This window comes from Mirounga leonina, unplaced genomic scaffold (assembly GCF_011800145.1).
Source record: "Mirounga leonina isolate KUSES-001 unplaced genomic scaffold, KU_Mleo_1.0 Mir_176, whole genome shotgun sequence".
NCBI classification, from domain to species: Eukaryota; Metazoa; Chordata; class Mammalia; order Carnivora; family Phocidae; genus Mirounga; species Mirounga leonina.
In genome coordinates, this window is record NW_023270454.1 from 24,256,416 (window position 1) to 24,400,594 (window position 144,179).

Consider the following 144,179-nt stretch of genomic DNA (forward strand, 5'->3'; position numbering starts at 1 on the left):
GTGTACTAAACTTAGGGTCAGGGTATAATTCTTTTTCATACCACTGGAGGAATGACCTTTGCGATTAATACTGCCATGGTGTTGATGAAGTACATGGCTGTGACTGTATATTTCCTTAGTCTGAGGGACTGGAAGTGAGGGCAAATGGGTAGAACTTAGTTCACATTTCCATATAATAACTATTTCCTAATAAATACTTATCTGCATTAGAAATATTTATTTGTTGTCCAGGGTATGACCTGCCTATTTTTGTGGCTTAAATCCAAATATTTATTAGTCTATGAAAGAGCTGGACTTTGTATTGTGCAAGGACTCTCTGTATGCAATATGGTATAGAAACAACAAGCCTAAGGAGAACCTCATATTTTCCAACATATTTTTACACTATAACCCATGTAACTTACTTCTCAGTCCCCTTTTACTTGAAGGTGTCATTGAATAGCTAATTGGCTGAGGTTTGCAAAGTCTCAACCTGACTTAGATCTTTTACCCAGAGACCCAAACAGGTCATATGCTAATGAGTTTATAAACAGTAGCATTCTTATCTCAGGAGAGACTGTTTTAACCTCAGTTGTGAGGCAGAACCTCATTTCTCTGTTCACTTCAAGGTAATTTTCTACTAATCAGTCATACCAGATTGACTACCCTTGTCATTTTGTCAGTTATTCCCACATTGGTAGCTTTGTATCAAAATCTGCTAACTTCAGATGTACAATAATTTGTAATTTTCTGTCTTCAGTACTAATCACAGGTGTTTGGGGTCATCACCACAGAGGAATTGTTGTATTAGTATCTCAAGCACACTCCTCTCATTCTTGGCCTTATATAAAAAGTTATGGCATTCCCAGGGACCTGCTTCATAATAGCTCAAACTCCTTGGTGTTTGTTTAAGTAAAGCTTAATTCCCTTACTAAGTTTTTGACTGATCTGATGTCAGGCTTAGCTAGCACTTGGTTGCATGGTTAGCAATTCTTGAATATCCTGAGAACCGTGCCCTCCAGTGGTAGGGTTTAAGAGAGGAGATCAACTCTTAAACAATTACTTTTACTAGGAATAGGACTTAGCATTTTCTAAACTCTATGGATAAAAAGTGTATTCTAACTTATTTACATAAATATCTAGTTAGATGGTCCTCTGAATTTTTTTCAGCTCAGAATTCCAAGTCCATTATATTGTCTATAAGGGCAATTTGTTTATAAACTATCATGATTCCCCTCTTACATATTCAATAATATTTTATTTTGAACAAATTATTTAGTATTTTTTGTTTGTTTTCTACTTTTCCTTCACTGTTGCTGCAATAACATATGTTTGTTTTATTTGAAGTTGTAGATGAGAAATAACATCTTGGTTTATTATGGGATACATACAGGGGACCACTGTTGCTTCACTTATGACTTATTTTGGCCAAAAAACGGATCCAAATTCATAATGTTTACCCATTCCTCTTAGGATGAAGAAACCTGAGCTGAGAGATTCTATACTGTTCATTTACTGGTATCCACATCTTTCCACATCTTTCTTTGACTTGCAGGAAGAACATTTCTAAAAGTGTGATTTGGCCAACTGATACTTAGAGTAATTTGCCACAGCAACCGACACAGCCCTCATACTTAGGAGAGCCTGTGACCTTGGTTCTAGTGGCAGCGATGAAACGTAGTTCCCGTGTCCACTGTGGTAGATTGTATTACCGTTCTTAAATATCTGTTTTCCTATTCTGGAAGAGATGTTCATTCCTTCCCCTACTGAAGTCAGGTTGGCCATGTTAACGCCTTTGGCCAGTGAAATGTAAATATCAATTCTGGGAAGATGCTGTATGAGCACTTTGTGTGTCACCAGATGTTCTCTCTCTATGTTCTGTTGAATGCAGTACTCCAAATAGAGTGATAATAATGGTCTGAGTCCTGGGGTGAGGATAATTAGAGTCCCTTCCATGTTTACAATACTTATTAACTAAAAATGGGCATGTGATATAAGTGAGAAATGAACTATTGTTATAGGCCACTATACTTGTTTTTCTTAGACCTTACTTATAGCTAACTCCTATTAGAGGAAATATCAAAGTCCCCAATTTACTAGTCAAGGTATTTCCATATTCTCTAGGTCTATATCATTATTTCGATATTCCACATTCCATATTCCACATCTTAGCATATAGAAAATTATTGCTTTCCATTCAGTCGACTTTTTTTGTTTGCTTGTTTTTTCCTCCACTCCCAATGTAGTAGCATGTATCTTATAATTTCTTCTGTTGAGGTGACATTTGTGACAGCAGGTGAGGTATCTTTACTTTCCAGTGATTTTCAATCATATAGTGGGTGGACTACACCGTGAATCATGCATCTTTCTAGTGTTTAAAACATTTGGCACGGGGCGCCTGGGTGGCTCAGTCGTTAAGCGTCTGCCTTCGGCTCAGGTCATGATCTCAGGGTCCTGGGATCGAGTCCCACATCAGGCTCCCTGCTCTGTGGGGAGCCTGCTTCTCCCTCTCCCACTCCCCCTGCTTGTGTTCCCTCTCTCGCTGTGCCTCTCTCTGTCAAATAAATAAATAAAATCTTTAAAAAATAAAAAATAAAACATTTAGCACTATGACTAGTTTTCCAATGTATGTGCTGTATGATTCAAAAATAACAACTGGAACCTCCTTATTAGGCAGGAGGAGACTACCTGTTTTAGGATCTTGTTTCCTTCTTAGAACTCCTTTAACCTGTTATAGACATATTACTTCAATTTAATTATGGAATAATTAAGTATAAATGCCTAACTGATGGGATAGAGACCATGAAATATTCAATTCATAATTGAATGTATTGGTAAAAATATAATCCAATCCTAATGTTGAATTTCTTTTTTTTTTTTTTTTAGATTTTATTTATTTATTTGACAGAGAGAGACACAGCGAGAGAGGGAACACAAGCAGGGGGAGTGGGAGAGGGAGAAGCAGGCTTCCCGCAGAGCAGGGAGCCGGATGTGGGACTCGATCCCAGGACCCTAGGATCATGACCTGAGCTGAAGGCAGTCGCTTAACCAACTGAGCCACCCAGGCGCCCCCTAATGGTGAATTTCTAAACTCACTAGAACTCAATACAAATTGCAGTCATGTTTTAAAATGTGGGACTTTAAAAACCTCTTTTGTTTTTTTTAAAGGTTTTATTTTACTTGAGAGAGAGAGAGGGAGAGCACACAGGGAGAGGGAGAAGCAGGCTCCCTGCTGAGCAGGGAGCTCCCAACATGGGTCTTGATTCCAGGACTCTGGGATCATGACCTGAGCTGAAGGCAGATGCTTAAGGCAGACACTTAACTGACTGAGCCACCCAGGTGCCCCAAAACCTTTTTTTTTAAGATTGATTTATTTATTTTAGAAAGCATGAGTGGGAGGGGCAGAGGGAGCGGGAGAGAGAATCTCAAGGAGACTCCATGCTGAGCACAGAGCCTGACGCGGGGCTTGATCTCACGACCCTGAGATCACAACCTGGGCCAAAATCAAGAGTTGGACGCTTAACCAACTGTGCCATCCAGGCACCCCTAAAGACTTCTTTAAAATCTTTTGGCTTCTAATCCAATTTCTAAACAATATAATGAGAAGTTTTAGAAAATTCCAATAGGGTATCATATGCCTTTCAGCATATACTTAGATCACATTTTGCCCAGAAACTACAATTGAATACTACCTTTCCACTGAAATTTGTAGCTATATAGTGACTTGTTATGAAAATCAAAAGATGATTCTCAGGTGAGGTTATATGCCATGGCTAGATGGCAATTACATCTACATTACTGTCTTCCAAAGGTTTGTGTGTGTTGAGGAAGGAAGCATGGGAAGGAATTGTCATGTGAAAATTATTTAGTTTGATGATTTTTAGTGTACCTGTGGGCCACTTGTACAACCATCCTCTGAGGCCACGAATGATGATCTGAGTTGCTGTTCTAGAGCTAGGATTGATAGTGTTTGTGGGGAGGATATTATTCTGGAAGAGCAGAGAATAAGTGGTGGCACTAGACCGTCAGAAGCAAGATAGGTTTATTTACAGGGATCTGAGATGATGATTCACAGACCATGGTGTTCCTAGGACATAGTAATCCAGAAGTTCATGAGGATATTATTTAGTTTATAAAACCAAAAAAAAAAAAAAAGAGTTAATGAGCAAAATACTGATGCTAGCTGCTAATAGAAACTTGTACTCTCTCGGACAGTTTCCAGATCTAACTAGACTGATTGAAAAGGAGGCCAGGTTTCCTTGAGGAAGAGTCTGTCAGTGACATAACAAATGTTTAAAGTAAATATCTGCCCCACTTTTCCCCCAAAAGACCTAAAATTTATATTAAAGTTACGATACTTTGGAAGAAGGAAACCAAGATCTTTAGAAAGCTGAGGGGGGGCGCCTGGGTGGCTCAGATGGTTAAGCGTCTGCCTTCGGCTCAGGTCATGATCCCAGGGTCCTGGGATCGAGTCCCACATCGGGCTCCTGGCTCAGCGGGGGGCCTGCTTCTCCCTCTGACCCTCTCCCATCTCATGCTGTTTCTCTCTCACTCGCTCTCTAAAAAATAAATAAAATCTTAAAAAAAAAAAAAGAAAGCTGAGGGGATTAGCTGCCATAACACCCATCATAGCCTGTCTCTACTTAGTATGGAGATATAAAAAGGCCAGATGATAAATGGCATGCCATTACAAGTCCATCTACTGGGTGTCTTACGATTCTGTAGACCAAACTTGTGGTTATTTCCCTAGTCCATAAATGTACTATCGAGATGAATATAATTAGTAGCTGGAAGAACTATCACAGTGGCTTCCTGGCTCAGGGAATGAGAGCCATTATGGTAAAAAAATGCAAGATGGAGGTCTCTGAAATGTCTCCCTCTAACTAGAGAAGATAGTAAATCAGATTCAGTGCCATTCCCATGTGGGATGGCAGAAAATAGTTTCTTAAAGGATGCAATATTACTAGTCCTATCACATTTTATTTAACTTACCAATACAACCACTGAGGGCGGGGGGAGATGGATGTTGACAGAAGACAATGGACTGCCTAAATATAATGAAGTGGAAGTCCCAAAGGTGGCTGCTGTGGTGGATATGATATCCTTATTAGAAAATATTTAATCAGCTCTGGAAATTGGTATATAGCTAATGATCTTGTGGCATGCTGTTTTCAATCTCCGTAAGAAAAGGAGATCCAAACCAGTACACATTCATTGTCTTGCCCCATGGCTATAACTTTCCTATATGTTTTAAGATAGATCTAACAGAAATTTGCTCACTTTGATATTCCTTAGATCAGTTAACTCTATTGATGAATCACATTACCTGATGAGTAGGAATAAGCAAGTACTTTCACTTCCCTGATAAGATTCATGTTAACAAAGAGTAGAAAATAAATTCCTGCAATCATTCAGGGACCTGTCACGTCAGTGAATTTTTAAGGGCTCCAATTGTCTGGAGACAGTTGCCAGGGCATCCCTCCAATGGAAGGATGAATTATTACATTTTACCTTTCCTATTTCTAGTAAAAAGAACAGAACTTTATAGGATTTTGGATTTTTGGAACAGAATATAGCTCTTTTTGGAATACTGCTTCAAGCTATTTATTAGATAATTCAGAAGCTGTCAATTTTTAGTGGACCCAGGACAAGATAGTGCTCTGCAACAGGTCCACGCTCTGGTACAAGCTACTTTTCAGCTCAGTCATTTTATCTGATAGACCCAAAGGTGCTAGAGGTAAATGAGGATGATTTATGGAGTTTCTGAAAAATAACAATAGGGGGCTAGCAGTGAATACTTCTACATTTCTGGAGAAAGGTTATGATTTATTTAGCAGAAAACCAGCAAAACCCAGCAGTTTCTGACATGCTTCTAGGTTCCAGAAGAGATTGAATACCAGACCACAGCCCAGTAAGTGACTATAGGACAGAGCTGATCCTTGTGAACTTGTTGTATCAGACATGACAAATCCCAAATTTGGGCAGTGCAACAGTGACCTATTTTATTATGAGGACAGTATATTTGCGATGGAATCTAACCAAATGTAGAGTATACGAGTAAGTGGTAGAAATAATTATGTGTGTCTATGTCATCTTTGTTGTGCTGACACAGCTCCTTAAGCTCACTCCTGTGGTATGGTGGGGGGTGGAAGACTAATGATTCCTTATGAGTTGCTGATGTAGAAGAATAATCTTGGGCCTGGATCAAGAATGGGTCAGCTATATAAGTTTGGCCATAAAATGGACCTCTGCTCCATTACAATCCAAATTAAACGTGGCCCTTAAGACAATAGTGAATCAAAAACCTTCCATCAACCAGTCTTGAGCCATACTCATGGCTCATCCCTCCACTTTGAGTGGAAGAAAAAGTTGTAAAAGCAATGGTATCTATAGATTTCTGGACAGTGATAAATGGCATGGAGAATAAGTGTAGTCTTGGAAGGTGCAAGAGTAGAAAATCATATACAGAAAGTCCTGGAGAATAGGCTTAAAAATGGATCTGGTAGTGGGTTCAAGAGGAGCAGACCTTTGTGTCCTATATTAACTTGGCTACTGAATATCTCACCCATCATCAGCAGGGTACAGTGCTAAGCCCATGGTATGGATCTATTTGTCGTATTTTATACCCTATTACCCTAAAGATAAAGGCTGGAGAGAATATTGGAGTGGCCTCTTAAAACATATAAATAAGGCATCAACTCTGGAATGTCGCCCAGTAGGAGGTTGGTGTGTATTTCTAGATGTGGTCTACACATTGAACAGATAAACATTATAAGATATTATGTCCCTAAACCCTAGAATATGAATCTAGAAACCAAAGAGAGAAAGTAGGATTGGTTCTTTTCACCATTATTTCTAAGCACAATTTGAAGAAACTTATGCTTCCAGTCACAGCTCTTGGCTGTGTTGAATTAGATGTTCTGATCCGAATTCTGCCAGTTGACATGGCAGGATTTTCATAGATCCTAAAGTTACCACTATGAGCTCGTTTTGGCCTTCTCAAGAAATGACATATTGGGGCACTTGGGTGGCTCAGTCAGTTAAGCGTCTGCCTTTGGTTCAGGTCATGATCCCAAAGTTTTGGGATTGAGTCCCGCATCAGGCTCACTGCAAAGAGCCTGCTTCTCCCTCTCTCTCTCTCTCTCTCTCATGAATAAATAAATAAAATCTTAAAAAAAAAAAAAAGAAATGACAGATTGAACCTCATGTATAACCGGAGTAGATCTGAGTTCTGCAGGGCATAAGCTGTAGTAGATATTAATGGTGCCTGGCCTATATCATCTCATTTTATTTTTATTCAACTGAAGCTTCAGTGGGTTCTTGTACACACTGTTTGCTTCCCACCTCTAACTTCTGTGTCTTCCTGCTTGAGGACTTATTCTTACTATTGAAGCATTCTTAAAAGTTTAACAATCACAGTATTAATTCTAATTATCTGATTAATGTTATCATTACTTCACCACCTCTATGTTTAATTACAAACATTTCCAGGGATAATTAAATTTGTTTTCTAAAACATCTCAGGCAAATTTAGGCTTCTCTTTTGAAAATTTAGAAACATAGTAGAGTTGAGTAACTCTAAAGATTAAAGATTGTCCCCCAGGACACAGAATCTGAGTGCTACATGTCCTTAGGTTAATTATATCTGAGTCGCAATTGGAGATATTAACCATACTTGATAATGGGCTACTTTTTTGTCTCTTTCTACATTTTTGACCCCATCTTGCTCTTTGGTATATGGGCTCTCCTGATATTTCAGCTATGTCCTTTTATTGTCTCAGACTTTGGCTGTGCATTCTGCACCCTACGGTTTGTAACCAAATGGCTGTCACTCTGGTTCTCACTTTTACAGAAAATTTCTGCTTTACTTTTGGGCATCATTTTGATAAGAACCATGTCACATGTGAGCCATATTTCAAGAAGGCTCTCTCTCTGCTCTTTTCCATGTATATCAGTGTTTCTGTGCAAACTGTGAGTCAGCTTTGGAGGTTTTAAATCTAATAATGATTTTTTTACAACTTTCCTTCCCATTACCTGTATTTGATCCATCACAAGACTGAGTCATAAATCGAAAACCTCTAGAATTCAATCACCTTTATCTCACACACTATCCTACTAATCCAGGCTACCATCATTTCTTGCAATAGGCTCCTAAATAACCAATCTTCCTGTCCTAACTCTTATTTGCACCCACTCGTTGGTAGCCAGATGCTATTTTTGAAATATAAATGCAAGTATGTTAGTTCTTGTTCCTCCTACAGCACTTATTCACATTCAAATCATTCCAAGGGCTTTGCATAGTTCTTAGTTCTTAATCCCTCTAGTCCTCGTGCTCTCCAAGGACTTTGCTTTTGGCTGTCCCTCCAGTTTTAACGCTTTCCTCCACACTTGCACCTGTAATTAATTCCTATTCATTCTGTCGGTCTCAGCTCAGTTGTCACACATACAATCAGTTTTCTCTGTCGGCTCCACATAATCCCAGAGTACCATGCACTTAAATTAGCTCTTATGATTTTATTTATCTTTGGATGATTGTGTATCTCCCTCATTACACTGTCAGTTTCATGTTGAATTCACCACTGTATTCCCAGCATTTTTCATATAGTAGTTCTTAATACACTTTTGTTGAATAAATAAATCGTTTACCAAGTTCTACCTTACAATGGCAGATATTCATACTCCCATCTCCATACTTTATTCTCACTCTGAAAACAAGTCTGAAGAATTTCTTTTTGTCCTTTTTCCAAGGACACTTAAAAGAAAGTAGGAGGGTAGGTTTCCAGAGTATCAAGCCATGGGTTCTTGGAAACTGAAACCCGGTTTAAGTGGGCCTGGGTCTGGGAGGGTGTGAGAAGCTGGAATAATGATGTTAAAGTTGGTGAATAAAGGAATATGATGGAGTATAAGAGGTAACCAATATGGTGGTCCATGAAATTAATGAAGGAAAGGAATATTGTGGTCCTTTTACTCATGTTTTCTTCCCCTAATATCACCACTGTTTTATTATCACCAATTAGTTGTTGACTCCTTTCAGAGACTGTGAAAATTGGGTACAAGAGTTATTCTGCACTGTGAAGACACAGTACTTTTTACAACATTGATTCAATGGGAGCATGCATTTCTGAGCTCAAGCAAACTGAATAAATTGAATAAACAAGAACTCTTGATATACAGCTCATTCACAACCTGTGGACTGCATATATCAAAGACAAGTTCTTTCCCAATATTTTTCATTATTGTGTCTCAAAACCATTTATGTCTCATGATAAAGCAAAGAAAATGTATTCTCTTTGAAGGAGAAGATATTTTTATAAAACAGTGCTATATATACATTATATAGAAAATTGTTGGATTTGGTCCACATAAATTATTCATCATATTTTTTCCTGGACAATGCTAAGATTTTAAAGTAATGGCCAAGTTTTGCTTCATCTCCATAATGTAATTTTTAAAATATTTCCAGTTATGCTTTTTAAAATTTATTTCAGCATTTATGAGTCAGGAATAACAGCTACTCAGAGTAAAAAAATTACTGAACTATATTTTGTTTAATAAACCATCCATTCCTTTACAATTACAAGTTTATTATCTAGTAGCAAAAATACAACTCTTAAAATGTGCTACCAGCATAAAATCTCAATTTCTCCAGATCCCAACTGTCTGTGATATACATTCGCAATGTTAACATGAACTCCATGAGCATTTACTTGTACCTTATCATGGGGGTCCTTAAGATCCTTTGTATTTTCCCTCAGATATGACCATATTATTTGTGTTTAAAGATTTTTTAAAGACGCCAGGGGGTGTCCTCTTTGTCTTTTACAAGTACATTTATCTTGTCAGTGATATCCTGCCAGCTCCCTAGTGTTTTCACCATTCTTCAGCAGACACTGTGGTCTTCTACCTGGCAGAACTGAGGCCATCCTGAGTGTTTTTGTCCCTATCTCCACTGGGTCATTAGGCACCACTGATACTATATTAGGAAGTGCAGGCTTTGGCAGGTGCTGCCACTGCTCTCCTGAGTATGCTGGAGTCTCAGCTGCTGCAGCTGTTCCCCTTGCACAACCCCAGGAATGCCATGCGGTAGTAGTGGTGCCAAAGCTGTGCCCTCTCCTGCTGGCGAAGGGCACGAGAATGCATCTTTCTTTCTCGTAATACATTCTCTTAGGCTTAGAGACATTCACGAGGAATACTCATTGTACTGTGTCTTACGTAGGTTTAGGCAGACATTCTTTCCTGTGTTTATTTTGTTTTATTTTACTTTATCATCTATTTTCCATAGTTCTCAAGCACGAATCCATTGGGAATTCTACCGTGAGACAAACTTCGGCATTCTCCCTCTGAACATGCTCTTAATACAAAAGGCTTGTGGTCACAGCGGATCATAACACATCTTCAGATTCTACTTTGAATCCATCAGTGCATGCCACCACCCCCTACCACAACGGCAACCCATTTGCAGAAATAATAACATTTTAGAAAGTTCTCTTACTTCCAAATTCTTCTGATAAGGGTACTGGCTTGAAATGTTCTATTCCAAAAAAGACAATATTGATTACGAAGATAAAAAATAATATATGAGGTAATACAATATGGAACATGCCACACAAAAATAAATAGATAAATAAATAAGTTAATTAAATAAAATCAAAACCCTGTGTATCTTATAATGCAATTTATTTCATATAAACAGATCCTGAAAATTAAATGCAGGCTGCTTTGTGCCTCTTGTTCGTTTACCACCATTGAAAACCTTAGCTTAATTGAAAATAAAAAAATAACTTGTTATATAAATTATGAAATATAGCATAATGATTGTAACAAATACAATTTGTTCTTTTATTTCTGCACTCATAATCAGCATTTTTAAAGCATGTAAATTCCCTTAAAATAAAAAATTAAAAGTATCGTGCTATAATGCAAAATAAACTAAAAAATATTAATTACTAAAAAAATATTTTTTGATCTGCAGATAGGAATATGGAAAAATCTAACCTCAGGATTTATCCTAATAACATGGACAAAAAGTAGCATCAACCACTAGGTCATAATAAGTTAGGTCACTACGTGGAGTTAGGCCAAACTTCACAAGTTAAGGACACATTCTTCCACAAGATTGTTCTCATTTTAGGACAACAGCTGCAAGCTTGGGGATTCCTAGGCACCAACACTTTTAACCAGCTGGTTACAAATTTGAGAGTTCCTGTTACTACCTCAGGTTCAATAATTCACTAGAATGAGTTAAAAAATTCACTATTATACTTATAAATTCAGTTTCAATGTAGCAAAAAGGATGCAAATCAGAACCAACCAAGAGATGCATGGGGCGAGTTCTGGGGAGGGTCCCAAACATGAAGCTTCCATGTCCTCAAGAACCTGTTCCCTTCCTTGCATATTAATGTGTAGCAATACACAAAGGATCTTGTTCACCAGCAAAGGTCACTTGAGCTTTGGTGTCCAGAGATATTATTGGTGTTGCATTATGTAGAGATGATTGATCAAATCTTTGGCCATGTGACTGAACTTAACCTATATCCCCTTTTATTCCCTGGAGGTTGAGCTGATACTAAGTGGTACAAAACCCCAACCTTCTAATCATATGGTTGGTCTTTCTGGCATGGCTGGCCGCCATCCTGAGTTATCTTATTAGCATAAACCGTCTAGGCCTCTACCATGGGTCACCTCATTATATAAACTATGAGAGCACACCATGATTAACAGAGACACTTCTATCATTTGAAAAATAAAAAATGTAGATGTTCCCTTCCAGGAACCAGTGACAAAGGCCAGCCAAATTCTTTATTATACAATAGAAAATCTGTTCATGCTGTCTATTTATTTTGTTTAATCTTTTTCAAATGTTTTAGCCAGTAACTTCAAAGTGCCTCTTTAGTAAATTGCTTTATTCATGTGGAATTTATTAAATTTTTATATTAAACTGCTTCAGGTCTTCCTTTTTGATATCTCCATTACCATTTTTATTATCTTATTCCTATCAAACTGATTGTACTATTTTATACTAGTAGTTCCCTAGCAGATGACATCTTCACCATTTATACAACAAACAAACCCAGGGAAGACTACACCAGAACATATCATAATTATGCTTTTGAAAACTAATGATAAAAATTTAAAAGTAATCAGAGAGAAATGATAAATTATTTGTAGGGGAAAAACAATTCAAATGAAATTTGATTTTGCAAATGAAACCATGGAAGCCAGAAGAAAGTATCATGATTTTTTTTTACATGCTGAATAAAATAATTGTCAACCATGGACTCTATATTTGGTGAAATTATCTTTCAGGAGTGAAAGATAAAAAAAAAAAAATTCAAACAAAGGAAGTTGAAAGAACTTGTGAATAGCAGACCTATCTTTAGAAACTGGTTAAAGGAAGTTTTTCAAACAGGAAATGATAAAAGAAGTCTTGGCACATGAGGAAGGAAGAATGAACAATGGAAAGACCAGAAATATGGGTACATACAATAGCCTCTCCCTTTAGTTTTTATTAAAGAGGGCACGTACTGCATGGAGCATTGGGTGTTATATGCAAACAATGAATCATGGAACATCAAAAACTAATGGTGTAATGTATGGTGATTAACATAACATAATAAAAAAATAAAATAAAATATTCCTCATAAGTTTATATATGAACATGTAAATATATGATTTTTTAAAAAGATTTTATTTATTTATTTGACAGAGAGAGACACAGCGAGAGAGGGAACACAAGCAGGGGGAGTGGGAGAGGGAGAAGTAGGCTTCCCCCGGGGCAGGGAGCCAGATGCAGGGCTTGATCCCAGCACCCTGGGATCATGATCTGAGCCGAAGGCAGACGCTTAATGACTGAGCCACCCAGGTGCCCCTAAATATATGATTTATAAATCATATTTGATTATTGAAATAAAATTGCAATTCCATGTGATCTTTGAGACAATATTTAAAATTGGAGGAAGTAAAAGAACCCAAATGGAAATGAAATTTTCTCACTTGACTTGAAGTGATGAAATGTTACCAGTAAGCAGTTATAAGCCACATATGTATATCATAATATGCTGAGTAAGATGGAAAATAATTGATGAGTTTTATCAGAGAAGTGATATATTGTGGTTTACATTAAAACAAAACCAAACAGTCACGTTGCTGTGTGGAGAATTAATTCCATGGTATAAAAGAGACAAGTTAGGAGGTTACTACATTAACTAAGGGAGAGACAGCTTGGCACAGAGTAGTTGTGTTAAAGACAATGATAAATGGTAGATTCTGGATATATCATGAAGGTAGAAGTATCAGTATTTGGTTGTATAGTGAATAGGGTTGTAAATTACTAAAAAGGGAAAAGGATGGTCCAAAGATCCTTGATCTGCGCCAAAATATATAGTTGCCATTTATCCAAATGGAATATTTGTAACAAAATGCAAACAGGCTTTGAACATTTTACTAATGACTATTAGATGACAATTAGGTGTAGATGTGCAGAACTTATAAAAATTACAGGACTCAAGAGCATAGAGTATAAAATAGGACTGTAGATGTATATATATATTTACATATATATCTATATCTATAATCTCCACACACACATATATATACATATACATACATTTAATATATATTATGGATAATATGAAAGCCATGAGACAAGATTAGATCACATTAAAAGTTAAGGTACAGAGAGAAGAGAAATGGTGTGAAGATTAACCCTGATGAAGTCGAAAATTAAGAAGTCGAGAAGATAAAGGTGAACCAGAAAAACAGACTGAGAAGGAACAACAAATGAGTATAAGAACTGAGAAGGAGGTATTGTAGGAACTTACTTAAAAAAAAAATGGTTTCAAAAATAAGTTGTCAATCCCCTGTGACAAATGCAGTTGAAAGGTTAGATGAGACGACTTGAGACTTGGCAATTAGATTTGTCATGCATTCTGTTATCAGGATCCGAGACTAATTTCAGTGTCCATAAATCTCTATAAGATGATTTAATAATATGATTAAATGATAGATTCTATTTTGATAAGATGTATGAAACACTGTACACCTGAAAGAACATAAAGATATTTCCTGTCCATTTCTCTACCTGCACCCTATGCACATTGTCTTTTTCTAGGCTCTCAAACTTTGTATGTTCACACAGAAAACATACAAAATGTCTTAATTTATAAATGTTATTTCTAAGACAAGTACAATAATGACTTCTGTCCTATATTAAAAGTCTTTTGAAGATCAAACTATGAAGGAATCATGCAATGAACAAGAGTGAGGAGACTGTCGGGCGCCTGGGTGGCTCAGTTGGTTAAGTGACTGCCTTCAGCTCAGGTCATGATCCTGGAGTCCCGGGATCGAGTCCCACATCGGGCTCCCTGCTCGGCAGGGAGTCTGCTTCTCCCTCTGACTCTCCCCCTCTCATGCTCTCCGTCTCTCATTCTCTCTCTTGCAAATAAATAAAATCTTAAAAAAAAAAAAAGTGAGGAGACTGTCAAGGGCACAATGCTTTGCATTTGATTCTCCACATTTCCTCCACCTAAGTACAACGCTATAAGCAAGCTATAAACAGAAAATGCATCAGTAGCCATAAAATTTTAGGTTGTCTTCTTCCACAAAAAAAAAAAAAAAATCTAACATTTCTCTCTAAAAGAGATCTAGATACTGTGAAGATGCAAAGATCCTATCTCAGTAAAATTAGACAGTGTTTGGTTAATGGGAATTATATACATCAAGCTGTAGATTTAAGAAGTGAATTAAAGCATCGCTCAAGCAGATAGGAAATGAGACTAAGGATGTGTGATTTTCTGCATATCCTTTCTGTTGAAACACTGATTCTGCTTTCAATTTTCTGTTGAAACACTGATATGTTTCCAAGCATGTGATTTATGGAAAAATACTGCAGAAGTAGGATGAGCATGTCATCCTGAAGACAAAATGGTGTTGTGTCAGTTGAAAAACATAACTCTGGAAATGATGTACAATAGAAAACAACAACAAAAAAGAATAAAAAATGGTTTTATAATTTAAAAAAAAGCAGGAAGTCATAAGAAAAATGAAAGCTCAAAATGCTATCTTGAGGTAAAAGGATTAATAGTTACAAGAGGAAGAATTTCATGAACAATAAAACTGTAATGTATACTGATAGTGCTAAAAAAAAGTGAGAAAACTATATTACAAAAAGAGTGTTGCCACATTATAGCAAAAATAAATGGAAAAGTAGACATACCAAGAACTGTCCTATAAGAAAAGTTTTATAATTATTATCATAATAATACAAAAATTCTACAATCACTGAGCTCTCAAAAAAACCCCAAACACAATAACAAAATTAGAGGTCTTTTGGGGCTCCTGGGTGGCTGAGTCGAATGTGTCTGACTCTTGGTTTTGGTTCAGGTCATGATCTCAGGGTCCTGAGATTGAGTCCCGCATTGGGGTCTATGCTCAGCATGGATTCTGCTTGAGATTCTCTCTCTCCCTCTCCCTCTGCCCCTCCTGCTTGTGCTCTTTCTTGCTCAAATAAATCAATAAAATATTTTTTAAAAATAGAGGTCTTTCTATAAGTGATCAAAATTATTATATACTTTTAGGGAAAAGAAATTTGAAACAGAATTTTGTATGAAAGAAAACAGTTTTTAAAACATATAAATGCATTTCAGATAATTAGTGACTCAGAAATTTTATCATACATGTTTTAAATTTTTTATAAACAAGCTAACAGTTATATGTAAGCATGCAACAAACACACACATGAGCTGGCTGAGAGATGGATCAAAATTTACACTTTTAAGAATTGGGGCATTGCAGGGCGCCTGGGTGGCTCAGTTGGTTAAGCGACTGCCTTCAGCTCAGGTCATCATGATCCTGGAGTCCCGGGATCGAGTCCCGCATCGGACTCCCTGCTCGGCAGGGAGTCTGCTTCTCCCTATGACCCTCCCCCCTCTCATGTGCTCTCTCTCATTCTCTCTCTCTCAAATAAATAAATAAAAATCTTAAAAAAAAAAAAAAAGAATGAGGCATTGCAAAAAATGATTACTGTTAAGCAATATAATTCAATTAATACTCAATTTGTTTTTACAACTGAATATGACTATCAAAATAGTCAGAAGCAAAAACCTGAAATATAAATTATGAGAATGTTGTAATAATCTCTAAACCTTAGTTTATATTCACAGAGGTAATTTTGGTACAGTGGTTAATAATGGAGACTTTTGAGTAAGAAAAACCTGCTTTATTTATTTATTATTTATCTATTTTTTTACTGAAATGTAGTTGACATACAATATTATATTGTATGTATAAAATATATACAACAGTGATTCAACATTTATATACATTATGAAGTGATTTAACATTTATATATGATTCAACATTTATACATATTATCCTGTGGAATGTTACGATATGATATGATTTCTTATGACTAGATTATACTATAGGCTTGGTCTGTTGATATAGTCCTGAGACACAATGGTGAAGGGGTGTTGCTGACCATACAAACTGAAAACAAACTGTCTCTGGTGATACTCACAGGAATAGAGAAAAATGTTTTTACATTTAGTAGCTGCATACATGTGCCAAAGGATATGTTCATTTTTTTCAAGCATTAGAACTATATCTGGAGGAGCAGGTGCAATTGAAGTCATCACCTATTCAAGTTTATAGGAATTCACTATCATTATACAAAATACATCTCTCTTCTGCAGAATTCAAATAGGCATGTTAAATATGAAGGTGATAGGAATCACTACCTTTTGCTTCTTTTAAGACAGTGGTGATGGCAGTAATGTCTGTAATTTTTGCAGAAATGCAGGTCTGCTTTGATTTACTATTTTGGCAGACTGAGAAAGTCCTGTGGCTTCTATTGAGCTTTTGCTACAAGATTATCCTCATGACATACATCAAGGAACTAATATAAGAATTTTGACAGTTTGTCTATTCCTATTAAGCATTTCAGAATTGGGATAATCACAGGATAGGATGAGATGCATTAAACTCACTGTGAGACAGACCTTAGACAAAGCTTAGATTGATTACCTGAACGTCATCTGTCTCTATTGTGACTGGTGGTATACAGTAGTGTTTTAATGTCCAAAAATCTGAATAAATTAGAGACAGTGTACAATAATCCAAAAATGTCTAACTTTCCCATTATTTTGGGAGTTTGGCATACCCCAAAATTCATATGTTGAAGCCTTAACCCCAATATGATGGTATTTGGAAATGGGGCCTTTGAGAGATAATTAGATTTATCTGAGGTCACAAGGGTGATTTATCTGAGTTCACAAGGGCACTAATCCCCACCACGATGGGATTAGTGCCCTTATAAGAAGAGACACCAGATAGCTTGCCTGTTCTCTCTGTTTTGTTAGTACACAACCTGAAGTTAGCCATCTATAACCCAATAAGAGAGTCTTCCCCTGAAACAGACCATACTAGCACCTTGATCTTTAACTTTCAGTCTCTAGAATTGTGAGAAAATAAGTTTGTATTGTTTAAGCCACTCAGTCGATGGTATTTTGTCAGGATAGCCCAAGCTGACTGAGGCAGATCTTGGTATGGACAGTGCTATTGTAACCAATACTTAAGAATGTGCAAATGGCTTTAAAACTGGGTAATGGGTCAGGCCGGAAATTTTTCAGGTGCATGCTACATATATGGAGGTTAAGGGCAATTCTAATAACGTCGCAAATGGAAATGAGGAACGTGTTATTGGAAACTGAAGGAAAGGTGTTATTTGTAATAAAGTGGCAAAGAGCTTGCCTGAATTGTGTTCTAGTGTTTTGTGGAAGTTGGGACTTGTGATCAATGAAATTGGGTATTTAGCTGAAGAGATTTCTAAGAAAAGTATTAAAGGAGTGCTTTGGTTCCTCCTGACTGCTTATAGTAAAATGTGAAAGGACAGAGATTAATTGAAGAAAGCATTGCTTAAAAAATAAAACAGAACTTGATGATTGGAAACATTTTCAAGCTACCTATATTGCAAAAACTGATAAATCATATAATGCAGAAAACACCATGGGTGTGTCTACACTGTCACTCAATAAAGAGCTTACGGGATCATACAAGTAGAAGCACTGCCATTCTGAACTGAAGGAGACAGAGATGGGACAAACTGAAGAAAAGTTGTTGGATTTCTTGGATCTCACAGTGTGTGATAATAGATCTAGCTCAACTGTGAACATGTGCCATTCTTCAAGAAGAGGGAAAAATTACCCTGAAGGAGATTCAGAGAGAATCAGGGCCACCACCTCCGTTTAAATGGTGGTAGATCCGTGAGAATGGCATCAGGTATGTCCTGAAGTAACAAGTAAGTTGCATGATTAAATGACACAAATAGGATTAAATAGGTAAGAGAGGTATGCCAGACAATCAAATCTACCTTCCCTACTAATGTATTTGACCACATGACTGTATCTCCTAACTTTATGTATATACATATATGTGTATGTATATATATATATGTGTGCATGTATATAAATATAAACATTTATATGTATATGTGTATACACATATAAAATTACTTTTGTATGATTTTCAAGAATGTAGAAATTAATCTATGGCAATAGAAATAAGAACAGTGGCTGTTGTTAGGAGATGATCAACTGGAAAAAGAAACCTAAAACTACTTATGAATCTATAATTTGGAGTGAGATCATTGGAGTTGCTCTTCATAGAGAAAGAAGAGAAAATGCTCGGAAAATTGCTTATTCTTATGTAAAAAATATTATAGAATTGGATTATTTCTTTACCTATATAATAACAACCATTGAGGTGTATTTAAAACTTAGATATAAAACACAAAACATAATTTTCATAGTTTAGAATAAAAGGAAGAAGTCAGTTTTTCACATAGCCTGGTAAGTTGATAAACCAGTAAGGAACAGCTAAATGACATTGGCTAGATTAAAAATAAAAACTGTCCAAACTAATGCATCATCCCCAAGGAAAAAGTAAAATCACAGACTAGGGAAATATACTTGTGACATGTTAACTAACAGTGGATGAATGAGCAGAATTTATTTTTTTAAAATCCCCAACCAATCAATAAGAAAGAACAACTCAGTAGAAAATGGGTAAAGGTTATTAACAATTCACAGAAGTGACTAAAGAACATAGGAAACAATGGTAAGCTTATGAATAGTCACTGAAGTGAACATTAAACAACAGTAAGATATAATTCAGCATACGGCAGATGTGGGGAATATGTAAAATCTGCCCGCATCAAGCACTGGTGAGAAGTAGCTCAAGAAATACTCACTGTTGGTGATGGTATAAATTGGTGTAACCACCTCTGAGAACATTTATAAAAATCTGGTAAAAAGCATATTTTCTACCTCAGCAACTACATTTGTAAAATCCTTGCATACTTTCATTTGGAAGATTATTCTAATCTTTATTGTGGAATTGTTTGTACCTGAAAAATTGGAAGCAAGTATAATATGGGAATAACTATATCCAGGCATATATATTTGCATGATTAAATATGTAGAAAAATTACAGAGAATGAACTCATGCTATACATGCACATGAAATGGATACATCTGAAACAATACTTTAAAAGAAAGAGCCAGTGGCAGCATAATATCACAGGTACAATATATGTCAACTTTAAAAACATACTATAATTGGCATACTCTGTTGGAGGCCCATACGTATGTAATATAATTCTAAAATGCATGAATATGAAGTAAACACACTACCTTCATGGTTGAGTTTGTTATTGGGAATGACAGTTGGTGAGAATAAATGTGATGTGGAGCATTACACAGGACTTCATCTGTATCTGTAATATTTTTGTTCTCAAAAAAGGAAGTTCCGATCATATATGACAAATATTAATGTTCAGTAAACCTGGATATAGGCACATGGGGCTCTATTATACTATCTCCTTTTATGTATGGATGAATTATTTCTTTAAAAAATTATATAAGAAATAAATCACCACCAACAAAATAAAGCATGGTACAGCTGAATCAGAATCTAGACATTTTAACTCTCAGTCTTAAATCATAGGGAGTAAGAAATTCAGGAATCAAATATGTGCTCAGGCCCTGGAGGCCATAGCGTGGAATAGAAGAATGGTAAAGGACATGTAATCAATCTACATGGGCACACATACATTCTTGGATACTAAATTTTAGAGGCTGAGCAAAATAAAACTATTAAGTAAAATAGAAAATGCTGTTTTAGTTAGAAAAAGATTTTAGTTCTTTAAATTTACCACTCATGAATTAAGGAAATTAAAGCATTATAAGTTTTAGAATAAAGGTTCTAAAATCATAGCAGAAACTTTTATAGATTTATGTAATAAAACTTTTTTTTCTAAATAATATCACATCACACCTCATTAAGTTCTTGAACTTAACTTGTGCTTTAGATTTACTGCTTCCTTTACTTTTGATATTTTAAATGAATGGAAATTAATAATACAGTAGCCAGTTGACACGCACAGTATTTCTTTCCTGCTCCATACAAATGTGGTTTAATATGAGTTTCAATATAAAAGTCAAATGACATTATGCTAAGTTTAAATCATATGCTTTTTGTTTGAAGACAAAACTTTCAATCTACTTAAATACAAAGCGAAAAATGTCAGTAATTCTGAAGATAAGACTGGTGTTTAAATGGTAGTGAATCAAGAAGTCTAACAGACCACAAGTTAGAAATGACGACTAGATGTCATTTTACTTAGCAGTTTCACTTTTAATACGGAAATGGACAAAATACTGTGTTTCCATATTTAACATTATAGGTGGAAAAGGATATACATTGAAAGGAAACTACCAGCAGTGTCCACAGTTGCCAGTATTACTTCATTGAAGAGATTTTTCTCTTCAAAATGGAAAACAAGTGTGACCAAATTGTGTTCCGTAAGGAGCATGAAACGACTAACCACAAAAAGAGATCTTCGAATATTTATTAATTTTTCTCCCATATGTGTTGCAAACAATTTAAGAGGAGGATAGTGTCGAATAGCCATTAGAGTTCTGAGCAACTTGGGTGAATTTTTAAAATCTGAAAGCTGCAAGCTAAGGCACAGGAGTGAAGTGGGATTAGTGCAAAGATAAGGAGAATGTGGGGAGATGGAAAAAAGGGGGGATCACACATAGAAAACTCAATCCAGTTGCTACTCTGCCACCTCAGCTGTTTAATTTTCTGTATTGCCCATCTTCTCTAAACTTATTTAGTTGATAAATGCAGTACTTTTTTTATCTTATCTCACAGGGTTTTCCAGATGGTTGCTATAATTGTTCAATGATAATTTATATGGAAATACCAACATATTTTGAAAGCCACATGGTGTTTTGCACAAATGGAAATTAATATAATTTTAATCTCATGTATTTCTGGAGACCTGTCAAATACACAAAAGTAAATAATATGCTTAGGAACAAAGCTATTGCGTTTAGTAGATCAATTGTACAATATAGTTAGGTGAGGGAGGAATTTGTTTTAAATCACATTAAGCAGATTTCATTAAGGGGCAAGGATCATCAGGGTGACTACATATATGTTGTTATCAGGATGCTGAAGATCTGAGAAACAAGAAAGTTTCCGGATGCTAATCTCTTGGACTGGAACATTTGATAGTTGGCAGATATGGTTTGGTAAATTCTACTAAATAGGACTAGAAACAAATTTGATTTCAAACTGTTACTCAGCCACTTACTGTTTCTATCACCCGAGTGAAATTACTTGGCTCTTGAGTTCTATATTTTTAAATCTCTACAATAGAGATGCTAATAAGAATGACAGTAATACTCGTAGTGTGAGAAGCTAACAATGAGTGCTGCTTGTAGCAGGTCCTGTATTCAGTGCTTTCTGTATGGAATAATCATGTACAAGGTTGGGAAGAGTGAAGAATATTTTATATACAAAAGATTGCTTATACTCCAATACATATATATGCTAAATATAAGGCAGTCACATTTTTTAAAATTAATTTGAGAAACATAGAGTAGTAGCTGTGATATTTGGCTTTGAAGTAAACAGAAAAGGATTTGAATTTTGACTCTGAAATAAAGTAGGTTATTTTAAAATAATTAACTTCTATAAGTCTCAGTTTTCTCAATTCCAAAAGATGAATAATAATAGCGGTGGGGTAAGTATGTTACATGATTTTTATAGTATTGATTTTTCATAATATTGTCATAAAGATGAAAATAAATATTTGTGCTTTATGTAAATGAGTGTCTTTTTCAGGTTCTAGACTTTGAAACACTTTGGAAAAAGTCAAAGAGCAGCATTGTACCAAATTCTGAGTTTGTATTAGCTATCATTTTGGAAGTTTTAAATAATATTTTTTGTAATGTGATAAATTACTTAAGATGGGCAGTTTCATTTAAATCAATAGTACTTTGTTTTCAATTCATTTTTAGACATTTGACATTAAAAATAGATTTTTTTATTTGTCGATTCATTCTATAGTGATTTATTAAACTCATATAAATAGTCATTTAAATTTTTTTTTATGAATGATCAGGGAAAATTATTTGGAGAAAGAAAGTAAGATAATTTTCAACTTAATATTAATTCTTTCCTATTCCAACTAAGATACTATTTTCAACAAATGCTATAAAAATTAAAAATAGAACACATGATATGTATCACGGTGTACTTGTGCAGTTCAGTCATTTGAATATCTCAGCAGCCCAGAATCAAGTGCAATTAAGAGATAAGCTCAACCAGACTTCTGGTTGCAGGTTTTACAATTGGAAAGCCATCTGGAGTGCTCTGAGTATTGAACAATGATTGTTGGTTCATGCACATAGGTGCACGGCACAGAAGAGGCAGATTGACTCATTTGGCTAAAAGGAAAAATCTAGTGGAGTAAAATCATGTTTATTTCATTTTCTAAATTAAAAAATAGATTTAGATCATTTGAATGCATACAAGGTGTAGAATACTCTGCTACATGCTATTAAAAAAAAAAAAGTATTGAGAGGTAAATCAAATACAGACCTGGTGCTTACCCTTGAGAATTTTTCTTTAGAGTTAGATAACATTTGTGCAGACACCAAAAATAAAATATTTAAAAGATGAGGACATGTTAGGCAGTCAGGCAATCCTGGAAATAATTTTAAAGATGTTTCCTCTGGCCCAAAATGTGCACCAGAGTTTAGTGATATGTCACTATTGATGTAGTAAGCTATTAGTCAAAGTGAATTGACTGAAGCATGGATCATCAGAAAGACAATTTCCAGGGGGGAAAATGCACATCCAAGCATTATCCTTTCTTACTTTTTTTTTTTTTTGGTGTCAGATAGTTATAAAATGTTTCCAAAACCTTCTTTCTATGTTTCTCTCAGTCTCTATGCCTGAAATTTATTTCCTGCTTTGTATGCTGATTGATTTCCTGGATTTATGAAGCCAGGGAACTTCCTGCCAGTGTGCCATTCATTCATAAAACAAGTGTTTGTTACTTCTTCTTATTTGTGAGTTTCTAAGCCAGAAATTTAAAATTAAAAGATACAGCCCTTGCCCCATCAAACTCAGAGTCTTACTATTTTTACTGAAGAGTAGAGAAGAAAGGCAGTAGATTTGCAGAGAAGGGAGTCAGAGAAATTTTAACATAGAAGAGTTCTTTTTGTTTTCTTTGATAGTTGAGTAGTGCTCCTTAGTAAGAGAATTCTAGAGAAAACTACTTTTCTAAAAGGGTCCAAGCTTAAAATTCATTATCTCTGAAGTACCTGTGAAACTGCAAGTAATTTAAGATGGTTGGAACATAGGAGTTTTGAAGAGAGGCAGGAAATAAAGGCTGAAATAAGTTCAGAGCGTATATTAGTTTGTTATTGCTGCTGTAAAATATTATCACAATGAAACAACATAGACTTATTATCTTAGAATTCTGTAGTTCAGAAGTCTGATACTGAAGCTCCCTTTAAGGTTTCTGCAGGGCTACTTTTCTTTGTGGGGGCCCTAGGGATGAATCCATTCCCTTACTCACTTGAATTGTTGACATGTAGCAGTTTCTTGTAGCTGTAGAGCTGTGGTCCTTGTTTCCTGGGTGGCTGTCAGCTCTAGAGGTTGCCCACATCCCCTTGGCTCAAGACCTCCTTTCTCCAGCTTCAAAGCTGCCAATGGTGGGCTAAGTCCTCATCATACCTTGAGTCTCTTCTGTCCCTTCTTCCACTGTTGGTGTCTCTGATAGCCGCTTCTGCTTTCTTTTCCACTTTTGCAAGTCCATTCAATTTCATTGATTCCACCTGGATAATCCAGGATAACTCTTCAGCAAAAGGTCAGCTGATTAGTAACTTTATAATACCTTTTTGAGATGTAAAGTAACATATTTTCAGGTTCCTGGGATTATGTCTTGGACATCTTTAGGGGTCCATTACTCTGACTTCCATGAGACACATGTGTCACCTTTGTTTAAAGAAAATAAAGGGGGGGGGGTTGTCATTTCAGATTCTTTAGTGTACATCTGTTTATTCATCTTTCCTAATTTCTCTTTGCCCAATTCTAGCATATTATATATTTTTTCTAAATGTTCCTCAATTTTGTTTATGTTATGGAACTAATTAGCATGTAGATATGCATTTTATTCTATAATTATTACTTTAAATCTTTATTATGGTAGTATATACTTAACACTTTCATTTATATATTCCCCCCTTTTTTTTCTTGGTCAGCATCACTGGAAGTTTGCCCACCTCAGCTATCTTTTCCAGAAACTTGCTTTTGGTTTTGTAAGCCTTAGTTATATATTCTTTTTTCCTATATTGTTACTTTTTATACTTATTTTTATTTATTTTTTTGTTTTATTTTTCCAACTTCTTGAAGTGGTTGCTTGCTCATTATTTTTATTTCTCTGATTTGTCTTTTCATAAATGTATTCTAAACTACAGATTTCTCTCTATGTGCCTTTTTCAGTACCCCACAAAATTTAGTACCTAATGTTTTCATTGGTATTTAGCTCTAAGTATTTTTAATTTTTTAAGTAATTCCTTTTTCTAGACAGAGTTAGTAAGTTGTATTTTATTTAGTATGCAAAAATTTGGTATTTCTTCTTCCATATTTTAAAAATTACTAATTTCTATTTTATTGCATTGCGAATGAAGACCATATTTTGTATGCTGTTGATTCTTTCGGGAAAATAAGACTTTTTTGTAGATTATTTTATGCTAAATATTTTAAAACTTTCTTTATAGCTTAATATAAGTGTGCATTTTCTGCTTAGGTGTATGTAGTTCTATGTATAGATATTTGTTAAATGTTTATACATAAGATTATTGAAATTTTATTTATTTTGGTTTATTGTCTCATTTACATATCAACTTCTAAGAGAAATGAAAAGTACAATTTAATATTTTATTACTGCTTTAATATTTGGAGGGCTATATCATTCATTATCCTTGGCTTTAGAGGTGAAATCTATCAGATTTATAATGAACAGAGAATCAATATCTTGTAAAAGGAGTTTAAATAATTATAGGAAAAAAGAGCAAGTAGAAAAACTATTCAGCTGATTTTATTAACCAGTTAGGTATGATGAAAGAAAAAAAGACCATTTAATTTATGAATATTAGGAATATATTGTATCTTATCTCATTCTGTAAAAGGTGTATCACTGACAGAAACAGCAAATATACTTAACAGAGAGACTTTAGGCACATTCTTATTAATGCAGTTAAGCTAGTACATTATCAGTGATACTCTCACTTCTAATGTTTAACATTACTGGGAGAGAAGGGTAAAGCTATAAGGAAAATGAATGAGAAACATGAGGATTGGAAAAGAGAATTTTTTTTAAAGATTTTATTTATTTATTTGAGAGAGAGAGAATGAGAGACAGAGAGCACGAGAGGGAAGAGGGTCAGAGGGAGAAGCAGATGCCCTGCTGAGCAGGGAGCCCGATGCGGGACTCGATCCCGGGACTCCAGGACCATGACCTGAGCTGAAGGCAGTCGCTTAACCAACTGAGCCACCCAGGCGCCCCTGGAAAAGAGAATTTTTAGAAAATGTGATATAAACTCAAGTGAATCAACATATGAGAAAATTCATCAAAGTGGCTGGATAAAACATCAACTTATGGCCATTAATACCACTTCTTTGTAGCAGCAGAATCAACTAATAAGCATTATTTAGACAAATATAACTCATAACAACAAAAGTATTAAATGCCTAGCAGCCAACATAAAGAGCTAACACTTTTATAGAGTAAATTGCAACTATAATAAAGTAGTAAAATACAAAAAGTAGTAACAATAGATTTAAATAAATAGAAAGTATATCATGTACAGGGATGAATAGCTACATTTATATACCTAACATGTCAATTCCTTCCATAATAACACACATTATCGATACAATCAAAGTAAGATTTCAGGCTGAGCAACTGAGTATCCTCAGACATTTGACAATCTTATTCTAAAATGGATATCTAAGTATTCAGTTGCAGGTCAACATTGATAAACAAGATAAGGAAGGATACTCTTGCTGACAGATATTGATGTGTATTGAGAAACCATAGTACTAAATTGGTACAAAAACAAGGAATTTGACTAAGAGAACAAAATGGAAAACACAGAAACATATATGTGTATATGAGAAACATGTATATTTATGTGAAAAATGGTTTATTACAGATGAGGTAAGGATGAGTTATTTAGGAGGTAGTGTTGAGAAAACTAGCAACTCACTCTATGGAGAAAAGTGCAGCTGTATCACTATTTTATTCCAAATGATGTTGCACTTGAAGTGTATTGATGTCCTCAAGTACAAGGGAAAAAAGTGTAAAGACAATAGAAAATAACTGGGAAGAGCTTTTAATGTTACCAAGGGGGGTGAGAAGAACTTCTTAAATGAGGCCCAAAAAACACAGCAGACAAGATCATGAGAAAACAGATTTGATAATACACACACAAATGTTTTAAATTATCTTCACTGACATTCTCTATAACCAAAGGTACAGATATATAAACAACGGATGAAAGATATTTCTAAATATCTTCTAAATATATAAAACTAAAATAAACTGCTAATAATATAAATAAGAAAGAGCTCTAATTATAGGACAATAAAAAGAAAAGAAAGTATTTCAATAGTAAAACTGACATAGAAATGAACAGTAAGTTTACAGAAGTTGTAGCCCAGTGGCTGTGCAAACTTCCTAAGTAGTCAGGGGAAAAAAGCAAATTAAAACAAATTGAAATGTTTAGATGTGGATAAAATCTACTGGTGACAAGGCTGTGAAGAAAGGGAATTCTTGACAGTATCTAGGGAAATTAAGCATGCATAAACTTTAAGATTTGGTGATCCTAATCCTGAATGGATGTGTTCCCAAAGGGGAAAACAAATTTCTCAGAGGACCTGAGAAAACCTATAACAAGGTGTTCATGAAAACTGTTTGCCATCACAGGGTGTCTGTCTCTAGGCATATAAAAAATAAATAGTAAAGCAAAAGTCGTAAAAAGAAAGAGACCACAGTACATACAGCACATGGATAGATCTCCAAAATCTGGAGATGAATGAGAAAAATAGTAAATAAGTCTTAAACCCTAAGGCCACTTGAGTAAATGAAAATAAAATATTCATGAAACAAAAGCATATGTTATAGTAACATTTGCAGACTAAGAACACGTATGGAACACATTAGTTTGTTGCCTACGAAAGAGAGGGATAGAAATAGGTATTAGTAAGAAAAGGGAAAATAAGAACAGGAATTGTTTATATCAGAAAACTCCATGATAGTGGTTACACTCTTAAATATTTTCTTTTTTTCCTAATGTAAAGTGAGTTCAGAATTAGGCAGAGGTAAGTTATAGTAGCAGCTCATGATATTATCAATCAAACTCTTTCTATCTGAAACAGGTAACTGTGTTCATCATGGCTGCAATACGTCTGCCTCACCTCCAGGTCTGGTATATACATACAAATTGGGAAGAAGGGTAGGACCTAGAGACCAAACACAAGAAAGAGATACCAATTGGATCTTTCTCTATTAAACTGCTTTCCCAGAAGTTCCACTCAAAAACTTTTGATTACATCTCATTGGCCAAAATTACATCACATGGCCACCTGTAGTTGCAAAGACACCTGGAAAATCAGATGTTTAAACTTTTAATTCTAAAGAATAGAAGAAAATTATAGTAAATGTCATTATAAATGTGTGCCCAATAAGAACTTGTATACGTATTCTATATAGATGTAATGGGCTGATAATTTCCTATAGAAAATAAAAGGGACTAGATCTTGGTGGATTTGTTGATATAATTATAAAATGTTGTAGTGTAGAAAGGTAACAAGAGTCACTGGGAATTCCTGAAAATAAGAATGAAATGATGAAAATGCAATTTTTGAAAGATCAATATGGCTGTGAGTTGTGGGATGTGTTATAAAAGTGGTAAACTAGAAACAGAAAAATGGAGTAGAGAAGTGCTTTATAATATAATAAAAGTTAACAGACTACATACCCTTCTGTTTAATTCTGACCGCCATAAGTAGTTCCGTGACCTTGATGCCCATTGAATCTTTGAATCTTATTTTGTTCATCTGGAACTTAGGGATGAGGGTACTAATTACTGCAACAACTAAGTGAAAAAAGTCCGTAAAATTACCTAGCAATGTAGCACTTTTAGTATAGACAGAAACATCCTTCCCATACAAACGATATCTACTATAAACCTTTCAGAACTATCATTCTTACTGGTAAAGTACTGGAGTTTTTTTCTCCTTAAAGGCAAAAACAAGATAATGTCCGCTGTATAGTATGTTTCACATACCAAAATGTTGCTCTTAGCCAATGAAATAGGCAAAGTAGAAAAAAGTAATTAGATTATGGTTCTAAGCTAATTTTTATATCAAGGGACTAATAAAAGCTAATCTCACAAATCCTACTGGGAGTTTATAGAAGACAAATGGAACTTGCCTAGTCACAATTCACAGTGAGCCCAGTTAGTCCTCATACCCATCCATCCTCCAGTTATTTCCCCGCTTGCTGAATACATCAGACTCTACGACTCAAGAACATTTTGCCTCCCTACTAGTGTGGTCTTTATATAATCTCTACAGTAACACCCAACCTACTTTGATCATTTTTCTTAAAAGGTAGACATTTATAGAATGCTAACACTCCCAAAGTTTACACCCAAATCTTGCAAAGAATTGACTTTGTGAGCTCTGCTAAACTATCACACAGATGGTGGTTGAGAAGATAAGAATATCCTTGAGGTTATCCACTCTAGGATACTGTCTATCAATGATTATTGGTGAACATGAGTTCTTTCCCCGCCCTTTCCTCCCACTGAAACTACACTGCCATTTCCCTACCCACAAAAACAAACTTAGTAAAGAAATCTTGATAAGACAAATATAATTTTTAGATCTTTATCGTTCTGTAGATGTCTGATTATATATAGATCTCTCTATATATTTTTCTCTCTACATATGTATATCTATATATAATCAGAGATCTACAAACAATAAAGGTAACAGCGAGAAGTATATTCAGAAGATAAATGTAGGCCTATGTAAAATTATTATCACCTACATAATGAGATTTTGGTAATTGTGGCACAATCGTGAGGATCATGAAATGTGTATTGAATCTGTTATTTAATTTTTTTAAATTTTGTTTCTTTTGCCCAGTCAGGCCAAAACTTTGTCATTTTACAAAGTTTTATTAATAAATAACAACACTTTATTTCTTACTGTAAAACTATGATATATTCAGATTTTAACAAAGCTTCAACATTTAAATTATCATGAATAATTCAGCATGTTTTTAACTAAGCATGCTCATAAACAGTAAAAGGACTTTAATTGTTAGTTTTTGCAGAAAATCTCGTAATTAAGAGAACGGCAATTTACTATATCTGTATCAGGATTCTCAGGTAGCATGCAGATAAATATACTAATTTTAAGAAGATAATGTGGGGGTGCGTGGGTGGCTTAGTCAGTTAAGTGTTTGCCTTCGGTTCAGGTCATGATTCCAGGACCCTTGGTTCGAGTCCCGCATCAGGCTCCCTGCTCCACGGGTAGCCTGCTTCTCCCTGTTTGTGCACACTCTCTCTCTCTGTCAAATAAATAAAATCTTTTTTAAAAAAGGACAACAATGTGGTTTCTTCTTTTTATCCCATTCTATAAAGTATAATGGAAGACCAAACAGATTCTAATACTTATTCAACTCTGTCTCAAGTTGTTACTATATATTATCTCATACAACCCTCACAACTCTTTGAGGTAGGGGCTATTATTTCTCCTACTTTACAGAAGAGAAGATTAAGGTTGAGAGGATAAGTGACTTGCCTTAACCAATGAAGCTAGTTGGTGATGGGGACAGATGGGCATCACAAATGTTGTCTTCAGAGCTTGCTCACTTCACAACTATGCTCTACTGCCTTTTCTAAGAGATTTCCTATATTCTTTGTTTAAATTGAGGTTATGCCTTGACCTAACATAGAACTTGAATATGAAACTATGAGTTTGCATGCCAGTGATTAAAGCCTTCATTTAGTCTTGTAGCTTATTGCATAACATAAGTGTAAGGGTAGAGTTATGTGAAAGGAATAAACAGTTGTTCACTTTGGGCACAAATAGACTGCCTCCTTTCTGGGCCGTATGTAAACCTATGAAAGGATTTTCCTTCATAAGTTTAAAAGTATCTGGCCTCTTACATGTGATTTATGAAAATAGGCTGAATGAATTCAGAAAAACAAGTGATTTGAAAGCTTTTTATTTGCTTCTCTGGGAACATAACAGAGAAGCCAGAAGCAAGCAAAATGAGCTTATCCTGTTGCGTGTATGTCAGAGATGCCCCCAAGGTGCCTTTATAATAATGTACTATGAATAATTCTGTCTTAACAACCAGAGTTTAATAAGAATAAATAACTCTCTTTTTCACATTGAGAATTGAAACGATGTTCTTTGGTATAAAATTCTAAAAATTGTTTTCAATATTGAACAAGAATGAATGATATTAAAGCTGAGTAATGAATTAATGTATTTCTTTACCTATGTTGGATCATCTTTTTAAAACAAATATTCTCTGGTAATCCTTTAAACCTACAGTATTTTTATCAGGTAAAATTATGCCTTTGTCAACTCTCATTATCTGGGTTTTATTTTTTTTATACTGTCCTTTATACTATAAGTAACATCAAATACTACTAAATAGTTGAGATATAAATAATGTTTAATATTTTTTCTATGTCCCTTTAATTATGTAGGTAAAGGTAAGAATTTTAAATGGCATTTTATTCACACATATCCTAAATAAAATTGCTAAAATTAAACATAATTTGAGTTTTTTAGTAAATACCAAGATTAAAATAGCTGTTGGACTAATAAAAAGTAAGTAAAGCCAAGTCTTCATCATGCATTGCCTCCAATATAACACTTTATAGTGTTAACTCAATACATAAATTAAATATATTTAGGATTGTTTTCATCTACATTTTTTGAAGATGAGATGTCCACATCAATATATTTAGGAAAATTCCCAATAGGAGTTGAGCTTAATATCTAAAATAGGTGCTCAAATTTTCAAATGAAGTAGACCATGAAATGCATCTGATGCCCAAAATAATTTATCTTCTCCACTTCCCTTCAAGTCATCACTGAAAGGGACTGAGATTCTCTAGCAGTCCCTTCTGGCTGTTGCCAACATATTGTGCAGAGCCACTTGGAACTATCATCATTTTTATTCGTCGGTCAACAGATCTGGATCTGACAGACCTTAGAAGGGAAATGAGGGAAATACAGTTGTGAGGTAAGAATATGCACCCTGGGAATATATGCAATTTATGTGTTCCTTTAAGACCTATGTGAAAATAATCCTTGTCTCTACCACTTCTTTCTTAATGATCAAGTATTATTACTATACATCCCCAGTTACATTTTAGTATATACTCTATGTGATGACACACTATGAATCTTGTGGATTAATAAGAATAAGTATGTATTTAGACTGGATTATGTTACACATATCTCTGAGGCTATTGAGGCATGATAGAAAATGTGCATCACTGTTCTTTCCAGGAGAAAGCAAAGGGTTTCTTTTGTTGCTGCTTAGTTATTTCCCATAGATAGCTGTTTATCAGGTGTTGGGGCATATGCTTGCTCTCTGCTCCAATAAAGATACCATGTCTGAAAAAAATTGAAATTTGAAACCTACCTTAAGATTATAGTGATCCACTTTTACTTTAAAGACCCATCTGTCTTTTTTCAGAGTACTTCAGGTAGGTTATATGGTGGTATTATAGGCATAATCACCTTTGAAAATTGTAAATCATTGATGTGGTTCTAACACTATGATGACCCTAGGATATGGCACTGAATTTTCTTGCTCTGTTTGATAGGGAAGATAATTTCTGAACACATCTCCTTGGCTCCTTAAAACAAAACAAAAAACAATTCTTTATACCCAGGATCATGGACCAATAAATGAATTCTACATTTGCTCCAAATATCTATCCCAACTACATGCTCACAAGTTGAAGTTTCACCATTGTATGGGGGATTAATTTGGGGTTCTGCTACACTAAGAGGCAGACTCAAGCCCCAAATTCTTTTATTAACATACCATGATGTATACATGATACTTGATAGAAGGACCTTCCTCAAGAGTATATAGACTCCACTTCCCTCAGAGAGCACACAGTGTTGGAGGTTCACATTTGGGAAAAGAGAAGGGTTCTAGCTATATACTGGATTGACCTTAGTCAAAACTATAATCCCCAGACTTACAGTTTTCTTGGTTTATAAATCTAGCAGTAACTGTCCTACAAATGCCATCCACACACTCTTAAAAGTTTCCTATGATTAGATCACTTTGTTGCTATTTTTCTGTTCTTCATTGCCTCTGATAAAGAACTGCCTCTGCCATATGAGAATCTTATTATTTTCAGTGATTTGGAAACCCTGTTTAGTGGTATAATCTTCCACCAACATCCTCAGACTACACATAACAACTACTAAAAGTATGTTTTGTCATATTGCTATTCACCTCACTAATACAGTTTTCAAAGAGGTAGCCTTAGAGGATTCTTGGGGGACATGGTAGGTGTGATTAAATGGGATTCCCATGATGCAACTCCTTTAACATTTTTAGCTCCTTTGATTATTTCCATTACATAATAAATATTAACTTTTAGCCCCCAAACTCAATTTTACCATATAGGTCAATGTGAAGTCCAAGTGCTACTCAGCCAGACAAGTGAATACCAGACCATTTAAGAATTCAAGGTTTCTTTTATTCATTACATTAGCCATAAATACAGTCCGATATACTGCTATTATTACAAAAGACCATAGACTGGCTAGCTTAAACAGCAAACATTCATTCTCACAGTTCTGGAGGTTAAGAAGTCCAAGATCAAGATGCCTGGTGATGTAGTGTCTCAGGAGGGCCCCCTTTCTGGTCTGTAGATGGCCGTCTTCTCTTTATGTTCTTCCCATGGCCTTTCCTTGCTGTGTGTAGGGGGAGGAGAGAGAAAGAGCTCTTTTATCTCTCCCTCTTTGTATAAGGGCATCAGTCCCATCATGAGGGCTCTACCCTCATGACCTAATCTAACCCTAACTACCTCCCAAATGCTTCACCTCCAAATACCATCACATAGGGGATTAGGGCTCCAACATATGAAATTTTGGTGTGACACAAACTTTCAGTCCCTGAGCCTTTATGAGAAAAAAAAATTTTGAAAATAAGAGATGTTAAAAGCACTCTGTTTCGGACAATGTGCACTTTGAGGTTGTCATTTTCTTTATGCTCTCAAATGCAATTTAGAACAATCAGGCCACCACATAGTCCTTGTATAAAGCCCAGGAAGAATTTATAATAGCTATTAGGTAACTTACTCACAGAAACAACTGGAGGGTTGGATAGTGTCCAAAAGCACATGGAAAAACTGGTATGATTGTATAACTTAACTTGGATGAAAAACTAGAATCTTTTTCCTTACCTTTCAATCTAGAATAAGTCCTTTCTTTTAAAGAAGCTTTTCTAAACTACTGCATCGACAAGAAAGTTACTTAATGGAGACAATTGCTTATTTCTTAAGACATTTTACTGTTAACAAAAAAGATGGTAGCAAGACCGCTCTTCCATTTACTTTTTTTTTTTTAAGATTTTATTTATTTATTTGACAGAGAGAGACACAGCGAGAGAGGGAACACAAGCAGGGGGAGTGGGAGAGGGAGAAGCAGGCTTCCCGCTGAGCAGGGAGCCTGATGCGGGGCTCGATTCCAGGACCCTGGGACGATGACCTGAGTGGAAGGCAGATGCTTAATGACTGAGCCACCCAGGCACCCCTCCGTTTACTTTTCTATAGTCTATAGTAGTCAAGATTTATGCAGTTGTGGAATTAAAAAAAAGAATTTCTGTAAATTGAGCAATGTGAGTATATATACATATTTTTATTAAAATAACATGTGCTTTTATCTTTTTGTTGTTGTTTATTAAAGGTTGCTTCCTTGGGAAACTTTGTAAAAGAATTTATCATTTCTGAGCTCTAATGAATAGTTTTTTGGTCAAGGAATCAGCAATTTATTAAATGTTTTCATATAATTAAGTCGATATAATATACATTTAATCAAAATCTTTATTGAGACAATTGTAGATCTGCATGCAGTTTTAAGAGTTTATTGTTAGAGGTTAAATGAAGAGATCCTGAGTATGCTTCACCTAGTTTCCACCAATAAATTTGCAAACCTGTAATATAGCATCACAAACAAGTTATTGACATGATATATTCTACTGAACTTATTCAAGTTTCCCCCTTTTTACTTGTAATTATTTGTGTGTGTGTGTGTGTGTGTGTAAGACCTATACAATTTTACCATATGTCTAGGTCCATATATCCACAGTCAGGACACTGAAAATTTCATCATCAAAAGGATCCCTCATTTTGTCCTTTAATGACCACACCTACCCCGACACCCTCTTTCTGTCTCTAACTACTGAAATCCACAAATCTGTTCTTTATGTCTCAGATTGTGTCATTGCAAAATGTTATATAAGTGCAGTTATAGAGTGTGTAACCTTTTGTGTTGGTTCCCATCCCCATCTCATGATTCATCCAGGTGTTGTGTGTTATCAATTCCTTTCCTTTTTTTTTTTTTATTTTTGAATTAAATTTTTGGCACACATATAGCACAGTTTGCTTAAAGATCAGTTTATTCACCTGTTGAAAGACACCTTATGTGTTCACATTTTGCAATTACAAATAAGGCTACTACCATGTACATTGATGTACGGGTGTTTGTAAGAACATAGTTTTCATTTCTTTGGGATAAATGCCCGAGAGTACAGATTCTTGATCATATAGTAATTGCAGAAACTTTCAAACTGTTCCCACACTGGCTGTACCATTTTACATTCCCAAGAGTAATGTATGAGTGATCCATTTTTTCCACATTCTTTCTGGCCTTTGGAGTTTTTCACTATTTCTTTTTTAACCATTCTGATTGGTGCATCATAATTATCTTATTGTGGGTTTAGTATGCATTTACCCGATGGCCACTGATGTTGAAAACCTTTTCATGTGCTTATTTGCCATTTGTAAATTCTTTTCAGTGAAATGTCCCTTCATGGTTTTTTTTGCCCATTTTCTAGTTGTTGTTTTTTTTTTAACTGTTGAGTTTTGAGAGTTTTTAATATAGTCTAGATACTAGTGCTTTGTTGAGTGTGCGGTTTGCTCATATTTTCTCTCAATCTGAGGCTTGTCTTTTCATCCTTTTCTCATAAACTTTCATGAAACATTTTAATTTTGATGAGACTCAATCAACTTTTCATTTTGTGGATCATGCTTCTGGTATTGTGTGAGAATGCTTTGCATAGGGCTAGATCTCAAAAATTTTCTTTTGTGTTTTTTTTTTTTCTAAAAGTTTTATACTTTTATATCCTCCATTTGAGTCCAAGATCTCTTTTGGGTTACTTTTTGTACAAGTTGTGATATTTAGATTGAGGTATTTGTTCATTTTTTCACCTTGTTGCTCCAACACTTTTTGAAATGGCTATCCTTCCTCCATTGAACATCTTTTGCAATTCTGCATTTTTGTCAAACATCAGTTGAGTATATCTGTTAGGTGTATTTCTGGGTTGTCTGTTATGTTCCATGAATCTATGTTTCTATCCCTTTAACCATACCACACAGTCTTTTTTACTACAGCGAGGTAGTAAGTCTTATTATCAGGTTTCTTTGAAATACAGTGATTTCTCTTTGTTATTGTTGTTGTTATGATTAAGACTGCTATGGATAAGCTTATTTATGTTCATAACAATCCATGTTAGGATATTGATAGGAATTGTATTAACTTTACAAATCAGTTTGACATTTTTGAATACTGTATGCCTCTCCATTTATTTAGATCTTTGATTTCCTTCATCAGCTTTTTATAATTACTAGTTTACAATTAGTATGTAATCATAGAATGTAGATTTAAGTATATCTGTTGTTAAGTATACAACTAAGCATTTCATTCCTTTGATGTATTTGTTAATTACATTTTTAATTTTAGGTTCTGCATGTTCATTCTTAATAGAAAGAAATATGACTGATTTTATGTTGATCTTGTATCCTGAAACCTGCTGAAAACTGCTTACTTTTTTTCCAGTCTCCCTTTTTCCTTTTACTCTGGTAGATTTTTTGGTTTGCTCTACATAAATATTCATATCATCTGCATATATAGTTTTATTTATCCCTTTCCAATCTGTATTTTTTTTTTTTTTTACTTATTTTCGTTGCCTTATTTCAGTGGCTAAACCTTCCAGAACTATGTTGAGTAAGAGTAGAGAGAGCAGTCATCTTTGCCTGTTCCTGATCTTAGGGGGAAACTATTCAGCCTTTCACCATTAAAAATGATACTATCTACAGGGTTTTTTGTAGATGTAATTTATCAGTTTGCTGTCATTCATTTCTGTTCCTAACTTGATGATTTTTTTTTTTTAAATTGGGAATGGGTATTGGATTTTGTCAAATGCTTTACTATGTAAATTGACAGGGTCATATGGTTTTTCTTTTTCAAATTGTTTATATGGTTTATTTCATTTTTTGATTTTAGAATACTGGACCAGCCTTCCATGTTTGGAATAAATCTCACTTGGTCATTGTATATGTTGCTGGATTTGGTTTGCTAGTGTTTTGCTGATGATTTTTATATCTGTATTCAAAAGAGATATCGGTCTGCAGCTTTCTTTTCTTGTGATACCTTTGTCTGGTTGTAGTATCTGATCCCATATAATGAATTGTTAAGGAATTTTTTTCTTTCACACTGGAACATTTTATGTAGTTGTTGCTAATTCTTTTACATGTATTTGGTAGAACTTTCCAGTGAAATTATCTAGGCCTATAGATTTATTTTTTGGAGTTTTTAAATTATGAATTCAATTTATTTCATAGTAATAGAGATATTGAAATTATCCCTTTCAGTTTGGTTGAGATTGGTACTGTGGCTTTCACAGAATTGTTTAATGAAATCAGAACTTTTTGAAGTAAATGAATAAATAGAATGAATAAAAATAGCGAATTAGACATAATACAATTATAAGACTGTTTTGGTTGTTATTAAAATTTTTACAACAAAAAAGAGTTGATAAACTTTCACCTTAAAATTTCTATTTCCATAGCTAGTTACTCAGTAAGTCAAGCCACCTCTTCAACTGAGGACAAGTAGAAAAGCTACTCAAATATTTTAAAATCTGCCCCTTATGGCATGAAAATTAATAGTTACACAGAAAATAATGCAGAAAAAACCCAGTCATATCCCAGCATATATTGTTCAGAAAAAAAAATGTGCTCAGGGAAAATGTTATTGATACCAGTATTTTATATAAAAGACTGAAAGTAAAATAAATGCATATTAAAGTAATTATAAAATGTAAGGAAAATAAAAATAAATTTTAAAAAGACACACTAAATCCAAATATGACTGCACATTTCTAAAATCACATAAATAAAGGGAGAGTAGATTTATTTATTTATTTATTTATTTATTTATTTATTTATTTTTATTATGTTCAGTTAGCCAACATATAGTACACCATTAGTTTTTGATGTAGTGTTCAATGATTCATTAGTTGTGTATAACACCCAGTGTTCATCACATCATGTGCCCTCCTTAATACCCATCACCCAGTTACCCCATCCTCCAACCCCCCTCCCTTCTGTAACCCTCAGTTTGTTTCCCAGAGTACAGAGTCTCTCATGGTTTGTCTCCCTGTCTGATTTCTTCCCATTCAGTTTTCCTTCCCTTCCCCTGTGGTCCCCCATGCTATTCCTTATGTTCCACTACAGAACACTTATGAAAGAAATTGAGGAAGACACAAAGAGATGGAAAAACACTCCATGCCCATGGATTGGAAGAATTAACATTGTTAAAATGTCTATGCTGCCCAGAGCAATATACACTTTAAATACAATCCCTATCAAAATATCACTGACATTTTTCACAGAGCTGGAACAAACAATCCTAAAATCTGTATGGAACCAGAAAAGACCCTGAATTGCCAGAGGAATGTTGAAAAAGAAAACCAAAGCTAGGGGCATCACGATGCCTGACTTCAAGCTATATTACAAATCTATCATCATCAAGACAGTATGGTACTGGCACAAAAACAGACACATAGATCAATGGAACAGAATAAAGGACCCAGAAATGGACCCCCAACTCTATGGTCAACTAATCTTCCACAAAGCAGGAAAGAATATCCAATGGAAAAAAGACAGTCTCTTCAATAAATGGTGCTGGGAAAATTGGACAGCCACATGCAGAAGAATGAAACTGGACCATTCTCTTACACCATACACAAAGATGTACTCTAAATGGATGAAAGACCTCAATGTGAGACGGGAATCCATCAAAATGCTAGAGGAGAACATAGGCAGTAACCTCTTTGACATCGGCCACAGCAACTTCTTTCAAGACACGTCTCTAAAGGCAAGAGAAACAAAAACAAAAATGAACTTTTGGGAGAGGGGATTTAAACTACAATAACTCATGCCTGAAACATAACCAGGACAAAAAGAATGATACAAATGTTAACATACATGTAAGTAGGGATGTTAACCTCTAAGATAAGCAGAGTCTGTCTGGAGTTCACATTAGTATGTAGAGTCAGGCAGTGACTATCAAGAAAAAAAAAAAAAAATCAAGGGTATCAGGGGCCTAGCTGGGAAAGAACAAAATTAATTCACCAGAGAAGGCAGTTCCACTGTGAAGGCAGTAATACTTAAAATGGAAAGGAAAGATGGCACATCAGCATGCTGGTTTCTGGGCACTACTTTGAAGCAGGTTTGAAATTGCCCATGACCAGAGGTAATAGTCTCAGGAAGGCATTACTATAAGAAACCATTTGGAATGGGAGATGATAAGTAGAGAAAATTGTGAGTCCTGCAGAAACAAGAGAAAGTTACAGAATCAGAAATCAACCCTCTTTTTTTTTTTAATGATATTTTCTCTCAATGAAACCTCATTTCACTATACCACCAAAAGAGTTTATTTTTTCCTTTTTTTTTTTTCATTTTAAAAGAAGGTCTTTTTGAATGAAGATGCTAGAAAGGAACTCAGAACCTTCAAGCCTCCTCCCAATGGAGACATATCTATTATGGTCAGTTTAGAAAACTTCAAAGCTTTGTATAATGAATACAAATACCAGGAATCCCCCCAGAACAACTATTATGAGAATAGAATAGGCAGAATCAAAATATTATATCTGATTAAAGTGCTTATGATAAATCAAGCAAAAAGCAAAGAAAAATATACTATACACTATAATTTAGTGTATTCAATATAAATTAAATAATGTTGAACATCCTTTGTAGAAATAACTCCTTAAGTCAAAAAATATGTATAAAATGGACAAAACCAGAAAATTTTGAATACAAATTATAGGCAGAACTCAGTAAAGAATGACAACTAAAATACAATGCCATTGTATAAATGGGTAATTAAATTAGTATGCCCAAAGGAAAATAAAGTTTAATGAATGTATAGCAAGAGACATTAAGAAATGAAAACATCAAGAAAACAAAAATAAAAGAGAGTAAAAGGATCAGAAGATATAGATATAAAAGATAAGCAAATTCTGACATATACATAATTGGAATCTCAAACAAAAACAGAACATGAAAGAAATTGTATTTTAAACTATGATTCAAGAAAATTTCTGAAAATAAAAGTCCTGAAACTACTAATTGAACAGACCTAAAGTATACCTGGAGAAACTGACATTGAACAATCAACTCTGTGACATTCTAGTAAATTTTTAGACATTAAATAAATGAAGAAAAATATTTATGGGACCTCCATGCAAAAACAAGCAAGTTGCTTACTAAGGAAAAAAAAATACATGTTGAAATCAGGCATTTAGAAAATAATGGAAAGATTAAGACAATAGTGGAGTGTGGTTCCATAAATTCAAGGACAGGAAGTACGAGTCAGTAATTTTATAGCTTGGCTATAAAGGCTATAAAAAATACAGTTTAATACCTGTAAAAACTCTTGCAATAATGTAAGCATGAAACTTCCTTGCACAATATACTAAAGGATGGGTATCATCTAACCTAGAAGTGATTAGGTAAACATTAGCTAAAGAACTGTCAATGAGAAGTGGACATATTTAATTATAATCAAAGACAAAAACAAGGTTGTGACCAAAAAAAAAAAACAAAAACAAAAGATAAATGTCATCTATGCCAAAAAGTGGGAACAGAAGGAAAAGAGAAAATACAAAAGTAGAAAAACTCATTGATTGTTGAATAGGTGAAAGTCAACTCAACTAGTAGTAGCTTAAGGAGAACAAAAAGGCATTTAATAGGTGAGAGTCAACGCATATATTTTAAAGCAGAAAAAAGCTAGTAGAAGCTTAACTAAAGGTAAAAAAAAAAAGAATTAAGTATATAATGAACTATGTTGATAAAAAAGTAACTCCTAGAGCAATAATAAAAGTTTTCATGTTTCAAAATAAATACAAAAAAATGAGTGAAGAAATATACCACCTAGAGAAAGAAGCACATATATCCCTCACCCTCTCCCCCTGACACTATTTCCACCCCCCATATTAATTATAAAATAATGGAAATAGTAAGTATAAAATAAGACAATATGGCAGTATTGAGTATGGTCACATCAGACATATCAGTAACTACAGATGGATTTAAAAACCTGCTAAAAGAAAAAGCTAGGAAAAGTTAATAAAAGATTAGTGAAAGATTTGTTTCCAGAACAAAATGCAACTCAGTTGTAAAACATGGGAAACACCTATTTTAAAAATATGATTCAGAAATGACAGAGAGAGGAGAGAGATATATAGATAGAAATAGATGAGAGACAAAGATATTGAGAGAGAGAGAGAGAGGGAGGCAAAGAGATAGAAGAGAAATAGAAATACTGAGCAGATTTTCAGTCTTATCAAACTAGGTAGGATCAGGCCTTAACACATTAAAATAGACAAAGAATCTTCTTTATGATACAAAATGATGCAATTAACAAAGTAGAAAAACAACAAAGGTATAATAGGCATTATGTATGTACCAAGTAACAGAGTTACTATTTTTTTCTAAAACATATTCAGGGAGAAATAGAGAAAAACATTAGGGAAGTTCCACAGTTATTTCAAGTTTGTGTTAAAAAACCTCAAGGAGACAAGTAAGCATATAGGAGGCCTAACCAATATCAAAAGGATGGATAATATGGAGAAATATCAAATATTACACCCTAATAATAACTCTTTATGTCAAGGGCAAATGGAACATCTATTAAATGTATCATAATATTGAAAACAGAAGGAAGATAAGTTTAACATAATAAAATTATTATAAACTACACTTTTCAATCAGTATTTAATAAGACAGAGATCAGTAACAAAATTGAAAAGATCCTTAACCTGGAATTTATATATTTTTTGTTAGGTTAGGTTTATCATGGATCTATGGTCTAAAGGGGCTCCTCCCCCCTAAAATTTATATGTAGAAACCCTAACCCCCAAGGTGATGGTTGTAGGGGGTGGATCTATTGAGAGGTGATTAGATCATGAGAGCAGACCCTCATAAGTGGGATTAGTTCCTTTATAAAAGAAGTCCTACGGAGGCCCCCTGACCCTCCTGCCACCTAAAGACACAACAAAAAGGTGCCATCTCAGAACCATGAAGTAGGTCCTTGCCATCTACTGAATCTGCCAAACCATGAGCTTGGATTTTCCAGCCTCCAGAATTTTGAGAAATAAGTATTTATGGTTTATAAGCTACCTAGTCTATGATTTTGTTATAGCAGCCCAAATAGACTAAGATATATGGTATAATTATATATAGTAAAATTCACTTCTTTAGGTATACATTTCCCTGAATTTTAATTTTGGTAAAATCCAATTTATCACATTTTCTTTTATGATTCATGTTTTGCATCCTAAGATCTTTTGCCAAACCAAAAGTTGCAGAAATATTATTTTATTATTATGTTATGTTAATCACCATACATTACATCATTAGTTTTTGATGTAGTGTTCCATGATTCATTGTTTGCATATAACACGCAGTGCTCCATTCAGTGTGTGCCCTCTTTAATACCCATCACCAGGCTAACCCATCCCCCCACCCCCCCCAGAACCCTCAATTTGTGTTTCAGAGTCCATCGTCTCTCATGGTTCATCTCCCCCTCCTATTCCACCCCCCTTCATTTTTCCCATCCTGCTATCTTCTTCTTCTTCTTCTTCTTTTTTTTTTTTTAATATATAATGTGTTATTCGTTTCAGAGGTACAGGTCTGTGATTCAACAGTCTTACACAATTTACAGTGCTCACCATAGCACATACCCTTCCCAATGTCTATCATCCAGCCACCCCATCCCTCCCACCCCCAACCATTCTAGCAACCCTCAGTTTGTTTACTGAGAATAGGAATTCCTCATATCAGTGAGATCATATGATACATGTGTTTCTCTGATTGACTTATTTCACTCAGCATAATACCCTCCAGTTCCATCCACGGTCGTTGCAAATGGCAAGATTTCATTCCTTTTGATGGCTGCATAATATTCCATTGTATATATATACCACATCTTCTTTATACATTCATCTGTCGATGGACATCTTGGCTCTTTCCAGAGTTTGCTATTGTGGACATTGCTGCTATAAACATCGGGGTGCACGTACCCCTTTGGATCCCTACATTTGTATCTTTGGGGTAAATAAATAAATACCCAATAATGCAATTGCTGGGTTGTAGGGTAGCTCTATTTTCACCTTTTTGAGGAACTTCCATACTGTTTTCCAGAGTGGCTGCACTAGCTTGCATTCCGACCAACAGTGTAGGAGGGTTCCCCTTTCTCCGCATCCCCGCCAACATCTGTCATTTCCTGACTTGTTAATTTTAGCCATTCTGATTGGTGTGAGGTGGTATCTCATTGAGGTTTTGATTTGGATTTCCCTGATGCCGAGCGATGTTGAGCACTTTTTCATGTGTCTGTTGGCCCTTTGGATGTCTTCTTTGGAAAAATGTTTGTTCATGTCTTCTGCCCATTTCTTGATTGGATCATTTGTTCTTTGAGTGTTGAGTTTGAGAAGTTCTTCATAGATTTTGGATACTAGCCCTTTATCTAATACGTCATTTGCAAGTCCCTTCTCCCATTCTGTCGGTTGTCTTTTGGTTTTGTTGACTGTTTCTTTTGCTGTGCAACGCTTTTTATCTTGATGAAGTCCCAATAGTTCATTTTTGCCCTTGCTTCCCTTGCCTTTGGCGATGTTTCTAGGAAGAAGTTGCTGAGGCTGAGGTTAAAGAGGTTGCTGCCTGTGTTCTCCTTTAGGATTTTGATGGACTCCTGTCTCACATTGAGGTCTTTCAACCATTTGGAGTCTATTTTTGTGTGTGGTGTAAGGAAATGGTCCAGTTTCATTCTTCTGCATGTGGCTGTCCAATTTTCTCAACACCATTTGTTGAAGAGACTGTCTTTTTTCCATTGGACATTCTTTCCTGCTTTGTCGAAGATTGGTTGACCCTAGAGTTGAGGGTCCATTTCTGGGCTCTCTATTCTGTTCCATTGATCTATGTGTCTGTTTTTGTGCCAGTACCATACTGTCTTGATGATGACAGCTTTGTAATAGAGCTTGAAGTCCGGAATTGTGATGACGCCAGCTTTGCTTTTCTTTTTCAACATTCCTCTGGCTATGGGGGGTCTTTTCTGGTTCCATACAAATTTTAGGATTATTTGTTCCATTTCTTTGAAAAAAGTGGATGGTATTTTGATAGGGATTGCATTAAATGTGTAGATTGCTCTAGGTAGCATTGACATCTTCACAATATTTGTTCTTCCAATCCATGAGCATGGAACGTTTTTCCATTTCTTTGTGTCTTCCTCAATTTCTTTCATGAGTATTTTATAGTTTTCTGAGTACAGATTCTTTGCCTCTTTGGTTAGATATATTCCTAGATATCTTATCGTTTTGGATGCAATTGTAAATGGGATCAACTCCTCAATTACTCTTTCTTCTGTCTTGTTGTTGGTGTATAGGAATGCCACTGATTTCTGTGCATTGATTTTATATCCTGCCACTTGACTGAATTCCTATGAGTTCTAGCAGTTTTGGGGTGGAGTCTTTTGGGTTATCCACATAAAGTATCATATCATCTGCAAAGAGTGAGAGTTTGACTACTTCTTTGCCAATTTGGATGCCTTTGATTTCTTTTTGTTGTCTGATTGCTGTGGCTAGGACTTCCAATGCTATGTTGAATAGCAGTGGTGATAGTGGGCATCCCTGCCGCATTCCTGACCTTAGGGGGAAAGCTCTCAGTTTTTCCCCATTGAGAATGATATTCGCTGTGGGTTTTTCCTAGATGGCTTTTATGATCTTGAGGTATGTACCCTCTATGCCTATACTCTGAAGAGTTTTGATCAAGAAAGGATGCTGTACTTTGTCAAATGCATTTTCTTCATCTACTGAGAGGATCATATGATTCTTGTTCTTTCTTTTGTTAATGTATTGTATCACATTGATTGATTTGCAGATGTTGAACCAACCTTGCAGCCCAGGAATAAATCCCACTTGGTCATGATGAATAATCCTTTTAATGTACTGTTGGATCCTATTGGCTAGTATTTTGGTGAGAATTTTTGCATCCATGTTCATCAAGGATCTTGGTCTGTAATTCTCCTTTTTGATGGGGTCTTTGTCTGGTTTTGGGATCAAGGTAATGGTGGCCTCATAAAACGAGTTTGGAAGTTTCCCTTCCATTTCTATTTTTTGGAACAGTTTCAGAAGAATAGGTATTAATTCTTCTTGAAATGTTTGGTAGAATACCTCTGGGAAGCCATCTGGCCCTGGACTCTTGCTTGTTGGGAGATTTTTGATGACTGCTTCAATTTCCTTAGTAGTTATAGGTCTGTTCAAGTGTTCTATTTCTTCCTGGTTCAGTTCTGGTAGTTGATACATCTCTAGGAATGCATCCATTTCTTCCAGATTCTCCAGACATCCTACCTCCCAGAAAGTTGTCGCTTTTCTGTTCAGAGAGTTGCTGCTATTCTTTTTTCAATCTCCTGTTGAGTTTGTAGGTATTTAGAATGCTTTGATCCCTATCTAGCTGAATTCCTAGGACCAGACGAAATTTAGGTCTCCTACTCCTCTGCCATCTTGCTCTTTCCTCCACAAAAATATTATTTTTAAAAATAGGTGTATGTCTTATGTTTAGGCCAATGACAATATTAATTTTTGAAGATTATGTAAGGTATGGGTACATTTTCATTATTTTCCATATCTATACCTTCATGTTTCAGCACTATTTAAAGAAAGTCATTCTTTTATCCATTTAATTACTTAGGTATGTGTATCAAAAATCAGTTAGCCGAATACATGTGGGTCTATTTTTGGAGTTCATCTCTGTTCAATCCCTTTCCTTCTTTAGATGATCTCAATTCTCTCATATTTTATTATACACATTGAGACAAACCAGGTGGCACCTTAACACTGTGCCTAGAAACCCCTTTAGGTAGCTCACTCAGTTCAGTAAGTATATTTTCTCTTTTCTATATTACTGCAGCTGATACTGTTGCTAAATATCCTGTTACTACATAACAGAGATCCTCCTCCCTCAGGTTTCCAGTAAGAGTTTTCACACGTCCTTATAAGCCCTCACTTGCAGCCTTCTCAAAGTTGATAAAATTATACAGTTTCTTCAAGGGTCTTGATGCTTTCACAAACACTTTCCTCAAACTCTTTTTAGCTTCCCAATCCACTCCAATAGTTTAGGATTTTGTTGTGCTGCTGTAAAACCCACTCCCAGCACCAAACTAGGTATTCATTGTATATAGCTGTTAAAGCAGTTGCCTGAAAACATAGTGACTTAAAACAGAAAACCTGGGTTAGCTAAGATTTCTGTAGGTCAAATATTTAGAAGTTTAACTGGGTGATTCTGACTCAGAGTCTTACATCTGGTTCCAGTTAAGATGTTAATCAGGCCTGCAGTCATCTCAAGGACTGACTGGGACTAGATGATCCTCTTCTAAGCTCACTCATATGGCATTTGCCCAGAAACATGAGTTCCTTGCTGGCCATCTCCAATCAGTCCCCTCGTATGGCTGATTGGTTGACCTTATAACATGACAGCTGTTTTTCCACAGAGTGAGTGATCCAAGAGAGGGAAAGGAGAATCCCACAGTGTCTTTCATGACTCAGTCTCCAAAGTGATGCACTATTATTTCCACCATATTTTATTCATTAGAAGCCAATCCCTAAATCACTGTACACACTGAAGGGATGGGAGTTAAGCTTCACCTATTGATGGAGAGAGTCAAAGTTAAGCTCTACCTATTGACGGAAAGAGAGTCAAAAAATTTGTGGACATATTCCTGCTATCTATGGCAGGAATGTCAGGGGTACATCTGGATATAGTGATAGGACCATACAGCAGGAGTTTACCTAGATTGGGAGGTGCCATATTGATATTTGGGGACTTAGAAGCTAGATAATAGAGTTTTTTCTGCTGGTCAATTAAAATGGGCATTAAATAATAATAAACGTTATTTATTTTAGTTCAAATCCTTAGAAGGATTGCAAATTCCTGAGATTATTTCAGTTTGCTTGCTTTAGGGAATATTCAGCTCATGGTGGAGAGGAACACAAGTTTTCTCTTTTCTATCTTAGATTTCTCTTGAGCTCAAATGCATCATTGAATAGAAAATAAACACATAGAGAAAAAAGAATAAAGCTAAAACACACAGAAAATGATACTTAAGAACCAAAATCTGTTAGGATAAATAATGTGTATTTTGATACAGTCTATCTTACATGCTTCATTTCTCCCCAAAAGTTTCATATGAACAGTAAAACAGCTAAGATTATTATGACTTGAGCAAAAATAGTACAGTGACTACCCATGCACAGGGATAATAATACTGATGATAACTCTAGAGATAGCCTAACGTATTGAGCTGAATACTTATGTGCTAGGTACTCTGATAAGCAATTTATATGCATTGCCTCATTTAATTATCCCCCAAATCACATGAGATTGATACAACAAGGAAACAATTATTTTCCTTAGGAGAATTACTTTCTGGACTATGTTAATATACATTGATAAGAATCCAACTCCCCTGAAGTTTGTGTTAGCACTGTGTTTTCTGATTTATTTTCTATTTACTTATTAATATTTTAATTGATTTAAGGTCTAGTAATTATGATGATGATTATTAAGAATTATATAGTTTTTGCGTTCACTGAATCTGCTTTAAAAAAAAAAAAAACCTGATTACCATCATTTTAGACAGTTAAAAATAAAACAATTATGCAAAATTTTTACACAATGAGAAGAAGAAATTTATTTTTCTGGTGTTTGAACCATGTACTGGTAAACCATCTCTCTTAATTCAGATCGAGTTTCTCCTACTTAGACTATATTTATTTATTTATTGTTTTCAATTCATTGCCTAAAGACGTAGCTGATTTACCTTGAGCAATAACAGTGCCATTTGTAAAAAGATTAATCTTTTTTCAATTCTAGGCCATATAGCATATATGGAAACATTTATTAACTTTACATTTATTCAAATGTAAAAGCACTGTCACTGTATTATTCCAGCCCTGCTATAACACATCTGAGGAAATACTTTTGCCATTATTTTTCTTACGATTGGAAGATACATGCTAATTATAGAAATGAAAGAACATAAAAAAGGGACTCAACAAGGAAATACTTAGAAATTTCCAAGGTTAACAATCTCCTGTATGTTTCTGCTTGTATCCATAAATATGTACAAATATATACATATATGTACAAATATATATACACATTTTTTGAAAAATAAAATCATACTATATAATTTTATATCCTTTAAGGTTTTTATCAAAAATATTTCCCTGTACCATTAAATATTTTTTCAAAACATAATTTTAGAAACTGCACTGCATTCTTGAAAACATACATGCTATACTTAATTTACTTATTTTCCTGTTGTTGAAATTATAATTGATGAAACCTGACAATTTAAGACACTGGAATATACTTTAAGGAAATTCAGGGTGTTGATATATGAGCACAGTGGGATATCTTCTTAATATATTCCTCAAGGGAATTCATCAGCCTTCTTTATGATTGGACTTCTAGTTCCCCAAGGTTCTATTTTTTACTGGGAAATGTCTTAATATCTAGCAAGCAATTATAATAGCACTATCATAGTACCCGAGGCATTTAATCACACATGATTCTACCCTCTTTCCCCACTATATCTTAATTATCTTGGTGAGGAAAAAGATACTTATTCTCAGCATGACTGCAATAAAACTAGTGAAAAAAAGTAATTTAAAAAATCAAGTAGAAAGGACCTGGAAAGAGCAATAGAAATTGCACCTGAATTTAGGGGATTGGTTCCTACTCCTTGTTGAGTACTTAAGTAGTTTTATGCCCTGGGGGAAGTCACTTAAATTCTCTAGACCTCTGACGCCTCATCTGATAATTTATGTTAAATAGTAATTTTTGGCTCTGAAAATTTTAGTTTATCTTTAAAGGGAATAAATGCCTCAATTGATGTAATCTTGTTTCCAAGTGATCTATCTGAAACCAGGTAAAATTTATATGAATTAATTCTATGTACTTAGATATGTTTACTACTGAGGTTTTGTTTTCTTTTTACGATTTTATTTATTTATTTATTTGAGAGAGAGGGAGAGAGAGAGTGAGCAGGGGGAGGGGCAGAGGGAGAAGGAGAGAGAGAATCTTAAGCAGACTCCATGCTGAGCACTGAGCCTGAAACAGGGCTTGATCTTACAATCCTGAGATCATGACCTGAGCCGAAATCAAGAGTCAGACACTTAACCGACTGAGCCACCCAGGTGCCCCTTACTACTGAGTTTTTTTAATAATTAGAATCTGAGTCTGAGTTCTTGATATAATTTATTGTCATCCATGGTTAGAATTCAGAGCATTTTTCTAAATATTGTTTTTCTGCAATTAACTTTTTTATCTCTGCACTAAACTCAACACATTTTTGTAAAATATACAGTAAATACATTAACTTATTTTTCATATGAGTATTACAATTACATTTTTATCTAAATGGTCTATTTCATATTGTTCAGGATGTGTTTAAATTAGAAATGAATTTGGGAAGAGTTTGTGTTATTATAATATTGAGTCCCACATGATTGGAATTTTAAAATTGCTCTGATAAAAAGAGTCTCTTAAAATGTGATATTTTCACCTCTCAGAAGATATGCTAAACAAGAAGAGGCTCTTCCTGCCAACAGGACTAGTCCAACTTATTTTGTATGAGTAGAGAAATGAGAGGGAGCTTGCCCAAATAATATTAAACCAGTGTGATGTTGGCCCCTGAATAAAAACTGAGATCAAAGAAACAGAGATAAGAATCTACAAACCACAAGTCTGACATTAATAGTAAAATAATTAAATATTCAAAAATGAAACTAGGGCAATTTTTAGATACTTGGATCTAAACCAAATTTATACCCTCTTTCTTCAACTTTATCAAAATAAGTTCAATATGAATCAAAGTTAAGATAGCAGTCTTTAGGGTACCTGGGTGGCTCTTGATCCTCAGCTCAGGTCTTGATCTCAGGGTTGGGAGTTCAAGCCCCATGTCGGTCTCCACAGCATGGAGTTGGGCTCTACAACATGGAGTCTATTAAAAAAAAAAAAAATTCCAAAAAACAACAGTATTTGTAAAATGTAAAATAAAACACCACAATTATTAGAAAAAGTTCTTGATGTATTTTTGTTATTATTACAATGCTGTAGAATTACTTTCTTAGCAAAACACCAAAAATAAAAAATACGTAAAGAATAAAAGTGGTAGATTTGACAGCAAAAGCTACTATCATCAAAATTCAAGAGAGAAAGTCAAAGGTAAGATAAGAAAAACTAAAGAAAGCAAGTGCATCACAGCCAGTAAGTATCACAAGGGAATGATGAGTTCAGTGTACTTAACAAGTAAGGGGACTTTATAAATAAATATGAAAAGTTTACGCGTGATAAAGGAAAAATGACATAGATATGAAATAGATTAATTAGAAAAGAAAGTATATAAAGGCAAATAAACACATGTAATGTGTTTGACCACACTTGAACCAAACAAAAGCAAATCAAAGAAAAATATGAGATATAATTTTTACCTGCAAAATTTCTATTATAAATGCTGTGGAACACTATCAAAGATTGCAGTGCCAAAGCATAAACTTTCTTTACTCCCATTTATCATCAAAAGCCTTCAAAGTTCATGGCCTTTTTTTCCAGCAATCCACTTCTAGCAGTTTATCTTCAGCTAATAATGGGCAAGTGTGAAAAGGTGTGGTTATGAAGATGTATTGGGGCAGCTTATACGAGTGAAAAATTGGAACTTAAAAGTGATTTTCAATAGGAGGCTGGTTAAATTAATCATGGTGTATTTAAAAGGAAAGCTGTATCAGTCAAAATGATGAAAATAAATTTATATGTTCATTAACAAGCAAAAATGTATACAATATATACTTGCAGTATGACTAGTTATTTTTTATGTAATTTGTTGACCGTACATTTAAATGGACCAGATTCAGATCCACTTGTTTCCCCCTAAATGCCATTGCTATAAATGCCACTTTCTGAAAAGCCCAATTAGTACACACACACACGCACACACACAACACATTTACAAAAATATAAACAAATTTTCTGTCATTTTTTTTACAGTGTAAGGTGGTTGACAAAATTTTTCTATAAGTGTTTAAATTAATGTAAATAGATGAGTGGTTTTAGGAGGTCATTTTAAAAGGAAATATTAAACATGAAATTAACAAGCCATTTATATAATTTAATGAACATTATTTATAATTTAGGCCCATTTTAAGGAAATTAGACAAAGATGGATAATTTTAAAATGTTGATTGGTATCTCCTAAATGCCTTATATATTTACTAAATGAGCACTTATAGATGTGAAATTTTATGTACTTCAACCTGTTAATAAGTTATCTTTGGATAGCATAAACACAAGGTCTTTCTGATGCTTCTGGAACTAAATATCTCTTAGATGATGTTCAACGTGATTTAGCCTTATAGTAAATTTCACAGTGAATTGAACATTGTAAATTAGCTAAGTAATTGTACATTCATTTATATGCCTTCCGACATTTCATTAAGTCCTGTGTGGTGGTGTGAAGTTCATATCTTTATAAAGGGTACTTCCGGAGTGGACTTGAAATTCATTGCTGCTAAGGCCAAAAAAAAAAAAAAAAAAAAAAATTTGTGTGGGAGTTACTAATTTTTGCATTATTCACAATATGCTTTTGCTAGTAATGATACTTGTAAATATTTTCAATTATATTCTTGGTTTGCATGTATGTCTCAGAATTAGGGAAATTCTGACCTGGCTATACCAATCTAGTAAAGTATTTTAAATATTTATCATTTTAAACAGCTGATGTTGGGTGTTAGGTCAGATAACTGAACAAGCTGTTGAAGAGCCCTTAGTGAGTACAACAGGAGTGAGTATAAGACCAGAGCCCTCTGAGGTCAGTCTATTTCAAGATGGAGGAATAAGCAAGGTGAGGAGAAAGCCCAAAGAAAACTACATGTAGAGGAGGCTTGATTGCAGTCTTACTTTTTAAAGATATCAAATATTTGTTATCTAAATCTATTCCTGTGTAAGGTATTCAAATTTTTCAAAGGGACTGCAACTACCATGCTCTTTGTCTTTCAGTATAGTCCTTGGTGGTAAAATGGACCCAACTGCCCTAATGCTGCTAACAAAGATATTTGTAAAAACATCATGTAAGTTTTATAGCACAATGGAGGTGTTCTGCACTGTATGTCTTTGTCTCCTGGATAAATACTTGTTTTCAGTTTAATTTTATTTTAAAGATTTGTTTATTTTAGAAAGAGAGAGAGAGTGTGTGAGTGGGGGAAGGGGAAGAGGGAGAGGGAGAGAGAATCCCAAGCAGATTCCACGCACAGTGTGGAGCAGAGCCGGAAGTGGGGCCTCCATCAGGACCCTGAGATCATAACCTGAGCGGAATCAAGAGTCCCCCGCAACAGATTGAACCACCCACACACTTCAAGCATTAACTCTTAATCTGCATAAGAACCCCATGAAATAGATACTATTATTATCTACTTCACAGTAGATGTGAAAGATTGCACAGAAGATTGCAATATAAATTGTCAGAGTGGGGCAGCTGGGTGGCTCAGTCTGTTAAGTAGCCGTCTCTTGATTTAGGCTCCAGTTGTGATCTCAGGGTAAGGGGGCAGTCTGCTTAAGATTCTCTCCCTCTCCCTCTGCCCCTCCGACAGCTTGTGCATGTGTGCTCTCTCTGTCTCTCTCTCAAATGGATGGGTAAATCTTTTAAAAAAAAATTGTCAGAGTATGTGAGGTCCTAGTTTCTGATCCTTTGAAGGCTTTGCTGCTTCTTCAAAATAATGAATACATTTTTTAAGGAAAAAAGTCATTTTTGCTATTTATTCATCTTTAAACTTTAATGGATGTTTTATTAATTTTAAATTAAAAATATTTTTGTATTATTATTGGCAAGATATTTCCTTATTTTGGACCCTTGCACCCCCAATCACAAATCACATGCCAACTTTTAAAAATATACTTTTAAGCAAACAGTTATTTGAAGAAATGTTAATATAAATGATTAATGGCTTTATCAAGTTTTAAAGTTTTTATTAATGATATTTTAAACTTGAAAATCAACTTATAAAACACGGATTTGGAGTTGTTCAGTAAAAGCCCAACCATTTCCTAAAAATCCAAAATTCATGAAAATAATTATAAACTGGGCAATTAAATGAAGCTTCACATTCTCAAATAAGCTAATTAATAGAAGTCATTTTACCTTTACTTATAAATACATTATTTATAATTTAATATAAGGTGGTTAAAATGCATCATTTCAAATGTATCATTGCCATCTATTGGAAACAGCATATCTAAACCAATTCCCGTTCTAAAGAAAATATAAAATTAAATGTTTTTCAAGGACTAGACTGTAAGTTTGAGCCTTGGATATTGTGTATTTTGTATTTGAACATGTACAGCTGCTGCGCTATATATTTAGGTTTAGATATTCCACCATAATTTTAAAATTATATGTATTATATGTGCTCAGGACTTATATTTTTGTTTTATTGTTTTTTAGGGAATGCTATATGACAGAAAATAATGTAGGAGAGTGCATTAATATATATACTATTCTCTGCAGTAAAAGAGGTCTGTTTTATTTGAAGCTCTGTTTATTACATATCTGCCTTATTTCTAACAAATATAAAGTCTTGTGATGAATCTGGTCTGCTACAAAAAATGATTTCAGTGCTAGTTTGTGCTTGTCAGGGTAGTAGGGAGGTTTAATAGTATATCCTGTATGCTTTCTTTTTATATGGCGCATCAAAATCAGATATGGTAAAAGTATAGTCTTAAAACATAACAAGAAGACATAAGACTAAAAACAAATAAATGGTGGTCAAAGAAAGTATAAAATCGATTCTGAATTTATTTATGCACTCTGGGGATATATGAAGCTTATCATATTTTTAGTGCAGAATCATATACTTGGGAAAAAAAAATCCCAACTCTTCTGAAAACTCAGAACTCCTCATCCTTTGATAATGAATAGAAAACTGACCTTATGATTCTTTATTTCAGCTAGAAGAGAGACTCTGTTGAGACCACAATACTCACAATCTATGCACCCTAAAATATAGCTTCTTTTTTTTTTTCTGGGCTCATTCATTCACACATTGACAATTTACACTTTGAAATGCACATTTCAGATGAGTACCCATACTCCTGAGACTGTCACCCATCACTATATTACACAAGTAAACCACCTCCCAATAGATAATCCTAGAAATTGTCCAGATCCAACAGTCACTTCTGATACCAAATACCTCATGCTGAACTGGGATATTTGAGACTAGACAGTTCCAGCTCTATGTCTCACTCCATTATCTTCTTTACATCCTAAAGGCAGACATCGGGTGCTTCCCTTTCTGGCTTTCTGATGTTTTATTGCCTGCTTGTTATTATTCCTCCCCAATCCTACATTTTCCAGTATGGAATCTACTTGCTTTTGTATTGACTATTTGTCATCTTTTGGTAAATTCTAGTTTAACTGCATAATTCTACAACAATCTTAGTCTAAAAATCATCAAGTATTTAATACATTTTGAGTCTTAGTACATGCTCAGTACTTGTTAAAGTTACTGTGCATTGTCAAATTTGAAGGTGTAATTTTCTATGTTTAACTTTTGGGGGACCAAGTTTGTTTTTTAAACTTTTTTATATTTGCCTTTCGGTTTATTTGATGGATCACTTAAAGATGGATCACTTAAAATGAAAGTTAATCACTACTTTTTTCTTCCACCTGAGTAACATATGGATCTTAGAATCAATTAAATGAGATCACTGGTGCTCTTTAATGCTTTATTTTCCAGTCTTAATTCCACGTTAAAGTTTTTTTTCTGATTTAGTCATTATTATTATTTCATTTTATCTGTGTTCAATTTTTTTCCTTCCAGGAGAGCATTCTTTAGAAGTTATTTGAGTGAAAATATTGGTGACAAATTCTTTAAGTTTTATTTGTCCAAGAATGTTCATCTAATTTCTTGTTCTTGAATGATAATCTCAAAATTCTAGTTGGCAAATTTGCTCAGAACTTTGAAGAGCCTTACTCAACTATAGACTCAATTTTACCTCTTTTAAAGTTTTCTCTCTATAATTGCAATTATTTGTGGTCCCCCCCTTTAATTTAATTTAATTTTTTTTCTTTCTTTTGGGTGTTTACCAGTTTCATTTTGATGTGTGTAGGAGTGATTTCCTTCTTTATTATGCTTGGAATTTGTGAAGTTTCCTGAATCTGGTGATATATGCCATTTTCCCCTTGAATATTTCCTCCCTTACTCCTTGTTTTTGTTTTGTTTTGTTTTGGTAGTCTTTCTTCTGAATCTCTTTTTAATTTCTTCCATTTCATTACTTTTAAAAGTTCCCCTATTTTTTCCTACACCTATGTCTCTGCAATCTATTGTGAAGAGGTGTACAGATCTATTTCCTAATGTATTAATTATTGCATCAGTTATATCTAAACAGATGCTTAATTTATTTTTTGAATTTGATTATTATACATTCATATCTAGAAATTGTATTTCTCTTTAAAATCTAACACTTAATGGTATATTACTTTATCATATTTTCAGTTTCCTCTAATATTGTAAAATGTATAATTTGCATTTTTCATCTATAGCCAATGTTTTTATTTTCTAGAGTTTGACAAAGTTATAGTTCAGCTATTTGTTGTTTCCCCTGACCCTTTTTCATGAGGGTTTGTCTTACTGTGCATTTTGTGATTTAGAATTGTGACTTTGTATTTTGTTGCTTTCATCTGCGGAAATACTGTAAAATCCAGTTTGAAAGTATATCCTGGGAGACCCTGGGTAGCTCAGTCAGTTTAGCGTCCAACTCTTAGTTTTGGCTTGAGTCATGATTTCAGGGTCGTGAGATCAAGCCCCAAGTCGGGCTCCATCCTCAGCACAGAGTCTGCTTGAGATTCTCTCCATCTCCATCTCCCTCCCCTTCTGCTTCTCCCTTCACTCACGCTTGCTCTTTCTTTCTCTAAAATATAAATGAATAAATAAACAAACAAATAAATAAATAATTCCATACCTACATGGCTGTTAAACTATCAGCAAAATCCCCAGAAGGCAGCTAAAATATCATCAAGGGCTTAGCTCTGTAACTTTTAGCACACTCTTTATTTTGGGCTCCCGGGAATTTAATTTCTTTATAAATTCTCCTACTATTTAAGAAAATGTTTGCTAAATGTTTTCAATAATTTTTAAAATGTGTATATCCGTAGCTGATTCCTGAGTTTCTCTTAAGGAGTCTCCTTCCCTTTAAGCTCACTCCAGTGGGAATTTTTACTCATTCTTATGTATCCCAACATAGAGCCGGGAGGAGAATTTTCATTCATCTATTCTTGGAGTGTCTGGGTGGTTCAGTCGGTTAAGTGTCCAATTCTTGATTTTGGCTCAGGTCATGATCTCAAGGTCGTGAGACTGAGCCCTGTGTCGGGCTCTCTGCTCAGCACAGAGTCTGCTTGAGGTTCTCTCTGTCCCTCTCCCTCTGCCCCTCCCCCAGCTCTCTAAATAAATAAACAAGTAAATAAATAAATAAAATCATAAAAAAAGGTCATTCATCTGTTCTTCTAACCTGCTCCCCAGCCACTAATCTTACAACCACCTATCAAAGCTCCCTCCTTGGAACCCATCTGACTATGTCAACATAGTGATGGTATTAGTATTAATTGTATTAGTAATAGTAATAATAATACTAATAATAGTAATAATAGTATACCTAATATTAATCTAGGTAAAATTCTAAGCACTTTGCCCACAGTGATTCACTTAATATAGGAAATAATTAATATTACTGTTCCATTTCACAAAGAATCTAAAGTATGGAGTGAGTAAATAATGTCAAGAGAATTAATGATGAAGTCAAGATTTGAATCTAGGAAATCTGTTTTCAGAGCCCCTGCTCATAATAATTGTTCTATTGGTTTTATTCCCCTACAGTCTATGTTTTTTTTCCCCCAAGATTAATTAATATTTAGCTATCTGGTTCACCAGCTTCCTCTTAAAACCAACTCCTCCATAATTACAAAATTTCAAAATATTTGGGACAACCTATCTAAAATACTAAGAAAGTGTCCATCAATTTTTTTTCAGTATCAATAATTTTTACTTCCATTTTACTTCAACTACTTACGTCAAAGTTTCCACTGTGCATATTATTATTAATTTTAATTTTTTTGCAGTTCCCTCCTCTAGAATCTTAAACTCTAAACATGTTCTGTTATTGTGTCTGCTCTTTTAATATTTTATTCACAACAAATCTGTCATATGAGAGAGATCTCTACATGAAGTGTTTTCATAACCTATCTCTACCTCAGTTTCCTCATCTGTAAAGTAATGCTCTTTCCCCAAATATTTATGACCTAAATAAGATAGTATGTGTAAAGCTGTACCATAAATCCTAGAGAATGATTCTGATTAAAAGCCTAAAATGTACTCCTTATCAAATGGTAACTACTCTCATGGCCCTTGAGCTATGTCTTAATCTTTTCTTCATTCATTGGCCAATTCTGGTTTCTTACAGCACTTACTATCTCTTTAATTATCTAGCTTATATAATTTACTTGCTTGTTGTCTGACATTTTAGGCAGAAAACCATCAGTGTCACAGCATAAAAAGCAATTGTTAACAATCACACCAAATGGTTAATGAACAGAAGATGCTTATGTTTTTAAGACTGGTTTGCATCCTAGCATGACAGATATGATATACAGGTACTTACTATATTTCACTCAAGTTTTAGTAAATTATTTGAAGGTTTGGGCATGGCATATTTTATAATCTTCCCCTCCTGAAAATAATGACAAATAGCTGTGGTTGGTGTTCTGGGCTGTGCGTCTAGTTGTCAGGAGCACATTATTGACATCAGCGGGTCCATGTGTATTTGGAAAAATGCCAAAATTATAAAACAATTTTAGATTAGTAAAGGAAATGACCTTGTATCTGGTTTTCCATAAATTATCATAGAGGGTGATCACGTTTTTTTCCTAACAAACATTTAATAATTTGAGAAGTGTGAAATATTTGCTTGGCATGAAAGTTGTTCTTTTCTTGTAATAAAGTCAAATATTTATAGCAAATATATCTTAATATTTAAAAATAGTTTAAAATTCCTATATTTGTAATCTAGAAGTACTTGTGTAACTTAATTCCTGCAGTTAATTAAGTACAATTAAGAAAAACAATCAAATTGTGCTTTTTACTTGATTTTATGTGGCATACAATAGATCTGTTTAAAACTTTGCCATAGATAATATACCAGTTTATACTGAATTTTAATAATATGGATTAGATTTGATGCCTATTAATTTACATGCAGTGGGAATAATAGGGGCATTTTGGTGAATACCAGGAATACCAGGAGAACTGAATGCCTGATCATTGATTTATTCATTTATCATAAAATTTTATTCTCATTTTGTAATGGCAATTACCCATTTCCAAGCAGAAAAAGAATATGAAGTAATGGGCTGATGGAAAGTTTGAACAAAATGGGGAAACTATTTTTACCAATTGTCAGCATAAGCATTTAATCTACAAATTCTCATCCTTCAGTTTAACAGGCTCGAATGTGTCAAGTCATAACAGGAATCCAACCCCTCAATTCAAATATTCCTAAAATTACTCTGGAGGTGCTAGTAATGTCAACATTTTATCTATCTATCCATTTTTAAAATTTATTTATTTATTTATTTATTTATTATTTATTTATTTATTTATTTATTTATTTATTTATTTATTTATGCATGCCTGCAGGGAGATTTGGTCTCTTACTTTCTAGGTGGTTTTATTTGTGATGTGAGATAAAAAGACTGTCTGAGCTGCATATTTTACTCCTTCCTGAGGAAGAAGCTAACCTAATTAAAATCTGGTCTACTGAATTTTCAGGAATGTCACTTTTTGTTTGTTCTTTTTTTTTTTTTAAGATTTTATTTATTTATTTGAGACAGAGAGAATGAGAGAGACAGAGAGCACATGAGAGGGGGGAGGGTCAGAGGGAGAAGCAGGCTCCCTGCAGAGCAGGGAGCCCGATGCGGGACTCGATCCCAGGACTCCAGGATCATGACCTGAGCTGAAGGCAGTCGCTTAACCAACTGAGCCACCCAGGCGCCCTTGTTTGCTCTTCTTACGGTGCTATACACATACCTAAGAACAAACAAACAAAAAACGTGGCAATTGTTTTTATTTTTATGAAGTGTAGCTTTTTTTTTTTTTTTAAAGATTTTATTTATTTATTTGACAGAGAGAGACACAGCGAGAGAGGGAACACAAGCAGGGGGAGCGGGAGAGGGAGAAGCAGGCTTCCCGCGGAGCAGGGAGCCCGATGTGGGACTCGATCCCAGAACCCTGGGATCATGACCTGAGCCGAAGGCAGTCGCTTAACCAACTGAGCCACCCAGGTGCCCTGAAGTGTAGCTTTTTTAAACGGTTTATATTCTACAGTTTAATTTCCAGTTTGTTCTTGTAACTTAAAATTCGTCAGCTAACGATATCCCATTATTGCTGATGTTGGTAATAACAATGAAAGTAGGATCTTAATATTTTTTCCTTTTCATTGTTAATTAATATATTAAATCCAAATTCCAGAGAAGTGTATATCTTATGGCAAAGGAGGAAACTGCATTTGAATAAGAGACATATAAAACTGATAAGATTGAGTCATATATTTCTGTGCACTTTACTTCCATCAAAGTTAGAACAATTTTAGGCTTAAATTGATTTTCTGATATTCTAATAAAGTGATAATCAGCTTAATCAGGTATGTGATCAGGCAGAGACCCATATCTATAATTAGATATTGCTGTTTTTGCCTTACATATGTGACATAGTTAATTGAACCTGTAGAGTGGCCTAGGGATATTTCTGACAGCACAGAAACCGACCTGCACTTTCTGTAAATATGGTGATGATGGGTAATATACGAAATGCAATGTGTGATGCAACATTTTTAAATCAGTCTCAACTTCTCTACTTGTGAACCCTACCTCTCACAGAAAGATACTGCTACTTAGACTCTGAACAGTTTCTTGGGCTTCTTTGGACAATATCATAGCTATATTTCCTTGGGAAATTTGTGGTTGCATGCAAAATTTGGTTAAACAACACAGTTTATACCTAATTTTTTAAAAAGATTATTTGTAAGCAATGTATTAAACTTAGATAGGTCTAAGAAGATTCAGAGTTTTTGCTGTTATATATACTTGTCCTTTGAAAAAGCTCTCAGAATTAAATATGTGTAAACGCAAAAGTTTTTAAATGTAGTCAACATTTTGAAAGCAAATGATTCTTAATAAAACAGAAGAAAATACTTGATGAAAAATTTACATTTACACTAGACTACAGTGTTTTGAGAGGAAGAATTATTATTGTGTTTTATATCCCTAGTAATAGCTCCTTCAGGGTCCTACATATAGTTGCCAGAAAATAAAGGTACTTATAGTACCTATACCATATATTATGGGCCTCATTTTTCTTTGCTGATTTCTTTCTTTAAATTCCTTTTCAGGTCTGTTTTATTTTTTCATTTGAGACAAGATATTGAAGCAGATTACATTTATGGTCATTACTTCATTTACCACCTAACCATGATTGAAAAATGTATATCTCCATTCCAGATTTCTCTTTTGAGTTCCATACCTATATAGCCAATGGACTCTTTCAACTTATATCTAGAATATCTCAGCAGTACCTCATATTCACTACAGAGAAAACTTTCCCCATGAATAAGAGACACTGAGAAAGTATTTTTCATCTCAGTGAAAGAATCCTTAACCAACTGTTGTTCAAGTCAGAAGCCTTATAATCTTGATGATGGTCTGCTTATAGAACAAGTAGTTTGTTACCAAGTCCACTCTATTTAATTTACCAAATATCTCTCAAGTAATCAGCTTCTTACCACTTATGGTACCCTTACACTAGTTCAATGTTTCATCAAAGCAGATCTCCTCCTAAAGATAATAGTCTCCAAATTAGTTTTCTCATATCAACATGTCTCATCCAATATGGTCACTGCACTCATACCACAGAGATTGCATCAAAAATGCAAATCTGAACATGTCACTGCTCTTCTTCCTACCCCAAAGCTTTCTCATAGCTCAGAGAATAAAAATTCAAACTTTAATATGGTTTCAAAATTCTGTGTCATTAAGCCAATTTGAGTTTATTTTCCATGTGATCTTTTAATTTTAATTACAACAACCTCTTAGCAGTTTCTCAAAGTGTTGTGACCAGTTCCACTTCAAGTCCTTGTAAAAGTGCTATCTTCTCCCCCTAGATAGCTACTCTTGCCCTTTCCTCTTGGTTAATTCCTACTTGGCCTTTAGTTTACAGCTCAATGTTACTTTCTCAAAAGAGCCTTCATTAAGCCTAGGACTAAACCTTATCCCCTGGTTATATGGCCATTTAGTTCCCTCTGCTTTTCTTTCATAGCACTTACCATAGTTTACAATTTACAGTTTGTCATTATGTAAATACTCTCTGTTTACTACACTACTAAGTTTTATATGATCTAGAGTCATATCTTTTGTTTCCATCATTGAATTTTTGGCCACAGTTGATTGCCTGAAATCAACAAATATATGTTGACTGATAAATATTTTGCCAGAACAATAATCTTGAACTTTTATTGGTTTGGTACCCATTCACAGCTACCCAGACACCATGATATCCAAAATATTAAAGACTGTCGTTCTGAAATTGGGTGTGTGGATCCCCCAGCAACTTATAGAATTATCATTATTAGATTACTCACCTGTGATTGTACCAGTTCAGAATATAATCAAGTGTTTTTCTCTTTTCTTTCGTATTGCCTTTTCCTGAAGTCACTGCTTTATCCTTTTTATGTCAGCATAGAACCATACGTGCTGTAAAAGTTATCATTCTGCACCTGATCTGTTTCTTCCATTAATTTTCAAAGTGGAAATATTTTGTTTAAAAAAAGAGAAGAAAAAGAAGCTTAGGAGTTCAGAAGGAATAAAAAAGCAAGTTACAAATTGTGCATGTCATTACTTGATTAATATTCTTGTGAGATATTCTCCTAAATAATCAGATCCCAAACCAATTTTCTACATGAACTACACAGTGAAGGTCGTTGGAAATGTCCTTAAAGTTCTATTCCTATCTCATAGTAGTAAAAAGAGGGCAGTGCCTTGTGATGCAGATTTGCTGCAGTGTTCAGCCTAGTTCTCTAGCAGGCAGTTTCCCATGAATATCATTATCCTGCTCATAAAAAGAAGCGTACCTAGTAATGGGTAAAACACTACCCACAGTAAGATGAGAGCCCTCACAGCTAGCAAACCCAATTACCTGACATTTGAATGTTTGGGAATTACCAACAGGTGCAAGGAAGCAAGACAATAAGGATATTAGGTGACAGTTTAAAGAATTAGGAAGAGAGTTTAGTATTAACCACTGAGAGATGTTGAACTGAGCTTGGTATTTGGCAAAGGTTATAGTTTGAGAGCTACAATAAAAAATCAAAGACTATGGAAATGAGTGTACTATTTAGAAGCAGTATCAAGAAGAAGTCTTAAAGGTCTTTCTCAAAAAAAAATGTAATATACAATAAATGAGGCAGTTTCCTATTATTATGTTCTTTCAGAATAAAGTCTTGAAGTGAAAATGTATGTTCTTTATACCATCCTATACATATTGTATTATGGCAATATTTTAATACCAATTTGGAATTCTCAAAATAAAGGTAGATGCACATTTAATTTGTCCTGAATTACTTTCAGTAAAATTTATTTGTATAATCTAATGTGAATTATGTACAGTTGACCCTTGAACAACATGGGGGTTAGGGGCACCAACCTCCTGTGCAGTTGAAATCCACATATAACTTTTGACTCCCTAAAAACTTAACTTCTAATAGCCTACTGGCAGCCTTACTGATAACATAAGCAGTCAATTAGCACATATTCTCTATATGTATTATATACTGTATTTTTATAATAAAGGAAGCTAGAGATAAGAAAATATTAAGATAATGATAAGGAAGAGAAAATACATTTTACAATGCTTTACAGCATCAACAAAAATCCACATAAAAGCGAACTCACCTAATTCAAACCTGTGTTGTTCAAGGGTCAACTGTATTAAATTATAAAGACTACTAATAGGGGCGCCTGGGTGGCTCAGTTGGTTAAGCGACTGCCTTCGGCCTAGGTCATGATCCTGGAGTCCCGGGATCGAGTCCCACATCGGGCTCCCTGCTCAGCAGGGAGTCTGCTTCTCCCTCTGACCCTCCTCCCTCTCATGCTCTATCTCATTCTCTCTCTCAATAAATAAATAAAATCTTAAAAAAAAGACTACTAATAAATATCTTTTGTCATCGCAAGAAAAATAAAATTTAGACCTAAGAATCTGGAAATTTTGAATAAATATTAAACATTCAAGATTCAGACTTACATTAAGTTCACACAGATTTTGCCAAATGGACGTTCCATATCTAATATTTTGTCATTGTGAACACTTCTTAGGTTACTATATTAAACAAGGCTACTAATTTAGAAGTAAATATTCCTTATTGGTATTTATTTTAAAAATCAGTGATTGTTTGGTACTTATTTTAAACTTTAACTGTATTGCTGTCAAAAATGATCATGTATTATTCTGACATTTAAAATGTTACAGTCCTTTTGGACAATAAAAGAACAATTATAAACTCTGGACAAAACATAAAATAAAACTACCTGAAGACTCTGCTGAGTAAATAAATATAGGGAGAATTTGGAAAGGAGTTCAGTTTTAAAGGAAGTGACCAAATGACTATGTTTCCTGTTTTAGGGCGCAGGTAGCTAAAATACCAATAGAAAGTATAGCTGCATTTTTCGATGCAAGAACCGCTATCCCTCTCTCCCTGCAACACACACACAAAGGAGTCTGGGAATTAGGGTTGCCGAAGAGCGACCAGGAGACTCTGGGAAGGAAAGAAACTGTAAATTCTGTATATGTTTGCCTAATATTATATATATTTGCAGAGAAAAATGAAAGTGGTCTGGTTTGATATCTGAGCTCCTCTATACCAAAGATTCCACAGATTTTTTTTTTTAAAGATTTTATTTATTTATTTGACAGAGAGAGACACAGCGAGAGAGGGAACACAAGTAGGGGGAGTGGGAGAGGGAGAAGCAGGCTTCCCGCGGAGCAGGGAGCCCGATGTGGGGCTGGATCCCAGGACCCTGGGATCATGACCTGAGCCGAAGGCAGACACTTAACCGACTGAGCCACCCAGGCGCCCCCCACAGATTTTTGATCCAACTTAGATTTTGCTAGACAGAAACATTAACTCTCTTCACAACAAAATAAAATAATTGCAAATACCCACAATACAATGTTCACAGTGTTCAGTATACAATCCCAAATTACTTGGCATATAAAAGCCAGGTTAGTGGCATCATTTTCTCAGGGAAAAGAAAAGCAGCATACATCGAAAATGACCCAGATATTCTCATTATTAGAGAAAACTTTAAAACAGCTCTTAATATTTGTTACTGAGGCAAGTAAACTAAATTTAGAGCATTTCATCAAAGACATAGAAAATATTCTTTTAAATGGAAAATTTACAAAGGAAAAATGAAGTCTCAAAGTGTTTAGAGGCAGAGCTTAATAACAGAAAGGAGATGTCAGAGGAAAGGGTCAGTATGTTTGAAGGTGGATTAATAGTGATAATATCATCCAATCTGAAAAAGAGAGAAAATTAATGATTAAGATGGTCAGAGCCCCTGGCACAGGTGGGGTACTTTTTCCCCATAGGCTTTGGCCATTTTATTCATTTATTTATCTGCATATGGGTAATTGAAGTGTCAAAAGAAAAAACATGAGAGAATTGAGCAGATAAAATGTTTGTATGTAAAATGTTGAATAATTGCTGAATATCCCTAAATTTGGAGAAAACATAGATTTATATATTCAAGAAACTGCAAAATCCAAGCAGGATGAATTACACACACAGACACACACACACACACCAAGTTCATCAGAGTTAAACTACTAAAAACCGACATTAAGAAAACTTCTTGAAATCAGGGATACCTGGGTGGCTCAGATGGTTAGACATCTGCCTTCGGCTCAGGTCAGGATCCCAGGGTCCTGGGATCGAGCCCCTCATCGCGCTCCCTGCTCAGTAGGGAGGCTGCTTCTCCCTCTGCCTGCAGCTCCCCCTGCTTGTACACACTCTCTCTCTGACAAATAAATAAATAAAATCTTAAAAAAAATAAAAGAAAATTTCTTGAAATCAATTAGAAGAAGAATTACACATTAAATATGGAGGCACAATAATTCCTTGCGTGTGTGTGTGTGTTTGTGTGTGTGTGTGTGTGTAAGAACAACGATTCTAATGATCTCTGACTTCTGTACAGAAACCACGAAGGCCAAAAAAATTTGTAATGCTAAAAGAAAAAAATAAAGGTGAAAACAGAGTAAATCTAAGAGAAACTGTTGATGCCAGATCCACACTACAAAAGAGAAATGTTAAATACACTTCTTAAGGCTGAATTAATTATTCCAGAGGCAAATTCTAATCCTCAGGAATGAATAATGAAAATAATAAATGTTGGGCACCTGGGTGGCTCAGTTGGTTAAGCGACTGCCTTCGGCTCAGGTCATGATCCTGGAGTCCCGGGATCAAGTCCCGCATCGGGCTCCCTGCTCAGCAGGGAGTCTGCTTCTCCCCTCACCCTCTCCCCTCTCGTGTTCTCTGTCTCTCATTCTCTCTCTCAAATAAATAAATAAAAAAAAGAAAATAATAAATGTTAAATATCTATGTGAATATAAATATAAACAAATATATATGAAACAAATGTATATATGAAACTATACCAATGAAAATAAAAGCACACTTTAAAAAATAGTAACAGATCAATTTTTAAAAAAATATTTAATTCCAGTATAGTAAACATACCGTGTTGCATTGTTTCAGATGTACCATGTAGTGATTCAGTACTTATCATGATAAGTATACTCTTAATCCCCTTTATCTATTTCACTCCTTCCCCCAGCCACCTCCCCTCTGGTAACTATCAGTCTGTTCTCTATAGTAAGAGTCTATTTTTGGTTTGTCTCTTTTTTCTTTGTTCATTTGCTTTGTTTATCAAATTCCACATATGAGTGCAATTATATGGCATTTGTCTTCTCTGACTTGTTTCACTTAGCATTATATTCTCTAGATCCATCCGTGTTGTTGCAAATGGCAAGATTTCATTCTTTTTTATGGCTGAGTAATACAAAAACACTAATTTGAAAAGATATATGCACCCCTATGTTTATTACAGTATTATTTACAATAGCTAAATTATGGAAGCAGCCCAAGTGTCCACCCATAGATGAATGGATAAAGAAGATTTGGTGTATGTTCGTGTGTGTTTATTTTATGTATCAGTTTTAAGGTTGATATGGAAGTATAAACAACTTACAAAGTAAATTTAAAATAGAAGAACAAAGTTGGAGGAAAAACACTACCTGGCTTCAAGATATAAAGTTACAATAATCAAGACTTTGGGTTCATAGATTTTTCTGAAAGAACATATTGTAAATACCTCAGCATTTGCAAGCCATATATATGGTCTCTTCACAATTACTGAACCCTGCCATTATATTCTGGAAACTACATGAGCAGCACATAAACAAATGAGCTTGTTATATTCTTGTAGAACTTTTATTTACAAAAATTGGCAGGATGCCCAACTTCCTGTAGGTCATAATTTGCTAACTTCTGATCAAAACTATGGAATTGGCAAAAAGATAGACCTATAGCTCAATGGAACATAGTAGAGTGCCAAGAATAGACACACTTATTTTTGGTCAGTTTTCAACAAAGATGCTAAATAAATTCATTGGTGAATATTTGATAGTAGTTTATGTAGTTATAATTTGCATTTCCCAAGTAATGGTGTCAAAAATCATTTGTCTGTGAAAACTTTATTGAGGTATTTGGGGTTTTTTGTTTGTTTGAAGATTTTATTTATTTATTTGACAGAGAGAGAGATTGAGAGAGAGAGAGTACAAGCAGGGGGGACGGCAGGCAGAGGGGGAGGGAGAAACAGGCTCCCCACTGAGCAGGGAGCCGGATGTGGGGTTTGATCCCAGAACCCTGGGATTATGACCCGAGCTGAAGGCAGACGCTTAACCTACAGAGCCATCCAGCCACTCCTGAAGTATTTGTTAAAATCTGTTTTTTTTTTTTTTTGGTGAAAATTTAAAAAGACTGGCAGTACAAAGACTTGATGAAGATGTGGAACAACTGGAACTCTTATATATTGATGAAAATGTAAATTATACAGCAGTTCGGAAAATGGTTTGGTAATTTCTTAAAGTGGTTTAGTAATTTCTTAAAATGCTAAGAAAATACCTACCAAATAAGCCAGCAATTTGACCCCTAGTTATTTACAAAAGAGACATAAAAAGATATGTCCACACAAAGACTTGTAAATGAATATTTATAGATTTATCCATAATATCCAAACCTGAAAAAATCCTGTGTGCATGAACTGATGAATGGATGAAATGACTATGGCATATCCATACAATGGAATAATAGCAATAAAAAATAACCAGTCTCTGAAACAAGCAAAGGCAGGGATGAAATGTCAAAATCACTATGCTCCCCACTAGGTGTTATGTGAGTGGTGAATCACTAAATTCTACTCCTGAGACCAATATTACACTCTATGTTAACTAACTAGAATTTAAATAAAAACTTGAAAAAAAATTAAATTAATTTTAAAAATCACTATGCTGCTTAAAAGAAGTCAGATATATATAAAATTTTAGAAAATTCAATCTAATTTACAGTGAACAAAAGACAGTTAGTAGTTCCTTATGACTGGAGATGAAGGAAAGAGCAGACAGTGATGAGGCGTAAGGGATCTTTTAAGGGTAATGGGAATGGTTTGTATCTTGAGTCTGGTGTTGGTTATATAGTAGTATACAATTTTTAAAACTCACCACATTTTTGGGCACCTGGGTGGCTCAATCGGTTAAGCAACTGCCTTTGGCTCAGGTCATGATCCCAGGGTCCTGGGATCGAGCCCCACATTGGGCTCCCTGCTCAGTGAGAAGCCTGCTTCTCCATCGCCTCCTGCCTGCCACTCCCCCTGCTTGTGCTCCCTCTCTCTCTGTCAAATAAATAAATAAAATCTTTAAAAAAATAAATAAAACTCTCATTTTTAATTTGAAATGGATACAGTTTGCTATATATGGTTTATATCTTAATAAATTTCATAAAATGAAAATTACATGAAAGATTTATATTATTAACAAGTAAACCTAATTTAGGAAGGTGTTCATAATGTAACTGGATGCAATATAGAGAACTGCCTTTGCGGTTCATTCTGTTCTAGTATCTGAAAGAAATTTTGAGGAGTTATAGTCCAGTAACTTCTTGTGACATAAAATCTGGCATGTTAAAATTTTGAGACTAGGGTTGTATATTAATTTCACTTTTAATTTAAAAAAGTCCATTTTTGCAACAACCAGAGTGCATTCAGGAAAAAAAAAATCACTAAGTGATTTTAAAAAATTGCAGATTACTTAACTATTAACAAGGGATTGGACTATTATTAATTAGTAAAATGATTGGCTCCTTGGATGAAGAGAAGTCTAAGGAAGATAGGAAGAGCAGTTAGAGGGATAGATAGTAACAGGATCGTGTGGAATAACAATCTGATGGTAAGAATATCCTTACTTCATTACTTTGAACGGCAGATAAAGACAATGGAGTCATATACCAATTGTGAATAAACAAAACACAGTCTAATTTCATCTTACATGGGAACTTCATCTTAATTGATTAACAGCTGGTCTTAATTCTTTATTTATTGTATTGCCATAAACAGAGCAGGTGGACATTTGACTGCACAGCATCTGATTTTCAAATTTATGCACAAACGCTTTCTAGTTTTTCTTAGTTATAGCTGATTTCATTCTTATAGGCAGTCTTATAGTTCTAGTTTTTTATATTACTTTCCACAGAGAAAAAACACACATTCTGTTACACATTATTTTATATACTGAAGTAGAGCAGTTGTTTGCTTTCCTATAGTTACAGAATCCTAACTGTCCTCAAGAGATCATCTAATGTAATCTCATGACCTTATATTATATACCCGATTCCATTAAAATTTTCAAGCACAACACTAGTTCTTTATCACGTTCCTAATTGGGCTTCCTATTTCTGTTACTGTCTTTTACCTTAACCAGCCTCTCATGTTCCAATTTATGTATGTTATTAGATATTATCACTTCATATTCACTGGGATCAATATTTGACTGGTTAAGGGAAAACACTGGCTCTAGCAGGAGATAATTCACAAAGTTATAAACATTGTTTTTAAATTTAAAACATAAAAAAGCACATCCTTTCAATAATCTTTTATGTAGACCCAATTTTCCTTTAAGTATGATCTTGATAATGCCTAATATGCTTCACCATTTCCAAAGAACATCCATAGGACATCATCTACAATATTTTCTTGGGCTCTTTAAGCTGAGCATAATTCTAACTACAAAGAGAAAGTAATCCAAATTCATTCTAGATTCATTCTAGATTTCTATTATTTTTCTCTAGTATTTTATAATTTTTGTCCTTCTGTTAAAATTTAGTTATATTTTTAGAAACTTGCCTTTATAAAGTAAATATAAAGCCAGTAACATTTACAGAAGTTATAGGTTTTCAAGCAAGTTGTAATATTCTTTTGTTTTTTACTTCCTCCATTGGCTTAAGCACTATTTATTTAAACTATATGATACAATTATATGTACAACTAACTTACATGATAACAAACAAAATAGAATTATGGTAAGCATATATTTCATTACACAGAACAGTTTTTACCCAAATATACTAAAGGGTAATCTAGAGAATGTCAGCATTAGATATAGTCAGTATGGTAGGTGGATGAATAGTGGTAAAAATGGCAAAGTTTTTTTTTTTTTTAAGATTTTATTTATTTATTTGAGAGAGCGAGAATGAGAGAGAGCACATGAGAGGGGGAGGGTCAGAGGGAGAAGCAGGCTCCCCGCCGAGCCGGGAGCCCGATGCGGGACTCGATCCCGGGACTCCAGGATCATGACCTGAGCCGAAGGCAGTCGCTTAACCAACTGAGCCACCCAGGCGCCCGAAATGGCAAAGTTTTTTGAGCTGAAATTGTTTTTTAGAGTTTCTATTGACTTGCTCTTCCTGTTCCACTATACTACTGACTAAATTGGCCACTAACACATATAACGAATCTCTGGAAATATATGCAGGACAAAGATATACAGCATGTTTTAGTGGGAAAAGTACTAATTTCAGAAATACTTACTTAGCTATACACCCATTTAAACATTTGCCCAACAACGTATTTAATCTCTTCTTGTTTACTGGGTTCTGGGCTGAACAATGGGGATAAGTAGAGATAACAAAAAATTCAAAGACTGGGTGGTTTCAAGTCCAGTTTCACTTACTAAATGAATGATTGTAAAAAAAAAAAACAGTTTCTGACTCTAATCGTCAATGATTTTTTTTCTAAGATAGAAAGTATATGTATAGATCTGATGAAAACTAAATGAGTTAGTACGGGAATGGGCCACTCAGAAATATTAATATAAATAATTTTGGCAATACCTGTTTTTCTTAGTACCCTGAGTTTTTTAAACGATGTTCAGTATAGGTAAAGAGAGAAAGATAGTAAATGAGAGGTAAGTAAGGGCAATTTCAAAACATATGCAGAATTATGAGATACTGAACAAATGCAAGGAATTAAAACACCACTTGGCTCTTAAGAATACATTCTTGAAGTTTCTGAAAGAGTTTGGGGGGTTTAGTTTGAATTGCCCTGAGAAGCATCTTGTTAGTTTGTTTTGTTTTGTGTATTTTCTCAGATATGATATAATTATATTAGAAGTAAAATCGTAAGCATTGAAGAGAGGAGTCATAAAAATTCCCTGGATACATAAAAATATTAAGTTGAGCTAAGAAAAATGTTACTTAAGCTAAACCAGGGCTTTTCTATTAAAACTTTCAAGTTACTTAGCATCATTATTGTAAATATATAAAGTGAATTACCAGAAATTGTTTTTAGCTAGTCTCCCTCGAAAAACACCCTCACTTCTCTTTGGAAACACAACCATAGGTCATAAAAAGAGGATGGATAGTTAAAATCTACGGATAAGTCATAGTTTTGTTTCTTGATAAAAACACTTTACAGGGGTGCCTGGGTGGCTCAGATGGTTGGGCGTCTGCCTTCGGCTCAGGTCATGATCCCAGGGTCCTGGGATCGAGCCCCATATCGGGCTCCTGGCTCAGTGAGGAGCCTGCTTCTCCCTCTCTCTGCCTCTCTCCCTGCTCATGCTTTCTCTCTCTCTGAATCTCTGTCTCAAATGAATAAATAAAATCTTTAAAAAAAAAATGTATCTTAAAAAAAAACACTTTACAATTTATTTCAGTTTTTACAATATTAAATTGAACTATTTTTATTTTCAAATTAATGGCTCAATGTAACCCCCGCTAAAATGCTAATCAATAGGGAAATTCATACTGTTTGCTAGAAGTACATACCTTAAGTTTTAGCCAATAATTGCTCTTGTGTAATTTATTTAATTTTCTGCATTTATAAGTTTTAGGATCAAAATTCCAGAATTTTAGTTTCTTTCATTCATTTTAAGCTAATATATCACCTATAGAAAATAATTTTCTTCTACTGTGTGCATAACAGATGTCAGGCTAGTAGGTAGAATATGACAAGTGTAACAGAAGCAAGAATTGAGTATTATGGGGTACATCTTGGATAATCCTGTTTGGCAGGAATGTATTTTTTTTAAAGATTTTATTTATTTATTTGAGAGAGAGAATGAGAGACAGAGAGCACGAGAGGGAAGAGGGCAGAGGGAGAAGCAGACCCCCCGCTGAGCAGGGAGCCGGACACGGGACTCGATCCGGGGACTCCAGGATCATGACCCGAGCCGAAGGCAGTCGCGCAACCAACTGAGCCACCCAGGCGCCCAGCAGGAATGTATTAAAGTATGGACAATAATTAAATTTGGATAAAGAATTAATACATTTATTAAACAAATATTTATAGAGAAGTGTTCCATGTGTCAGGCACTTTCCTATATGCTGGTGATAAAAAGCAGAAAATGAAATACAGACACCATACACACACACACACACACACACACACAATTCCTGCCCCTAAGGATATTTGATTTTTGTTGTTTTATGAATCCAGGTTTACGTGTAATAGGACATGAGGATGATGGGGATAGAAATTTCAGCAAGTTGTAGGTGATTTAAACCAATCTTATGGAAAAGGTTTCATTCAGGAAGGGGCAGACAGAAGTCCAACTAGGCAAATACACAAGGTCAGCATCCAAAGTCTAAAAATTAGGGAGCAGGCTGAAAAACAAACTGAGGGTTCTAGAGGGGAGGGGGTGGGAGGATGGGTTAGCCTGGTGATGGGTATTAAGGAGGGCATGTATTGAATGGAGCACTGGGTGTTATACGCAAACAATGAATCATGGAACACTACATCAAAAACTAATGATGTAATGAATGGTGACTAACATAACATAATAAAATAAAATTTAAAAAATAATGGAGCAAGATAAAAGGGAAAAGAGTGCTGTACAAACAAGGAGTAATGAACTGGTGGAAAATAACAAATGGTAGATGGCTTATGCTTCAGTATTATTGCTGGTCAGTGAATGAAATTTCAGAGTGAAGCAAAGCTTACCACTAAGCTTCCTCCATGACTGAGGCGGCTGTATGGCAAGGGGAGAGAATCAACTTGGCATGCTTACAGGTGGAATAAAAAAATTACACACTTTCTACCTTCAATCCAACTTCTAAAAATTAATTGTTTTGGATTGTTTACTTCCTTATTTAAGAGAATAAACGTTTGATTTTGTTTTAATTATCATTATAGCAAATTATAAAATATGCCAACTTTGTTTTTTTCTGTTGAGTTATCAAAGATATGGTATTAGCATTTATTTCTGCCTTACGTCAAAGAAGGCTAAAATTACTATGAAAGCTAATTCATACAAAGAAGACTATGGTTAAATAATATGGGGCGCGTAAAAAAATAAAAAATAATAATAATATGGGGTGCCTGGGTGGCTCAGTTGGTTAAGCGACTGCCTTCGGCTCAGGTAATGATCCTGGAGTCCCGGGATCGAGTCCCGCATCGGGCTCCCTGCTCAGCAGGGAGTCTGCTTCTCCCTCTGACCCTCCTCCCTCTCATGCTCTCTGTCTCTCATTGTCTCTCTTGCAAATAAGTAAAATCTTAAAAAAAAAAATAATATGAAACTCGGTCTTGGAGGTTCTAGGGTAAGACAAGATTCACTTTGTCCTTCAGAGTTGCTTCTGTACAAACATGACATTTTGGTTGGAATTCGTGTTTGACAGCTCTATAATGTAATTTTCCAGAATGTGTTGAAGTGGAACCAAATGTCATTGTCTTCATTCAGTAGATTTTCTGCCTGATGGAAAACACCATTACTATTCTACTTATTTTTACAAGCAATGAAAAAATTGATTATTTTGATTTGTGGAGTTCTTTATACATAATTTTCCAGGAGATAAAGACCATATATTAGCCCTTATATATGTCCACGATTGAGTATTAATTGACTGCGATCTATAAGAAACTGCCTATGTTTAGTTCCATTTTGGTATTACTTGCACTGACAGTTAACAGGTATCATATTGGCTTAAGAAATAGATGTGAGTGGGGGGGAGAATTCTGCAGAATAATTTAAAGGGTGTTCATGTAAAAGCTATTCCTAAGTACAGAGAATGAAAAAGGGATTTTATAATATAAAACCAATTCATAATTTGAGAGTAGAAATGAAGCTGAGTCAAATACAAGTGCCAAATGAAAAAACACTGGGGTCTTGGGATACAGTCCTGTTGGAGAAAGGAGGCAGAGTGAAAGCTGAGGTTATTGGAGCTCAGAGGTCAGATATAGATCACGGTGTAGGTCAGAGTATCACACCTGGGGGGAAAAAAAAAAAGATCTATAAATTGTAGGTATTGAAATAAAGAAGCCCAGCCAAACATGAATTTTTGTTTTGTTTTGTTTTTTGTTTTTTGTTTTAACACTAATTAACTTGAAATCAGTATTTTATTTTATTTTATTTTTTAAAGATTTTATTTATTTATTTGACAGACAGACACAGTGAAAGAGGGAACACAAGCAGGGGGAGTGGGAGAGGGAGAAGCAGGCTCCCCACTGAGCAGGGAGCCCGGTGCGGGGCTCGATCCCAGGACCCTGATAAAACTGAGCGGAAGGCAGATGCTTAACCAACTGAGCCACACAGGCGCCCCGAAATCAGTATTTTAAAGCAAAACATTACTTAACTTTTTTCTATCAGATTAATCAAAGTTACCTACTTTTATGACTCTAGGGAAGCTGTGAAACTTAGGAAAGAGGTTATTGGGCACCTGAGTGGCTCAGTCGGTTAAGCCTTGGACTCTTGGTTTCAGCTCAGACTCAGGTCATGATCTCCGGGTCCTGGCTTGGAGCCCCGTGTAGGGCTCCACATTTGGCATGGAGTCTGCTTCTCACTCCCCCTCCCCCTTTGCTTCTCCCCTAACTCACACACTCATTCTCTCTCTCAAATAAATAAATAAAATATTTAAAAAAAGAAAAGAAAAGAACAGAGGCTATTACTGGACACTACTGTAATTTTTGAACTTTTTTTAAAGTACATTTTGCTGCTTATCTTTTTTCCCTTAATAAAAGGAGAGAAATCTCTCTTACCGTGCAAAGTGTAACTTTAATTAAACTATTCAGCATATTTACCTTGAGAACAAAATTATTTATTAGTATAAGAGAAACCTAAACCACAGTGAATTTGTGATTTTTAATGTATAGACTTAAGTTCTTTTTTTGCATTTGTCTCCTAGCAATACTTTTCAGCATGAAGGCAATATATGTAGATAAGAAATCAGGATGCTGAAATGGTAAGTGGGACATGGAAATCTTAGAACTTCAACAAAAAAGGCCACCATCTGATATAATATTGATTATTTTGCACAGTAAGAGCGTAGACATAAGGTGTTAGAACAAAGGTATTGTGAATCAGCTACCTGCACTATGTCCTGTGGTCCCAGACTCTCTATATATACACAGTCAAGTTTTTATTATTATTATTAATTTCCCTGCTTATCATTAGGAAATATAACAAATAATATAAGAACCCTCTTGTACTTCTCAAGTCTATCTTAATCAACAGCTAGCTTTTCATGGGAGGTCATTTGAAAATGAACTTCCGGGCTGTGGATCTTTTTAGAATATGACACATTCACTTTGCTTGAGTCAGAGCTGTCTTTGCTTCCTTCTTCTAATTCATTATATATATATAAATCTCTGTCCCAACTTGCCCAGACCTGTGAAAGTTGTTCATGTGACAGTGGAGGCAGAGATTGGATGGATGCCTTGCAAGCCACTGGATACCAGTGATTGCTGGCAACCACCAGAAGCTAGAAAGAGGATCTTCTAGAATCTTCAAGAGAGCATGGCTCTGTCACCTTGATTTTAGGCTTCTACCTTCCAGAAAGGTGAGAGAATAAATGTCTGTTGTTTTAAGCCACCAAGTCCGTGGTACTTTGTTACTACAGCCTTAAAAAACTAATAGAATGTGCTACAATGAAACACCTCAGGCATAAAAAGGAATACACTACTGACATGTAATAAAGCATGGATGAATTTCAAAATACTATGCTATGGGCACCTGGGTTGGTTAAGCGTCTGCCTTCGGCTCAGGTCATGATCCCAGGGTCCTGGGATCGAGCCCCGCATCGGGCTCTGTGCTCAGCAGGGAGCCTGCTTCTCCCCCTCCCACTGCCTGCCTCCCTACTTGTGATCTCTCTCTCTCTCTCTCTGTCAAATAAATAAATAAAATCTTAAAAAAAACCAAAGTACTCTGCTAATAGAAAGAAAACAAACTCAAAAGATCATATATTGCATGATTTCAGTTATATGAAATGTCTGCCTATAAAAGCAGAAAGTAGATTAGCAGTTTTCTGGAGATGTGAGTGAGAAGCAGGTTGTCTGCTAATGAGCAGAAAGGATATCTTTGAGATGATGGAAATGTTTTCAAATTGAATTCTTCTGATGATTGCACAACTCTGCAAATTTACTAATTTCTATAATTTGCTAATTATAATTTCTATAATTTCTAAATTTACTAATAATTATTGAATTGTATATTTACATGAGTAAGTGTTATGGTATTATATTATACCTCAATAAAGTTCTATTAAATAAAAAAAAAGATGCTGTGAAGAACAGTGAAGGAAGAAATTAAGTGAAAGAGTGATGGCCCTTGAGAATATAAACAAGAGTGATGGCATCGGGGAAAAAAAGAATCTATAAATATAGAATATTTCTTTTTACCCTGAACATATTTCCCAGTTTTTCTTTTTAATTACTAAAAATACATGTTCCATTTTTATGTGCACACTGTAATTGGGGAATAAATTGGGGAATTACATAACAGCAACAGGGAATTAATAACAGAGCTTTAATATTTGAATCTGTCTGTACCAGCAAATGACTCTGATCTCAGTGGTCGCCAACCTGTACCTCAGGTTCCTATAATTCATTTAGAGTAATAGGTAATCTCAAACAACTTTTGCTATTTCTTTTTAAAGATGTTATTAATTTATTTGAGAGAGACAGAGAGAGCACAAGCAGGGGGAGGGGCAGAGGGAGAAGCAGGCTGGCTCCCCGCTGAGCAGGGGACCCAATGCTGATGGGACCCTGAGACCATGACCTGAGCCAAAGGCAGATGCTTAATCAACTGAGCCACCCAGGGGTTCCAACTTTTGCTATTTCAATAGGTGTATTATAGATCACAATTCTGTTATAAAGACTAACTTTTACGTTTCATATGTTTATGTACTTTTAGATGCAATTATATTCACTCCCTGTTGTGACAGTATTTCTCTAGTGATTAAAATTTCTAATGATATATGTTTTGATTAATAGAAAAGTTAGTAAATTACCACTTGGCGCATGCTATTGTTTAATCAAAGATACTCTTAAGTACCTAATGTCTTCTATGAGACGAATGGAATGAAATTATGGTGGTAAATAATTTGAGAACAATTATTTGAATTTACATCCAGCATTGTTTAATATGTCAAGTGTGTCAAGCATTTACAGAAGGAGAGGACAATTGATAAGTAATAAATAGGGCGTTGGCAACATACTTGTACCAAAATATTATGGAAACTAATCTTTTACAACTATTATATATTTATTATTATTTTTTTTATTCTTATGTTAATCCCCATACATTACATCATTAGTTTTAGATGAAGTGTTCCATGATTCATTGTTTGTGCATAACACCCAGTGCTCCATGCAGAACTTGCCCTCCTCAATACCCATCACCAGGCTAAGCCATCCTCCCACCCCCCTCCCCTCTAGAACCCTCAGTTTGTTTTTCAGAGTCCATCGTCTCTCATGCTTCATCTACCCCTCCGATTTCCCCCCCTTCATTCTTCCCCTCCCACTACCTTCTTCTTCTTTTTTTTTTCTTAACATATATTGCATTATTTGTTTCAGAGGTACAGATCTGAGATTCAACAGTCTTGTACAATTCACAGCGCTTACCAGAGCACATACCCTCCCCAGTGTCTATCACCCAGTCACCCCATCCCTCCCACCACCCCCGCACTCCAACAACACTCAGTTTGTTTCCTGCGATTAAGAATTCCTCATATCAGTGAGATCATATGATACATGTCTTTCTCTGTTTGACTTATTTCACTCAACATAATACCCTCCAGTTCCATCCACGTTGTTGCAAATGGCAAGATCTCATTCCTTTTGATGGCTGCATAATATTCCATTGTATATACATACATATATATATATATATATATATACACCACATCTTCTTTATCCAGTCATCTGTCGATGGACATCTTGGCTCTTTCCACAGTTTGGCTATTGTGGACATTGCTGCTATAAACATTGGGGTGCACGTAGCCCTTTGGATCCCTACTTTTGTATCTTTGGGGTAAATACCCAGTAGTGCAACTGCTGGATCATATGGTAGCTCTATTTTCAACTTTTTGAGGAACCTCCATACAGTTTTCCAGAGTGGCTGCACCAGCTTGCATTCCCACCAACAGTGTAGGAGGGTTCCCCTTTCTCCGCATCCCCGCCAACATCTGTCGTTTCCTGACTTGTTAATTTTAGCCATTCTGACTGGTGTGAGGTGGTATCTCATTGAGGTTTTGATTTGGATTTCCCTGATGCTGAGCGATATTGAGCACTTTTTCATGTGTCTGTTGGCCATTTGGATGTCTTCTTTGGAAAAATGTCTGTTCATGTCTTCTGCCCATTTTTTGATTGGATTCTTTGTTCTTTGGGTGTTGAGTTTGATGAGTTCTTTATAGATTTTGGATACTAGCCCTTTATCTGATATGTCATTTGCAAATATCTTCTCCCATTCTGTCGGTTGTCTTTTAGTTTTGTTGACTGTTTCCTTTGCTTTGCAAAAGCTTTTTATCTTGATGAAGTCCCAATAGTTCTTTTTGCCCTTGCTTCCCTTGCCTTTGGCGATGTTTCTAGGAAGAAGTTGCTGAGGCTGAGGTCAAAGAGGTTGCTGCCTGTGTTCTCCTTTAGGATTTTGATGGACTCCCGTCTCACATTGAGGTTTTTCAACCATTTGGAGTCTATTTTTGTGTGTGGTGTAAGGAAATGGTCCAGTTTCATTCTTCTGCATGTGGCTGTCCAATTTTCCCAACACGATTTGTTGAAGAGACTGTCTTTTTTCCATTGGACATTCTTTCCTGCTTTGTCGAAGATTGGTTGACCCTAGAGTTGAGGGTCCATTTCTGGGCTCTCTATTCTGTTCCACTGATCAATGTGTCTGTTTTTGTGCCAGTACCATGCTGTCTTGATGATGACAGCTTTGTAATAGAGCTTGAAGTCCGGAATTGTGATGCCGCCGGCTTTGCTTTTCTTTTTCAACATTCCTCTGGCTATGCGGGGTCTTTTCTGGTTCCATACAAATTTTAGGATAATTTGTTCCATTTCTTTGAAAAAAGTGGATGGTATTTTGATGGGGATTGCATTGAATGTGTAGATTGCTCTAGGTAGCATTGACATCTTCACAATATTTGTTCTTCCAATCCATGAGCATGGAACGTTTTTCCATTTCTTTGTGTCTTCCTCAATTTCTTTCATGAGTATTTTATAGTTTTCTGAGTACAGATCCTTTGTCTCTTTGGTTAGATTTATTCCTAGGTATCTTATGGTTTTGGGTGCAATTGTAAATGGGATCGACTCCCTAATTTCTCTTTCTTCTGTCTTGTTGTTTGTGTATAGGAATGCCACTGACTTCTGTGCATTGATTTTATATCCTGCCACTTGACTGAATTCCTGTATGAGTTCTAGCAGTTTTGGGGTGGAGTCTTTTGGGTTTTCCACATAAAGTATCATATCATCTGAAAAGAGTGAGAGTTTGACTTCTTCTTTGCCAATTTGGATGCCTTTGATTTCTTTTTGTTGTCTGATTGCTGTGGCTAGGACTTCCAATACTATGTTGAATAGCAGTGGTGATAGTGGACATCCCTGCCGCATTCCTGACCTTAGGGGGAAAGCTCTCAGTTTTTCCCCATTGAGAATAATATTTGCTGTAGGTTTTTCATAGATGGCTTTTATGATATTGAGGTATGTACCCTCTATCCCTATACTCTGAAGAGTTTTGATCAAGAAAGGATGCTGTACTTTGTCAAAAGCTTTTTCTGCATCTATTGAGAGGATCATATGATTCTTGTTCTTTCTTTTGTTAATGTATTGTATCACATTGATTGATTTGTGGATGTTGAACCAACCTTGCAGCCCAGGGATAAATCCCACTTGGTCATGGTGAATAATCCTTTTAATGTACTGTTGGATCCTATTGGCTAGTATTTTGGTGAGAATTTTTGCATCCATGTTCATCAGGGATATTGGTCTGTAATTCTCCTTTTTGATGGGGTCTTTGTCTGGTTTTGGGATCAAGGTAATGCTGGCCTCATAAAATGAATTTGGAAGTTTTCCTTCCGTTTCTATTTTTTGGAATAGTTTCAGAAGAATAGGTATTAATTCTTCTTGAAATGTTTGGTAGAATTCCCCTGGGAAGCCATCTGGCCCTGGGCTTTTTTTGGGGGGGGGAGATTTTTGATGAGTGCTTCAATTTCCTTAGTGGTTATAGGTCTGTTCAGGTTTTCTATTTCATCCTGGTTCAGTTTTGGTAGTTGATACATCTCTAGGAACGCATCCATCTCTTCCAGGTTATCTAATTTGCTGGCACAGAGTTGCTCATAATATGTTCTTATAATTGTTTGTATTTCTTTGGTGTTGGTTGTGATCTCTCCTCTTTCATTCATGATTTTGTTGATTTGGGTCATTTCTCTTCTCTTTTTGATAAGTCTGGCCAGGGGTTTATCAATCTTGTTAATTCTTTCAAAGAACCAGCTCCTAGTTTCGTTGATCTGTTCTACTGTTCTTTTAGTTTCTATTTCATTGATTTCTGCTCTGATCTTTATGATTTCTCTTCTCCTGCTGGGTTTAGGCTTTATTTGCTGTTCTTTCTCCAGCTCCTTTAGGTGAAGGGTTAGGTTGTGTACTTGAGACCTTTCTTGTTTCTTGAGAAAGGCTTGTATTGCTATATACTTTCCTCTTAGGACTGCCTTTGCTGCATCCCAAAGATTTTGCACAGTTGTGTTTTCATTTTCATTGGTTTCCATGTATTTTTTTAATTCTTCTTTAATTTCCTGGTTGACCCATTCATTCTTCAGTAGGATGCTCTTTAGCCTCCATGTATTTGAGTTCTTTCCGACTTTCCTCTTGTGATTGAGTTCTAGTTTCAAAGCATTGTGGTCTGAAAATAGGCAGGGAATGATCCCAATCTTTTGGTACCGGTTGAGACCTGATTTATGACCTAGGATGTGATCTATTCTGGAGAATGTTCCATGGACACTAGAGAAGAATGTGTATTCCATTGCTTTGGGGTGGAATGTTCTGAATATGTCTGTGAAGTCCATTTGGTCCAGTGTGTCATTTAAAGTCTTTATTTCCTTGTTGATCTTTTGCTTAGACGATCTGTCCATTTCAGTGAGGGGGATGTTAAAGTCCCCCACTATTATTGTATTGTTGTCGATGTGTTTCTTTGCTTTTGTTATTAATTGCCTTATATAATTGGCTGCTCCCATGTTAGGGGCATAGATATTTACAATTGTTAGATCTTCTTGTTGGATAGACCCTTTAAGTAGGATATAGTGTCCTTCCTCATCTCTTATTACAGTCTTTGGTTTAAAATCTAATTTGTCTGATATAAGGATTGCCACCCCAGCTTTCTTTTGGTGTCCATTAGCATGGTAAATGGTTTTCCACCCCCTCACTTTCAATCTGGGGGTGTCTTTGGTTCTAAAATGAGTCTCTTGCAGACAGCATATCGATGGGTCTTGTTTTTTAATCCAGTCTGTTAGCCTGTGTCTTTTGATTGGGGCATTGAGCCCATTTACATTCAAGGTAACTATTGAAAGATAGGAATTTAGTGCCATTGTATTGCCTGTAAGGTGACTGTTACCGTATATTGTCTGTGTTCCTTTCTGGTCTCTGTTGCTTTTAGGATCTCTCTTTGCTTAGAGGACCCCTTTCAAGATTTCCTGTAGGGGTGGTTTTGTGTTTGCAAATCCCTTTAGTTTTTGTTTGTCCTGGAAGCTTTTTATCTCTCCTTCAATTTTCAATGACAGCCTAGCTGGATAGAGTATTCTTGGCTGCATATTTTTCTCATTTAGTGCTCTGAATATATCCTGCCAGTCCTTTCTGGCCTGCCAGGTCTCTGTGGATAGGTCTGTTGCCAATCTAATGTTTCTACCCTTGTAGGTTACATATCTCTTCTCCCGAGCTGCTTTCAGGATTTTCTCTTTGTCTATGAGACTCGTAAGTTTTACTATTAGATGTCGGGGTGTTGACCTATTTTTATTGATTTTGAGAGGGGTTCTCTGTGCTTCCTGGATTTTCATGCCTGTTTCTTTCCCCAAATTAGGGAAGTTCTCTGCTATAATTTGCTCCATTATACCTTCTGCCCCTCTCTCTCTTTCTTCTTCTTCTGGGATCCCAATTATTCTAATGTTGTTTCGTCTTATGGTATCGCTTATCTCTCGAATTCTCCCCTCGTGATCCAGTAGTTGTTTATCTCTCTTTTTCTCAGCTTCTTTATTTTCCATCATTTCATCTTCTATATTACTGATTCTCTCTTCTGCCTCATTTATTCTAGCACTTAGCGCCCCCATTTTTGATTGCACCTCATTAATAGCCTTTTTGATTTCTACTTGGTTGGATTTTAGCTCTTTTACTTCTCCAGAAAGGGTTTCTCTAATAACTTCCATATTTTTTTCAAGCCCAGCTAGTATCTTTAAAGTGATGATTCTGAACTCTAGATCTGACATCGTACTAATGTCCGTATTGAGTAGGTCCCTGGCAGTCGGTACTACCTCTTGTTCTTTTTGTTGAGGTGATTTTTTCCGTCTTGTCATTTTGTGCAGAGGAGAACAGATTAATGAGAGAACAAAATGCTAGCAGAGTAACCACATCCCCAGAAAATATACTCTAAACAAATCAGAAAAGACCTGAAGCAGTGGGATAAGAAAGGGAAAGAGAGAAAAAAGAAAAAGAAATAAAAGAAAAAGATAAAGATAAAAACAAAAACAAACAAAACAAAACAACAAACAAAAAACCAGAATGTGATCAAATATGATCTATATGGTATATAGATCAGTGCCACACACTAGATTTGGGGTGTATTTTGGTCTTTTAGAAAGAAAGTGCCTCCCAAAATTTTAAAGACAGAAAAAATTATATATGTACAAAAATAAGGGTTGATATGATGAAGGGTTGGAATATGACTGTAAAAATGGAAATTATAAAAAAAATTATAAAAGGAATTGATAAGTTGTTTGAAAAAGAAAGAAGAGGATTTAAAAAAAGAAAAAAGAAAAAGGAAAAAAAAAGGGAGAGGATGTGATCAGGCAGGGGAATAGAAAACACCATATACTAGAGATTTAGGGTATATTTTAATCTGTTAGAAGAAACTATCTCAAAATTTTAAAGAGAGAACAACTTATATATATAAGCCAAAAATATGGGTAACTACTATTAAGGGATAGAATATGACTCTAAAAATGAAAAATAAAAATGTTTTTTTTAAAAAAAGGGATTGATAAGATGTTGGTTGAAAAAGGGGAAAAAAATTCAAAAAGAAATAAAAAGACAAAAAGACAGTTAAAAAAAATTAACTTTAAAAGACTAAAGAATCATGGTAAAAAAGCCGTGAATTCTATGTGCAGTAGTCCCCTAGCGCTGGAGTTCTGCCGTTCTCATTGATCGGTGAACTTGGTCTTGGCTGGCTGTTCTCGCTGATCTTCTGGGGAGGGGCCTGTTGCCGTGGTTTCCAAATGTCTCTGCCGGAGGCGGAATTGCCCCGCCCTTGCCCCCTCCCCGCTAAGTAATCTGCTCGGGTTTGCTCTCCGCGGCTTTTGTTCCCTGCGAGCTTTCCATACAGCTTTGGAGGCAGAGAGTGAAAATGGAGGCCTCCCAATCTCCACCCGGAGGAGCCGAGAACTCGGGGCCCCGCTCCTCAGTTCGCCCCCAGAGAAAAGCCGTCAGTCACTCCCGTCTCCCCGGTCTCCGGCCGCACTCCGTGCTCGCCCGGCCTGTGACCGCGCGTTTCTATCTCTGGCACCCGACCCTGTGTGGAGTCTGCAAACCCAGCAGATCCCTGCGGTGCGCTCCCGCGCGGCTCCTCCCGGGGAAGAAGGTGAGTCTCCCCGGATCTGCTGCTTGTTGGGTCCCTGCTGGAGGAGCAGGGGCCCGGCTGTGCCTCGGATCACGGTTTATGGCCACCCCGAGCTGAGAGCCCGCGCCTGGCCTCCGCCTCTGCAGCCGGCTTCCCAGCTCCGATACCTGGGAGCTCTGCCGCACTCAGGCACCCCCGGTCTTTCTGTGACCCCGAGGGTCCCGAGACCACACTGTCCCGGAGGGTTCCACCCCCCGCTTAGCCACCAGAGTGACGTCCCTCAGCGGAGCAGACTTTTAAAAGTTCCGATTTTGTGCTCCGCGGCTCTATCACTTGCCAGAAGCGGCCGACGGAGGCCCCTCCCCCGCCGTCTTTCCTCCCGAATATTGCCTTGGATTCACTTCTCCGCACGTCCTACCTTCCAGAAAGTGGTCGCTTTTCTGATGAGAGAGTTGTTGCTCTTCTTTTCTTCAATCTCCTGTTGAGTTTGTAGGTGTTCAGAATGGTTTGATCCCTATCCAGCTGAATTCCTGAGAGGAGACGAAATCCAGGTCTCCTACTCCTCCGCCATCTTGCTCCACCCCCTTTATAACTATTATAAACATAAGTGTAACTGACAACATATAATTTATTTTTCAAATATAATAATGCAAACATAGACTGATTAATCTGCCTAACTAAAATGATTTATAAGCAATCTAAGCAATGTTTATATTACCTTAATTTTTTGATTGAAGACTTGCAGAATGCAAACCAAAGTTCATGCATTTTCTGGTTCAGTATTTTCTCTTTAAAATGTAAAAAATGTTATTTTCAGGTACCACAAAATTATTGCTATGTACAGTTTTATGTAGGATTTACATATAATATGTAAATAAAAGACAGTAATTTAGGCAATATTAAATATTTTCATGAAGGAATTGTGAAATGAGTTTTATAGCACTCAATACAAAAAGAAATCAAGAGTATTTTATTCACTTAACATATATCTTTCATTATTTTGGACCTAGTCCTTTCATTTATTATGTACCAATTTGCTGTAAAATCTGGAGCATAATAAAATCTCATATGGGATGAGACTGTTCTGGAGTGGTACATAAAAGCAGTCACACATCCAGTCAGCTAGATAAACAGAGGGGAGTTTTCCCCAGTTTATCAATATTAAATATGAAGCATGATTTACATAGAATCCTTCATATCCTTTACTTTCCATGCTTCTTTATTTGATCCACTCTTGTTCTTTAAAACAATAACTTTTGGGGTGCCTGGGTGGCTCAGTCGTTAAGTGTCTGCCTTTGGCTCAGGTCATGATCCCCAAGTCTTGGGATTGAGCCTCCTGTAGGGGCCACCTGCTCCGTGGGAAGCCTGCTTCTCCCTCTCCCACTCCCCCTGCTTGTGTTCCCTCTCTCGCTGTGTCTCTCTATGTCAAATAAATAAATAAAATCTTAAAAAAAAGAAACAACAACAACAAAAACTTTTTCTTACTTTTTACTAGCCTCTTCCTCTGATGCTATCTGTAAGTTGGACTGAAATACAAACTGTCCTCTATCTAATTATGTCTTTTTCAACTCTTTATTTTACATATATTCATGCACAATAAGTATACTTATATTAAGACAGGTCAGCAAAAACTCCATTCAGTTTTATAAAGATATATATTGGCCACATAGTTTTAAGTATATATTGACACCATATAAAACTACTTTTTTAAATTGAAGTATAGTTGACATACAATATTCTATCAGTTTTAGGTATACAACATACTGATTCAACATTTATATACATTACAAATGATCACCACAGTAAGTTGAGTTATCATCTGTCACCATACGTAGTTATTGCAATATTATTGACTGTTATTCCCTATACTGTACTTTATATTTTTATAACTTATTTATGTTATAACTGGAAATTGTACTTCTGAATCCGTTTACCTATTTCTCCAACCCCCTAAACCCCAATCCTCTGGCAACCACCAATTTTAAAATTGTTCTCTGTATTTCTGAGTCTGTTTCTGTTTTGTTTCATATGTCCATTGTTTTGTTTTTTGATTCCACGTATAAATTAAGTCGTACAGTATTTCTCTCTGACTTATTTCACAGCATATCCTCTAAGTCCATCCATGTTGTTGCAAATGACAAGCTTTCATTCTTTTTATATGGCTGAGTAATATTCCTGTGTGTGTGTGTGTGTGTGTGTGTGTACATACACACTACATCTTCTTTATCCATTTACCTCTTAACGGACATCTTAAGTTGGTTCTGTATCTTGGCTAATGTAAATAGTGCTGCAATAAACATAAGGGCGCACATATTATCTTTGGAAAAGTAGGGGAGTTTTTATTTTCTCTGGATAAATACCTAGAAGCAAAATTGCTAAATCATATGGTATTTTTATTCTAAATATTTGAAGAATCTCCATAACATTTTTCATAATGGCTGCACCAATTTACATTCCCACCAAAAGTGCATGAGGGTTCTCCTTTCTCCACATCCTTGCCAACATTTGTTACTTCTTCTCTTTTTGATAATAGACATTTTGACAGGTATGAGGTGATATTTCATTGTGGTTTTGATTTGTATTTCCTTGATGACTAGGGATGAGCATCTTTTCATGTGTCTGTTGACCATCTTTATGTCTTTGGAAAAATGTCCATTCAGGTCTTCTGCCCATTTTAAAATCAGATTGTTTGTTTACTTACTTATTTACATTTGTTTTTGGTGTTGAGGTGTATGAGTTCTTTATATTTTTTGGATATTAACCCAATGTCAGTTACATCATTTGCAAATATCTTCTCCCGTGTAATAGATTGTCTTTTCATTTCATTGATGGTTTTCTTTTTTTTTTTTTTTAAGATTTTATTTATTTATTTGAGAGAGACAGAATGAGAGAGAGAGAACACATGAGAGGGGATAGGGTCAGAGGACGAAGCAGACTCCCTGCCGAGCAGGGAGCCCGATGCGGGACTCGATCCAGGGATTCCAGGATCATGACCTGAGCCGAAGGCAGTCGCTTAACCAACTGAGCCACCCAGGCACCCTCGTTGATGGTTTTCTTGACTGTACAAAAAATTTTTAGTTTGAGGTACTCCCAATTCTTTATTTTTGCTTTTGTCCTTCCCTGAGGGCATAGATATATATATATATAAAAAATCTTGCTAAGACCAATGTCCAGGAGAGTACTGCCTAAGTTTTCTTTAGAAATTTCATGATTTCAGGTCTTTAATCCTTTTTTAGGTTATTTTTGTATATGGGATATATATATAAGAAGTGTTTCAGTTACATTCTTTTTCATGTAACTATCTAATTTTACCTGCACCATTTATTGAAGAGACTCTTTTCCTTTTTGTATATTCTTGCCTCTTTTGTCATATATTAATTAGCCATACAAAATTAGCCATACAAACATGAGTTTTTTCCTTGGATTTTCTGTTCCATTCTATTGATCTATGTCTTTTTCCCCTCCCCCCCCATTACTCTACTGTTTCAATTATAACTGCTTTGTAGTATAGTTTGAAATCTGGGATTGTGATACCTTCAGTTTTGTTCTTCTTTCTCAAGATTACATTGGCTATTCTGAGTCTTCTCTGGTCCATACCAATTTTTGGATTTTTTGTTCTAACTCTGTGAAATAAATGTTATTGGTATTTGATAGGAGTTGCACTGAATCTGTAGATTGCTTTAGGTAGCATGGTCATTTTAACAATATTAATTCTTCCAGTCCATGAACACAGTATATCTTTCTATTTATTTTCATTGTCTTCAATTTTTTTAAGATTTATTTATTTTAGAAAGAGAGAAAGAGCATGCATGCGAGTAAGAGGAAGGGCAGAGGGAGAGAATCTTTAAGCAGACTCCCTCCTGAGCATGGAGCTGGACATTGGGCTCGATCTCACAACCCATGAGATCATGACCTGAGCTGAAACCAAGAGTCAGACATTCAACTGACTGAGCCACCCAGGTGCCCCTGTTGTCTTCAATTTCTTTCATCACAGTGCCTTATAGTTTTCAGAGTAGAGGTTTTTCATCTCCTTGGGTAAGTTTATTTGTAGGGTTTTTTTTAATGCAATTGTAAATGGGCTTTTAACAAATTTTTCTTTCTCATAGTTCATTATTAGTGTATAAAAATGCAACAGATTTTTGTATTTTAATTTTGTATCCTGCAACTTTGCTGAATTTATATTAGTTCTAATAGTAGTTTGGTATCTTTAAGGTATTCTATATATAGTATCATGTCATCTGCAAATATGACACGTTTACTTTTTCCTTACCAATTTGGATGCTTTTTATTTCTCTTTCTTGTCTGATTGCTGTGGCCAGGATTAAAAGTGGTTGAGAGTGGGCATTCTTTTCTTGTTTTTGATCTTAGAGGAAACACTTTCCCATTGAGTATGATATTAGCTATTGGTTTATCATATGTAGCCTTTATTTTGTTGAGGTATGATCCCTCTATACCTACTTTATTGAGTTTTTTTTTTTTTTATCATGAGTAGCTATTGTACTTTGTCAAATGCTTTTTTTTCATCTATTGAGATGATTATTGATTTTTATACTTTATTTTGTTTATGTGGTGGATTATACTGATTCATATAGGTTAAATAGTCCTTGTTCCTTGTCATAAATCCCACCATAAATCATGGTGTATAATCCTTTAAATGTATTGTTGAATTTGGTTTGCTAATATTTTATTGAAGATTTTTGCATCTATGTTCATCAGGGATATTGGTTTGTAATTTTCTTTCTTTGCAGTGTGATGACACTGTCTGATTTTGGTATCAGTAATGCTAGCCTCGTAGAATGAATTTGGAATAACTCCTTTTTCTTCAGTTTTTTGGAATAGTTTGAGAAGAATAGATATTAACTCCTCTTTAAATGTTTGGTAGAATTAACCTTTGAAGCCATCTGGTCCTGGACTTTTGTTCTTTGGGAATTATTTGATTACACATTCAATTTTATTACTCTTAATAGGTCTGGGCAGGTTTTCTATTTCTTATTTCTTGCTTCTTGAGGTAAGCCTATATTGCTATAACCTTCCCTGTTAGAACTGTTTTTGCTGTAGTCACAAGGTTTGAAATGCTGTGTTGCCGTTTTCATTTGTCTCGAGGTATTTTTTTATTTCCTTTTCAATTTCTTCATTGATTCATTGGTTTTTTAGTAGCATGTTGTTTAGCCTTCACATTTGTGTTTTTTCCAGTTTTTTCTTGTAATTGATTTCTAGTTTCGTACTAAAATACAATTTAACTCCAATCACTATGGTGGTGGGGACAGTTCTGCACATGATAGCAACACAATTAGAAGAAATTAGATATAAAAGTTGCTATAAACATAGGGAGGCCATTTCATAGAGTTATTGTGTAGGTAAAGCAGAAATTAGAGGTCATATTTTACATAATGTTGAAATATTCAAGGCTATTAATATCCATAGAGAAAGAAAAGTTAATAAAACCACTTGGCAATATGATTATAGTCTATAAATTGCTAATCTGATGTGCATGCAGTAGCTGTGTCACTTTGCTGGGGAGGTCAAAGAGCTGCAATGGCTTTTTTTTTTTTTTTTCCTGCCTGAAGGAGAAGAAGGCAAATGGCCAGCTAGTCTACTGGCACCAAAGAATTTTATAAACAAACACTATGTGTGTGTAGGCACAGATGAGTGAGAAAAAAAGAGAGACATTATGTTTCTAAGCTTGTAGTGTATGGCTTATTACATTAAAATACATCATTTCACAGCACGGTATGACTTAGAGAGTTCTTCTAGAAAAAGATGTAATAATCTCTTGGAAAATCATTATATGATCCCTAAAGTCTCTTCTGGTTCAAAAAGTTCTAAAACTTCATGTCTTTTTGCTGTATTGTTATACACATACACACACAAACACATACACTATACATATAAAAATCTAAAAATTACAGTAGAGTAGTTTGAGAAAGTTTTCAGCAAATATAATATCCTAGTTCACTGTCAAATATTTCTTCACAATTATACCCTTTTCCTTAAATGTGGAAAAAAATATAACCACTATATTTGAGGACTTTCTCTACAGTAATGAAACAGTCAAAAAATAAAAACATAATAAAATAATTTAAAATAGGAGACTTCGGGGCGCCTGGGTGGCTCAGTTGGTTAAGCGACTGCCTTCGGCTCGGGTCATGATCCTGGAGTCCCGGGATCGAGTCCCGCATCGGGCTCCCTGCTCGGCAGGGAGTCTGCTTCTCCCTCAGACCCTCCCGACCCTCCCTCCTCTCATGTGCTCTCTTTGTCAGTCTCTCTCTCTCAAATAAATAAATAAAATCTTTAAAATAAATAAATAAATAAATAAATAAAATAAAATAGGAGACTTCATTAGAAACTGTCAAGGTGACAATGAACTGAGAAAGCTGCATAAGTAATTAAACAATCATATAAACTGTGGTTCATACAAAGTAATAATTCACTTATATACACTTATAATATAAAAATAACTTTAATATGCATACAATAAAGTCATTCATTCAGTTGATTATATTTTAATAAATAAAATACTTCATTTTACAATGTTTACACATTACCATATGAGAACACTTCTTTTTTTCATTTGCTTTACTATATATGTGCCTTTGCATTTATTTCAATTTTTGGAAGCTGCTGTTTAGGAAATAGTTAAGAAGCAGTAAGGCAAGACCTAAGTACATTAATTCCAAGACTGAATTAGTTCTATTTAAGGCTCTAACCATTATTCACTGTGTTCTGTATCTTATATCCTCTGCATTTTATTTTCCTTATTTTCTCTCTCTGTTTCTCTCTCTCTCTTTTTTCCTTTTTGGTCTTTGTATGGAATACATAAGCAACTGCCTTTAAAATAAAAGCAACAATCATCTATTATTGTTCCATCTTGAACATTATTCTCCTCCCAGTCCCTAGCAATAACAATACAGCAGATTATTTACGTTTCAGAATGACCCAGTAATAAGCATGGTATAGTTTAGCTTTATTGTTAAGAACCTGAATATGAAATGGCAAAAGCAGACACAGCATGTATTCTTCAAGTGTGCTGTGCAACCTCTTTCTCATACGCTTTGCTTTCCCTTTACACTTGCAGATTGGATAAATGCAGCCATAGGTGTTCTGACAGCTAATTAAACGTGAATTTGTGTATTTATATGTCAGCTTACTACTACTATTTCTGGAAATAAGATAGAATTTGTACAATTTGTACAGAAATACTTTAAATTCAGTTACTTATAAATCTGATTTTATGATGCATACTGAAACATTCAAATTGAAATTTCTAGTGTGTGTGTGTGTGTGTGTGTGTGTGCGTGCATGTATATATCTATGTACTTACTCCCTGTTTGAAAGTATACTTTATATAGCTCACATAACAACAAATCTGTGGGGAGAAAATAATGTTAGTTTGGAAATAAATTTGAAGGCCCTAGCTATTTCATTATTCTTAGCCTTTGTGTTTTGTAAAATTCTTATGGAAAGAATGTACTATAGGGCTTTTAGAATACTTGTGAGAAAACATCATTCTTACTATATGGGAGTTCCATTATCTTGGGTTAGTCACAGGGACTGTGAGTAATAATCCAGCCTTCTGAGTTATGATGGAAGATGAAAGAACCCAGGATAATGTATGTATTAAAATATACCATAAAACTGATTCCTAATTCAACGAAATATTTTAGATTTTAAACAGCAATATACTTTAACTGTGTTCTTTACATCCTGCATTTCCCTATAAAGTTGATCATAAAATATATGGAAAATATAGGTAACCTAAGGTAATCATAAAAAGATGAGTAGGGGTCTAAAATGAGACATCAATTAGGACAATAAAAGCATATAATATAAATCCAATATAAACAAAGAATGGACCTTAAATTTGGCTCTAAGTTTTGAAAATTAAGATGAAATGAGAAATTGAGCAGATTGATAATGCACAATGACAGCAAAATATGAAGAAACCAATTGTTCATCTTAAGGTGAAAATTAATTTTTTTCCTTGAAGTTACCTGTAAAAAGAACATCACTGTTTTTAGCAATGCCTTTAACAGCAAGATTATAAGAAACATTAAAGTTTGCCTTCTAACTTCCCTCAAAAAAATGTTAATGAGATTCCCATTATGTTCAACAAAAACATTACCCCAAGGAGCAGCCATATAAGGCAAAATCAAGCTCTCTGCTGTCTGGGTTAAATTTTTTTGTGGATGTTTACTGAATATCTTTCTATCGTTTCTTTTTTTTTTTTTAAGATTTTTAAATTTATTTACCTGAGAGAAAGAGAGGACAGAGGGAGAGTGAGAGAGAGAAGCAGACTCCCTGCTGAGCAGAGAGCCTGATGCCAGCTGGATCCCAGGACCCTGAGATCATGACCTGAGTCCAAGGCAGATGTTTAACCAACTGAGCCACCCAGGCACCCCTCTTTCTATCATTTATTCATAAATACTCTTATTTCCCAAATATATTGTATACAAATGTATTCACAATAATTTGTTAATTTTCTGAACTGATTTTAGTTAAATAATTCCAAAAATTACCTTTCAGAAACCACTCATGTTATTTGGATATTTCCCATCCTGCCAATACCCTGGAGGGCAGTGATTGATCCTAACCAGACAACTATCATATACTTTTAGCTAAAAACAAAGATTCAGGAAGAGACATCCTTCCTGAGCAAAGCCTATGAGAAATTGTGTTGCTTGCTGAGACTTTTGTGACAGAGTTATATGCTTTCCTTTTAAAAACAAATTTAGATGTGTATCTTTTTGACATATTGCCACTAATTTTTATTACCACTATATGGCATTTGAAAATGACTCCCTCCTAATGTAGGACAAAAGCATCGTGTGTTCTAACGTTATGTTTGATAATTTGCTAGAAACATGGAACAGACTACTGTTAACTTATGTAAGTCAGTATATTCCCTTTTTTTGTTAGATTTTTTGTATTTTCTATTAATTTATGTTTAAAAGTTTAATACTTACAAGCAGTATATACATAGGATAAAAATTTAAAGGGTAAAAATGCAATCAGAATACAAAGTAAATAGTTTTCTAACCCTGTTCCTTCACCACTCAGTTCTCTACTGCAGGGGCAAAAAAAAAAAAATTTTTTTTTTAAAGATTTTATTTATTTGACAGAGAGACACAGCGAGAAAAGGAACACAAGCAGGGGGAATGGGAGAGGGAGAAGCAGGCTTCCCGTGGAGCAGGGAGCCCAATGTAGGGCTCGATCCCAGGACCCTGGGATCATGACCTGAGCTGAAGGCAGATGCTTAATGACTGAGCCACCCAGGCGCCCCAGGGGCAAAAATTTTTAAGATTGTGTATGCAATCAAAAATATTCTATGCATATACAAACAAATCTGTTTATATTTTCTTTATTACACAAATAATAACATGTTCTATACTCTTTTTTACCAAATTCTTTCACCAAAAAGGTATCTTGGAAATTCATCCAGGGCGCCTGGGTGGCTCAGATGGTTAAGCGTCTGCCTTCGGCTCAGGTCATGATCCCAGAGTCCTGGGATTGAGTCCCACATCGGGCTCCCTGCTCCTTGGGAGCCTGCTTCTCCCTCTGCTTCTCTCTCTCTCTCTCTGTCTCTCATGAAATAAATAAATAAAATCTTAAAAAAAAAAGAAATTCATCCATATTATAAAAAAAGATGTCTCATTTGTTTAATGACTTTGTGATTTATATAATTCTCTAGAAAAGTCTGGTTAACTGATCTAATCTTTTGTTACTATATATAATGATGCAATGAATAACCTCATATATATATTGTTTTGTGCAGTTACAAATATTCATAGGTATGTGTGTATGTATGTGTATCATTTTGTGTCATTTTTACACATACCTGCCATTTATATACATACACACTCACACATACAAAATTGTCTTCCATAGTGATTATACTAATTTGTTCTTTTACCAACAATGTATGAAAATACTAATTTTCCTCTCCAACACAGTGTGTTATTAACCTTTTGAAACTTTGATCATCTGAGAGATTAAAACAGTAATCGAAATTTTTTTCTTATTTTGAATAACATTAAATTTTCCTATCTTCAAGTCATTTGAACTTCTTGGTTGGTAAACTAACTTTATATTCTTTGCCAGATTTTATTAGATTTTTAACCTTTATTAGCTTTTCTTATATTTTTAAGAACTGATTGTGGAAATCAGCCCTTTGTTGTAAGTTGCAAATTTTCACCAGTGTTTTGTTTGTTTCTTCACTTCGTATATGAAGTTTTTCTCCATGAAGATTTTAAAATTTGGATTCATTTGAAGGTAAGTTTAAATTTCATTTGTTTTATCTTTGTGTGTGAGTGTTTGCAACTTATAGCATATATTTGAAAGTCTTTTCCATTCCAAATTACTAAAAAACTTATATGAGATTATCTCTTGTTTCCTTTTTAAAAATTTATATCTTTGATATACCTGATAATAATTTTGATAAAAGGTATGAGGTATAGATCAACTTATTTTCCCAGAAGACTATTGAGCAATTAGCATTATTTTTTAAATTTTCTACTTGTACCCCATGGCTATGGAATCACACTTTGATACATTCTACATTTTCTCATCCATTTCTTGCTTATTTCTTTTTCATGTTATGATAGCACCATGATGCCTTAATTATTTGAATAGTATTATATGATATTTATTATCTAGTAAGTGTCATCCTACATCATCTACTATTTATCATCTACTATTGTCATAATTTTTCTTATTTTCTAGTTTATATTATTTTTAAACTTTGAAAACAACTACTCTATTCTCTAGGTAGGAAGTGAAGAAACAAACAAAACACTGGTGAAAATTTGCAACTTACAACAAAGGGCTGATTTCCACAATCAGTTCTTAAAAATATAAGAAAAACTAATAAAGATTAACAATCTAATAAAATCTGGCAAAGAATATAAAGTTAGTTTACCAACCAAGAAGTTCAAATGACTTGAAGATAGGAAAATTTAATGTTATCCAAAATAAAGTATGTTTTTATTGGGATCTCTTAATGTATATACTAATTTAACTTATAATTATTAATTTAAATATTAATGTAATTATATTTATTGTAGGTCTTTATTTTTTCTAATTTTTGTTTAAATATTCTTTCTGTTCCATACAGCCCCATTTTAAAGTTTCTTTATGCCTCTGTCACATATGTGATCTGTTTACTCTTGGATATTATTCTATTATTTAAAAAAGCAACGTTGTAGGTAGAATTCTAAGACGATCCACAGTTAACCTCTACTTCATTTGCATTGAACCTGTGAATATGATGAGCTATCAATACCATGTTATATTACATTACATGGCAGAAGGGAGATTATCCTTGGTGTTGGACCTGAGCCCTTTAGAAACAGAACTTCCTCCAGCTGGTCATAGAAGAGAAAGTCAGATATTTGCAGCACCAGAAGGATTTGACACTCTGTTGCTGGCTTGAAGATGAACAGGGTCATCAAGTAATGACCTGCAGGTCACCTTAAGGGACGGAGAGTGGTCCCTGGCCTACAGCCAGCAAGAAAACAGGGACTTCAATAAGATAACCACAAGGAACAGAACTCTGCTAATAACAAATATGAGCTTGGACAAGTATCCTGAGCTTCAGATAAGAATTCAGCAAGTTGACATCTTGATTTCAGTCTAAGCAGAGAATCCAGTTGTGCTGTGCCAGACTGACAAACAGAATTATGTGCTAATAAATAGGTGCTTTATAAGCCAGTAAATTTGTGCTAATTTGTTATGCTTCAATAGAAAACAAATACAGGCATGTACATCCATTTTATCTTCTAACAGGCTGTTATTTGTTACTCATTTTCTTTATTTTTCTGCCAGATCATTTCATTTAATCACCTCATAATTAGCCAAAGGGAAAAAAAAAATCAGTTTTTGTTCTTTAGTTTTTCAGGCAAACAAGCATAGCATCTGCAAATAAGAATGAAATTGCCTTTTCTTTTCCATTTAAGATGTTTTTCTCTTGTTCAACATTTTTGACTATTACTATAAAATAATTTTACCATATAAAAGTAATTGCAGACATTCTTATACTAGAAGCTGTTGTCAACCTGATCTATGTCAGGTTTTTATAGGGAACACCTGAAACTCTGCCTGAGAGCTTTTAGTGGCTGGAGGAAGGCTGCAGTCATTGCACAGGGCAAGGCATAAACACTGAGGATTATTATTACTTTCCTATTGCTGCTATAACAAATTACTTCAAACTTAGTGGCTTAACCAATACAAATGTATTATCTTACAGTTCTTTAGGTCAAAATCTGAAGCAGACACACTGGGCTCAAAAGCAATGTATTTCTGTTTTTGTGCCAGTACCATGCTGTCTTGGTGATCACGGCTTTGTAATATAGCTTAAAGTCGGGCAACGTGATGCCCCCAGCTTTGTTTTTCTTTTTCAACATTTCCTTGGTGATTCGGGGTCTTTTCTGATTCCATACAAATTTTAGGATTGTTTGTTCCAGCACTTTGAAAAATGTCATTGGAATTTTGATCGGGATGGCATTGAAGGTATAGATTGCTCTGGGTAGCATAGACATTTTAACAATGTTTATTCTTCTGATCCATGAGCATGGAATGTTTTTCCATCTTTTTGAGTCTTCTTCAATTTCTTTCATGAATGTTCTGTAGTTCCTAGAGTATAGATCCTTTACCTCTTTGGTTAGGTTTATTCCGAGGTATCTTATGGTTTTTGGTGCTATTACGAATGGAATCGTTTCTCTAATTTCTCTTTCTGCAGTGGCATTGTTAGCATATAAGAAAGCAACTGATTTCTGTGCATTGATTTTGTATCCTGTCACATTACTGAATTGCTGTATGAGTTCTAGTAGTTTGGGGGTAGAGTCTTTTGGGTTTTCCACATGAAGTATCATGTCATCTGCGAAAAGAGAGAGTTTGACTTCTTCTTTGCCAATTTGAATACCTTTTATTTCTTTTTGCTGTCTGATTGCTGTTGCTAGGACTTCTAGTACTATGTTGAACATTAGTGGTGAGAGTGGGCATCCTTGGTGTGTTCCTGATCTTAAGGGAAAGGCTCTCAGCTTTTCCCCATTGAGGATGATATTCACTGTGGGTTTTTCATAGACAGATTTTATGAACTTGAGGAATGTTCCCTCTATCCCTCTACTCTGAAGAGTTTTAATCAGGAAAGGATGCTGTATTTTGTCAAATGCTTTTTCTGCATCAATTGAGAGGACCATATGGTTCTTCTCTCTCCTCTTATTAATGTGTTCTATCACACTGATTGATTTGCGAATGTTGAACCACCCTTGCATCCCAGGGATAAATCCCACTTGGTCGTGGTGGATGATCCTTTTAATGTATTGTTGGATCCTATTAGCTAGGATTTTGTTGAGGATTTTGGAATCCATATTCATCAGGGATATCGGTCTGAAATTCTCCTTTTTGATGGGGTCTTTGCCTGGTTTGGGGATTAAGGTAATGGGGCCTCATAGAATGAGTTTGAAAGTTTTCCTTCTGTTTCTATTTTTTGAAACAGCTTCAGGAGAAATAGGTATTATTTCTTCTTTGAATGTTTACTAGCATTCCCCAGGGAATCAAATGGAACAGAATAGAGAGCCCAGATATGGACCCTCAACTCTGTGGTCAAATAATCTTCGACAAAGCAGGGAAAAAATATGCAATTGAAAAAAGATAGTCTCTTCAAAAAATGGTGCTGGGAAAATTGGACAGCCACATGCAGAAGAATGAAACTCGACCATTCTCTAACACCATACACAAAGCTAAACTCAAAATGGATGAAAGACCTCAATATGAGACAGGAATCCATCAAAATCCTAGAGGAGAACATAGGCAATAACCTCTTTGACATCGGCCACAGCAACTTCTTTCAGGATACATCTCCAAAGGCTAGTGAAACAAAAGCAAAAATGAACTTTTGGGACTTCATCAAGATAAAAAGCTTCTGCACAGCAAAGGAAACAGTCAACAAAACAAAGAGGCAAGCCACAGAATGGGAGGAGATATTTGCAAATGACACTACAGATAAAGGACTGGTATCCAAGATCTATAAAGAACTTCTCAAACTCAACACTCAAAAAACAAATAATCAGGTCAAAAAATGGGCAGAAGACATGAACAGACACTTCTCTGAAGAAGACATACAAATGGCTAACAGACACATGAAAAAATGTTCATCATCGTTAGCCATCAGGGAAATTCAAATCAAAACCACATTGAGATACCACCTTGCACCAGTTAGAATGGCCAAAATGGACAGGGCAAGAAACAACAAGTGTTGGAGAGGTTGTGGAGAAAGGGGAACCCTCTTACACTATTGGTGGGAATGCAAGTTGGTACAGCCACTTTGGAAAACAGTTTGGAGGTGCCTCAAAAAATTAAAAATAGAGCTACCCTATGACCCGGCAATTGCACTCCTGGGTATTTATGACAAAGACACAGATGTAGTGAAAAGAAGGGCCATGTGCACCCCAGTGTTCATACCAGCAATGTCCACAATAGCCAAACTGTGGAAAGAGCCGAGATGCCCTTTAACAGATGAATGATAAAGAAGACGTGGTCCATATATACAATGGAATATTACTCAGCCATCAGAGAGGATGAATACCCAATTTTTACATCAACATGGATGGGACTGGAGGAGATTATGCTAAGTGAAATAAGTCAAGCAGAGAAAGTCAATTATCATATGGTTTCACTTACTTGTGGAACATAAGGAATAGCATGGAGGACATTAGGAGAAGGAAGGGAAAAATGAAGGGGGGGAATCGGAGGGAGAGATGAACGATGAGAGACTAAGGACTCTGAGAAACAAACTGAGGGTTTTAGAGGGGAGGGGTGTGGGGGGATGGGTTAGCCCAGTGATGGGTATTAAGGAGGACATGTATTGCATGGAGAACTGGGTGTTATATGAAAACAATGAATCGTGGATCACCACATCAAAAACTAATGATGTATGGTGACTAACATAACATAATAAAATAAAATTTAAAAAAACAACAACAATGTATTGGCAATATTGTGTTCCTTTCCAGAATCTCTGGAGGATAAAGGATTTCCTTGCCTTTCCAGCTTATGGAGGCTGCTCATATCCTGAGCTCATGTCCTCTTTGCTGTAAAGCTAGCAAAAGTTGGTCATGCCCTTCTCACATCAGATCACTCTGACCTGACTTCTTCTGCCTCCCTCTACTGATTTTAAGTCTCTGGTGATTACTTTGGACCCAGATATAAAATGGAGGGTAATCTTATTTTAAGACTGATTGATTAGCAACTTCAATTCCATCTGCAATCTTAATTCTCTTTGCCATGTCACCTAAGATATTCTCGGATTTGAGGATTAGGACATGGACATCTTGGAGGGAGTATTATTCTGCCTAGAAGAAAGATATATTCCAGCTTCCTTACCCCTTAGATAGTACAGCTTGAAGATCTCTTCTTCATTATCTTCACAAGTTACAAGTAGGACTGAACTTCAATTGCACTCGTTCATTTGCTCAGTGTTCTCAAATCTGTGTCTAAAATCCTTTTTTCCCCCTTTATTGGGATGAAGGGCCTACCTAAGACAATAAGTAGCATATGTGGCCTTAGGAAATAGACTCTTAAAATGGAATTCTAGAACAAGATTACTCACTGGTCCAATGGTAACAGGAAATTAATTGTCTATTGTAACTGGGGTGATGATTATGTGTAATATACATAAACACCACCAATTATTAAGATTTTTACTTGAGCATGAGATACAAAGGTGGAAGGGGATGCATTTTCATGTAGTAGATGGGGAACTTGAAAGTTAACGGAGGAGTGGTAATTATAAGGATTGTGAGGTTGTTTGCCAGTTGTTAATGGCCATAAAAACTTTGAATGAAGAAAATAACAGTTCTTAACAGTTCTGACATCAACAGACAATCAATCCAGGGCACAGTGGGAAAGCTGAAAGACTATCATTTTCTTTTTAAAGAGACAGTCCTCTCCTACAGTTAGGTGCCACACTATGATAGAAAACAGACTCAGGATTTGAAAGTAAAAGTAGTGGAATTATGAAGGAAGCTAAATTTAAATCTCTGCCTCCTATGCTAAAACCTTATAGAAAAGAGAACTTGGATACCTGGGATTGGTATTGAAGGAAGTGCTTGAGAACCTTGAATTCACAAATCTTCAAAATGTTCTGGATGGCAGAAATGGCTCCTTTCCCCTTTCTAGAGGAAAAGTGTTTCATTGCCTGGGAACCATGCAAAGCTCTCATCTGAGAAAAACGCCTTGTATGGTTATGCTTATTCCCTCCAAGATTTTCCACTGTCTCCCTTTGTTGTTTCTACATAAATAGCAAGAGTAAAACTTCAGCATCAGCTGGCCATAACACACTTCCCCTGCTATGAGAGAAAGACTACTCACCAAAGAACTAGAGAATGTGGTTAATATATTGGCAGGAACTGCAAGATAATGCCTGGGAGTGGATCTTAATGAGGCTGGACTAGCAAAGGAAAAAATATAAGAATGTAAGGGGAAGCTTATCAATAAGGGGGGATTCTCTCATGACTCAAAATTGAACATATTGGCAAGGATTTCTTAAGTTATAATATGCATCTGGAACAACTATTTGAAACTTGGAAATGATGATGTTTACAGTAAATGAGTTGGAACTGCCATAACTCAACAGAGTAGAGATTATCAGTTCAAATGGCTTTGAGATGTGGGCACGTTGGAATGAATTTGCTCTTTAAGACCCAAAAACCTGGTGGCTGAGAATGATTCCCAAGATCAGCCAGAAAGCATTCCTCCACAAAAAGATGAGAAATGTACTAGAGAGGAAGGTATTAACATTATCTAAGAAATTTAGTGGTAACTGTCCTCTGTGGGCAAGTATTGATTGTATGTGTCACCATATATCCATTAGATGCAAGATGAACATAATAAAATAATAAGCAGAAAGACCAGAACGATAATCCATGTGGACTTTAACTACGGGCATCACTGACACTGGCAGGAGGCCATATTGTTGCTTACTAGAAGCAAAATAGATGGGCAGTCAATTACATTGTTGCTTGATGTAAATAACCAGAAAGACCAAGAGTGAATGAATGTGAAGGAGTGGAAGGCTGATGTTAAATGTGACAATGAATAATCACTATCATTTGAAAGTTTTCCAGAAAACTGGAGGCCAGGTACCACTGAGGAAGTATCAAAAGGTCATAGCAAGTATATACAATCACTGCTCTAAGTCTCCTCTCAGGGGACCTAAACCCATTTGTGAGAGTACTTATCCATTAGGAAAAGGAAACATAGAACCTTCATATACTGTTGGATGAGGGAAATGACATTAATATCAGGGAAACCAAAATAACACTATCCTCTTTCCCCCAAAAGCCCAGGTGACATAATAAAGGCCTAAAACCCATTTTACCATAGATCCACTGTGTCTACTGAAGAATACTATCCTTTTTTACCCCAGATCTGATTTTATAATAGGAATAGATATACTTAGTAACAGAATCTTCACATAGGTTCTCTGACTCATGAAGTAAAACCCATTATAATAAAAAAAAAGGCCAATGAGAAATTCCTGAAACTGTCTCCTTTCCTTGACTTTAGACTGGGACAGAATGATAAATAGAAGCAATTCTTTATTCCAGTTTGAATGGCAAGGATTAGTACCATGTTCAGGGAATTAAAGGGTATAAGGGTGGTAGTCACTGTCATATCATTTAATTTAAAGTTTTGATATCTATGGAAACCGAAAGAATTGTATGCAGGTAACATGGACCTAAATTTAACTAAGTGATAGTTCTGATGGGAGCTGCTGTACAAAGTTAGCATTTATTTATTTATTTATTTATTTATTTATTTATTTATTTATTTATCTATCTATCTATCTATCTATCTATCTATCTATCTTTTTTTTAGAGAGAGAGCGTGAGTGAGTGGGGGTGGGGTTGAGGGAGGGACAGAGGGAGAGAGAATCTTAAGTGGGCTCCATAGCCAGCAGGAGCCCGACATGGGGCTCAGTCAGTCTCACGACCCTGAGATCATGACCTGAGCTGAAATCAAGAGTCGGATGCTTAACTGATTGAGCCACCCAGGCTCTCCACATCTTTTCATTTTTCAAATAAATTAAAAAATAAGATCAACTCACACTCTGGAATTTGCTATTAATCTAGCAAATGTTCTTTTTATAATTTCCATAAGAAAAGAGGATCAAAAAGAGTTTTCACCTGAGATATATAGAAAAACAAACAAACAAAAAAATAAACTCTTAAATATAGAGAACCAACTGGTGATTACCAGATGCGAGGTGGGTGAGGGATGGGTGAAATAGATAAAGGGGATTAAGAGTACACTTACTGTGATGAACATTGAATAATGTGTAGAATTTTGGAATCATTATATTGTACACCTGACTCTAATATAACACTGTATGTTAATTAGACCTCAATAAAAATAGTTTAAAATATATACATTTATAATTTCCCCCCCAGATTGTGGTAACTCTCCTACTCTGCTTTAAAGTTGGATAGTTGCAACAAAAACGTATGGTCCAAAGTCTGGCCTTTTTCAAAGGAAGTTTGTTTCCTCTTTTCTAGTGTATGCTGGAACATCCTCTCTAAGGTAATGAGAAATTATTTCATCTTGCATGTCCATTAAAAAGAACACAAAGCTCTCTGAGCCTCTTGGCATTTTGAAGGTAATATATGACTCACCTAGTCATACTACTTCAGCCCATTTATTAGGTGAATCTTAAAGCTACAAATTTTGAATGGGTATTGAGCAAGAGAGTGTTCTGCAGCACATTCAGGCTGATGTTCAAATGACTGCAATTTAGTCAATATGACCCAGCAGATGCCGAAGTATAAAAGGAATATAAGGGCAGTGCATGCACTCTCTGGCCAGCCTAAATAGGAGAGTTGCAAGGGTATGAATATACCCTGGGGTGTGATTCAAAGTCATGCTGCTGCAGCAAAGAATCATTCACCATTTGAAAGTCAGCTCCTGATAAGCTATTTGGCCTTAATAGACACTCTGTGTGACCTTCACACATGATTTGATTGTGTCCATAGTTGTGCACCATGAGCCGCATGTTGTAAGTTCCATCATTTCATAAGTTCAAGTATGAAGAGCATCAGTCTCTTATAAAATGGAATTGGTACACACACAGTGGATAAGGAGCAAGAAGTTTCAGAAGAATAATTCATTTTCAGAAATAAGAAGAGCAGGCTATCATGACACCTATCCCTGTTATCTAATGCCTCTATTCTAGCTAATAACTGTAGACATCAGGGGAAGTTTCCTACAAACAGAGGAGGAAAAGCCTGAGACTAGTTCTCTGTCTACTAAAGTGAACTGAAAACAAAATGTGACTCCAATACAGCTCCATGTAGTGGTGGCCTCAAAAGGCAATATAGACCCATAGAATTTAGGACACAGTGTGAAGATCTTAATGTCTCTTGTCAGTGCTCATCTGCCAGGAACCTTTCAGCTGTGGTAGTAGCTAAATGGACTTCTATGCTAGAGAGACATGGTAGGTCCACCATGTATGTCAAGAGCAGAATCTACTGCTGAGCCTTTGACATGGTTCTATTCCTTAAGAGACCAACCAGCTCTTGGTATCAAGTTGATTTTATTATCCTTCTTCTATCTTGGAAAGAGCAGTAATTTACCTTTACTGGGATTGATAGACATTCTGGATTTAGCTTTGCCTTCTTATTTGACATGACAACAGAGTTTTGTGAAACTCTTAAAGTATCTGACTTATTGACATAGAGTGTTACATAAGAACACCTTGGACAAAGAGACTACTTTGTAAGAAAGAAGATGCAGCAGTTGGCTTATGTCTTCAGGATCCATTTTTCTATTTAAACATTAGAATATTTTCTTTGTAACTTTATATGGAAGAACATAGCCTGAAAGAATATTCTAATTTATTCTCAAAGGTGTACCTAAGGGGTGACACTTTGCATAACTGAGCAGGTCTTATATATATCTGAGCCAATGGTCATTATATGTTGCTATGATTTCAACAACTGAACTATACTGGTCCATAAAAAAATTTTAAAAGAAACTGTTCTGTCTGCCTCCTCTAACCATTGAGCCCAGTGATACCCATTTGGAAAATACACATCGGAATCAGGTTTCCAGAATTCGAGGTTCTGGTTCTTGGAGGATAGACGCTGCAACCAGGCAGTAGCAGCGGAATGGCAAGGGTAGAAGGTGAGGGAAACATGTGAATGGTTCATTCCCAACAGGAATATTTTTTGAAATTGTTTAGAATTGCTGGTGTTTGTTGATAATAAAAAGTAACAAAAATTTTAACTAGTTTATTATTGTTTTTGAATTCTATACAGTGCACCCTCTTACTGTTTGAACCTAAGAAAGGACCTTCCATAACCTTTCTCCTTGGTATACCATTGGTCCACAGTAAAGTTTCCAGTAAACCTGAAGCTGAGTTTGCCACTTGATCATTTTGCAATCCTCATGCCTCTGGACCAGCAAGCAAAAAAGCAAGTTTCTGTCCAGGCAGTTAATAGTTCACTGTGGGTTTCATAAGGAGATAGGGTTTGATTCTTCATAGTGGGGAGCAGGAGGAATTATGTCTAAAAATCAAGGTGCTCCCTGAATAGATGCCTCCTATTTTTTCATGTCCAGAGTTAATCATTAACAGACAAATGCAGAAACCTTGTCCTGACAGGGACACCATAGCCAGAGGCTAAACTCCTCAGGAATAAAAGTCAAGGTTACCATATGAGAAAAACAACTAGACTAAACACTGGCTGGGTATGAGGGGAAATCTAGAGTGTGTAGTAGAAGAGGGAGATGATGTTTATATATTCCAAATTTGGAACCAACTAGAGCAATGATATCTATAGGTATAGCTTTTATCTCTAATTCCTTTGTAAGTTTTTTTTTTTTAATTAAGAAATTCTGAATGGCTACTACCTTGATAAATCAATGATAGAATAGAATGAATGTATTATGGGGGCATGAGTGGATCTCAGACATGCAAAGAAAGGAATGTAAAAGCAATAGCAGAACCAAATAGTCACATACATGCTTCTTAATGTAATCATCTAAGATTTTATATGGACTTTATATATTTACCTTGATATAGGAGCATGCTCAGCCACAGATGGGCCAGGATAAAATCACCAAAGACTTACTGTGTTTAGAAGAAACCCCCAACTAATGGCAGGTAAGAATTGATATATAAATACCCCAACTTCTTTACTGTAGTAGGTAGATTAATCCCTCGCTCCCACCCCAAGATATACATATCCTAGTTTCTGGAAACTATGAATATATTGGTACATGGCAGGGAGAAATTAAGGTTGCCAATGAAATGAAGGTTGCTAATCAGCTGACCTCAAAGAGATGATCCTGGATTATCCAGATAGGCCCATTGTAATGACAAGAATCCTTTAAACGTGGAAGAGAGAGGCAGAAGAGTGTCAAAGTGATATGATAAGAGAAAGACCAACCATTGCTGCCTTTGAGGATGGGAGGACACAGCCAAGGAATGGAGAGAGCTTCAGAAGTTGGAAAGGGCAAGGAAGAGAATCTCCCCTCAGCTACCAGAATTGGGAACGCAGCCAATACCTTGATTATAGTCCAGTGAGATCCATTTTAGACAACTGTCGTTCAGGACTGTAAGATAATAATTTTGTGTTGTTTAAAGTTGCTACGTTTGCTGGGGCGCCTGGGTGGCTCAGTCGTTAAGCGTCTGCCTTCAGCTCAGGTCATGATCCCAGGGTCCTGGGATCGAGCCCCTCATCGGGCTCCCTCCTCAGCAGAGTCTGCTTCTCCCTCTCCCACCCCCTCTGCTTGTGTTCCCTCTCTCACTGTGACTCTCTCTGTCAATAAATAAAATATTTTAAAAAAAAAGTTGCTACGTTTGTAGCAATAAATTATGGCAGCAATAGGAACGGATATACTCTCCCTTTTTTGCAGAACAACTCTGAGGCTTGCAGATTATCTCCCATTGGTGTCATTGTGTAAACTTGTCATTTGCTCACCCTCCATTGGCTCCCTTCCCATTGCAGTTATATTTCCACTCTGCACTACTGATACTTCCCAGGATTACCTGCCAAATAAACTACTTACTTTTAAATCCCAGTCTCAGGGACTACTTCTGGGGCAATTTGCCCCCAAACAGGAGTTATTGGAAATATTGGAAATATTTAATGGAAAATTAATAGAAATATTTCTGTTTAATGGAAATATTTCTGTTGTTTCACCTAAAGCATGATGCAGGCTTTGTGGTTTGGCTTTTTTGAGTCTTGCAATCTTAACCGTTCTAACTGAAACAAATCGCTACCATGATGTAGGGTGTTGCAAGTGAGAGTATCCCCCAACCACCACACCATCCCCCCATCTCAGGCATTGGTTGAGTGTGAGATATGGTGGAGAACAGTTCTGAGAGTTGGAAATCCTTATTCTAAGATACAAATGGCTGGTTAAACTTTAATATAACTTGGAAGTCAAACAGTGTGTCTACCAAGATCACAGCCATAGCAGACTTAAAGATGAAATCTAGATATATTCTATTGGCTACTTATTGTACATTTCATTAAGATTCTGTGTGTGTATGTGTGTGAGTGTTTGTGTGTGTGTGTGTGTAAATTTTTACTGAAAAAAAAATAGCCTGTCAGTAATGCTCCATAAGTTTGCAAATCCTAAGATAAGTCCAGGCATCCCTAACCATATGTATAGAAAGTAGACTACAAAATAAAGATTCTCCAAGAGTCATCTATTTCTAGCTTCTATCTGGTCATGAAGTATCGTATATAAGAAAAAATTTCCCAGAGAGTAGATTTAGGAAAAATGAAAGAAAATGCCCTGAAAAATATGGCAGTGATCTGTGTTGTTTCTTCTTTTTCTTTCCAGATAGATCTGTCCACTTCAGTCATCATGTTCACAATGAATGGGCTATGTCGCAGGGGTAGAGTTGACTACACCTATTGGTTGCCATACCCAGTTATCTACCAATAAATCTATCTATATATCATCATCATCATCTTCTTCAATCTATCTTATCTTTGTTCTCTGGAAAATCCCTAAAATAGACCATTTTTCATTTTCATTACCTGAAAATGTAGGCTAATCTGGGTTTCATTCTGTTTGCATTTTAGTTGTTTCTGTAATGAGTGATGTCAATAAGAAAAAAGGAAAGGTCTGAGAAATTGGAGATAGGATGGGAGAAGAAAAATTAATTTCCCTTAAGCCTCATTTACTTTATAGTATTTGGCAACTTTAAGAATAATACAACATCAACTTCAGACTAAGATGCCAGAGAAGGACAAAAGATTTTTGCTGGTATTACCTTGATACATTATATTTTAGAGGAGATGTACTGTAGGGAGAATTCATTCAGCTTTATTTTTCTAGTCCAGTATACTATAGGGGTTTTCACTTTATGCAATAATGACTGAAATTCAATTTTCCTTCATGTCTTGTGAGCATGTTTTGCTTTACAGTTCTCCTAGTAATGATTAAAACTTTTCTTTTAGAAAATTGAAAAGCTATAACGTAACCCTTTAAATGATAAATATAAAACCCTAGAAGATATATACAGCATTCTATAACATATACCATTGCTTAGAATATTTTTCTATAAATTATATATTAGTTATATATAAAATATAATTAATTAGCTAATGTTGTAAATGTCACATTATCATCCATTGAATTGAATACCCAGGTGGCATAAAAAATGGGTCTTTGTAAATGATCCTTTTATTTATCAAGATTCTAATTACTGGGATGCCTGGGCGGCTCAGTCAGTTAAACATCTGACTCTTCGGTTTCAACTCGGTCATGGTCTCAGGGTCATGGGATTGAGCCCTGGGTCAGGCTCTGGGCTCAGTGCAGAATCTGCTTGTCCCTCTCCCTCTGCTCCTCCTCATGCTCTTTGTGCTCTCTCACATGCCCTCTTGCTCTCTCTCTATCTCTAAAGTGAATAAATTAAAAAAAAAATTAAAAATTTCTAATTACTACTTTGTGCTATTGGTTTTAAAAAATTGTTAAAGGAAAAATTGTTTAATTTTACTGTGCTGCACAATTAATTAGCTCCTTAGCTTAAAATCAGAATCTCATGTGAGAAATGAACATTAAATCAAATCTATACCCCATTTTTCACTGCCATTGATAATCCCCCTCCCTCCCAATTTCCAAACATTTCTTGTTCAAAAGCTATCAGAGTAATCTCCATTTCTGTCATGGGAAGCCTATAACTTGAATACAGCGGTACTACTTTGTTGTAATGTGATAGTGATTGTTAGATAAATATTACTCTGTGTAATGGGCATTGGCTATTTTCTAATTAAAAATTGAACCTTAATTACTGTTGCTTTAAAACTGCTAGGTTCTTTAAAAATCTGTTCAGGTGACTGAGAACTGAGGGACATGAGATTCTTTTTTTTTTTTTTTTAAGATTTTTATTTATTTATTTGACAGAGACAGAGAGAGACACAGCGAGAGAGGGAACACAAGCAGGGGGAGTGGGAGAGGGAGAAGCAGGCTTCCCACTGAGCAGGGAGCCCAATGAAGGACTTAATCCCAGGACCCTGGGATCATGACCTGAGCCAAAGGCAGACGCTTAACGACTGAGCCACCCAGGCTCCCAGGACATGAGATTCTTTGAAGAAAAAAGTACCTTGCAGAAATGGCCCTAAAGTAAAAGAGATGTTCATTCTCTTAACTACGTTTATAGGTTAGTTGGAGACATGGCAATGAGCTGGGTGAATTACTTAAATTTTCTAATAGGCTTTATTAGACTCATAGGCAACAGAGAAATAAGTAAAACCCAACTTTGTAAAGTTATTGTTAAGTGTTAAATAATGTATTTAAAGCTCTGAGGGACAATGCCTGGCATGGAATAAGCACACAAAATGTATGCACAGGTAGGCTGTTATTATTAGGCTATTTTATATATTATATTTATATAATGTTACATCTGATGGATAAATATATTTCTCACATGACATAATATTAGACATTAAATATAAATTAAATATTATATTTTTAGATATTAGCATAATATAAATATAATCTTTTTTAACAATTGTTTTTCTCTCAAATTCAAATGATAGTATTTTTGATCCCCAAAACAGTGTCTTTCATTTATTTTGAACTCTAGTTCTGCTAAGTCTACAAAGAGCCAAATAAAGAGCCTCACATAGACCTTGGCATATACTAAATGCTCAATAAATGTTAGCTTTATCAAAATCACCCTCACTGGCTTTGTTTCTTGTAGCTCAAGTTTTGTCAACATAGACTATGTCTTATGTCTGTTCTTGATAAACACACATGCCCTCACACCTTTCTCCAAGGTCTCAAGGAAGAAGGGTAACACTAATTCATTTTCTTTGGGGTCACTATCTTCTTTCTACATTCTCTTCCTCCGCCATAACACTTTCTTCTAATGAATATTATTTCCAGAATCTTCTAAATTTATTTTCCCCTCTGACCAATATGCCTAGGAAATCTTTCATAATTCATGGACTGTTTATGCTTAACCATAGCGTTACAAATTTATTAATAAAATGATTATGCATGATAACGATTAGGCCACTTTTGTGCATTTCTTTGCAAATAGTGACAAAAATCTGTCAGTGTGTGTTTCATATGCTTTATAGAATGCCTTCAAAGTCATTTGCTCAGATTTTTTCCTGAATGCTTCCTAATTATTCTTAATTAATTTTAAAGATATAAACAGAGTGAGATATCGCTTCTGTTTAAAGAAATGCTATTTACCGTAAAAGCAGAGCATGCAATAGCTGGTTGAAAAGAACCTATAATGAAGAATTATAACATCATGAACAGAAAGATTTTCTTTCTTACTAACTTCTTTTGGTTTTTGGAACTAGTTTGCATTTCTTTTGAAAACTGGTTGGATGGCAGGGAGGACATAAGCTATATTAAGAATATCTGGATACTGGAATTAGATCCATTTGGATCTGGCCCTGCCTTTCCCTAACTGTATGACCTTGGACTATTTATGTAACTTCCTGGGGCTTCAGTTTTCTCAGATGTAGAATGGGTATGATATAGTTGTATCTACCTTCTAAGATTTTTCTGTTTTTCTTTAATTATGTAATGTTTGTAAAAGACAACACAATGTCTTGGCATATAATAACACTTGTTGCAACTCTGGAGTGATTGTGTCAGCTAGGAAAAAGCTTTGCTTATTTCACAGTGTATCAGTAATTTTCCAGGCAACTACTTGGACTGACATTTTCTGTGGCTTTGAATTCACTGGAGCTCACGCATGAGCTTGTTTCCCACATATTTTTGTAGATAATTATCCTAAAAACTATTTACCTAACTTCAAAGTGCTAGCAAAAAAAAAAAAAAAAAATCACCGTATTTTTTTTAAAGTAATCTCTATACCCAGTGTGGGGCTCGAACTCACGACTCCAAGATCAAGAGTTGCATGCTGTAATGCCTGAGCCAGCCAGTGCCCCATCACTGTAATTTTTAAAAGACTTTCCAAGCTGAAAGGTAATATTAAATTTAAAGTACAAAGTAGGAAAAAAACTACAAAGTAGAATAATGAAAGGAAAACATTTCCTTTATATTTCACAAAAGTAGAAGAACATCCCTGAGTGGTAAAATGTGTGGGGTGTTTGTGTGTGTGTGTGTGTGTGTGTGTGTGTGTGAGAGAGAGAGAGAGAGAGAGAGTATGTGTGTCTTTTTTTTTCAAGACATTTACTTGAGATGTAAGACAGATTTGGTTCTATAAAAACAAAATAGGCAGATGTAAAGCATTGGGTAAATAGTGATGAAAATTCACATTGCTGGTTGAGTGGCCACTGACTATCTCAATTAGATTTTTTTTCTGAAATTTTTAAGTCTATGAAATCTTTTTTAAATTAGATATTATAGAAAAGCGTAAGCATAAAATTACATAAACTTGGGACTGCTGTGATTTCAGGGAGGGGCGGCAGTAAGGATACAAAACTCTGTCATCTACTCACACTTTCTGCTTTTTCCCCAACCAAACACATTTGCAAACACAAATATGAAGCTTAACTGACAAGAGACTGAGTTAAGAAAGCAGAATGAGGAACGGCTGGGAGGCTCAGTCAGTTGAGCATCAGCCTTCGGCTTGGGTCATGATCCCGGAGTCCTGGGGTTGAGAGTCCCGCATTGGGCTCCCTGCTCAACCAGAGAGCCTGCTTCTTCCTCTCCCTCTGCTGCTCTCTCTCTCTCTCTCTCGGTCAAATTAATAAATAAAATCTTAAAAAAAAAAGAAAGACAGAAAGCAGAATAATCCCCAATTCTTATGAAAGTCAGAGTAAAAATAAGGAGAGTACAATACTTAGTACTTTGTCCTGAAGTTCTCTTTGAAATATTTTTATCGTGGTCCTTAAGGGTTTCCCAGTTTAGTGCTGTGTGTCTTGGAAAGCTATTTAAAACTTTTCAGTTTTTTAGGAACACACCCATACACAACCAGGAACACAAAGTTTCAGGTTTAAACTCACTCAGATTTGTGTCTTGGATGTCTGAGGTTAAGCTGGGTTACCTGAGTTGAGAATCCTTGCTAATTGGGGAGTGTTTCAGGCCATTATTCTGCCTTAAAGGATAAGGCAGCAGATCTCATATTGCATTCCTAAAACAAACAAACAAATAAACCAAAACAAAACCTACCCTCCTCCATACACTGTAAATCTGAGTGAGAATGCATTTTTCTTACTACATTTGGATGTCTCTGCAGTTCCTTGTTTAGTTTTTAATTACTTGGCCAAATTCCCTCTGAGTATTCTGAGTAAGGTTTACTTTGTTCATTTTTAAGGCCTAAACTTATCTTGTCTTAGAATGAATGATAAAATTGGACTCCGTGGTCTCTAATGTCTATTCTAGTACTAACATTTTATGATTCTAAGTTTTTATATTACTTTATTTATTGGGTAACAAAACAATACATATGACTGTAAAGGATACCATATTTTCCCAATGTCTAAATCAGTGTTTTCCTATAAAATGATGTTGCTCATTAATTTTTTGAGGGGATATTATTTATTTATGTAAGTTCTTATAGAACAAACATACAAACATATTACTGCTTTACATGTATGTTGTTGTTAGCTATTCATGAATATTATTCTATGGGATCTGATACTCCTAATAGGGGATTGTCATCCAATGCAGAGCAAGGAAGGCAAATCCTTCTGCTCTCCTATATTTATATCTTTATTGCTCAGACACATTTATATTCTAATGAAGAAAATATTTTTCAATCCATATTCTATGGTCTTCTCTTCAGGGCTTGATATACATTTCCTTTTGTATAATCAGTAAAAACCAGACCCATTTCTTGTACCTTACAAATTGGTACTCCTATTATGTTCACTGTCTTAGAGAAGTAAAATACTAGTGAATAATAAGGAAAGCATTCAATTTCAGCTGTTAATAGTTAAAACTTAGCTCTGCTATTTAATAGCTGTCTGTTAACAAGTTACTTTCCTCTTTCTTTGTTGTTCTATTCATAAACAGTGTTAATGACAAGATGTATTTCAAATGTTTTCTCCTCCTATAAAGGAGGAAATAATTAATATAATGTACTTAGGCTGTTTCTGGAATATAGTAAGCATCCAGTAAATATACAGCATTATTATCAACCTATTTGTCCTGTGGATTAAAGGTGTACATCCTATCTTACAGATGTACAAAGAAATTACAGCTTTGTTTATTTTCTGCAACTAGTGTTATCTTTCTTACATGTCACCCTTCCAATCTCCCACCTAGGTAATAGTAGAAAAAACAAAAATAACATATAAATATTTGTTGCTTTTTAAATTAATTTTAAGTGTTAATTCTTTCTTTTGGCATTTCTTATTTTAAATAGACTTACTTAGGGGCACCTGGGTGGCTCAGTTGGTTAAATGCCTGCCTTTGGCTCAGGTCATGATCCTGGGGTCCTGGGATTGAGCCCCACAATGGGCTCCCTGCTCAGTGGGGAGTCTACTTCTCCCTCTCTCTCTGCTTCCCCTCCCCCCCCAGGCTGTCTCACCCTCTCTCAAATAAATAAATAAAATCTTAAATTTTTTTTTAATTTAAAAATAAATAAATAGACTTAAGTAGCTCAGGGTCTTTTAAATATCACTTTGCTTACCACCCCCCTTCCATCTCTCCTATTCCCAAAATGTCAAATGAGTGTATGAGGTATTTATTCTGGTGGCAAGGGAGAGAAGGAGACATCTGTGCTGATTGTGCAGAATTTTGTGCTGTCATCTTTTAAGAGGTGTGTTGTCTGTGATCACCTTGGAGCTGATAGCTGCTAAGATATAACTGGTTCCATCTAGCTTTGGGGTTCTGTGCTACACCCATGGTAGAAGACCATTATGTCTTCCTTAGTCATAGCGGCCTCTTTCATTGAAGATTCTTCCTTCTGTCCCAGACATTTACAAAGCCACAGATTTTCACACTATCTTCACATCCTCACAGAAAGATCCCCTGCACATCATACACAAGCCTGGAAAACCTTAATCAATATTATACTTATGTTTATCTAACATACGATTTTTAGCACACCCAACACTAGTACTCCTCCAGAGGCTTTGTAATCCCTTCTAGCTATGTGGGAGAAAGCAGACCTGTAGTCCCAAAATATTTTTTCTCCATTTCTAAAATCACCATTTCCAAGTGTGGACCCTAAAGGAGAATCCAAGAGGTAGGCTGTTGGTGGTGAAAAACCTGATATCTTTCATTCTTGTGACACCTTTATTTCCTCTTTATTTTCGAATGTTATCTATTCCCTTTTTCCAGGATTGTTAAGACTTATAGCATATATTTAATGGCAGAATGTCTAATTTACATGTAAGGACATATTTGTTTGTAGCATCAACCTAAACATACTCATCCTTTCTTTTTATCCTTTCTACTCTAGATACCTGTGAAAGAGCCCTTCCTAAGCAATCTCTCTTTACTCATCAGATACCATATTCTATTTATTCTGTATCACATATATCTCTGGGGTCCACTTGCTCCATCCATTCCATTTGTCATTGCCTTATCACAAGGCTGCATTAGATCTTAACTAGGTTATTGCACTCATGATATTGTCACTAATCTACTTTAATGCATCTGTTTACCAAAAAAATCTATCTAACTTGCTTAACTACCTAGCAGGTACGGAGAGGAAAACTGACACAAATACAGATAAATGCCCAGCTAGTAACATAAATGTAATAGAGAGCAAGGAATGCACACTTTACCTTAAAAGAGTAAGCATTATTCAGCTCCTGCTGCAAAACTGAAAAAAATAGTGTTGCTAGATCTTTTGATTTTTCAAGATAAGATCGGTGTTTTGATTTTTGTGAGAAATTCTTCAATGTCTGTTTATAACTAAATCAGAAATTGTTAAAAAACATTTTGTAAGGCATTAAAATATCTGCAGTTAAAATTCAGCCCAAGAGTAACCAGTTATCAAAATCCAACATGCAGAAAAAGGAGGCATTATTCTCACAACTTGGATCAACATTCCCTAACATATATATTCAACACTATAGTTAAACTGAATCCTTTCCTATGCTCATACTTATTTGTGTATACGTGCTTTTATATGTGTTGATCTTTTTGTCTATAATGTATTCCTCCTGGCAGAATTCCCTTTAATGTATTAAGATTGAAGTCAATGATTGTCTCCTAGTAGCCATGTTAACCAGTTCTTTATCTGTGCTTCTGAGATAATTTTCTATAAAGTTTTATTATATAACAACATTTATTTGAAGAGTAATCTAATTATAACTTCATGAGACTATTAATACTTCAAGACAGGTACCAGCTATATTCATTTTTATTTCCCAACTTTCAGAGAACATCCAATTGATAAAAGATACTCATCATGAGAGAGAACAGATTCCCTGTGATGCTTGAAGTGCTACTGTCCTTCACAACCTTGGAGTAAGCCGTAACCTGTTGTGTTTGTTCATGCTGACCCAGGGTTCCCCCCATTCCCACCCCGACCATGTAGCACCAGTCTATAAGTTCTAGTAATTTTCATAACGCATTTGTATCTCATTTTCTTTCTTTTTTTTTTTTAAGATTTTATTTATTCATGAGAGAGAGAGAGAGAGAGGCAGAGGGAGAAGCAGGCTCCCAAGGAGCAGGGAGCCCGATGCGGGACTCGATCCCAGGATGCTGGGATCATGACCTGAGCCGAAGGCAGACGCTTAACCATCTGAGCCACCCAGGCGCCCTGTATCTCATTTTCTACTCCCACTGCTAACACCCTACTTTGTCCCAAAATTATCTCCCTTATTCCAATCTGCCCTAGGCTCTAATCTCCTCTACAGTATTGTTAGGCTACACCTTTGCTCAGTAATCTGTCTTGGTCCTAAACTCATCTGTCTGTCTTGCCCCTAAACTCATTAACCCTTTTTCTTGGTCCAGGGATACAGCATAAAATTGTATAGATTATTTTCTGCATAAAATCATCTGTTTGAAGAGGTACTAGCAGGATAAAAGTGCACTTTAGAGTTAGTTATGTCACCTGAAAGGAAGAATCTTCTCTAATTAGTCTATGCAAAGGGAATACCTTTATCTAATAACTTGGGAAGGGGTACCAGTTGCAATTTGTCAATGTGGTAGGGTAAAATTATTACATTTGCACAATGGTATAGCATGTGTAGCCAGGGGGATCTATTCTGAATGAATTCCTATCTTTTTAACCAAGTATTGGCCCCCCTTCCTTCCTAATTTTTTGAGGTTATAATTTACATACAATGAAAGGCACAGATATTAAGTGAACAATTCAATAAGTTTGAATCTATGTATAATCAATACTCCAGTCGATATGTATAACATGTCTATCAACTTACATCACTCCCTTGCACCTTCTTCTAGCCAAACCCCATTTTCCATGGAAATCATCAGTCTGATTTCTTTTTTTTTTTTTTTTTAAGATTTTATTTATTTATTCATGAGAGACAGTGAGAGAGAGAGGCAGAGGGAGAAGCAGGCTCCCAAGGAGCAGGGAGCCCGATGCGGGACTCGATCCCAGGACCCTGGGATCATGACCTGAGCCAAGGGCAGAAGCTTAACCATCTGAGCCACCCAGGCGCCCCACCAGTCTGATTTCTATTACTGCAGATAATTTTACCTGTTATTGTTCTTTATAAGTAGAAATAATATAATATGTATTCTTTGGGTCTAGTCTCTTTCATTCAGTATAATATTTTTGAGATTTACCCCTGTGTTTTATTTATTAATGGTTCATTCCTTTTGATGGCTGTGTAGAATTTCATTATATGAATATACTAAAATTTGCTTATCCATTCTCTTGTTGAAAAGCATTAGAGTTGTTTCCAGGTTGGGGCTCTTAGGAATTAAACTGCTGTAAACATTTTTCTATGAGTCTTTTGTGGACATGTATTTTCATTTCTCTAGAGTAAAAACCTAGGAGTGGAATTGCTAGAATATAAGGTAGGTTCAAGTTTTATTGTATGAGAATGTACCTAACAGTTTTCCAAAGTGATTGGACCATTTGACATTTCTATATATAGTGTATCAGAGTTCAGTTTCTCTACATGCTTACCAACATCTGATGAGGTCAGTATTTCTAATTTTAGCCACACTAGTCAGGGTGATTTTGTACTTACAATTTTAGTAGTCATTTGCCCAATGATCAATGATATTTATCACCTTCAATATGTATATAGGTCTTTATCAAGTCTTTCAAAAATTATCTGTTTAAATACTTTTTTTCCATTTTAAAATGTTGTCTTCTATTTTTATAATATAAAATAATATCTAAAGGTTTTGTATATTTTGGTTATATATTATTTAGAAAAAATGGTCCTCCTCCTGTGTATGTTTCCTTTACTCTCTCATAATACTACCATACTCATAACACTTCTGACACCAGATAGGTGTCCTACAATTCAACACAATTCTGGTATTATCTACCTGAATATATAGTTTCAGATCCACAGGTTAAGTGCTCAATCCTACAAGACTGACCCACCTCCCAACTTCAGATTCCAATTGCATGTCCAGGTTGGCACCTGGGCTTCTGACCAAATGACTATAGATTAGAGGTTCCAGTGACCCCCTTCTTGAGTTCCATTAATTTGTTACAGTGGCTCACAGAACGCAGAAAAACATTTTACTTACCAGATTACTGGTCTATCACAAAAGGATATAACTTAGGAATAGCCAGATGGAAGAGATGCATAGGGTAAGTCATCAGGAAAGGGTGCAGAGCTCCGATGCTCTCTGAGCCTGTGCCACTTACCCTGAATGTGTTCACTAACCTAGAATCCTTCCAGACATCATCCTCTTGGGTTTTGATGGAAGCTTCATTGCATAGGCATGATTGATTAAATCACTGGCCATTGGTAATTGAACTCAATTCCAGCCCCTTTCCACTCCCAGGAGGTTGGAGGTGGGACTGAAAGTGCCAATATTCTTTCTTTTTTTTTTTAAAGATTTATTTATGTATTTACTTTAGAGAGAGAGCAGGGGGAGGGACAGGGGAAGAGGGAGAATCTCAAACAGACTCCCTGCTGAGTGGGGAGCCAGATGCAGGGCTTGATCCCAGGTCCCTGAGATCATGACCTGAGCCAAAATCAAGAGTTGTACACTTAACCGACTAAGCCACCCAGGCGCCCCTTAAAGTTCCAATATCCTAATAATTCTGTATTTTTTAAGATTTTATTTATTTATTTGAGAGAGAGTGAGAGAGTGAGAGAGGGGACTAGAATGGGGGAGGGTCAGAGGGAGAAGCAGATTCACTGCTGAGTGGGGAACCCGATGCCGGACTCCAGGCTGGGACTTGATCCTGAGACTTGATCCTAGGACTCAATCCTGGGACTCTGAGATCACGACCTGACCAAAGGCAGATGCTTAATCGACTGAACCACCCAGATGCCCCTATATTATGTTTTTGATTGCTATAATAAAGAACATTATTTTAAATTTAATTTAAAAATTTTTGTTTGTACAGAAGGGACAGCATGTGCAAAGGCCCTGAGACAGAAATGAGGCCAGTATGGCTGGAAAAATATGAACAAAATAGAGTGTAAAGAAAGGTGACATCAGAGGAATAGAAAGAGACCAGGTTGTTTAGGGCTGTCTAGGCCATGGTAAGCAGTTTGGAGTTTACTTACCAAGTAATCTGATTTACATTTTAGAGAGTTCACTCTGGCTGCTATGAGGAGGATGGATGTTAGAACTGCTGTAAAGACTGGAGCCTTGGGGCACCTGGGTGGCTCAGTCGTTAAGCGTCTGCCTTCGGCTCAGGTCATGATCCCAGGGTCCTGGGATCGAGCCCACATCGGGCTCCCTGCTCCGCGGGAGGCCTGCTTCTCCCTCTCCCACTCCCCCTGCTTGTGTTCCCTCTCTCACTGTGTCTCTCTGTCAAATAAATAAATAAAATCTTAAAAAAAAAAAATTTTGTTTGTAAATATAAAATTCATATTATTGTAATTATTGTTGTTGATATTTATGTATTGATCTTATGTGCTGCTGCCAAGTTAAATTAACTTTTTAATTTGGGTAAATTTTCTTTAATTTTTGGAATTTTCGTTTTTTAATTTTTATTTCAAGTTTTTATTTAAATTCTATTAGTGGGCGCCTGGGTGGCTCAGTCGGTTAAGCGACTGCCTTCGGCTCAGGTCATGATCCTGGAGTCCCGGGATCGAGTCCCGCATCGGGCTCCCTGCTCGGCAGGGAGTCTGCTTCTCCCTCTGACCCTCCCCCTCTCATGCTCTATCTCATTCTCTCTCTCAAATAAATAAATAAAATCTTTAAAAAAATAAAAATAAAAATAAAAAAATAAAAAATAAATTTTATTAGCAATAATTGTGCCTCAGATTAAAATATACTGTAATATTGGTTTCGGGAGTAGAATTTAGTGATGCATCACTTACATATAACATGCAGGGCTCATCACAACAAATGTCCTCCTTAATACCCATCACCCATTTAGCCCCTCCCCCCATCCACCTCCCCTCCAGCAACTCTCAGTTTGTTCTCTATAGTTAATAGTCTCTACGAAAAAAAATGCATTTTATTCTTTAAGATTTTATTTATTTGAGAGGGGGGAGGAGCAGAGGGACAAGCAGACTCCCCGCTGAGCAGGGCTCTGCTCAACCGACCGAGCTACCCAGACACCCAAAAAAGTACATTTTAAATATGTTTCTTTTTGTTGTTTATTTTGTCATATTTTATTGGCTGGATTCCAGTACAATGTGGAATAGAAGTGGTGATAATATATCTTTGCCTTTTAGGGAGACAGCATTCTATTTTTTAACATCTTAATGTTAGCTTTAGTTTATTTCAGTTTAATTTTTTAATAGATTTTTTTTATCAGATTGAGTATAAATATTTGTTCCTGGTTTGCTGATAGTTTCATATTGGTTGGTTGGTAAGATCACATGATTTTTGTTTTGTTAATGTGGTAAATTACACTTTTTTTTTAATGCTAAAATAAGCTTTCAATCCAGAGATAAACCCCACTTGGTCATGACATAGAACTCTTTATATATTGCCAGATTTTGTTTGCTAATATGTTATTAGGGATTTTGACCTCTTTCTTTATAAGGGATATTGACATGTAATTTGTTCCTTTTGGTGTCCTGGTCAAGTTCATGCTGCTTTCAGGTTTAGCCTTTTCAAATAAGCTGGAAAGTGTTTTTTTCTCCTCTATTATTCAAAGATTTTGTGGTAAATCAGTATTCATTTTTCCATAAATACATAAAAGACAACCAGTGAAGCTGTCTGGGCTTCGAATTTTCTTTAAGAAGTCTTCCTTTCTCTTTGATTTGGTTTTTGTTTGTTTGCTTTTCATTTAAAAATTGAATTTCTTTGCTAGAAATAGGGCTAGTTCAATTTCTTCCTTTGTTAGTTTTGATAAGTTTGTCTTTAAGGAAATTGCCTATTTCATCTAAGCGGTTTATATTGGCATAAAATTGTTCTTAGGTTCTCTTCTTATCCTTGTCTTGCATATAGTATCTCTAGTAAAATTTCTTCTTTCATTCCTGATATTGGGAATGGTTTTTCTTTATTTCTTGAGTAGTCTTTTTAAAAGTTATGAGTTGTATTCATCTCTTTTAAAGAACTATCTTGTTGCTTTATTAATTTTCCCATCATTGTTCCCTTTTATATTTCACTGATTTCAGCTTTTATCTTTATTTTCTTTCTTCTAACTTCTCTAGACTTAATTTGCTGCTTTTTCTTACTTCCTTAAGGTAGAGGATTATATCTTTATTTTTAATCATTTTTTCCTAATATAAGAATTTTATTTATAGCTAAAAATTTTCCTTTGAACACTGCTTCACTACATTCTATAAATTTTTATTTTTGTGCGTAAATTTCTGTTCAGTTTGAAGTGATTTCTATTTTCCCTTGTGGGTTTCTTCTTTGACTTTTGATTTATATAAAAGTATGTGGTTAATTTCCAAATATTTGTGGATTTTTAGGATACCTTATTGTGATTTATTTATTATTATTTTTTAAATTTAATTAATTAATTTTTTTAGTGAGGTGGGGAGGGGAGAGACAGAAAGAGACGGAGAAGGAGAATCTTAGGCAGGCTCTGTAACCAGTGTGGAGCCCGACACAAGGCTTGGTCTCACAACCCTGAGATCATGACCTGAACTGAAATCAAGAATTGGGCACTTAAGTCACTGAGCCACCCAGGTGCCCCTTTATTGTGATTTTTCATTTAATTATGTTGTGCTCAGAAAATATGCTCTGTAACATCTCAATCTTGTAAAATTTATTCAGGTTTATTTAGTTGTCTAGCATATGGTTTCTATCTTAAAGAATGGTCAATGCACACTTGAAAAAATGTGTATTCTGTGATTATTTCATGTCATGTTTTATAACTATCAATTAGGTAAAGTTAGTTGCCCAAGTAATATGCCCAAGAACTCAGAGCTATTAAAAATCAGAGTCAGGTTTTGAACCGAAGTGGTTTAAGCTCTGAAGCAAATATGCATGTGTAGGATCCATCTTTGATTTGTCACAAACATAGCAGCAATCTCTTTAACCCTCTAAATCTTCGGAAGTAAGATAGAGACTGATGTAAGAGCTCTGATGTATCCTGTTAACCTGCCAATGCCTTCACTATGTCTGTATAAAGTGATTAAAATGTTAGCCCTTGGTCACTACTACAGGCATACTATCCTTAAATAAAAGAGTAGATAAATAACCAATGTAAATGCCATTTTATTCATTAAAATTCTACACAGCAAAATATCTAGTCATTATCTCAATGAGTAATATACTCCAGTGTCTTGATGTATATCATAAAACATAGCAAAATGGATAATGGATATATTCCCCTTAATAATATTGCTGCAATTTAAATTCCTATTTAATGACATGAATAGGAACACATTTCTGTGCATAAAATAGTAAAATGTCAGATTATAGCTCAACAAAGAGCAGCATTATTATTTAAAGGAAAATTAATGAATCATCCAAAATAGCATATAATAAATTTTTTCACATTTGTTTTCTATTTGAATTATTTCTTCCTACTCAAAGAACAAAACCAGTATATCCTACATCTCTCAGCATTACTTTCCACTAGAATGATTACAAGATATATTTTAACCAATTGCTATTTAGAGATAATTTTTCTTGATTCTGACCATGATAAGACTCTTCCATTACTTTTTAAGATGCTATTAATAAGCTAAAAATGGAGTATAAAAGCAAAAGTTTCCTATTCTTTATTCTTTAGCAACAAAAATCTTACAGGTATATAATATCAAAATCTCCCACAAAACAACTGCCCTAAAATGACAACCGAGTATACACAAGTTGGAGTTACTACATTTCAAAAATAGCATCAAACAAAATGCTCACAAATCCCAAATACTCTATCCCAAGGCATACTTTATTCTGTTTATGTCTTAAATGGAACATTAAATGCGTATCTGCAAAAGAAATCCATAGCACTCAATCTAAGTAAAGACATTTCTGGGGAAACATTATAAAATCAAGTGAAGCCTATTGCTGTGAAGTCACCCAGAATAAAGTAGCAACTTCCCAAATTTTTTTATGAAGTTTTCTATCTCAAAGACTTACTAATATTATGTGGGAACATTTTACCAGTAGTTTTCTTTCTTCTCTGTGTTCCTCCTTTCTCTAAGAAATGTTCAGAAGGCATTGTAAATTCTGGAGTAAGATAGTTCTCTAAATCACTGATATATTTCAAAATTTGTAAATGCATTGCTACCCATGAAAACACAGGTTGTATAAATGTATATTTGTTTTAAGTACTGATCATGAATATTTTCTTAAATCATATATTAAACAATGTATGTGGGTATTAGTAAAAGAATATATGCACTTTAAATTTATTACTTTGAGCATAGTTACTTATGATTTGGAAAAAAAAAGTGGATTAATAAGTCCTAAAGTACATTTGAGACCTGATGAATATGTGCATATTTAGTCATAAAAAGTAGTTATGATCTAAGTAATTGTCACCTGTGTGTTGTTTATTTTATATGAATATGTATCTGTCAGATTCAGACATTCAGAAATTATCTTTAGAGAATTTGGGGGACGTAACCTTTAACTTTTATTTTAAATAGAGTCACAGTATGTACATTTCAACTAATATTTCTCTGTACTGTTTAATGTTATGAATACTGATTGCATTTGCTATGCTAAATGAATAGAGAGCAAAATGGAGAAGGGGGTGCTAGCTTCCCAAAACTAAGAAGAACCAAACTATTAGAAGATTAACAAATATAACCCTGAAACTTCAAGCTTAGTCAATATGTCTATATAACGAAGGAAGTGAGTTTTATGATGATCCTGAAAATGTTGTTAAAGAGACACAACAGTGCATACAGGGCACACTATAACATCTAATTCAATAGACTCCACCTCTTTTCTTCTTTTCTCAGCATTATTGTATATATAATTTATACAGTGCCTTCTTTACCAAGGTGGTAACATATTTTGGAAGCTATTAAGAAAAAAAATATTCTTTATTCCATTTTCTGTATCTTTATTTTCATTGTCTATATACAAATAAGTAGGTTTTTTATACCAAAAGAAAATCACTCCAGTTTTTTATTTATATGAAAAACATAAACCCCAAAACTTTATGGGAAAAATTTGCTTCTATAGTTTTGTAAGGAGACTCCCTAAGCAAAAGACCCATTTAAATTATACATTAATAATACACTGTATGTTAATTAATTGAATTTAAATTTTAAAAATAAATAAATAGGGATGCCTGGGTGGCTCAGTCGGTTAAGTGTCTGCCTTCAGCTCAGGTCATGATCCCAGGGTCCTGGGATCGAGTCCCGCATCGGGCTCCCTGCTCCGCGGGGAGCCTGCTTCTCCCTCTGCCTCTGCCTCTCTCTCTCTCTATCTCTCATGAATAAATAAATAAAAAATCTTTAAAAAAATAAAATAAATAAGTAAATAAATAATAAATAATGCTAGCTTTTATAATTGTCCTAGCATATACCTTTACTGAGATCTTTATTTCTTCATTAGGCTTCAGGTTACTGTCTAATTACCTTTCTTTTCAACCAGTAGGACTCCCTTTAGCATTTCTTACAGGAAGTCTAATGGTAGCAGACTCCCTTAGCTTATGTTTATCTGAGAATGTCTTTTTTTTTTTAATCTGATAATGTATTTTCTCCCTCAATTTAGAAGGACAGTTTTCCAGATATAGGTTCTTGGTTGACAGTTTTATTCCTTTAGCATTCTGCATATGTCAGGTAACTGCCTCTGGCTTCCAAAGTTTCTGATGAGCAAGCTGCTAATTATCTTTTTGAGGCTCCTATATGTCATGTGTCCATTCTCTTTTGCTGCTTTGAAGAGTCTCTTTTTCTTTGGCTTACAAAATTTTAATTATAACGTGTCTTGGTGTGGGTCTCTTTGAATTCATCTTACTTTCAATTCATTGAGTTTGTTAAATGTTTATATTCATGTCTTTAATCAAACTGGGAAAGTTTTCAGCCATTGATTTGTCAAATATTTTCTCTGTCCCTTCCTCTCTTCTTCTTCTAGTACTCCTACAATGCATACATATATTGACTGGTTTGATGGTGTCCCACATGTCCCCTACTTTGCTCTAAAAACACACATGGGTCTGCCTGCTGTAGAGCTGAAGGGTAGCGGATGGGTGGATTTTACTGTGCTAGAACTGAAATTACCTATAATTTTCATTCCATACCTTCTCTTGGAAGTTGCAAGCCTTGAATATACTCCAGACCTCCAATATAGTTACTACAGGTAGATTCTTTCTTGCAGTTGCTGTATAGGTGGAGATGCAGATTCATTCCCAGTGCTTCTTACTCCATCATTTTCCCAGAATCCTCTCCTTTTAATGATCTAGCCTGGTGTTTGACAAGAAATCTGGGCACCATGGACTAACTAAAATGACATGCAAAATTAAGCATCACAGACTCCAACCAAACAAATCTTAAAATCAAAGTCCTGTGACTATTATTTCAGTAGTTTTAGATGAGATTTATATGTGTTGGACAGCCGGCACTCTTAGAGTTTATCCATAGAAAGAATGTTAGAGAAATGGATATATTCTAGAAACAACATGATTTCCTTTGAAACTCCAGCTGGAATTGTTTAAAATTGTACCAAAGAGGATCACTTTGAATGACCTTGGAGTCTTAACACAGTTTCTGGGTGAAGTAGTTACCAAAGAAACAATGACTGAAGTGGTGCAGGAAGCCAAACAAAAAGAGATTGCTGACTTGATGTAGAAACAAGCCTTTTGAAAGAAAGTGTCAGCTTTATTTTTCTGTCAGATCCAAAGAATATGCAGTAGGTTAATGAAAGAACCAATTAAGAACATCTTTGTTCCCCTTATCTTTCCATTTTCCCGTACTGCCTTGCAGAAATGTCAGAGAGACTATGAGAAGCTAATGAGAGGAGTGATTCAGTGAACAAACTAAATAGACTAAAGAAGCCATCTAGAATTTTCTCGCTTGAAGCAAACTCTAGTTTCATGAGCAAGAGTAGCTACAGTCTTATATAAAGTTGCAATCTTAAATAGTGTGACTGGACCTGAATACTGAATCAGATCCATATTTATGTCTTCAAGATATTATAAACCACTTTGTATTAATCATGAGTGGTCAGAGAAGGGGCGTGAGTCTTCACCCAAGGTAAGAGGAAGAACTTGTTCCACTTTATGCATTTTAAAACTAGGGTAGGAGGAAAGAGAGAGAGCAAAAAATTTTCTGATTACAAAGTATGAATCGTGCTCAAAAAATACAAATTTAAATGAGAATGTTTAAAAATAATAAGGATCCATGTTACTGTGTTATATGATTTACAACTGTACAAAATAACTCTTATATACCAATAAAAAACAAGAAAGGCATTGGAAAATCAAAAAATTGAAAAATGGAAAAAAAAGATTGCATTTGTAAACCCTCCCCCACATCAAGCTAATTTATGAGGAATTGTGTAAAATAGTCAAATATTTAAATCTTTTAAATGTTCATTTTTGTTGACTTAACTATATCCCAATTATAAATGTTTACCTATTTTATATTCATTTTCTCTTCAGATCATAAAAACAAAATTTGCTATTTTAAATGGGACAGCCATGTGCTTCTGTATCATTAAATATATGGGACTAAATAATTTGACTCTGAGAATGTTACAAAATAAATTTACATTGGAAATAACATAGTAAATTATATATAAAATTTTCTGATATGCTTATTCTTATGTTTATTACAATGCACATTTTGTAACATAAATTATAATGCTCTCTAGACAGAGTAGCAATAAAAAACATGAAAAGAGAAGAAGCATCATATGGGCATAAAATACCACTGTAAACATGGATATATGTACGGACCTCATATCCCACATTGCTTACCTTAGAAGAACATTATCATATACCACCTTTAATACCTCATGTTATTGTTAGTTAACTCTGTGTAATACTCCATACCCTGACATTACTGGGCACAATGGATTATTTATATATTTCCAAAGAACAAACATCAACTATTTGGAGAAAATACGTACAAGTTTGAGAAGGCCCTTGGGCTTGGCAATTGTCAGTTTTCCTGAACTTTGCCTTAAAGTCCATCTACTAGAATCTCATATGCCCTATCAGGATGTGATTATACTATCATGCTGTTAGATAAATGATTTCTATCAGCTTCAGTGAGTTCTTGCCTACTATTCATCTTCTTGATTTCCACCTTCAATGTGTGATGTAATCAACAAGCTTAAAATTGGTCAAGGTTACTAAATAAATGGTCTTTGGAGATGAATGCTGGAGTGGACAATCAGATTTTGACAGGGGAAAATAAAGTACCTCAGATTTCTGCCAAGTGAGCACAGTTCAAATAAACTTCTTAGGGTGTTAAGCTGCTGGAAGAATATCATCAACTGAAAACATAATTTTTATCTTAAGCTTGTTATTATTACCTTCAGTTGACACAACTCTTGAAGGATTAGTATGCATCTACATTACATGGAGCATAGCAGTATTAAACTGGAATGGAAAAACCAGCACTATTTCCATATCATTTCTACTACAGCATTCATAATAATGTACCTTCTTATATAATGTGATATCTGTCTTTTTCTCAACAGATTTAGAAAACTTGGTATAGTTCTGCTCTGTTAAGCTAACAAATATGAGGGCTGAATAATTATACCCAGACAAAAGAGATCTTTTATGCCTCTTGCCATATCATTTCTCCATCCACAAAGAAGAGGGGTTACTATGAAATGATCAGTTTGAAGGACATTACAGTGGACTAAGTGTTTGAATCTTAAAGCTTTTAATGAGGCTAGACTGTCAGTACCCATGAGATTAGTCCCCTTCACTCTCGCTTTTTTATGATCAAAATGGTAAAGACTAGCATTACTCATTTAATAGACCAACGTGATTTCTTTCTGAAGAAATATTTTATTCTCACTCTTAGTATCAAGCACAGCATTTCTGCTGTGATCAGAGGTCTAGAGTACAGTTTCAACCTACTCTGGTAGCCATCAAGGATACATTTAGCTATTTTAGTTCCTTGATTTCTTTTTCCTGGCTAGTAGTGATAAACCTTTTTATGCCACTGAAGTGTTAATTTCTATTATTTGAATTTGTATATTGGTGGTTGTGGTGGGTGTGGGTGCAAGAAGGAGAACATCCTTACCATGAGAGACGATAGACTCTGAAAAACAAACTGAGGGTTCTAGAGGGGAGGGGGGTGGGAGGATGGGTTAGCCTGGTGGTGGGTATTGAGGAGGGCACATTCTGCATGGAGCACTGGGTGTTGTGCACAAACAATGAATCATGGAACACTTCATCTAAAACTAATGATGTAATGTATGGGGATTAACATAAGAATAAAATTTAAAAAATATATATTAAAAAAAAAAAGAAGGAGAACATCCTTACACTAAAGGATATAAAGAATAAATTTGAGGAAAATGTCATGTATTTTAAGAGAACATACTGCTCTTCATAATTCCTTATACTTGGCAAACTATTTGTCATTTTCAAAGTCAGAACAAAAAGCATCATTATAAAAAATTGAAATTCATTTGTTTGAAAGCTAAAGAGAAAGTTATGTCGGGTGTGAGACTGTGTGAAAATGACTAGAATGCAAATTGATTTGCTTAAGAAAAGAAATGATGTATTAAGGGAGAAAATCATGACTTTTATGAATTTATAATTTTTATATTTTCAAGTTTATGCTTGTTACACATTTGAATTAAATTTATAATAATTTTGAAATATACTTGAGGAGTGTAGTCAAATATTAAAAATTAGGAAAGCTGTGGAAATTTTTTAAACAATAGTTTGGTCATCTATACCACTTGCAAAGGTATTTTATCATTTCATATACATAAAGCTTATTTAAACTATTCTATTCAGCTGCAAGTTCTTTTCTGAGCTATAAACTCCTTTACGACAGGATGTATGTCAAGATTGTCTCCATAGCCTTGCTAGCATATTCTTCAAAGCCTTGTATTTAGCAACTCTCTACTGTAATATCTTGCATGAGTAAATGAATGAAATCTGCCAACTTTCAAAATATCAAAAATGACAAGAAATCCTCTGTCAAACATAAAAATAGCAAAATATAAATAATATAATAATACAACATATATACAACTTCTGATAAATTATAGTTATCTAGCAGTATGTAATTTAAAATAGCTTTAGAAAATTAGGTAGAAAACTATACTTCAGGTCATTTAAATCAAATATAATTTTTAAAAAGCATGAAAATTTCTTAAAGCAAATATTTAAGTTGAAATTATGTACCTAGGAAATTTATTCTCAATTATCAGAATGACATAGAATTATTTGCAGATCAACCAGGCAATTTATTTTAAATTTGGAGATGGGACAGCATGCAATAGAAAAATAATTCAAAAACAAGGTATGTTTTTAGCACTCCTATTCAATGCATCATTTTTATGACAAAAATTATAATAGGCTAAGTGTAGTACAAAATCCATCTCTTTTAACAAGGCGAGAAAATAGTATTAAATTATACCATCCTCATTACAATCCTAAATCAGTCACTTCACATTATTTTTTGCTCAGGTTGATATGTGCATTCATAATCATTGCCAGACTTCCATTACTAACTTCCCCTGTCATTTATCATTAGTGTAGGATAGAAAGCAAAAAAAACAAAAAAAAACTAACGTGATAAGGAATATATAAAAGAAATATAACAAGTAAAATGAAGTGTTCCCAATAATATTCATTGCATATTCTGCTATAAATTGAGGAAGAGTATTATTTCTTTCATTTTCTCCCTTTCTAATATTATTATAACACAGCCCATATGGGAAATATGCTAATGAGATATTATGAAACAATGTATGATCATGCAGCAATTATAAATTAGTAAAGTAGATTAAAATTTAGCCTCTTATCCCAGTGCTCCTCTCAGAATTCATGGAAATTGCAAAAAAACCCTAGAACTACAGGCTGAAGTGAGGTTATTCTATGGGGATTTGAAGCCTAATCCTGTGCCACTTTCCATTAGTGAGGCCCATTATCCTGAGAGCTATCACCTTTAGTCCATTAAGCTTTCTACCTAGATCAAAACTAATCCTTAGAAGGCTGGGATAGAGACAAATTTTCTAAATATCTGGAAAAGTCATAGGGCTAAGTTTAGCATTACAGGCTCTTGGAAGTGGTCTGTATCATTATCAAGCATGATGGGCCAATTTGTTCCCCAAATGGACTACTGTCTTTCCATATCTTTACCTATCAAATCCATGGAGTTATTCTAATAATTGCGGCAAAACCAGCAAAACTAATTTTAAGGAAAAGAGTAAAGTAAGACAATGAATCACATAGATCCTCTCTTTAGGGTTCATAAAAATACCCATTGGATTTTCAGAGAAATATCAATTTATACCATGAAAAAGAGGAGTATTTAGCCAAATTAGGAATAAGATTGCATTGTCATAACTGTATTTGAATTCAGAGTAATTGGCCATTTGCAAGGAGATTGTTAACTGTACTATGTAGAAATCAAACATAAAATTAATAATAAACCTCTGACTTGAGAGGGGCACATAGTCAATGATATTGCAACCAGGATATAATAAGAATGTACAAAGCAATTAGACCAAAGTCCAGTGTGTATTCCAGGCAAGATATTGGTCAATGTTCTTACTAACAATTAAGAATATAGAGAAATCATCATCCTCAAGTATGGGTTTCCTTCAAAATGGAAAACAAAACAAAACAAAACAACACTCTTGAAAATGAAAGTATTTCCCATTAAAACTGAAACATTTTGATCATGTTATATATCTTGCTTAGTTATCAGTATCTCCTATGTGCCTTGCTCTACAGAAAAGGTGATGCTAAAAACTAGAATTTTCCAGAATCCCTTGCTGGACGTTCTAGATGCAAACTAGTTTTTACTAATTTTATGAACTCAACAGATTGATGAGGAAGAAGGAAAGCTGATGACATCTTACTGGTGTTTTGCTCTTTTGTCTAGCAAGAAAAGCCTATGAGGACACAGGTGTCTCCCTATTTTAGTCCACACCTCTATGGATATGTAACACAACTGCAGATTTTGTGGCAGATCCTGGTTTTCTTCTCCCTAGATCAATAGCTTCAGCAATGGCCACATGATTCTCACTAGCCTTTCCAATGATTTTGTTAAATTCCTGGATTAAATGTCTTTCTGTTTAAACTGTCTAGAATAGTTTTGTTTCTTGGAATAAAGCCTAACTGATATAGGCAATGGGAAAAAAAAGGAAATGGAAAATATAGATTAGTTTGTTTCTTATTCCAAAACAATCATAATTATTCTGCAGAACAAACTAGGTTTACTTGTGGAACTGACAGAGGTACCAGGCATGTAAACACACCGGCAAAGTCTTTTTCAATATCCTGTTCTCATTATTTTGAAAGGTACAACTCAAGCTCTATGCAGCCACTATGTAACCATTAAATCTGAAATTTTTTCACTCAGTCATTAAGTGAACAATTTGAACATGCCTTCAAATTAACCTCTCATAAGATCCATTCTTTTAGGATCAGCAAAATAAAAGAAACAGGCCCTTAAAAATTGTAGAGAAAAGAGTATTAAGCAGGTACCACTGAAAAATGCAACTTTTTTTTTTAAAAGAAAGGGACCATAGGAAAGTGCAGAGAGTTGTTTGTATCACTGAAAAATTCTACATCTAGAAAACAGAGAAAACATTAAATCACTGATTATGGTTGTTAAAGGAAACGTGAAACCAGAAACCACTGAATACATTCCTTATGTGAATCTTCTGGATTAACTTAAGAAAAAAATCAGCAATTTTTGGAGAATGATATGAAAATCAAAGCTATTAAACAACATTATGGAAAGTCTACTCAGCAAAATCAGTCAGACATAAGCTGATTGACAAGATACCATCTCAATATTTTTTAGTAGTTTGAAAATACATACATACATACATATGTACATATGTACATACATACATAAATAAATGCATGCATGCTATATAAGGTGTTATTACCTTATCAAATAAGTGTTCTGTCCAGCAAATGACATACATACTTTCTGCTTACAATCCTTGGCCAGAAGCAGATCAGGGACTTCCTAAGAGACAAGGAGGCCCTAGATACTATTCTTCCAAATGCCAGACTAAGGCACAATCACTAAGAGTTGGAAAACATGCAACTTATAAATGCATCAGGCACTCTACAAGGCACTGAGGGTTTTCTTCTACCTGTTGTACTTTCTCTAGAATTTACTTTAGTATGGGTCTATTACTGATGAATTTTCTGTTTTTGTTTGTCTGAAGGGTAGTTTCACTGGAACTAGAATTCTGAGATGATAGCTTATTTTCTTTTGCATTTTTAAAATATCATACTGTGTTTTCTTCTGTTAAGAAGTCAAATTCAATCATATTGTTTCCTTTGAATTTTATTTCCCCAAGTTTATTTTCTCAAACAATTTCAAAGGACATAAAGTATACAGAATGGGTCTTTGAAGTAGAATTAAGCTAGAAATGAGTAGCAAAAAGAATATAGAGAAGATATAATACTTGGAAATTAAGCAATATACTTCTACATAATTCATGGGTCAAAGAACAAATGATGGATATTAAATAATACTTAGAAGTGAATGTTGATGAAAATATTTTATGTTAAAACTTGACTTGGGGCGCCTGGGTGGCTCAGTCGTTAAGCGTCTGCCTTCGGCTCAGGTCATGATCCCAGGGTCCTGGGATCGAGCCCCACATCGGGCTCTCTGCTCCGCGGGAAGCCTGCTTCTCCCTCTCCTACTCCCCCTGCTTGTGTTCCTTCTCTTGCTGTGTCTCTCTCTGTCACATAAATAAAATCTTAAAAAAAAAAACAAAAAAACTTGACTGATGTAGCTAAATAAAGCTTATGGAAAGACAATCTCTTTAAAGCATATAATAGAAAATATGACAAAATCAATGAGCTAAGCATTCTTCTTACAGATTTAGAAAAATATTTTTCTTTCTGTGTTTTTTTTATTTTTTATTTTATTTTTTTTAGAGAGGCAGAGAGAGCACATGTGCAGAGGGAGGGCCAGAGGGAGAGGGAGAGAGAGAATCTTAAGCAGCCTCCATGCCCAGCATGGAGCCCGACGTGGGATTGGATCTTACGACCCTGAAAATACGACCTGAACCAAAATCAAGAGTCCGACACATAACTGACTGAACACCCAGGCACCCCTTTTTTGTTTTTACAAATTTTTTATTTGAGTATAGTTGGCTTACAATGTTACATTAATTTCAGGTGTACGACTTAGTGATTTGACATATTTATACATTATGCTGTGTTCACCCCAAGTACAGCTGTCATCTGTCCCTTTACATCGCGTTAAACTATCATAGACTGTGTTCCTTATGCTGTGCCTTTTATTCCCATGGCTTATTCATTCTATAACTGGCAGGCTGTATCTCTCTCTACCGTTCACCCACTTTGCCTAAGTGTCTACACCTCTGCCCCTGGAACGATAAGTTTGGTTTTTATGGTCTGAAAATAAATAGCAAACTGGGAAAAGTGTGGAAGGAATGAAATTATAGCAAAATGGGAAAAATGAGGAAAAGAATGACATATAGAAACATATTACAGAGAGTTATTAAACCAAAGTTGGTTTTTGAGACTAATAAAATTGATATATCCATAGGAACACATCAAGAAATGTATAGAGAAGGTATATACAAACTAATGCATAAATGAGACTAGTATTTAAAAAGTTACAATAGAACCTATAGTTATTATAATAGTAATAAAGTAATTCTATAAAAACAATATGGGATAAACTTGAGCAATATAAATGTAATGAACACATTCCTAGATAAACAAGTATAACTAAAACTGGCACAAAAAGAAAGAAAGACTGAATACACACACACACACACACACACACACCTCTCACAAAGCACACACCTGAAATTCATAATTTCTAAAAAGGAAACTCAAAGCTCAAATGACATGGTGAATGCAACTTGGTGTCATAATATTGTTTTGGGTAAAGGGAGATAAAGGGAGCTGAGGAAAAGCACTCCAAGTCCCAATCACCTCCCACCTTATTTTAGGAGAAAGTTCTAGTTCACGTAAAGATGCTGTCAGACTAAATAGAGAACAGCATCCTAGTCTAGGTGCAGATATAAGCTGGCTATTATATTTATGTGTACATTAGTGGGGAGAAGTAAGAAAATTATATTACTGAATGCACATAGGGTGGCTCACTTAAAATTTCCAATAAATATTCCTTTCAAGGACCTAATAAACTGCATCTTTGGAACTGTGAGGAGATTTGGGTTATATAAAACTTGAAATTTAATAAAGATATAAAACAAGAAATCATCTTAATATCTTATTAGAAAATGAGCCACTTATAGGTAAATATACAGAAAGATTAAAAGTAAAAGTTTTATTTTAATCAAATTTATAGAAAAGGAAAATAAAAGGATTATAAATGGCCAACTCTATATTATATTTTTCTTCTCCTTCTCCTCCTTCTTTAGTTTCTATTTCCTTTCCATGATTTTAGATTGATGGCCTTATTTATTTAGTGCTTTTTCCTTAAACAAAATAACATAAATTGCATTTAGGAATATCTTAATATTGAGATACGTGAGTTTTAGAAGTTGTTACGTAGTGTTTGCACTGACATTATTTGTTCTTATTTTCCTTTTAATTTAGTTTTGAAAATTCAAAAAAAGTAATCATGTTATTTAAGTTTAAAATGAATATCCAATTATTCAATATATACTTAATGAGAGTTTATATCTAGTATTGTGCTAAGTCAAAATAAGAAATTAACATAGTCCTTGGGGTGCCTGGGTGGCTCACTCGGTTAAGCATCTGCTTTGGCTCAGGTCATGATCCTGGGGTCCTGGGATCGAGCCCCGCATCGGGCTCCCTACTTGGCAGGTAGTCTGTTTCTCCTTCTCCCTCTGCCCCTCCTCGCCACTTGTGCCCTCTTTCTGTCTCTCAAATAAATAAATAAATAATCTTAAAAAAAAAAAGAAATTAGTATGTTCCTCAACATCAAAGAGCTTGTAGAATATAAGGGGTAACAATAAAATTATAAATAACAAATAACAGTATAAAAATATTTAAAAACTATTTAAAATTCAAATTTTATGGAAAGGTTTTTACTCTTTATTATTCATTAACCATATTTCATAGGTAAAATTGAATAAATTAAAAATTGAAATGAGTAGGGTACATTCAATGTATATAATTGATACCACAATTTAAGGAATAATACATTCAAGATTTTATGATTTATCTAGAAAAAATATAAAATCTTCAAAAAGAAAATGTCAAGAAATCAAAAATTTTAATTTTTTCAAGATACAGTATTTAATCTCAATGGCAAAATAAGAAATTAATAAAAAATAAAGAGTACTATATTATGTAACATCTTACTCAAAGGAGGAATTACAAACACAAAAATCAGAAAATTTAGAAGAAAATAATGTAAATGCAAATGTGACATGGCAATGTATGAGACTCAAAAAGAGAATTCATGAACAAATTCACTTACAAATGATTTTTAAAAAGAAGCATTAAATAAATATAGTGGGCTATTCTAATTTTGCAAGTAGGATTGAAAATAACCCAAAGAAAAATATGAATGTGATGAAGATAAAATTAGAAATATACACATACAGTAAGGTAAATTATAATGAAACATCTAAATTCTTGTTTTTATGAAAATCATCAAAATATATAAAGACTTTGTGACTTTATTCTAGAGAATGACAAGAAGCACAAACAACAATATTTTAATAAAATAGAATTAGGGAAATATAATGATGAAGTCTGGGTAGTCTACACTTGATAAAGTTGATAGTGTCAATGTAATATATTCTTTCCTATATAAAATATAATTTGTTTTATAATTAAAATTGATAGTGCCCTAAATTTCCAATAATAGCACTCCAGAATAATTATTTAGCCATTAAAGATAAAAAAACAGGAATGTGCAATTAGATACTAATTCTTATAATTTTACAGTAAACTTTGGTTAATGTTATGTTCCTTTTGAAAATCAATAAAATATTTAAAAATAATTAAGTTTTTTTACATTTTTAAATTTAATTGATTTTCAAAAATAAGTTTTAGATGTGGTATATATATATATACATATATATATATAATGGAATATTATGTGGCCATCAAAAAATGAAATCTTGCCATTTGCAACGACATGGATGGAACTAGAGGGTATTATGCTAAGCGAAATAAGTCAGTCAGAGAAAGACAATAATCATATGATCTCACTGATATGAGGAATTTGAGAAACAAGACAGAGGATCATAGGGGAAGGGAGGGGAAAAGTGAAACAGGATGAAACCAGAGAGGGAGACAAATCATAAGAGACTCTTAATCTCAGGAAACAAACTGAGGGTTGCTGGAGTGGAGGGGGGTGGGAGGCCTGGGGTGGCTGGGTGATGGGCACTGGGGAGGGTATGTGCTATGGTGAGCACTGTGAATTGTCTAAGACTGTTGAATCACAGGCCTGTACCCCTGAAACAAATAATGCATTATATGTTTTTTGGGTTTTTTTATTATGTTAATCACCATACATTACATCATTAGTTTTTGATGTAGTGTTCCATGATTCATTGTTTGCATATAACACCCACTGCTCCATTCAGAACGTGCCCTCTTTAAAACCCATCACCAGGCTAACCCATCTCCCCACCCCCCTCCCCTCTAGAACCCTCAGTTTGTTTCTCAGAGTCCATAGTCTCTCATGTTTCGTCAATAAAAAATTAAGTTTTAAGTAACTCACCTACCTATTCAGAATCAGTGCATATCTAAACATTGTGCACTGTCCATACATAACTGCTTCGTTCAGAAAAGTTGCTTATCGTCTCTTGTCATTAGTAAGTATAATGCCTTCTCTGTATTAAAATCATGATTACTAGGATATTAATGGCAATATTAATTATAATTATGGGACACTCACAATATGTCAGCAGTACTAAAGTTGTATGGAGTAGATATTATTATTATTATCATTTTTAATATTTAACTCTGAACTCTGAAATTGTTACTATTAATTTCCACATTTTACAAAGAAGAAAACTGTCCCAAAGAAGATAGTTAACACACACCCAAGATTATAATGTTCTTAAGCACCAGAGATATTGCTCAAAACCAGATTTGTCTGCCTTCGAGTCCTGTGATCTTAACCACCATAGCATGTTGGTTTGCCCACCGGCTTTTTATTGCTTTCCTCAGTTTTCATGGCAAGTATGTATGATGCTGTGCTAAATAGCAGCTTATTTCTAAATAGAAAAAATTCAAGCAAACTCTTTATCCAAATCAATTGACAGAACTTGAGAGAAAAAGATAAATTGATAAGATGAACTACATATATATGAAGCCATTCCAGATCAAAACCCATGATTTTCTAGTATCTGAGGAGGACCATACTTAAGTGAAACTTGCTTTTTCCCCACATAGTGACCTTACAACTAGCCTCAATGATTCTGGTCTGGTCTCTTGGTATTAATATCCTTCTTTTCTTTCTGTCTCTCTTTTTTTCTTTCTCTTCATACACACACACACACACACACATATAAATTAAATGCACACACACACACATATATATATATATATTTATTTATTTTTTATTCTTTTTTATCTACTGGATTATGTAATGATCTTTGGATATGACCAAATATACTGAATAAATTCTGAACATTGGAAGGATCTGTTGCCCACAGGATGGAGCTATACACCCTTATGAATTAGGTAGCCCCGTAAAGGGACCTCATATTTTTTGAGTGCTAACAACATGATACTGTCTGGTAATGTAGGTATGAGGCAGGGTTTTAGCATCTTTTTATAAATGAAGGCATTGAGTTTTACAAAATTAGGAGACTTGACTAGGGCCACAGCCAGTTAATAATAGAATTAATGTTTAAATTCTGGACTAATCCAAGTATTTTTTCTACTATAATCTTATACATAAAAGGAATGTGCATATGGGAGTCAAAAACCTTTGTAGGTGAAAATAAAGAAACTTTCTCTCAAAGGCTCTAATATTATTTAACATTGTTGAGAGAAACAAAACTCCCCAAGTGTGTGCAGAATGTCATTGGTGACATTCATGAGCTCAGGCTGCCTCACTGCATCAGCAGGTCTTTTCCAACAGTCCAAATCACCTTCCATTATAAGTTTTGCCCCAGCATTGATAGGACACTGCTGTCTTAAATGCACCAAGAGAATCACCATGCATACTCTCCCTACTTCCCATGCTTTACACAAGTGAAAGAACAGCTTTGCAGAGTACTGCCAATTATTTCTGTATTGGTCTCTTCTTACACTTCCTACTTTTTGACTAGGGGAAAAACAACTGGCTTTGTAAACATCAAACTCACATTAGAGTTCTGTATTTTCTTCCAGTTACTGTTTATTTTCCTAAAATTCTGGTGATTCATATCCCTATTATGCACTGTTTACTGACGTCTCTCTTGTCATTCTAATTTATTCTTTAACTGCCACCCACTGTTACCATTTCGTTTACCTCGTCCAGGTGCTAAGGATGTTTCCCCATTTTGCTTTATTGGGCAGAGAATGAAATCACAAACTTAAAGACGTGTTTCAATTCACGGCTTCTTCTTTCATGCGAGAGAGGAACTTGTGCATGTCTGAACTATGGGGAGATCTTATTTGTATTCCTCTTGTGCTGAGCAGTTCCCTGCAGAGTCCTGAACAATCAATTGTATATCTCAGCAGTGAGACTAGCAATGCTCCTCCCATATCTGACATTTGGTTGATTATCTTACAGAATGTCCTTGTATCACTTTCTTTTCTTGTTGATGAAATATTTGACAAATTGTGTCCCTGTTCTATTTCTTTCACTCTTCTTTCTCGTTATTATTTAGATGAGGAACATGACATAAGCTAAATTTTTTATATAGTTTTTTCCCTCTTTATATCAATGGTAAACTATGTTTCCCTTTGTGTGTGATTTTCTTAACATATTTGGATTCAGTCTAAACTTGTGATGATTGTTTAATGTGATATGGAAGAAAGCATATATCTAGATAATTTAAAGTAAGCACTTAAGCTACTAATACTTTGGGTAACTCCCTCATGGGATCGTTTATTTCCTCCTTCAGTTAGAGCAGGAAAGATTGTTAAATCCGTAACAGTGCAATTATCTTTCTATGGCTTCCTTTAAAATCTGCTTATAGTTATATGTTAATGTATCTTATTTAGATTGGAAAGCTTTTTTACTTCCCTTGGTAATTCCAAGTACAATATTATTCATGCAAACAAACATGTCACTTCACATTTAAACTGATAAAAATATTTAGGAATTTACTATAAAAATCCTTTAATTTTAATGAGATGAATGAAGTTAATATTCTAAATATTAACTTGAATCTTAAATATTAAATAATACTTAACAAATATTAAATTATAGAAGATTATACTATTTCATAAAATTACATTTAATCTTTTAGAACATATTCTTTAATTATACAAGAGTATTTCAAAATGCTAAGTATCTATCTATCTATATATATGATCAGTTCAAATAATGCAAAGGAAAACACATGGAGAATGCCATTCATGGAGTCATTTAATACAATTTATTGGGTAGTTATATTGTGCCAGATATTTATCTAAATTGTAGGAATGAAATATTCCCTTGAGAAGGTGACAGTTTAACAGTGAAATATGTAAACAAGTAAACATTTTTGATTATTTTATTTCATTTTATTTATTTTTTGTAGGGTATTTTTTAAAATTTTATTATGTTATGTTAATCACCATATATTACATTATTAGTTTTTGATGTAGTGTTCCATGATTGTTTGTGTATAACACCCAGTGCTCCATTATTTTATTATTTTTTTAAGATTTTATTTATTTATTTGAGAGAGAGTGATTGAGAGAACATGAGTTGGGGGGGAGGGGCAGAGGGAGAGGGAGAAGCAGACTCCCTGCCTAGCAGGGAGACTGATATGGCACTCGATTCTGGGAGTCCAGGATCATGACCTGAGCTGAAGGCAGATGCTTAACTGACTGAGCCACCCAGGCGCCCCTTTTTTTGTTATTATAGTAAATGATTATAGATATTTTCTTTTTTTTTTTAAGATTTTTATTTATTTATTGAGAGAGATAGTGATAGAGAGAGAGCATGAGAGGGGGAGAGTCAGAGGGAGAGGCAGACTCCCCGCTGAGCAGGGAGCCCGATGCGGGACTCGATCCCGGGACTTCAGGATCATGACCTGAGCCGAAGGCAGTCGCTTAAACAACTGAGCCACCCAGGCACCCCGATATTTTCTTTTTTTTAAAGATTTCATTTATTAGAGAGAGAGAGAGAGCACAAGCAGTAGGAGGACAAGCAGGAGGAGAGAGAGAAGCAGACTCCCTGCTGAGCGGAGAGACTGATGTGGGGCTCGATCCCAGGACCTGAGCCGAAATCATGACCTGAGCCGAAATCAGGTGCTTAACCAACTGAGCCACCCAGGTGCCCCTGATTGTAAATATTTTCAAAGTACACAGATATAAGCAAATAATTCCATCTAACAGAATCATGGAAACTTGCCCAGGGTTAATAACTGAGTTATGCTATGGGGAATGTAGAGTGACATTTATCAGGGGACCAGAATCAATGACATCAAAACACATAGTATGCCTTGGGAATAGCAAAAAATTTCTTTTAGCTTCCTAGGGCTGTCTTAACAAAGTGACACTAACTAAATGGCTTACAACATTCTGTTTCTATGTTCAAATTTCTTTTTCCTTTTAAGGACATCAGTCATTGGATTTAGGGCCCACCCTAATCTAGTATGACTTCGTCTTAATTTGATTACATTTGCAAAGAATGTCACATTTGTCACATTCATAGGGACTGGGGTTAGGACTTGAACATATGTTCTGGGGGGGAGACACAATTCAACCCATAACAGAGTCCTACCAAGGATTCTTTGGAAAAAAATTGAAAGCAGCTAATAAGACATGCTAAGGAGTTTGGATTTGAGCCATTGGGGAAATACAAACAGTTTTAATCAAGGTATCTACTAAGGTGCTAATTTTTGTTTCAGAAACGTACATATTGGGCCTATAGAAGATAAATTGGAGGGTGAGAATGTATAGACTTGAGCTAAGAAAGGACTACCAAAGACTGGCAAAAGGAGAAAATAAAATTGAAAAGACGGGCTTTGATTACTGTTATGAATTTGTCAAACTAACACTCACTAAGTGGAGAACATGGTGCTAGATATTTAACAAAAGACCACAAGAGGAATTAAAATAGAGTTTATTACTCACAGGTCCTGGAAGAAGTACCCTGCATGCTTCAAGGGGCCAGGTGTGTGGTCAAGGCCGAATACAGGCAGAGAGAGAGAGAGAGGCAGGACCTGGTGCATGTGATTTTATGAAGATCCATGTTTGGAGTATTTTGAGGTTCCCAGGCTAAAGCCAGATTAGTCAATTCAAACCAAAAAAAGTGTGGGTTTCATAAGCTCCATGGGGTCTTATCCAAGGGGAACATAAGCAGAAGGCCTTGGAAGGCAGGGGAGACTGTTGATCACAGGGGCTATTGAGGAAGTCCTATCAGGAGCTTGCACTTGCTTGTGATTCTGTGGGGTGTTATCCAGGGGATATGCTTGCATGAAGGGCTAGTATCCGTTAAAGGTCCTTGTAGGCCACTTGGCCAAACAAAATGGCTGCTGAGGCAGCATTATGAAGTAGCTTAGCTAAACTCTCAATGGTGATAAAATGAGTGTGGGTTATGTGGAGGGAGAAGATGGAGGAAGTAAACTTGATGCAAAAGTTTGTAGTTTGCATGATTATGTGGAAGGCAATGTGCATACATCTTAGGATAATCTAGGAAGAGTTGGGTCAGGGTCTATGGAAGGAGGAAATTAGTCTGATTTTAGTTTTTTAGCAGGAAACCTTGAGGTTTGGGGTAATGAAAAAAAGTTCCATGGGCAGTTGGAAATACCAACCTGGAGTTCAGGAAAGGGTTAGATGCTGAAATAACATCATCAGATGTAAATGATGATTGAATCCCTGGGGATTCAGTGGTATTGCTCAGTTTTCCTGGGGTGGTAGTAGAGAGAAGTAAAGACAAAAGTCTTGGGAAAAACTTAACACTATATCCAGTAAAACATCATCGTAAGTGTCTACATAAAACTACTTAAACTATTTTACAGAATTAAACAAAATGAAACATAACATTTAAATTACAACTGTGGCTGGCACATAACATCACTGTCTATATGATCATCATCATTATTGTTTAAATAAACTATGCTTATTATCTATAAGTCTGACAATATTTTAGGTTGCTAGACCATCATATTTTTTAATAAAACTTTTGGGTTAGGGTTATTTTAGGTTTACAGAAAAATGTGAAGGTGGTACAAAGCATTTCCGTATATTTCATGCTCAGTCTCCCCTATTATTAAATCTTACATCACAGTGTTACATCTCTCTCAGTGTGAATTAATATTGTTACTATGGACTCTGAGAAACAAACTGAGGGTTTTAAAGGGGAGGGGGAGTGGGGGATGGGTTAGCCTGGTGATGGGTATTAAGGAGGGCACGTACTGCATGGAGCACTGGGTATTATACGCAAACAATGAATCATGGAACACTACATCAAAAACTAATGATGTGTAATGTATGGGGATTAACATAAGAACAAAAAAAAACTAATGATGTAATGTATGGTGACTAACATAATAAAATAAAATTTTAAAAAATATTGTTGCATTATTATTATAATTTATAATTTAAAATATTTTTCCTTGATTTTCTCTAATATCCTTTCACTTTAGTTATGTTTCCCTGGGCTTCTCTTAACTGTGACAGTTTCTAACACTTTTCCTATTTCTGATGACCTGGACCTTTTTGAGGTATGCTGGTCAGATATTTTGTGGAATGACTGCTGTATTTTTAATGCTTAGATTGAAGTCATGGCAGTGCCTGGGTGGCTCACTCAGTTGAGCGTCTGCCTTAGGCTCAGGTCATGATCCCGGGGTCCTGGGATCAAGCCTCATGTCTGGCTCCCTGCTTAGCGGGGAGCCTACTTCTCCCTTCCCCTAAGCCCCTCCCCCTGCTTGTGCACTATCTCTCTCTCAAATAAATAAATAAAATCTTTAAAAAAATAGATTGAAGTTATGGAGCTGGAGGAGGAAGACCACAGATAAAGTGCCATTTTCATTGCATCATATCAAGGATACATACATTCAACCTGGTTTTTACTGTTGATGTTGACTTTGATCATATAGTTGTATAGTGTTTACAAAGCTTCTTCATTGTAAGTTACTCTCTCTTTTTTCCCCTATGGAAACTTTAGAAGAAAGTCACTATGCAAAGTCCACCCTTAGGGAGTGGCGAGTTATACTTTTCTTTCTTGAGAGCAGAGTATCTACATAAATCTGGTGGAATTCTTCATGAGATATTTGCCATATTTACTTATTTATCTAATTATATCAGTATGGACTCAAATATGGGTTTGTTTGTTTTTTTTTTTTAGCATATCTTTGCTTGCTGGTGCTACAAGGGGCTTCTGGATCATCTTGTACATTTTTTCCTCAGTCCTAAAATCAGCCATTCCTCAAGGATCCCTGGTTCCTTTTACTGGAGAATGGTATTAGAAACCAATTCTGAGTGCTATGTGTGCTTATTCCTTTAGAAGTATCATTGCTTTTACACTTTCTCAAAAAACAGAACAAAAATATACTTATCTATAAATATTTCTATGTGTAATCATTTGTATCTAAATTAAGCTAAATATAAATTCATATTGATATCTCTGACTCAAATCTGTTACCAACTAAATTATTCTAGCCTCCTCTCCTTTTTTTTCCCTGAAACCTCCCAATCCAACAATGAGAAATCTGGCTCCCACTATCCAGCATCCATTTACATGGTTGTTTAATTCCAGTATATAGTAGCAGAATTGTGAACCCGAATCCTGGTGGAAAACCACTATATCAACTAAAGTATAGTGTTTGTTTTAGTCTTAAGAATTTTCAATCATACTAAAAGTTACTTAGATTAGCACTTTTACCCACATCCTCTTCGGTGAGGTCATTTTATATATTTGTATAGACTTTAATATTTTAACAAAATGATTTAAAAATAATTCTTAAATACATGTGCAAATGATTCATATTTTTGTGAAGAAAAGAAAAAACATTATTAATAAGTTTGAATAACTGCAATTATAAAATGATGCTCTTTTCAAAGGCAAAGAAAAGATACTTCTTTTAAACTAGCCTTAAAAGATATTCATTTAGTATTATTTTGAAATTGTCTTTCGCAGGGTAAAAATAATTTTGTGATTATTTTACTTAAATATGATTTATCCAAATTATTTTTCAAAAATTTAAAGAAGGAAAGACAATTTCAAGATGGTAATAGGGACTTAGTTTTTATATCAAAATTTCCATACAACTACATTTCTAAGGTTTTCTGCAACTAAAAGTAAAATACTATCTTGAGAAAAGCAAACCAATTTATGGTGTCTCCAGGCAAATTTGATGTATCTCATTTGTTTAGATTATCAGTCAACATTTTGGACAAGCTAAGTAAGCTGATCTTCTGAGATTGCACTACCAAAATTAACCAAATAACAGCCCTCTGTGTATAAAGATCTGTCCTAGGGAACTGTTAAATTAGTCCTCTATGTGGAAAGAAGATAAGTATACTTATTTTATCATTTCATTATAGCTTCATAATAGCTTTCAAGTACTCTTTTTAATAAACTTACTTTGTTTAAATTCACTTAGTTAACATATAGCATATTATTAGTTTCAGATGTAGATTTCAGTAATTCATCAGTTGCATATAACACCCAGTGTTCATTACATCACATGCCCTCCTTAATGCCCATCACCCAGTTACCCCATCCCCCCAGCCACCTCCCCTCCAGCAACTCTCAGTTTGTTTCCTATAGTTAAGAGTCTCATATGGTTTGTCTCCCTCTCTGATTTCATCTTATTTTTCCCTCTTTTTAACAAGAATACTTTGAAACTGAGTACAATAAAATTCTAAACGTTTGAACTTAGTTGTTTTCAGTAGCATAGAATTTTTCCTTATCAGTACCATCTTTGACTTACGACTCTTGAAATCTTACTCATTCCCTGAAAAACAATACCTGGAATAGGAAACCCAGGAATCAAACTGAGGTATAGTGGGAAAAACCATTACCGCAGAGTTGTGAAGATCTGTGTTCCAGACCTGGATTTTTCACTAAACTTCTTGTGACTTGAGCCCTTCCCATAACTCTTTGTCTCCACTTCTTCATTTAAAAATTGTTTGGTGTAGAGGTGACCTAATGAACGCTCTAATATTAGTATGATGTGATTTTCTATAAAAAATCACATATGACGCTCTTTCTTCTAATCATACCTAAAAACACATACAAAATGTGAAATGCCTCCTCAGAACAAAATAATATGGAAAGCAGCTGAAAAAAAAAAAACGTAACAATTCCTTTCC